The following is a 144,179-nucleotide window of genomic DNA, read 5'->3' as shown; positions in this document are numbered from 1 at the left end:
CTCTGTTAACCTGGTGGTCCACCGCCTGTGATTTCGTCTCATTGCAAGGTCAGCCCAAACCAGTTTTTTTAATTAGAAATATAATTTACTGGAGTTTGTTATCTTCGTCAGGCACATCCCTTTCCAGTCCGTAACTGTTACTTCTGTGATTTTTCGTTCAATCGCCCCTTCGGCCGACTTAAGTTTGCTTTCCTGCTGTGTAGTAATGCCCCAAGTTCCTGCTGACTATTACATTACCAGCAGAATGCATTGATGGAATGTTCTGCTTTAATCGTCCTCATTTAGTTGAATTCCATATATAATTAAGTTCCCGTGAAGAAAAATTTGACATCTTCCTGATATAAGGGGAATGTCAAATTTTTCATCACGTATCCTTCTCAGGAATGGAGTTAGCCTACTGTTTATTGTTTGGGGGGTGTTTGCAAAGTGCATTCCAGATCATACGTCCTCTGCCTCGTATTTATTTTTGGTGGTTTTGGGTGGGCACTAACCACTTCCCCCATAGAGTTGTATTCTTCTACTTGCTCTAGCGTGGCGTTTCCTCTGCGGAAGAAAGCAATTTCGGCATGTGTATTTATCGCTGCTTAAGATTTATTCTTGTTTACTTGTAGCCCTAAAGCATTTTGACTGTAGTACAACAACCACTTTTGAAGACGCTCTGTCGAATCACTCAGCAAGACTACGTCATCTGCAAACCTCAAATGGCTGAAGTACACTCCGTTTATCAGTAGTCCTGCGTTGTTCCTGCCAAGCTGCTTCAATATACCCTCCAGACACGCTGTTAACAGTATTGCCGAAATGGTATCTACCTGTTGTAGTTTCATTCTGATCGGGAATTAGTCAGTATGCTTTTAAAGAAGTTACCCGGCCTATACACTCCTTTTATTTGTCGTCTATAAGTTTTACGTTGGTCTACTTTACTTCCTCGGCTTTATTCCTTCGACCACTGAAGCGGTTTGTACGAAATAAACGGATTTTTCATATTTTATAAATTATACGTAAGGGGAATTAGCCTACTCTGCGGATTTTGCTAATGCTTGTTAGACGACACGGATGTGATCCATTGTTCACTATCCAATCTTAAATCCAACATGCTGTCTGAGTTGTTGGGGATCTGGGCTGTCATTTAATCGATTCGTTTCTACTTTGGTGAACAGTTTATATGCAGCTGAGTGTAGGCTAATGTGTATATAATTCTTAATGTCTTTGGTATCTCTCTCCTTGTGAATGATAATTTTGTTGGCGCTGTTCAAGGCTACTAGAAATCTTAGATTCCTTAATCATGCTAAAGAAGGTGAGCAAGATTTTCAGTACATGATCTCCTCCCTCATTTAAAATAACCATGGCTATGACATCTTCAGTTGGAGCTTTTCCTCAATTGTTCCCCTTTGGACCTTTTAAACTTCCTCCTTTTTAGCAAGAGGGACATCGCAAACTAAGCGTGTTCCCTCAGATGTTTATCCTCGTTTTTATGGTGGAGGCGAAAAGTAAAAACGCCCGTGTGGACGAGATTTCGGCGCACGTTAAAGATCCCAAGGTGGTCAAAATTAATCCGGAGCCCTCCATTACGGCGTGCCTCATCGCCTGCGTTGCGTTGGCGCGTTAACTCTACAATGAATCAAATCATGGTTTGTCCTCGTCAATCGTCGCTGGCGTAAAGCGTGGTGTAAAACTGTTCTGCTGCTTTCATTATCTCGTTCACGTTGTGCTAAATGTTTCCCTGCCTGTCTCAGAGCGTACATTGCTTTTAGGCCGATAGCTAGCTTCCGCTGAGTTGGTTTAAAGCTTCGTCCTATTTTCAGCATTTCCTCGATAACTTCCATGTTGTACACGCGAATCTGGTTCGTTTTACTTGTGTTATTTATTCCAAGAGTTTTGTTAATAAATTTGAGTCGCCCTAACGGAAACTCGTATGTACGTACGTTTTGCAATTAGTTTTGTCCTTTTTTGACTGACCTTTCGAGCTTGTTTTCTACACTATATTTATCCCACAGCTGCAGTACATTCTGTGATGATTGTTGCAAGATATGATGTGACTTTTTACCGATTATATTAAATTCCTGCGTCCTTTTAATTACTTTCGATATCTTCCTGATTGGTTTCTTCCTTTTCGCGAGTGTTCTTCGTTTTCCAGATTCAGCGATACTTTACATATAACCATCCTATAGTCGCTGCTCCGGATATCCCCTTTCACCTCTACGGCCTGTACAATACCTGGGTTGTCACCTAAAATGAAGCAACTTTTATTTTTGTTCAACCGTCGTAACATTGCCATTCTATTTTTTATTTTTTCGTTGGTAGAATAATGGGTTCATCAACCTCGTTTTATGCTCTCCGTGAATCCACCAGTGTATCTCCTCTACTGTGCGCCGTCCTATTCCACCCATTCCCACTGACGTTTCATCAGTTTGCTTTTCCCCTACTTGGGCATTAATGTTTTCCACCGCAACCGTAAACTATTATGTTACCTTCTTCCTTGCTGATTCGACGTTGTGGTACAAACTATTACCGGGTTGATCATGGCAGAAAGGTGTTGACGCATACGCTTTTACTATTTTAGCTTGGATCGCTTGATGAGCCTATTTACGACGATTGCGACATTTTTGTTAATACCTTTCGTGGTCCTCATCTTGAAATCGCTGGATTACGGTAGCCAAAGACTATGCTACCCAGTACCTATCACACGTGCGCTCCTTAATAGCTGTGCTACCGCTGTCACCGATTTCCTCCTGCACGACGTCATCCTGCGTCATAGTGCTCCGCGCCAGGTGCTCACGGACTATGGCCAGTGCTTTTTGCCAGCGGTTGTCGAGGACCCTCTTTGCTCTTGTTAAGCAAAGCACAAACTGACGACCGCATACCATCTACAAACAAATGGTCTTACTGAGCGGCTCAACGACTGACATGCTTGCAATGTACGTTTCCAAAGACCGTCGGAATTGGGACGTTACACTACCTTATGTCACACTTGCATATAAAGACCCGCCGGCACGACACTGCTGAATATTCTCCTTTCTTCCTTCTCTTTCACGGTGAGCCTATTTTGCCGTTCGACACTACGCTGCCTGCTTCAAGTGAACCGACCCGTGCATATGCTCGTGACGTCAGCGTTCACGCTGAACGGGCGCGTCAGTTGCCCGAGAAGGGCTCTTGGCATCACAAACATCCTAATGGCCTTCCTGCTAGGCCCATTCTGGCCTGCAGTATTTTGAAATAAATAAATAAATAAAAGTATCGATACAACGGCCAACAACGCCCTGCAAAGTTTGCTCCTGGCTCCTTTGTTATTTTCTGGATCCTTTTAGTCGAGTTGTACTGTCTTAGAAGCTCATGTCTCCCTTCACTGGTCCCTACAGCATCAAGCGTGCCGTCTGGGCAGTCACCTACAAAATGGTGCTTGTGTTGCCTCTGACATTGTCTGAGCACTCAGTACCAGAAATCGTTCACGAGGGCCGCCTCAAGACGTACCATACACGGGATCCACCCACTGCTGCTCCTTCTTCATAACAAACACCGGACACATGGGAAGGAACAGCGCATATTCTCACGAGAGACAGATGAAATTACACAACACAGCGCTTGTGTTGTGTTATTCCATCTGTCTCTCGTGAGAATGTGTGCTGTTCCTTCCTATGTATCTGACCACCAACTAGCCCAACATGGTACCCTTTTGGATTAATCACGGGACGGTGCTTCTGCGGCAGAGGAGTTGCGTTTGAGACTTTGGCCAGATTCCCTAGAAACTAACACGACGCGTAACCGCATATCCAAGTGTCCAATCTCTCCTTATGTGGGTATATTTTCCTGCAAAAATACCCTTGTCAATGACGAACAGCAAGGACAGAAGAGACACGAAGTCAGAGTTTCGACTGAACAGGCTGCTTGCCATCAACCTGCCTTTGTGCCAGTGGCTACGGTGCCTGCTTTGTAAATACACTCCCTTTTGACATTCTATCTCTTCCGTATCACATGACATTACTGAAGACTTCATCAGCGTGGATTAAAAATCCCGACCCGTGCTTTTTCTTTTCTTGAGGCACCCGCTAGCACAAAATATGCCCTCTTCTAAGCTTCCTGGGGCCTTATGTTGTTTTCCTAATTTGGCTTTATATTGTTTTTCTGATTTCGCTTAACTCTGTAATATTCTACCTAATGTCCGAGACCTCATCTTGTAGTGGAAATAAGCTTCCCTCGCCAGAAAGAATTCACGTGGTGAGCGTTGCCAGGTGCAAGTTGGAAAGGCGGCCTGCTCGTACCCAGATTTTTGTGGCACCCTCTGCTCTATCGCTGCCGTGACCACCAACGTGATCGGGTGCCCTACAGCTGCTGGAGTATGAGGTTCAAGAGTTGCATTGGTTAGTCATAGAAGGTATGGCCCAACTGTTACAGCAGGTTGACAGATCCTTCATTGGTAAGGGAGTCCTCGTTGTGTCCCTGAGAGCCTCCGCAGCTTGGTTGCACCTACCTAGTTTGGTCTCTTAGGTGGGCCAAAAGAAGAAAGCAAAATAGAATAATAATAACAATAATATTAAATTATTGATAACATTCGTAAAAATATTATTACTATATTAATAAAATATTAATATTAAGAAGAAGAAGGAGGCGACGAAGAGCAAGGAATGGCCGCCATCCTGCCCTGCGAAAGTGGAATAGAACCCTTTACAGATTCTGACGTGGGAGGGTATGAAACGTTCTTCATCGTCTCGGTGGACTTATCATTTGCCCTTGGCTTCTGCTCGGCCCAGCCTGACGCATGCGCTCTCCCTCAATTGACGTCTACCACCTTTTCATGAGCAACTGCAAACCTAGTCTTTACAAGGAATACAGAGAGCGACCCCTTTGCTCACAGGCGCCTTATCGCCTATCGAGTGGATTGAAGGCTTGTTTAGTGTTTTTTTTATGCGAAGCAGCTTATGGTTGAGCTTGTTCCCTCAGCCGGTGTGGGGGCGCCATTTCTCGCCTCATGACACTCAACGTACTTGGTGGGCGCTTCGCTGTCTTGGTGTTGGTGTAGGTTTTAACGAGACTTCCGTTCTCCTAATATGTTCCTCAAACTATTCAGAGCACTGGATTCCTCAATTATTATATGCCTGTGTCGTGTAGAATGGAACCTGTAGATCCAAATTTTGATCGATACAGCGCGCACAGACCACCTTTTTATCAATATTTGTGCATCGTTTTCCCTCCGATCCTCTCCTTCTGTGGTGTCGCCCAGATTCCCTTAGCTGTTCCTCTAAGTTGCCGGCGTACCAGCTCAGACCTCCTTTTTGTAAACAAACCACTTCATGGTATTACTTTGTCAGGAACTGATTGCATCAAAAATTAACTGTGTTCTGAAAACAGCAACACAGCTGGAGCACTCAGCACACGTTCCCCTAGCCAAAGGCTGCGGCATCTAAGTAACTTTTACTCCGGAAGACTTGATATTTTTCAGCGCCCGTTCTCAGAGTTTTCAGCCGTGTTAAGCTGTGAAACAGTAATTCCATGTTAGCAGTGCTCTTTTTCTCGCTTATGGTTCTCATGTGTGCGTTGATTTCACACAGATTGTTCTTACACATTCGTATATGATGGTGATTCTGCAAATGTGCTTGTTATAGATACATTGGAAGCACTCTTCCACGCTACTCGCCTTATATGGAACATTTTAAGGTTCCTGGGCGGGCCATGGTAAACAATTTTTCTAGAGTTTTTTATGTTTACTCATTCTTATTAATAAATAATTTCTGCTATTTCGTTTCATCAATTCGTGTGCAATTGCAGCTTCATGTTCTCTCTACTTGTAATGACATTCTTCTTTCCACTACTTTTCCACATTGCAATCCTGATTGCAAAACATCGTTTTGCAATGCACCAAACCTTACAGTTTGTAGTAACTGTGAACTGCTGGTTGGAAGACAATATATTATTTTGGAATATTTTGTATGTTTTATCATTTTCGCACGCTGGCCTTTTTTATTGGCGGTTTACCTTTCAGCTGCTGATGTAGTTTCTTGCTACCCTATCAGTGTTAAATGGAATCAGTTTAAAAACACATTGTCACAAAACTAACTCCTTTTGTGCGCAATAAACCAAGCACCATCACTAGGCTAAGTCTTCTAGTTACATCGTGGGCGAAATTTGGGCAACCTATTTGGGACGAAATACCCACTTGCCATCTGATACTGTGAGTTTACTGCGGCTTCTCGAGAAGGTGTTAGGGTGTGGCAGAACAGCGAATTATATTACTTTATTGACTTCCTTACTCGTTTCCGCTTTAACAAGGCCTACTTGAGCTAATTACTGCCTAAAAAACCTGTTATGGCTGACTGAAGCATTGTTTATTTCGTCTACCTGGACGGATAATGTGTATACAATAAAGTGCGCGCTGCCTTTGAAATGGAGGATTTAAAACACCATACGCAAATGGTCTGCTTGATGTTGGCCTTTCAGTGTGTGGAATACATGATTATAACTTTCTCGTGCTTGCTCTTGTTACAGAACATGTGTCCTTTAAAAAAACGCAGGATCAGAGTAACTGACTTTAGCATCTTTTAAACAACGCAATACCAAACCGAAATCTTAACCAATTTTTCTGTCATGATTGGGAACGCTTGGGCTTACTTTTGTGCATGGTGACGGTCCAGCGGCAACCAATATTGTTGACCTGTTGGACTAACTAAGCAAGATTGCTGAGACATATCCTGAAAATCCGAGCTAAACATGCACTGAAGCCACAAATAAGGCTATCATACTATGCAGAGTCCATTTTTGCGGGTTTGCTTAACGTAAATAAGGCAAACATATGCCCATTATGCAAGCGACTGACTCAGAGTTGTGTCGTACTTTTATCTCTATTTACGAACCCACATATACACAAATTCACTTAACAGGTTTTATTTGTTCAAAAACCAAAGCTTTTTGAAATCATCGGGGTAGCGATCGGAAGGTAGTAAAGGTTGACTTCTGTGCCGTGCAAAGATACCAAGTCAATGGAGGTTTTGTAACCCTTTATCCGCGCTTTAAACTGCGGCCTACAAATGCTGTTTATCTTTGCGGCGCTGCAGAACGTGTCTTTCATCCAAATTTTCCTGGCGTCTTGTTTTGGTTAATCCGTTAAAGCTCCCCTCTGGGATCACCCGCCGATACGGGCTGTCCGCTAATTGTCAGTAGCGAAACACCGTAGTCGCCAAAGCTACCACCAATCCTTTGTGCCCCCAAAAATCAAAACGCCCTCCAGGTACGTGAAGGTAGTACCGAATCCGGAAGAATTAAGGTAAACTTCAAATAACTATAGATTTGAAGATTCAAATAACTATAGATAATAAAGCACCATTAAGGTAAATGCGTATATAAAAAAACGCACCTGTTCAAGCTATCATTGATTACGACTATATCAGTGGGAGGTTCCGAAGAAAGAAGCCAGATAAAATCCGGGGATGTGTCCCTCATTAATTCTCGCCATTCGCATAAAGTAATAGTGTTCCTGTTTAGTACGTGGGCCCTTCAGAAGCCTAAATTAGGTATGTTCATCGGAGTCACAAGGCCTCAACGTGAATAAAAGGATTTGTAATATTCAGGCAACCATCATTAGATATTCGTAGGTTTGTCGAATCCTTGTATGTAATAAATTCTTCAAAAAATTTGGCATGCCAAAGCACCTCCTGCGCTATGACGCAGAGTGCAAAACCTCGCCTCGTACGTCCTTACTTGACCTTGGGATATTTGACGTTATCGAATAGTGGACACACAAGGTTTTCAGTTCAATTCTTGTACCCGTGATATATTGGCATCGCGACTGATACTCCCATCAGTGCTCTTGTTCACAACAAAAAACCGCCTTAGACCCATGCGCCAATTCGAGATATATTTTAAATACTACCACTGTTAGAATAAACACTAAATATTAATTCAAGGCAGCTTGTTTTCTGGCTCCTCACTGGTTGCTCTTAGGTAACTACGCATTACTGTACTTAAAAAACGCGTATGATGCTGACGGCTGGCCTGCGTCCTACGAATTTTTAAGCGCTGTTCAGAGTAAAATCTTTTGAGAGTATTTTTGTGCCCCGCGTAGATTAAAATCGCTAATGCATTCTTAATATGATCCCAGAAATTTCCATCAAACATCTCCACTGTTCTGTCGCCTGATGCGGGGCCTGCCACCATTGAATCTTTTTTCTGTGCATTTACCAATTGTCTACACTTACTTTAGAAAACTTACCTACAAAGTTAGTTGCTACCAGGGTTTTAATATTAGTTCCCCAAATTGAGCCCTCTAAGTATCGGATACTACGCATTTCGCGTAACATGTAAGCTGAAAACTACAAACTCATAACGTTTGAAGCAAAAGGTTTAGATATAATTGTATTCAATCAAATACTTTACCATTCATAGTAAAGAAAGTTGAGAAAAGCGCAAAAACTTTGACATCAAAATCGCGCCGAAAGTACTTCAATACCTCCTCTAAAAGTGTGTCACACTTTCGCTGGAAGTTCGTCCATTCGATAGTCAAATCTCCAAAGACCCAAATCGTGAGCGTAGAACGAACCCTTGCGACGTTTTTTGACACATTAAGTAAAGGCATCTATAAACGCTATAATTGTAAACTATTTCGTGGTTACAACCGTCTTGACCCAATGGAAGCCAGATTTCGCGTACGGGCCGTGTGTTCCCGGTCAGCCAGTCTACGAGGAAATACATTTGATTTTGACTGGAAGCCATCGATCCCACTAGAAAGCTTTCGCTTTAAAAACGTACGTTGTATGGCATAACTTCACGCTCCTTTGAGTGCATGATTTTACAGAATTCACGGTCAGTGATCTTCTGTCCTGGATACTTCCCGCTTTTGTACGTTGCTTCATGCGTAATCTGTATGCAGATCCTTGAGAGTGTCCTGCGAATAAGCAAACAGAAAAAGCTCAGTGTCCTGCTTCATTGAGAATGTAGCATCGGTACATTTACGGTGCGCTTGCGGCACTTTGTTAAAATTTTGGTTGGGGAAAAGTGGAGTATAACACGACTTACATTATCATGTAGAAAATACGACAATTTTAATGGAAGGACTTCTATTTACGGGTGAGCATGTACCAAATCAAGAAGAAAGAAATAAGAAAAAAAATGAACGCGTATCCGCTCCTTTCGTTGCAAATGTCGGGAAGAGACGGTAGTCTACCATCGACATTTGTGAAGTAAACTCCTCCCTTCGTTTTCCCGCTCACCTCTCATGCTGTTGCGCTTCCATCGCGCTCCTCCCAAGGTAAACACGCTAGAGGTTTGCTTAAGTCAATTTAAATTTACAGCGTTCCACTGCTCCAGGCCGGGTGCCTCGATGCCAGCGCTGCTGTACGGCGGAGACGCGTGTGAATCGAAGCGTCCTACTCCTACCTTTACGGAACCACTCTGTCCTTCTCCCCGTGCGTTCCGAGAGGAACGTGGAACCTATCTAATGGAACCTTTCGTAACTGTTTCCGTTGGATTTCTTAAAACGCCGCCGGGAGCTATTATAGTAGCGCGGGTAAGAGCAGGCGACTGAGGGATTTTTTTTCCTGCACTGGATGCACTATGTAATTTGCAATCGCAAAAATCAAGCATTCATATTTTTTTTATAAAAGAACACGGCAAATATCACTTATGAATTTATTTACTGCCGCACATTAGTTTTTTTTTGTTCTCACACATACCCATACTCCTTGTCTTATTCCATAAAACAATGACATAATGGCAGAAACACCCACCAACCGTATGTCTTATGGTGGGACGGGGATTTGCGGCTCTTTGCCGACCTAGCCTGTTCATCAAGACTTCCAGACAGCGAACCCTTAAGCACTCCTGGGAACCCCGTTACTTTCGCACGGCCAAACTGGCGTCCAAAACTATCGGTGACATGCTGGTTACAAAATTTAACAAAATGTGAAAGTTAGTGGTTGACGTTATTTCGGCGTTATAGAAATCGTGAATGCGAAGATTTATGTTTGGTATTATTCTTTTTTTAGTGCGGCCTGTGACCAGCGGAAACGCCCGCTTTAAACAACAAACATACAGAAATACTGCAAAATGTAATTGACAGCAACTTTTCTGGTGCATTATAGGGTTTTGGTGCTGTTTTAAAAAATTAGTCTTCTCAAAACACCACCATTAGTTCGCTGGGAATCAACCGTGAGCTCAACAGCTGGCCTTCAAAGTACATGAGTCGCTACTTTTTGTCGATAGAATAGTATTCCCAAAATTTGCTGCCTATATGCTTTGCAGCTCAGGCTGGAGATTTATGAATGAGCCAGCCGCTCAGTCACAGTATGGAGCACTTCATTTCGAGGTATACTTTTGAAAGGATATCACCAGGCCTTTCTCTGCTAAACAATTTTCAGCATTCGAACGGACCATTAGTTGCAGGTAAGCATGCAGCCCTTCACCATTTATACGTTTAGCACCCATACCATTTACACTGCCATTGCCCGATATCTATTAAGAAATGCGCCGAGTTGTTAAAAAACAAGCCTTCCGTTACTTATGTTTTCCTTACCTAGATTTATATATGCAGTAAAACGAGCGATCAGTATGATCCGAACGTTCTGGCAGGGATGTCTCTGCTGAGGGCGAAATCCGGCATATAGACGAATGTTCTTGGCGGGGTGTTTTATAACTTCCGCTCCTAAGTTCGTGTTTTCCTAAAATTGCGTGAGCTAATGTTTTGTTAAGTTACAAAGAACGTAACTACTTCCTGCGCAGACGGTGCAGCCAGAATGCGAGAAGGCATCTTACCCTATGTCATGGGCGACCTAGTAAGGTATGTTTTGCACTCTAAACCAGCTTTGGCTCCGAAAAGTGATGAAGGTAAGCTGTGGCTGTAGTATCGCTTAATCGAACCGAATAGGCTGCCCTCATAATGAGAGAGCGGCGGGTCGTGAGCACTGGCTGCTAATAACATACGTGCTAAAACAGCATCAGCGTAGTTTATATACAAGAAATTTCCCTGGGCCTTCGCATTAAATTATACAGTGAGGGCTTAGATTACTGCCAATGGGCCTGCCTATATACACACACAGGAAAGTCATCTCCCTGTAGCGCAAGTCAACTCTTCCTAGGGAGGGAGCGTGTCACCCGGAATGGATGGCCTTTTCGAGTGCTCTGAGTCGAAGTCGAAACACCAATCGATATTTCGTGTAAGGTGCTGACCAAAAGTAAATTAGAAGATTTCGCAACATTACAAATCTTTAGGACGCCTTTCTCTCTCTGTCAACCCTGTAAAAGCTGGAGTATGGTTCTCAGCGCTGGCATACACATTACCACTATTACGAGAAGTGCTCCTTTCACAATTATCAGAACGACGCCCTTTCAAAGAACAAGGTGATTAACCCATCGCCAGGTTTCGCTTATGTAGGGGTTTTTCCAAGAAACACAAAGCAGTTCAACTGTATGACCGGAAAGCTCCGCATTAGAACTAATAAACCCTTTCGCCCCTGGTGTGCTATATTTAGTACATTAACCAAAATTCTTGAAGCAATTTCTGAACACAACCGAAACAGCTAGTTCTCTGAGAAAAGGTTCTTCAGGGATTACTCCTTTGATACATATCATCGTTGTTCTTTTTTTGCCAAGTGAACGCGAGAAAGAGGAAGGCATCGCAATGGAGACTAAATTAGAAGACCTAGTTTGATTACATGGCTGTAAATCAAACAATATTTTCAATGCCCGCTTCACGTTTTGTATGTGAGCTCATTGAATTTTAAATGTGGGAAAACAAGCAAAAAAATTGTCTGCTCGATTTTAAAATTTTAGTTCCAAAACGACCTAAGTAGATCTAGTGCTTTAAATCCCTGTGTACTAGCAACACAAGCTCAATTTTTTCTTTGTAAGTGTAGACGATCATATTAATATGGCAAACACAGAAAAAGTCATTTTTCTATAAATAAAAAGTCAGTATTTAAAGTGTTAATCTATTTATGGAGACGCTTTGTTAACTTTTAGTGGCGTAATTATTGTAGGGACTGGTACTAGAAGAAAACGTGGCTCAGCGTGAATATGCGTCAACAATTATTCCGTTACAAAAGCCAATTTTTTCATCTCCAGAAATCTTTTGCAACTGCAAAGTCCCAGTTTGGAAGTCAAGCCACGGAATGCAAAGAAATGCCGCTTGCGGCGGCAACGCACAAACAATTTCGGAAAGAGCGGGACGGATCAAGGCACACAACGACTCCAGTCACGTTCCCTGGACAGTCGCATTCCGCTTTCCCGATCTGAAAACCCTTCAAGCAGATTGAACTGCGCTCATAATGCTTCCACCATATACTTGAAGCAAAGTCTTGCAGTCATGCATACTCAGCAACTGCTAGCAATTCAGCTTTTTCGCGTGCAGATACTTGAATGGTTGCCATAGCTGGTTTCAGCCAGCCTAACGCACTCTCCATGAGCGGAAACGTGGAAAGCAACACCCGCAATAGCCCTCACCTGACTTCAACCCGCATGTCAGGATCACCGGTTGTTCCTCATCGGAACTGGCGTAATCTGGGGACATGCGCCAATGAACTTAACATGCGGTTTAGGTATATTCGGAACGCAGTCTTTCTTTTACTGCAAGAAAGAAAGGGTACTAAACCGAAAAGTAGACACTACGACGGTTACTTTGAAACGTGTTTCGTTCATAACACGCGGCGCGACTATTCGGAAAGGTTGGTTCATGCACAGAGCACAGTGTTTGCTCGTCGTAATGTACCTCACACAGTACTTAATGCAACATTCTGTACTGATTATCAGGAAGCGGTAGCAGTAAGACGCAAACTTACACCACGCCAGATGGTGCTCGCCATGCTTGTATACATGCTTCAAGACACAAGTGCGTCCAGAATAGCAGGTTGCGCGTGCGTACGGGATATTCGTGCGCAATATCTCCGTGACGCAATACGCATATATGGGATCTTCAATGCCCAGCATCGTGATTGGCTATTTCCTCGTGGTCAGTCCCTGCAACTACATCAGAGACGAAACAGGGGCATTTGGCCTTGTACTGGCAGAAACCACCGCTTACGTGAGTGGCTTCGTGCGTGAGTGGCGATGCGGGATGGATACATTGTGTAGCGTTCATTACCAAATTTGGTTGGAACTTAATTTTGGGGTCAGGACAAGGCGGACACGACAAACTAAAGCTGTGAATAGGGATGAATTCGGGGCTACCTTTATTCGTCATGAAACGGACATGCCTTCTATGCCAAACTCTGCGTGCTGCACAGGAATTAACTATGGATATATTAGTCAACGAGAGCCCAGCCACGTGAGATCAACATCCGGTGAATGTGTCTAATACGAAACAGTAGCTGCACAATGCTTACCTTGCCGGCGAAAGGCGGTAAGCGGACTTTCTCAAGGTGCGCGACAAGACGGCGAAAGCTCAACGGCACACAAAGCAAGTCACTTGCGAACGATTGGTGTACCACTTCCCTTCCTTCGGAGAAGAAAGAGGCCTTCGAAAACTATTGCAAACGTTTGGAGCCATCAACGGTGAACTAGAACACGGAACATACAAGCAATACTTAAGAAGGCATCACCAGTGCAAAATACGAGGATTTGGCTAGATCTTCTTTTTCCCAGAACCTCTGTACACCCTCGCGTACCTCATCGTTAGAAAAACATATACCAGACGGCGATGAGAGTGTAGTGGCCCGTTCACGCTATAAAAGTTATTCTACACATAGGCCACTGAGAATGATCACGGTGCACCTGGTAAAGATCGCATCACCTGGCATGTGTTCCGAAATCTGGATCCGAATGGCGGCTGCAGTAACCGGAAAACTTGAATCGTGCGTGGATGTCATGTACTCTCAGCAAAAAAGAAAACACTATGTTGTAGTACATATTCCCAAGCCTCGCAAGTCCACTACACAACTGAACAACATGTGGCCAATTTCACCGACTCCTACCCTTTTAAGCTTCTGGAGGAAATGGTTCTCAGATGTCTCAATTACCATCTTGAAGAACAATGCGCCCCTTTATATCCAGCGCAAACAGCATTCCGAGCAAATATTTGCACGCACGACAGCCTCTACCTTCTTCACGGTGTGACAAACAAATCCCGCCGCCGGCGAAGCAGCATACCCAAAATCCGGCTAACTGTAGACCTTCCAGAGGATTTTGACACCCGCTCCCACAAGGTCATTATTGCAGCTATAGAAAAAACTTGTCCAGACACACGCATAATGAACTTAATTAAGGCGTTCTTGCAGGACGACAAAGTTTACATACGTAGCGAACGTGAGCAACCACGTCATGATACAAATAGGGCAGGAATGCTTTACCAGGCAGTCCTCTAGCCAACCCAATTCAACCTATTGATGGGAGAACTTGCTATTTGTCTTCATGGTTAGGCTACAGGAACTCGCTTTATTATGTACGCCGATGGTGTAACCATATGGACTTAACCAGGGAAGCATGCCACAAGCAATAACTGCGGTTCAAACAGCCCTGGATGATTTCGTCACCTACCTTCCGCGGGCTGACGAGGACCCATCAGCTTAGAAAACTCAGTACATGCTCCTGGGAGTGTCACAGGAAGAAACAGCCAAAGTCAGCCTCAAAGTCGGAGACTGACCGCTCCTCGCATCACCTACCCGTCACGCTCGCATCCTGAGAGTACGATGTCACGCGAGCATGCCGTGTCAACGCATGGCTTAACAAGCTTGCGTGTACATGGACGAGCGCCCTTCATCTCATTATGGGGATTTTCCATAGCAAATAAGGTTGCCAGCATCTTAGTAACAGCAATCCTAACATCACGCGCCGCTTATGGAACCTCGTGTTTGTATCTCCCTCAGGCCCCTATAAGAAACGGCTGGAGGTGTTGCACAGAGCATCCATGCACGTTATTTCGGGCCTTCCCGGGCACACGCGAAAAGAAGTGCCCCATGGTCTCCCTAGACTTCTTTTAATGGACACGATTATAGAAGAGCTCAGCTAAAATCATGCTAATAGCCCATAACATGAAGTTTCCTTGTCCAACAGCTATTATTGCTGGACTCCCCGTGCACCATGCCGACCTGCCAAACAGTCCTACAGAAATTCCCCCCAGAGAGGGTGAGTAAGTTCACCTGCAGAATCCTATTACCTGCTGGCTGAATAAATGGTCCCATGCTTTTCATCGATCCGCTCAACTTAACCGCACAGATGTAGCGCCTGGGGCCATGTGCATGGACGCGTCAGAATCCTGTACCCACCGCGCAGGCATTGATTTTGTCACCCAGAACGTCACGTGCAGCATGGCGCGGTGCCCCAGTACGATGATTGGGATGACCCCACGTCTTGTGAACGGTAGGTAGGCACTATTGCCATGACTTTGGGCTTTATAATTACAGGAAGCTCCTGAAGGGGCATTTCTCCATGCGGAGCGCCTTACAATGCACACAGATTCCCCTGAAGCTCTGAGCAAATTCGGATAGATTCCACGGCAAGGCCCTCTAACTCATCTAATTAAGAGCAGTTGCCGCGCACTTCACGTGCACCACAATGTGGACGTACATGTAACTTCGATTCCCGGGCAAGCGGGCGGCTTCGGAAATGAAGCCGCTCACACTTTGGCGAGCGCGCTCCTCAACTCCCGCCTGCCGCAGCTGGAAAACGGGATCACCACCCTCCGTCCATTCCATGATCCCCAGTTAACTCTGATACAGTCAAACCTCGATATATCGAACACGGGTATATTGAATTATTGCCTATATCGAACACTTTCTATATCACGCGGGAAATCACATGCATTTTTAATTTTTTATTTCGAACTGGAACGGACATGAAATGGGTATATCGAACTCCGCCACCCCAGACTGCCCAGGCCGCTCACGCTCTGTTGACAGGCGGCGGGCTATCCCGCAGTACCCTCGAGGATAGCGGTGTCGCGATGGGCGTTTCCGACTGCTGCGCATCGGTTGCACCGAAGCTGAATTAGACGGTGCAAAAGAAGAATGCGAACTTGAAGAAACCTGGGCCAGCTGGAGCGCTTTGTTGGGGCTGAGCCACGAAGCATGTGCATTGATGACTTAGTTGGCGGTGACGACAGCACCGGTACTACGGCGGAGTTGACGGGTGTGGAGATCCTAGCGGAGGTTACTACTGAGCGCACAAACGAAGGCGCTGCCGAGGTTGTACCCGCAAGCGCTGATAGTGCCCCGCTCCCGACTTCGACCGAGGCTTCAGCGGTTGTGGCCCTACCACACCGCTACTGCAGCGCTATAAAAGGCACCGGCATGTCGCTTGTGGAACGTTTGGACTACGTTGAGGAAGTCGTGTATAACACGCCAGGCTACCCTGCTGAAGTACTTTAAGCCAAAAGAATAAATACTTTGAAGCACCAAGTGAGTATTTACTGCACAATTCGTTCATTTATTGATATCTACCAGTTTATGACACGTTTTCCACGTGATTATATATATCGAATTCTGGTTATATCGAACTATTTCGCGGGCACCGCGCTGTTCGATATATCGAGGTTTCACTGTATGCGCTTTTCGATCTCTATCGCGGTCTGGTCGAGGTATGTAGGCCGGGGTAGCGAAGGAAACGCCCCGCAGTCCCAAAAGCTTGCAGTGGCGTCGGTGTGGCCGGTTTCTCAAAAGCGGCAGCACAGCCAGCAGCATACGGCGATCGAGAGTCAGCCGCAGGTTTTTTTTTCTTGGGGCGAACTATTGCGCTAGAGGCAAGGAAAAATTGTCGCCTTTTGGAGCATACAAACGACGAGTTAACGAAGAGCAGCGCATAGGTCATAGCTGTCGGCACACGTGTAGTTTCCGCCGGCGCAGGAGCGCCTAGAGCTTGTTGCAATTTGTAAATGATAAAGTCGCTTAAGCGGCAGCTTGAGGTTACCACATCAAGGGAAAAACTTTTCCATGTTTTCCGTAAAGCACGGCGTGGATTGTTTTGTGCAGGTTCTTTGACGAGAGTACAACTATGTCGGTGTTGTTTAGAATGACTGTGCGAGTTCTCCGCCATATTGGCTGCAATGCATGTCAATGGTTTTTTCTATGTCTACAGCGTAGGTAGTAAATTTGGCAACTGTTTTCTGTCAAGCCTAGAAAAATATTCTTATTTAACAGCCCGCGTCACTGTGGTGAGTTTTGTCATTTTGGCCATTAAAAACTCAGCATTAAAGTAACCCAGCAGCCTCTTCATCTCTTCACCCCCTTTTCACTAGGGTGCGTCGGTATTGTCTGAAATAACGGCTCGGCACGTTTTTTGCTGACCAGTATGTCTCATATTTTTCCAAACTAAGCATGAAATAACGTCTCCGTGAGAGATACGCATTTCCGCAACGTAAGAACATTAAATGACAATCTGTTTCCTGTCTCTAACGGGGGCGTTAACAAGGATTTGTTAGTAAAGTTGTCTTGAGACACTTTAATCCGGCAATTATCATCTTTCCCTTCTGGTGAGACCACTTCAATTGTTTTTTTATGCCCGGTGGCTCAACTCGCCGATAAGACGACTAGTGGTGGTCAACGACGACAGGCGGAGCACTCTTTCAAGCACCACGCGATTAAATAAAACCCGCGCGCTAAAAGTCGTATCATACGTTTCCCCTGAGCGGGCGCGTGCACTGCACCCGCCCAAAGAAATCGTCAAATAGCTCCCAAGCACATGCGCCGAGCTCTGCTACTGCTTTCACGTATTTGCACGGCGGAGGCGTAGAGCCTAATCGTCACTTATGAGAATAAACGGGTTCACCAGTTTAGACTACTATAACTACACATATATACAAAGTTCTTTGAGGCTATTTTTTAAAATATATTGTCTGAACTACTCGCACTTACAATTACTCACAAACGGTGATTTCTCTTGTAATTGTTACCAAAGACAACTGTTTCTTAGTTGTTTGTTTAAGTTTTATGTTGGTATTTGAAGCGCTAGAAATATCACAAACAGTCGAAACAGAGGTGACTGCAACTAATAGCACTGTTACACGGGCACTTTCAATCCGCATTGGAGCGAGGTACGATTGACTTTTCGAACGCGCTCGACGCACCACGGCCGCTACACGGCACGTTTCACACGCGATTGAAAAGTTGCACCTTTTGCACTCACGTAAGCCAGATGGCGCAAAAAAATTTTTTCGCCGCTGGCATCTGATACGTTTTCGCGGTCGTAGGTATATGATTGTTGCCGCAGGCTTATTAGAGTCAAGTTATTTTTTCAATTTCTGGCGTTAGTTAAAGGTGACAACTTCAGTGCCTTTAGTTGGCATGGACAAGAGTACCACCGCTTTCGACCGATTCCGCGTAGAAGGCTCTTTCGGGCTTGAAAAATCATGACGGAGTTCGAGCGAGATCGGGCTCGATGGCGATTGAAACTGCCGTGTAGCAGCGTTCGATCCCGATTGAGCTCGATCCGGATCGACTCAATCGCGATATAAATTTCCCGTGTGACAGGGGTATACGGCCAATTTGCAAAATTAACAGTGCACATTTTGGCAATGTACCTGCCCTAAATATTTTGGGGTTTGCATTTAGGGGTAAAAGTTATTGCTTCGGAAACTCTCTTGTCTTTAGCTGGTTCGAAGAGCATGATCTAAGAGAGGCTGCCATAAGGCTAAAAACGAGAAACTGAAGGATCTAGTAAAAACAGTTTTTACGCACCTGGTAAAAACCCGCACTTGTGCAATGGAACACGGCGAAAGCGTATACTTCTTGACGCCTCCATCCTCATAGCTCATCAAATATCCTTCCTTCCATGGGCACTTTTCAGCGCCAGGGTGTCCCTCGATGTAGTTAATGGGTGGGTTCCCATCATGAGTGGATCCAAGCCTAAAACATACCACACGAAACACTGTTTGCATTGATTTTCATTCGTTTACTGTCATCTGTGTACAACATTCTTGAATAATTAAGCATTCCTCATGACGTAAGAAATGCGAAAGAATTAGGGTTGAGTTGTCGAAAGAACATAACGGGCACCAAATGTCACAGCTGCGCTTTATGTAGGCGGTTCGGGGCTTATCGCCGCATAACTTATACCGACTAAATTTGTACAGCGCGTGTTACAGAGTAGACAAGGAGATAATTCTATGCACGGTAATGACGTGGGGCCTACATTAGCATGTGTACCACTGGTGTACCTGCGCCCTCCCATAATCCGCACATTTTTTTGCTTTGAATAGTTTTCTTGGTGCTCTTACTTTGACTCAGAGGCTTCCCCATTCGCTCTTTTTACCCATGCATATATTCTGATAGCAGGAATGTGGTGCGCGACTCATCTAAATGAAAGGCGCGTAGTTACCACGCTCACCCATTCCCCGTACTACTCTGAGATAATGGTAGCTTCACAAAGTAGCGCAATAAATACTCTGTTCAGCTGTACATATTCGGCCATCGATTGGGGAGTGCATGCGACGCGAACAATTTCGAACCAACAGTGGTCTGGGTACCTCTCATACTGCGGTCGCCCAAGCAAAGGTCGCACCTACAAACCTGAAGGAAAAGCCACCTTTTTTAAATACATGGTGGACAAGTGTTGGTGCGAGTCATCAGCACGGCTTTTCTCGGTTCTCATTGCATTGCGATTGCAATGGAATTGTTGTTCTTCGTATTATCTCTATTACCGTGCTTTGCTGATCGAGCATTTGCTCGATGAAGAACATGTAGGAGGGCTTCATTTCTACTTAGCACAACTATGTGCTCCCGCGCATTCATATTCGAGAAAGTACTTCCTATCGACTGCTCTGGATTTTACAGGCGCTCTTGTCCTTTGTTCGGGAACGCTTTTTGGTTTTCCTACTTTGTGCTTCTGAGCTCGGCGTTTTCGACCCAGAGTGCTTCGATTTCTGCTAATACTTCCTTGGGCTCAAGCGCGGCGTCGGGAAGGTGTCTGTGGCGTGTTGTTTGGTAGGCATGATTTCTACCAGTGGAGGGCAGCACTGCGCTACTGGTGCCGTTCACCGGGGGTATAGTTGCGCCTTTTGTTGGCCTTTTCACCATTGTGCTCGGTTTCCCGACAAACTATGGTATTGAAGACAACAGTTCCCATGTACGTGCTAGAAAAACAGACTCCTTTAAACACCGTTTTCCATCGAGTACTAATGGTTTTGCTATTGTGTTTATAGTTACAGCGTTTGTACCATCATTCTTCTTTATTTCATTGTCCAATTCTCGCTCTATTTTTTAATCACAAGGCACCAACTTGCCCAACAGTTGTGTTTAAAAAAATATTTTTACCTTTAACTAAGTTTTATAATAGGTATAACATTATAAATGAGGTCATCAAGCTAACTGCATTCGCTTTTCAAGCGCTACTATCTGCCGTAGTATAGTTTATTGACTTACGAGTGGCACATTTCGTGTGCCATTGTGTATGTGCCGTCGTAGCTGTGGGGCTTGTCTTCGCCAACAGCAACCTTGTCAGTTTCGCATATGGATCCAACATACGCCAGTCCTGAAACACCGGTTAAACAGGCTACGTTATTTGAAAAAATTGCATGAATTATAATACTGGAATCAGGTAACTGAAATGCTTGTAATGATAAAAAAAATTTGAAATTTCAACAGGACCGCCTCACACATTTTCAAACGGAATAACTTTGTAGGAAAGGGAGTGGTGGACTCGGTGATGCTGTGGCTCTCCTACATTTATTCAGGTGCCTAAGGCCTGGCCGGAACTATAGAGCGGCGTAGACATGCGACCGCACCAGGAGCGCAGTCGTGTTCGATCTCTTGTGTCGCTTGGAACTGCTAACCTGGCCAGGCGCCGCTGATGATGATTGTGGCAGGATGTGCATGATGATGATGATAGTGGCGCTAAATTCAGATGGTGTTGCCGCCACTGAAACTTTATGGTTAAACAGAAACTACACTTATGGTATAATTATTGAGTTAGGCGCAATGCCATATATTCCAGTAGAAACCTGAAATTGTTTACATACAAAGAACCGTTTTCTTCTTCCCTATTGTAATTCCTTGAATCTACCTGTAGGAAACGTGACAAATAGAATCGAGCTACTTCAACGGCGATTTAACGAACTTGTCTATAATTCGGTAGATATAAAATTGTACTACCCTTCAAACAAAATACTTTTTGCTCATATAACAGCATTTTATTCAATTATTTTAACAAGGGCAAAATTTTATTTAAAGATGTAAAGATTACTGTTTCTGCTTTTGGCAGCCCCGTTTTATGCCAATAAAAAGTTCTAGTTTTTTCCTGTCAGTCACAATAATTCTTTAAAGGGCCAGCCCGCCTATATAATGCAATTTTCAGCCCACGACTCCTGGAACGGATGGGCGTACCCATCTAGCATCTTGGACACGCTTTCTACAACTACTGATTATCTTCATGCTGATAAATTTGGAAGTGTTCCGACATCACTTGGAAAGGGGCACCAAGTTGCAGAGTGGTTTTGTGAGCATATGCCAGGTAGAAGTCATTTTGTCGCCTTGGCGAATTTACCCTTTTCTCCTACGTGGAGAAAGCAGAAAACATTCACTTTTCCTGAAATATGTTTACATCAGCTTTTCTGGCCAGCAAATCATTTTGTAGTTACAGCAAAGTGTCCAACAAAGAATTTCCGAGGGACCATATTATTTGGTGTCCAGCATACAACGTGTACTACAAATGTGGGAGCAGAAAAGCTGCGCGTAGCAGACATATGCTACTTACATACCTGGCGCTCAACCAAGTATATTCCAATAAAACATGCTACCCACCCATAGGCACCCTGAATTGAGTTACACCACCCAAGTGCAGAACCACAATACAGAATTTAGTGAGCATGATGGGGCATAGTAGCAGTGAGATACCTTAACTCTCATTAACCTGCATGTTCGATTGGTTGTGCTTTATATTTGTACAGGGGCATGGCCGCACTTAATGTCTATTTCACGCACAAAGAAGAAAGCAGGCAGTTCCAGACCTTTAAGCAGGCATACTATGAAAAGAAGCAAAAAACGAAAGTACCCTCGCAACTTCTGGTGTTTAAAATGTCTGATCTTATTTGCAACAGCTATTCTAAATGCTGTATAATAAGTTCTCCAGTGGATTACTGGGTTAATATAGTTTCTGTAGCTTGCGAATTAGTTTGTGAATACGCATTTTGAACTGCATATGAATTGGCCTATTCTTTTCGAAGAACACTTACGCGTCCAGCATGAGCGTTTGACACCCATTCTTAGCTTATTTAGGTAGACGGTTGCAACTTTGCATACGGCATTCGGATTACAAAGTAACAAACAAGGCGCAAGCCTGCTTATAATACAACAAAATACCCTTCTTTTCAAGAGTCGGCTAAGGACGAGAGGCGTTTGAGCTTTTGTATTCGTACAAACCTCGTCTACGTGATTTCTTTCTTCCGAACGTCACTACTCTGCATAAACAGGCAGTTCAAGAAAACGTCAGAACACTATGTAAAAGACGAAGAGTTTTTACTGTGCATTTATCTTCCACGTCTTTCCGTGTACGAATTAGCGGTTCTTAATATGAGTACGTGTCACCTCTGTATTGTTCTCTATTAGTCAGTCGTTTAGCAAAAATTAGGATAGATCTAGCCGTCCTGTTCTAGTGAGTGCCAGTGCATTAGCGCTTATTTTTCTAACGTGTTCATGAATGATTATCATCATCGTTTCACTCTCCGTCATTACTTTTAGTAGGCGAAAGCTTTTTATGCACCGATGCGGATGCACGGTCGTCATTCAATTTGTATCACTGTGCTAGACTATTGACACTGGCTGTCTAGCATGTGGCGCAGTTTATGAGTTCTGGCCTTTTACTCCGCTTTCACGTTTTGTGGTAATACCAATTCACACAGCGGTAACCGCAGTGACTACATTTTCTAATAGGGACGGGCTGACTTCATAAGGCAGCTTTATTGAATGGTCCTCGGAATTCCTACAAGTATTTGGACCGATCGCAAAAGGCTAGTGTCCGGTTTCCTTAGAGAAATCCGTTATTAGATTGCCAAACGAGACAATTCAGTAAAAAGTAAAGTGCTATAGTTATATGTAACTACAGATAGCTAAGCATGTTGATTATACAAATAAAAGATTTTTCATGTCAATTTAAAATCTTGCAAGTTTAGCTTTAATTGATAAAACATTCCATACTTTCGCACCAAAAACTCAATAGCCGTTAACCATACACATTTTTACAAACAGAAAGGTTGAAATTTCTATTTGTAGGCTTTCTCGTCGTACAAGCAAGCACAAAAAGCAAGGTTAAGGGCAGGGGAGAGTTGGAAGTTATTACGCTGTTAACCAAAAGGGCATTCTTGCAGTCACGGAGAGATGTAAACGAGAGCCCTCGAAGTGCGTCAAATATTACGCTCCTTGGGTGGTCAAAGGAAGAGTTTGTTATTATTCCCAACACTAGTTTTTGTAGTCGCTGAAGAGGAGTTGAAAAGGTCACATATGTATTCTCCCACGTTTGATTACAGTAATTATACGGCAGTGTAATAATTAGAAATACAGGCAGGGAAAAACGTTAAGTGGCAGGTGTTAACGGGCCTTCATTATTGCGTAGAAACAAAGCAATTTTCCTACATACACTGTCAATTTGCTTCAAGCAGTACAGGTTTTGATCAAAAGCAACTCCTAAAAACCTAATAGAAGACGCGTTTTCAATTCTACGCTTTTTCATAGTTAAACTACATGGGTGAAAAACTAGGTGTTCTGATCATGAATGAAAAAAGTACGTTTTGATTTCTCAGTACTAATAGTTAGTTTGTTGGACAAAAATTACTTTAAAAGGGCTGATAAAACTGCCATGATATTACTTTGAATGGTTAGCAAAGCTTCACCAATTGCAACTAAAACACTGTTATTGTGACATTAGGCGCCAGAGCATGACGTTGGGCCTAACATCAAACGTTAAGTCTAGACTTGGGTTAGCTTGACACTGACACCAACACCAAGAACTTGCCCATCAATGCATACCTTCTGTACGCGAAGCAGCCCGTAGTGCTTGACAACGTTATATGAACAGGTGATTTAAGCTTCACGTTGGCACGCACACATCGGCTGCGTTATTCCCTCTCCTGTGCATCATTTATTTCAGTGAGATTAGCCAGGGCAATTTGGTAGGTGCGTTTTTGCGTGCAAATGGGAATTTATCATTCACTGTCTCAATGCGCCAAAAAATGCTTTCGGATGTAAATGACAATTCCATGCCTTACCGCATACAGACTTCTCCACAGATCTTCCACTCACAGTGACGAAATCTTCACTGAAAAATACATCAGTTACATCGTTATTACTCAAAGTGGTTAGGGCAGTAAAATTACCAAAGTAAATTTATTTTATTAAATGCTTGTGGTACTGAAGCTCGCAGTTTTTTAGAGTCACGACACCCTCTGGCCGCCATTTCAGGGCGGTACACACGAACTGTTTTTCCTAGCTTTTTTTAAATCGACGAAACTTTAAATGAAGTAACAGAATAAGGTACGCACCAGAATGCGTTTTCTCCTCTAGCGTATTGAAGACAAAGTATTTGAGATCAATATAAGGCAGTATCTAAAACCTTAGGATACCTGCGTCGTAACCTGCGAATGGCACCAACAGCCATGCGGAAATTGTCCTACTGCACATTCGTCCGCCCGAAGCTAGATGTCGCATAATCTATATGGTCACCTCATTAAAATCACTTATATATTCTACTCAAATCCATCCAAAACAGAGCCACCCGTTTTGTTTCTCGCAACTATATCATCACTTCAAGTATCACACAGATAAAACTTGACATTTCATTGCAACCATTAAAAATTCGTCGCGTGGTCACTCTTCTGCGTCTGTTTCACAAATACGTCCATAGTGATATCCCGTTCCCACTGCCCCTCGAACCCCCTTCACGCATGTTGTCACGTTTACTAAAACAAATTCAGCTTCAAGCGTATCTATGGAAAGACACTTGCATAAAATTCATCGCCTCTACCTCGTGCCATATCTCATTGGAATGACCTTCCTGGCGCTATTGCGTCTATAACAAACCTTGAAAAATACGACCAACGAATCATGCGCATTTTTTCTAATATTTTGTTTCATATCTGTGCTTGCAACATATTTGATAAGGATGCCTTTATATCACTGTTTGTTCCTTCCATGAATTTTGCTTTTTTTTGATTGCTTATACATTTTTCAGGGTATTTTTTCTTAAGGAATGCCTAATGGTGTTCTTCAAATCTTGTTTATATTTCTCTTTCCCTTGTGTTGGCTATATGCCCCTAAGTTCCTCTTCTGTGTATAGCCCTCTTTACCCCATGCTCCACCTGGAGCCTGTAAGGTTTTTCTAAATAAATAAATAAATATTCTTCTGTTCCCGTTGGATAAATGTATGGGGTGTTACACTACCAGAACACTTTCACCCAGTCTTAGTGCAGAAAACGGTGGTAACGCATTAAACACATTCCGTTTTTTAGATATTGGAAGGGTAATTGGAAGGCCTTAATGTTACAGGCGCATACACGTCTGCAAGACAATGCAGAACGCCTAACGACTGCGGAAGTTCTATTGGATATAAAAAGAATGCTTGTCATTACACCAGCGCCTATCGCCTATGCTAAGCAACTCGCTCCGTAATTAGTGTCCAATTTACTGGATCGCAATGAGAGCCTGTAAAAATTTTTGGCACCCCGAGCAATTTCGGTGGGAAGGCATATGTAGTGGCCGCGAAAGTCGCACGCTGGTTTATTATTCCCGGTTACATTGCACTAAAGTAATATTGCGTAGTACACACCAAGCGTTAGATATTGGCGGTAGTAATGCCTAAAATGCACAGCCTTCAGCTAAATTTTAGACAAGCAAGTATGTATGTATTTTTGTTTGCCTAAATCATGCACAAAATTTCATTCAACTCATGTAAAACAAATATTTTTGCTGCAAATACAAAGGACACTAAAACGCAATACAAATAAAGCCTGGAATGCATTTTGTGATAGAAATTTTGCGGCTAACCTAAATGGGGACTCGAAGACCGGGCTGAGTAAACATGTTTAAGAAAGCACTAGCGCGCGATCTGGAACTAACTTTTTTCAAAGTTCACTTACTCGGTAACAAGGAAGACAAGGTCACAATATGAGTAGTCGCTTTGTGTAAGAGATTCTTTTAAGTTCTTTAATGTGTCAGTGATGTCCAAACCGTAATATTTTCGTCCCATCAAACGGTCATCCTTGAAGTAAAAATATGCATTCAAAGTAAGTTTGGAAACGTAGCAGGAAAAAGTTTGGTAACATGATTGGAAGGAAGGAGTTCTTTTTAAAGCACTCAAGAAACAAGTGAGGACTTTGATTTAAAATACTCAGAAGGACTTCCTTTTTTCAGAAAGTAAGATATTTTGATGCAAAAAAATATATAAAAATTTTCTCAAGCTTGTCGCGAAATCGTCAGTCATAGCAGTGGTAATAATAATATCCTCATATCTAATATTACGTACACTAGTTTAGTTTTAGCAGAACCGGGGTTGTTTATTTTTAAATTCGGGATAAAGCTTTAGTTTTCCTAATGCATTCGTGTGTTGAATGTACATCTTCTACGTTTAGGTATTTAACCACGAAGAAATTAAACAGTAAGATAACGATGTAAAAAGAGCCATCAGGGTATTACGAGGCCTCATAAGAAGAGTGGCTCGGTGGCCGGAAAAGTGAGACGTGTTTTTTGGCCAATAATGTCACAAACTTGCGAAGAACACAGCACCAAAAAACAGATAACATTTCACAAATTTTGAGTAAATTATTTTTATAAATATTTGTGGAATGATACTTAGAGGTAAATATTTTTTTTGCTACCGTAGTGCTTTATTGGCTTATTTGGTTGGGAGCCTTGAATATAAGAAGTTCAGCTATAATTCGAGACGGCGTAGAATCAGGGAAAATTTTACTACTAAAGTGTATAGTGGCCTTCTCGTTTAACGATTTGTTTCTAAACTGCTCTTACGGTACATTTACGTTTGATTATCTGGTTTTCTACAAGTGAATATATGAGGGATGATTTTTGCAAAATAAAAATTCAAAGATGCACGTGAGATGAAGTGTTGAATAATATCAACGGTTAAGGGAGGACGTTACCTGACTTTTAGTTACACCATTGAGCTGGAAACGTATTTGTGGTGCAGTCATATCTGCGTACCTCAAGGCAACCTAGAGGATAAAGAAGTACAAAAAATAAAAACTGCAGTGGCACAGTATATCAAAGTATACAAAAGCATACCAAGCACTAACAACAGAACAGATAATAAGAAATTTTAGAGAAGCTCAAAAAGCAGTTCGTGGAAGCATTTTTAAGCACACTTCCGAAGGGTATACAACAAAATATACTAAAATATTGTTTAATATATTAGGCACTACAATGTTTGTAAGAAAATACTAATCAACATCGAAATCTTGAACGAATATTTGAATTTGATATAGAAAAAAAAATTTAGGCACTAACGCGTTCACACAAAGAATAACCTTCATACAATATTTTTGTTTTTAAATTGGTTTACTCCGACTACAGTCAAAAGGACATATATCTATTTAGCACCGCTGACCATGCTTCAAGTCGACGCCGGCAATTTTAGGCTCTCTTGCGGTACCGCTCAGGGGTGACTCAAAGGCTATCTAAATCTTGCAGAGCAGTAGGAGAATCGCGCACTGTAATTTGTGGTAACATACAAATGTGTTCTGGAAAATTGTAGTAGTGAAAAGGGAAAGGTGCCCTCGTTGGCCTTCCGCCATGAAACACCAACCATCATCATCATGAAAAGGGAAAGGTGAAGTTACGCTAGGGCAACCAAATAGGCTTGTTCAGTAAAACAGCCCGGCCCGTTTATCTGGCTGTTCACTGCAAAAGGTACCCATGTCAACATAAATTAGCACAAACAACCATCCCGGGTGAATTACAGATAAAACTGCCTTTGATTTTTACAATGTCTTCTTTAAGAAAATGCAAGAAAATGCAAGTCACTCAAAATAGGAGAGAAGCCTTCGTCTTGTCTCCTTTCTTGTCTCCCGCTTTCTGCCGCGCTACGTAAGCCATGCCCTATTAGCCTTCATGTTAGCATTCTTGAACTAAAGTGAAAAGCACGAGTTGTATGGTTTATCCTCATCGCTAAACTTCCTTGCTTCTGTCATGACTAACGTCTATTGCGGGTCGCAAAGGTAAGCCGAATACCGAGCTTCAAAAGTTACCTACGTATTATCGCCAGGTAGTAAATATGGCGGCCGAGTCGCCTACAAATGCATTGGATTTAAACAAATCATATGTGAAGTTGAAATATATATCGCAATAAACATGAGTGCAATCACAAAGATTGAGCGAGGGATTATGAAAAAAATTTCAAAGCCGAAAAAGAAAACTTGAGCGTACTGTCCACTCTATTTCATGCTATGATAAAAAATGATCGATTTCGGCGCTTTGGTAACTATTCGTTTAGCGGAGAATATTCAGTCTTTTAGTGGCGTGACTATTAACGGCCACTGTGTTATTTGGGCTGCAGAATTAATGTGATACACTCGTGACAATTGAACAGCATGAAGGCGTGTATGAATTGCTTCCGGGGACATGGAGACTGCTAAGATTTTGCGGTAGACTCAGATGAATCTGAGAGCAACAACATGAGCTGTTTATGCATAGCGAGTAATCATTATAGGTTCAACTTGGAAAGCAGTATTTCTGGCAGCCAAAAATAACGAATGTAATGAGAAAGGCGTACCGCATTGAGCATTACTGCTACGTAAAGAATCATATCTTCTGCCGACTTGAATGCCTTCCAGTATCCGGTGCTTGTGACAATGCAAACTTCCACGACAAAGATACTGTTTGCTTGAATCGGAGCATCTGTAAATGACAACATAATTATGGCAATATATTTATCAGAATATTTCACGCTTGTTAACCAACTTTTGGTTGTCAAAGCTACGCAAGAACGCGTTCAACGCCATATATCAAATAGCGATGCACAGAGTACGCGCACACCAGTGGGGAAGCAACATGAAACTATATTTATCACCCCGCATTCGCAACCCATATTTTTCACACGCCATTTGTGCAAATGAAAGTATTTTGAGTGCCGATTTCAAACTTGTTTAGCCTTTATGCGGCATATTAAAATCTCAGGGGTAGTAAATACGAGATTGCATTTAAAACTGGCTAGACAAAACATCCATGATTACTGTCATCACGCACTATATACTAGCTAACAGCTCTACAAAATCTTAGAAACGCTCTTGTTGGGTCTCCACAGATAATATCACAAAACTACAATGAAGAGTGCGTACCATGTTTAATAAAACACGGTTTGCAAAGATAATTTTAATGAACTTCAAGTCACCTTTGTTGAATCTGCGTAATTTTGAACGAGTTAACACATTTTCTGGGTAGCAAAACGACCTGCACAGCAGCCCTGTGAAAGTTCGCTTTTCACTTGCTGGTGGACCGCATTTCGTTACTTAGAACTTTGTTCCTACAAGTAATATAAAAATGGCTGTAACTCCTGTTATAAGTCAAGATAGCGAGCGAAATCTACGGCGTTTGTTCATGCAAAATTAGTCAAACCATCATGCTTTATATGAATAATATAAGGATAGTACCAGGTGAAAATGAACTTATGACGATGTTCTTAACTACAAACAGACTCCCAGCACTCGTATGTGTAGGACATACGAGAATGAAGCCCAGTAACTGTACAGTCTTCTGCCAATTACTTTCTTAAGGGTGGTATTTATTGAAACGTTTAGCTGTCAATTTCTTCGCTTGGCAATACTGAAATAGCCACGGGAATGGCCGAAACGCCACGGTCATGACCGGGCTTGCGCCACTGCGGCCGCAAGCCGAAGAAAAAAATAACACCGGCATGCGTCGTCTGCTCCGTTTCAACCCGATTCTTAACGGTGGTGTGAACAGAGTTGTTCTTAATCGCACTCACATTGGTCTCTAGGCGTTAGTTTGTTTTCGGCGGGCTAGAGCATAGAGTTTCTCACTGGGAAACTCTATGGGCTAGAGCTTGGAATGTCCAACCTATATCACGCGCTTCGCGCGGACAAGTACCGCCATCCCGCGGAGCCCGACGTAACCAGTGACGGCGCACTCACATGGTTGCCTGCATGCGTGCCTCGCTATTGAATACAGGTTATTCAATGTTGCCGGTTAGGTGTGCTTAAGTGCTTTGCAAAAAACAAAAAAAAACAGTATGTCCTTGCCTCATCCTATTCGTCAATGACCCTTTGCTGCTACTTCATGTGGGTGTCTCTTTCTTTGCTTTCCTTTCTTTGTTTCTTTTTTTTAGAACCCGAAGATATCCCCACACTCCATACTGGGAAACCATGAATCTGCGTAACGGTACGTTCATGAAACCAGCATGAGAGACGCGTCATGTATTAGCATACTATCTTTATGTGGCGCCAAAGGCTTTCCCTCTCAACGAGAGCAAGTCGGCCTAAGCATTTCGAAGCGTTTTTTTTTTATCTGAGCGCCCTTTCGCTTACATTTTAGCAGCCTTCAATGCCGTATCCGGTTTTGCGTAAGCGCGGAGGAGTGGTTAAATCACTTGCTGTTTATCACACGTCCATACGTACCATTGCCGGCGCTGCCACAGCTTGTTTCGTAAGAAAACAGCGCGTGCGTTTTTGGTGCCTACTGCCGACTTGGCCGGGCTCACAATGTCACGGCTTTTCACTTATGGGGCGCATACTATACATAAAAATTGATTTAACACACAAAATTTTGTCTGTGTAACGAAATGAAGCTTACTAATTGCAGCAAATCATTTAGGGTAACAGCCCCATTCTGTGGACATGTAAGAAAATTAAACCCAGCTACACCAAGGGTAAAATTTTTTGTAACAGCGGAGATGAGATTTTCTAGAACTGGCTCGAACGTCAACGGAAACGCTCCCGATAACGGCAGTGCCGCCAAACCGCAAGTTTTAGGGTTCGAACAAAGGAATAGGAGGTAAACGTTAGAGGTCAGAAGCTCCCTCTCCTCATCCTCTCCTACCGGGAGGGAGAACCTGCCCCTTGAAAGAACACTGCGTCCTCAATCAGTGGGTCTTGATACTTGCTTTTAGTTTTACCTAAAAAAACGTTTGACCTATAACCACTCCGCTGTTAGCATTTTAACTTCATAGGGGTGAATATTTCCGTTTATATGTCTAATAAACGTTTCTTTGAATTATATTCGAATCTGCAATTATAAAGATATTACTCTAAAATGATTTCTAAACACTCTGATTTAAATTCGCGTATTTGATATGAAATAACTTGCTGTGACTTCTTCATCCCCCCTTGTAACAGAAGACGCTAATCATCTCGTGCCTGAGCAGCTCACTCCGCCTTTTTGAACACATTTCATTGAAGCCCAGCTTTCTGAGAATGGCGCCGCTGTTCGTATACCCCAATGTTCATCACGCTTTTCTGATTAAATGCAAGCGACTTTAACGAATGCCTTATCGCCTTGCTTCAACACGTTCGTACTCTGTTAGTGCCCAGGTGTTGTTTTTGTTTGGTTGAAAATGCCATGAAACACACATACCTTGACGGGGTTGCGGGCGACTATTCCAAAACCGCCGGATGCTATTTGGTTCCCACCGAACTGGAAAAGCAAAACATCACATATTTGATGTTTTCTTCTGTCGTGAGCAGTGTTAGAAATTACAATATTCAGCTTTTTGAAATATGCTGTCTCCTAAATAAAATATTTTTTTGTTGTCTTGGTATTATACTCTTGGCCTAACAAGAAAATCAGGTAGCGTCATTAGGGGTGGAGCAGCTGCGAGGCAACATCTCGAAGTCGACAGAAAGAGGTCTACGGCTTGTAGCCGACAATTTTTGCGTCTGCTGCAGAGAGCTACAAGTCCCGTATGTTATAGTGTTATATGACGCTAGGAGGTTATTTACTCAACGATTCTTGAATTTCATTGTTAAAGCGAGCTGCACTTCTGTCATTTTTTAGCTTTACCAGCTTAGGCATGAAGGATCACATTGTGCTTATGGCATGATCAGGGGAAAAGTAGGAGAGTTGGCAACAGGCAGGGACTCCGGGGAATTTGTTGAGTAGCAGCGAAATTACTCCAGGTGCACGCTAAAATGTCTTGTTCGTTCACCGAACCTTCAAGCTCAGCTAAGATCTAGCTACCGACTCGGGTTGTTGTGAAGTTAAAGCACCTAGTTTCTCGTTTGTTCCAAGGAAGGCGTAGTGATACTAGCGTACAGTGAACCACAGATGCAGTTTTTTTGTAATTTTCAATTTATAAGAGACTTCTAATTCTCCTGAGAGCTTACTAAAAGGAAATATGTCCAGGTAATAGTTCCGCCGATGTATGGTTGTTTAGTGTGTTGTTAGCCGCGACAGCCATGACGACGGCCTCACTGGACAATTTGACAGCTGCTGGGGGCCTATTATAGTTGGTATGGTTGTACATTCACATTAGGGTAGGGTAGCTGCAAGGTACGATGCACAGTCCTCAATTTGCTAGGTAGAGCGGAGCATTAGTAGTTACAAGCGATATGTTTCTATGATTTCGTTTTCATTTTACTCGCCTCTGGTTGGCTTTGTAACAATGAAATAGATAACACTAAAGGCACGTTCCCACTGGCGATTCGCCTCGTCGCGCGACGAAAAGCGACGTCGCAAAGCGACGAGCCGGCCGTCGCTTTTTGTCGCTTTGCGACGATGGAGCAGATCGCCCTCGGTCCGAATTCCCTCGTCGCGCGACGGCCCCGCGAAACCGGTAAGCCAATCACGGCCGCGGAGTATGCTGACGTAGCGGGAAACAAAACGTTTCTTTACATCCGGTATGCTAACGCTGCGGGCGGCCGGGCGAGGACGAGCTGCCGCCGCCACCGCCGCAGGCTCGCTCGGCCAGGCGCTCGGCCCCGCTATCGCTGTAGCCGCCGGGTCGGGCCGGCAAGCAACTTCCCGTGTGCATCGGTTCTTTGGTCAGTGGCTTCAGCGTACGCGTGCACTAATCAACTCATAGCGTGAAACTCATCAGTGTGGAGAAGCGTGTATGGATTGTAAAAGCAAGTAATCATCGTATAGAGCTAGGTGGACAGCGAGACGGTAGGTTGACTTGCAGCCTCTTCGTTCTATCGGCGACTGGTAAACACGCGTGGAGTTTGGAGGCGTGAGAACTTTGCGCGTGTGAAAAGAAGCGACATTTGTGGACCGTGATGCGGGTGTTGTGACGTGAAAGCAAGCGTGTGCATTTCTTCGTGCAATAATATGTTGAAAAGAGCCTTCTTGAGTTTTTTATTTTCTGCTCCTCCCGCAACCCGCCAATGCTTTCGTCATTGCTCCAGGTTAGTAGCATGTGTTTTAGTTTCATTTCTACCTGCTTTTGTCGCGTAACATCATTTTCTTTGACTGCGAATGGTTGACGCACCAACGAGGTGGTACAAGTCGGCAGGCAGCTGCGCTGAACGCAGTCGCATCATCGCTCATCGCGAGTGCGAACACCACCTCAAGGCCTCATCGCGCGACGCGCGCCGTCGCGTGACGAGGCAAATGGCCAGTAGGAATGTGCTTTAAAAATGCTGGAAACGCACCTCCTAAGACACGCATACGAATTATATTGCTAATCCGGTTACAATAATTTCCAGTCGTTTAGCAAAATTTAGCGCTCCACCTTTACAAATATATACGAATTTTGTAATGTACTGACGGTACACATGTTTGTTTCTATAGAAAGCTACGGTTTCAAAGAAAATAAATATTATGTCTCTAAGCCGTTTATCATGACTACCTTCTCAAGGATGGGCAGAAGGATAGTAATTTTGTTGTTTGGGATGTAAACATTACCATTTTACGTTAAAATTTTTCAGCATGCCCAAAAGCACTCACGGGATTGCACCGGTTTATCCATCCTTTCTTTGACTTTGAAGACTTTATGCAAAGTAGTCCCATCTTCAGACCGCTTCGCGGCAGGCAGTGGTTCAATCCTCAGTTCATGGTTCAAAATTCCCCGCTGAAATAAAAACAAGGTCGATATTAGCAGTGTTCTTGTTTCTCGAAGCCATAGTTGGCTACAGAATAAGATTGTGGCTTCAGTGGCCGCTCAGTGGCCAACTTCTGGACTGAATCAAAAGCAGACTTAGTACACAAGTAGGCGGCTTTTAAAGACATTTTTCAACATTTCATTAGCAGTGCATGTAGCCTTTCTTCACGAAAAACGATATTTATGGTGGAATAACACACTATCATCATCATCAGCTTCTATGTGTTTTTATTAAGCACGCAGGCTTCTTTTAAAAACATTTCAGCCACATCTACTGCAAGTTATCTCAGTTCGTTGTTCCAGTTTGGATTTTAGCACTTCGTCCCACCATAAAGTCTTTGGCCGACCCCTATTTCGCGTAAGCTGTATTGCCTGCCACTCGTCGTTTAATCAGACTGGCGGCCTGATGTCCGTGATACTCAAAACGTGTCCTGTTTAATCCAACGGCTTCTTCCTAACTAAAATTGTAATGTTGACTCAACGTTAATTTGTTCCCTAATCCACAATGCTGTTTTTCTAACTAGAAATGCATCCCCCGGCATTCTTCTTTAAATAAGCCATTGAACCCATTTAAACTTTATAGGTTATTTGTGTGACACACATTTTCTGCCCAATACGTCGTCAATGGCAGAATCGCAGGTTGTGTACCAGCTTTTTGTGTGAGAAGGGAGGTTAAATAAGGAAAGAGAAATTATAAACTGCGTGCTCGTTTCCTACAAGGCTGAGAGCATAGACCGGTTCACCGAGAACTCCAAGACTTCATAACGACACTAAGTTGTTGTGTATCTGTCAACACGTTCATCTATTATATAACAGGAAAAAATTTTGAAGTAAAATGTAAAAACTAATTATTGATTTTTTTAACCACAGCGCAAAACAAACTCACAGGAATAACAAGTCTCTGGTTTGTATTTCGTGTTATTTTGTGTTCGTTTGAGATATTTTTTTTTTCAAACTAACTTTGCCAGCCTAACTTGTGCCGGCTAAGATTAACGGAAACCGTTACTAATCAGGCTCTAGGCGACGTCACCGATCAGGCTGTACAGAGTAAGTGGCGCTGCAAAAATGTACGCATGATTTGGCGGTTGTGGTGCCATCTTGGTGCAACTGGTGTAAGATAGCGACAAGGAAGCTGCGCGAAATACAGAATGCCTTTGTGTTTCAACGAATGGGATGAAATATAGAAACGTAGGGCCAATTTTCGCAATAACCGTAGTTTATTCTGGCTCAAGCGGTTAAATTTTAGCAAAATGTCCACAGTGAGCTTGAAGTAATACTTCAGAAAGATTCACGTAACATAGGGCGACGTTACTACAATGTAGAGCGCCTTAGCAGTGTTGGTATGTTGAACGCTGAAAACCGAAATAACGCTCCCTGCCCTACTGCTGCCTTACAAATGTAGTGAGGGGCAAAGTGCACGTTCCTATCTCCGTCACACAGGGGGTAAATCGTTTTTCGAGGCGTGCTCGCCCTACTAAGGATGCGGGTAGCTTCACGTATGTACTCTTATATGAATATCTCTTTATATATTTACCGTATCGCGCGCCACAGCGTTTTATCTGGCTCAAGGTTCCTCTAACTGAGCTTTGTAGCGCTTTTATGAACGCCGTCTTCATTGGGTTTTTTTACTTGAATGAGTACCGTATTGAAAGCAATCGCCCTTGCCAAAACAGAGAAGTGTGGTTCCGTTGCGTATGCCCCGGCCCACACCATAAAGAGCTGGCCTAAATACTTTTCTCCACACTAAAATGGCCGAGATAACAGCACTTGCGCCGCAACTCGCTCAATTGAGATAGAAAAAGGCTCTTAATACTAAAAAGAATATTTCAAAGAACGGCCGATTTTCCCCGCGTATCCATTGCCTAGTGCGGATGAGATCTCAGATGATCACAATATCACAATACTTATGGCTCCAGGGTGCGGTAATCGAAAAATACTTCCCGCCTGCCTTTTTGAATCACCCGAGTCTGAGTAGCGTACACTCGGGTAACTCAGTATATCCAGTAAAGATATCATTACAAATTTGCATGCCTCACTCCACACAGTAGGCCCTGCCTCAGTTTTTTTTCGTTGAACTTTTTTGCCCTCCGGTTCAAGCACAGTGAATAGGTGCTAGTGACGGAAGCCCTGAGCTTAACAATCGTACTTAAAACCAATGCATATGTATAAAACAGCCCGTGGTAAAAGTCAGATGTGATGAGCGCTGCCGATACGAGATATATGTCTGACCTACTGCGCGCGTAATTTCCACAGCCCTTGCTTGAAGGCAGTAAATCGCGGGAACGATTCCCGATGGCGCTGATTGATGGCCACCCGATACTGGCGCCATTCTAGCCTTCATCTAGACGTCACCTGCCAAGATGGGGGCAAAATACTCTTCATCATTGGCCTTCAACCTTCGTGGCAAAAATTACAGGCAATCACGTCTGTCGGTAAAGAAGAACGCAGCAATTGAGTAGGAAAATGGGTATCACCAAATGCTATGCGAGGCCGTACTGACCTTCTAGTAGAACTAGAAGTGAAGCGTTAGATATGCTTACAAATTTAATTTCTTCTTATCGGCGACCAAAACCGAGAGAGCTAGCAAACTGGTGACCTTTCATTTACCACAAATAATTTTCTTACCTTTCATTTGCACAGCACGACATCGCTGTCTCAGCTGCACAATTTTATTCTCAATTTGCTAGCCGCTCCCGTCTGCTTTTCTGGCTCTTCTATATTTCTGACAATCAAATTATATCAACTTTGAGTTAAACTAAACGACATACGCCTTTATTTACGGAGATTTAGAATTATGAGTGCTTTAGAAAGTGGACAGCGCAACAACGAGACGACATTTAAGTGCATTTATTACACTCGTCATACCACGTCGCTTATACTGAATGTCAGTTCGGTCATTTACAAAGTGGTAAACTATTATTACAACTGACCAGAAGCTATTTTAGTTAGGGTCTGAGTACCAGTTGGAGGATGGGACTGTACACAATTCACGCCACCTATCAAAAAAATGTTATGTGTGTGAACATTGATCTTCTCCCGCATTTTCTCCATTGCTCAAAAACTGGCGATCACTGAGTCGAAGGGAGCAAATGAGGCAGACTGGGAGTCTAAAAAAACTATTTCACTCAAATACGTAAACTATATTAGTACAACTCACAGCCAGAACCAACATCATTCATGGAAATAAGCAACACTGGAGACCAAGATTTAAGACTAATTCTATGGTGACCTCGTCATAGCCTAATTTGGCTTTTTTTTCACTTTCACTTGTAATTCTTTCGGGTAATTGTGGTGACGCACACACTAGAGTGTCTTTAGAGCCGATGCGGCTATCCCGAAATATATATGCCTAATTGTAAAACTTTGCCAAATCGCCAGGGGCAGAGTTTAAAGGAGCTATGAAGAGAAAACACAAGTTTGGTTCATTCAAAAGATTGTCTCGTTAGAATCATACTGACACCACTTTTAACGTAAACTTCGCTCAAATAAGCTACATAATTAGGAAAAACGGGAATGGTCATGCGACCCACCAGCTCATTTCCCGCAACAGAACCTATGTCGTCACATGGGCTAAGCTCTGCGATTGGCGGAGGCTGGCAGAAGCAGACGCAAATTAGGTAGAACTTACAAACTAGACGAACGAGCGATTTGCGCTTAAATTTAGGGCACATTCTTTACAAAGCAATAAGAATGATGGGACAAACCGTGGAAGTTACGAAAGCACATGTAAACACAGAAGTACTGATGCGTTCTGCTGTTCGTACTGCGCACAGCATGCCTGGTTTCGCTGCACAGGACTACGGGGCTTGGGGTTGTCTCAGACGACACTGGCCGATTGACGCAATCAACGGTGTCTTACGTGACCCCATTTGTCGAGCGAGCACTGTTTCAGGGAACGAATATTTTCTCCCAGAACAAAAACAAGCCAGGTTTAAGTGCGGGCAAAAACAAACCAAACGCTTGCCACGGTATGGTGGCGCCATCTAGGCTACGGAACGTAAAAAAACGCGGGAACAAAGCAACACCGCTGTTCAGGGTGGAGACAACCTTCGAACGGTCCCGTGCCGCCGCAATTGGGCCAACGGGCTCAGCGCGTTATTCTTTTCGTTTCCCACGAGACCTAGCAACGCGAAACAGACAATGTGATTCAAACTTCTTCAGTAAACCGCGTTGCGGCGATACTTTTAGCGCGGTTTTGACACAATGACTTGCTTCGGCGGCGAGCGAGCAACCAAAAATGGCGGCGCCAGCGTATACGTGTCTCTACCTTGTACGGCGGATGCGTGAATGAAGGTACTCTAGGCTGCAGAGCGGTCGGTTTCAGTGATGTCACTTGGGACCACGAAAACGCACGATTGAGCGGGAAAATGAAAATTTTAACCTAAATTGTTTAATTTCTCAGTGAATAAAGCACCGTTTGTATCCGGACAAGCGCTGGGGGCACTATAAAACACGAAATCTTTTGAATAAAACCAACTTGCATTTTCTTTTCATGGCTCCTTTAAGAGGCGTCTCCTTCACGGGTGGAATTGAGCAACACTGTAACTATGACGCCTGATTTTATTAACGCTTTCATTATTAAAGCTACGATGTTAGCGCCTGCTTTTCATATATCACAAGCTCTTCGTCCGGAAAATATTCCTGTACTTAATCTTATTCCAAAATGTCCTGTCCAGCAAGCATTCTTATAGCCGTTTCCCGTACTTTTTAGAGCTATATACTTTTTTCTTTGCACTCTCCTTTTGGGCAGCGCTTTTATGTTTTCTTTGAGGAGAATAGCACATTTGATTAGAAAGGAATCAGACCGAGGTTGCTTCCTCACAAATGAGAAAGTATCTGTCGGTAAATTCGTTATTCTTGGTATTTTTAGCTCTCCTCATGATAACGCTTTAAGTACAGCGTGCCCCGTTGTTGTGATACATATACGTCAGCATTGTGACACTTCAGACGTTTTTACTAGGATCAGGGAGATTGTGTCTTAACTTTCTTCCTTTCTTTCTTTCTTTATTTATTTTTATTTATTGGTCTTCAGAAAAGTGGGAGGTGACCAGGGTAAAAGCCGTTTTCCGACGGCTCGAGGGTTCCTTGGCCACCCACGCAACGATTTTTGTGGTGTTTCCTTCTTACATAAAACCACGAAGCATTTCAAAAATACAATCATAGCAAGTCGACATTACACATGGTGTCCTTATTAAACATGGCCATCAAAACATCACTGCATAGTTCTGATCACGCGCAAGGAAAACAGAATTTGTGTGTGGCGAAGGCTCTAAAGGCGAGGCTGGAAGTTGGCAGTCATGTTTTCTACCCGACGTAGCATGTCAGGCTCTTTGCTGGACAAACCTCGTCAGTACCGTTAAACTACATTCCATTTCCCCGGAGAAAACCCATCTTCTTTATTGAGCGCCTAACACTCGACAACAAGTTGCTTGCTCAAGCATTAGCGCTAAAGAAAGAAAAATTATGGGGCTTCTTTTGCACACGCACTCTCGAATCAATGCTCTCGAATCTCAGGACAGCCATGTTCACCGCATGAACTCTGTAGCCGACCTTTCTGTTTTAGTTTAATGTGATCGCTTTTCTTATGTGAGTTTGACCTAAACAGACATATTATCGCTTCATATTCTACACCATCCAATCGGGATTGGTGTCTTCAACCCCCTTGCCAGTTTCGTGTAAATGTAATGCACGTAGCTGAATAAAACATTGTGATGGCATTGCTATCTTCCAAGCATCGCGCAATCCCCAACCATCGATCAAAGTGTCAGTCAAACTTGCCTCAGCGATGCTGATATCAACCTACACTGTTTCTAATCTTATTCAACACTGTTTACATCAGTGATGGCGGCGCAGCTGTTTTCATTTCAAGTAAAATACAATATTCAAGGTGTCCGGAATTATCAATTAGTCAAGTAAATTTGAAATCGTAGTGGGTTGAGATTAATGCGGCTGTTCTAAACGTTGAAACCAAAGCTTAACGCTCGGGTCTAGTTATTGTTTCCCTTGGTCATCAATTACTCCTTTTTATTTATAATTATGACAGGTTTTGCAATCGGTCTCACTGGAAAGGAAAAAAACATCATGGGGACGACAATACCAATTTATTAGGCATTCATAAACCTTCACATGCTGCATAAACAGATACCCTGGACGGACGTGGCCTCAAATCACTTATAACTGAGGTTTTTTCTTCTTATACTAAGTCCTGTACCAGACTATCATTGTGGTGTTCAATTCGAGGACCCGTAGCCTATTATTTCTAGTCCACGTTATTGACCTACCATGCCAAGCTAAATATTTTTTTATTTTATTTCATACCCTGATTAGATAGCTATTCATTCTTTTAACACATCTTTGGATTCGCTAAGCTATCACCTTAATGCTGATGCAGCTAAAGTCGTCATTGGTGCAGTGATAATATGCTCATGAATTATTGGTACTAACTCATACTTTGTGATTGTTTTCATCCCCGCTAAAATCTCTTCTGGGAAAGCCATGCATAGTACTTGATCCAAACGTTCCTCATGCAATTGACCTTGACACATTTCTCGGCCTTAAACTCGACAGCGTTTCAATTTTACAAATGGGTTTGTATATTAACCTGTAATGCAGCCTACGTACTCAAAATACTATTGATTTCGTCCATATTTTAATGTTTGCGTATTATTTCACTTTACTTCGCATTCCATCACAGACGTATCTCAAATTGCATTTCTTCTTGTGGAAACACAAGCGAAACTCACTTGGCACCTTTACAGCACACAGAGAACCAAGCTTTAAGGATAATCACTTACAGCCATTTTTCTTCTAATGTATTCACACTACTCCGCAAACACAATGTTTTGTCAATTGGTGATTTAAATAAATAGTCTTTATTTCTCCTAGCATATAATGGCTTTCAAGGAATTTTCGCCAATATCGAAAAAACCGTGCACTTTTCTGCATCCTATTCTCACACCATAATAACTACATTGTACCAAAACTAGTGACTATCTGGCAAACTAAGGCAAACTATCTGCTGATATTTTGCGACAATATACTGGAATCCAATACTTCCGCCAATAAATCATCTCCTTTAATTCAGATATTTAGGAATCGGCTTTACCAGAACCTTTTGACAAATTTAGTGTGTTTATTATGCTTGTATATGTCACTGAATATCTCTTAAATTTACTTTTTGTGTAATATTTGATTGTTGTTAACTATATTTGAATTCTTTTTGTGTAAACTTTGTTCATTGATGTCTTTTACGATTTTTACTGCAGTTCACCCCATCAAGTGTACTTTTTGTATGTACTTATTTGTAATAGGTACCTCCGCACTGTATGAACACCACACCTCATCGGTTTTCATTCTGTATAACACTTCAGCCGCAACAATCAAGTGAACACTAAAGTTCAGATGCAAGTTCTGAATGCATGAATACCTTTAGATTGCATAAATAGATTAGTGTTTTAAGAACAGACCAGCACGCAGCTTCCCCACTTCTTTTTTTTCTGGTATTGAACAGGTGAAACGTATGAAACTGCTGAGTTGATTCTTTTCATTCCGTTTTCCAGTTACGCATACTTCTGCAGGGTCCCCAAAGTTTGAGTGGTCGAAACGCTCTCCTCAAAATAACCTTTCAGCGTACCAGCTCTTCTTTGTGGGGAGGTAGTGCACATATTATTTATTAATACTGAGAGACAGAGCTCCGAGATGCAAAAGAACCACTTTTAATTGGGCTGCCGAACACAGGCCACCGAAAGATGGAACTGCCCGGGGATGATGATGGTTATACACAGATGACAGTGGCGATGGGTTTGGATAGGTAGAAGGAACAGAGGAATTGACCCGCCGTGTTCCACACTGGATATAACAATGATCATGTCGCTTCCACGCATAAATATCACAGCAATAGACTCCCAATGCCCCAATACTTATTTTTTTCTGTGACCTGAAGTTCAAGTATTTTAATGCGACTGTGAAAGGAATACTAAGCAACACAGCAGTCTCGCTAACATTTCATAACTCCCTTGCTGACATAAAAGTTATTGCGTTCCAGGAATTATAAATTCTACATTTAGTAAACAGAGTTACAGCATTTCAAGTAAGCTCACCACTTCCAAGTCTCCTTGCAACTGTTTCACAAGAACAGATGACTGGTGCTTGTTATCGTGATATAAGTTCTTCTCCAGCTCTCTGCCATCCAGCTGTGAATAAATCGCAAAATACACGTTTCGATTGTCCCTTTCAAGGCAGACAAGATAAATGAGCAAACAAGTATCGCTGATTATTACTGTATCACAGTACAAACTGTACTGTACAGCACAGTACAGTACTGTACAGTACAGCACTGTACTGACGGTACAGTACTGTACTGACTGTACAATTACAGTACAGTACAGTACAGTCAAACGCTGTCTGACGATTTAAAGAAAAGTTTGGTGTAATTCAGGAAGCAACCTTGAGGTACGTCTGCCCTAATGTACAATTGTATTTGAGTAGCGCACGCACAAGTTGCACAGGATAAGAATAAGTCTCCTAAGGCAGATTATTAGGGCGGGGCGCTTTCGAATACGTGTATCAGAAAACGCGTTGAGGATTGTTTTAGGAATCCTGCCATTTGTTTGGAAGCCCAGGTTTTGCAGAGATCAGAAAACGATGATTTTACCCGTTCATTTGGCTGGCCATTCCCTCAGATTAGGAATATATTGGCAGCCTTACGTCTCTCCTTAAAGACTAGCACTTTGTAATTGCTTTAAGGCGGTATTATAACGCTCTAACCGGCATTCTGTTTCGGGCGGCGTACTTTTCACTTTGTAGCCCTGGTTTTTGAATAAAGAATAGAGCAGACGACCGATTTTTCGGACTCAAAAACTTCTGGCTTCCTGGATATTCCGCACTTTCCCAAGGAACCGCCGGTTGTTCCTTAGGAGTCATGTATATTAACAACAAATATTTTGGAAAAAATAAAATCTGAAGTTCGATTTTCCCGGCAAAAGTTTCTGTGACAGAGCCATGGTGCCACTCCAGGACAACGTCATTTTGAATCCTAGGCCACCTGGCTAGCGTCGGATTGGCTGCGCCACTAATCATGACTTCCAACGGGTAACAAACTTTGATCGTAAAGGCCATAATTGTGCATGTACTAGTCTGCCGTGGAAGAAATCTCGAAAGCTGGGAACTGGTCATAAAGACATTGCCAACGCTTTGGTATTGTTTAATCTTTATGAAGGAAACGTGACCCTTGCAGAGGTGCAAGCATATATTCTCACATGAAGGAGGAATTTAAGGCAACGAATGATTCGTGACTTCTTCAGTGCTACCTAAATTAAACAAAGTGTCTTTTCGAAAGTCGCGGACTTTTCCGACAGCTCTTTTATTCGGATAATTTTTTGTTCCCCTCCAGGTCTTAAAACTCGGTCGGCTACTGTAGACAGTTAATAACCACTGATGATGTTGGTATCTGTGCACCATGCGCGAATATGCAAGGGAAGGAGATGCAGTGATGATCTTCTGAAAAAATATATTTTCCTGATAGTTATGTGTCAATGCGCCACTGGAAAATTTTATCATCATCATCAACAACATCCCATCTAGGTACACTGCAAGACAAAGGCCTCTCTCGTTCAAATCCACCCGCTGCCGCCTTTTGCGGCTCCAGGAAATCATTTGCTCCCAAATTTAAGCGCGACAATCTATCGAAATTTTATTATAAACCCCAACGGATATAGTGTTGCCCCGCAGGAGGTTGCAAAAGCGTGTCGTGTTTCCGTTCACGAGCTTATTATTAGCGTCTACAAATGAGCTCGACGCACCCCTTAGGGGTTTGAGAAAAGAGATAATTCCCGTACAAATGGCCTTCCAAAAATGGAAAACGTAGCGCTTGAAACACGCTTAAAAACAGTGGCGCGCATATTCAGCAGTTTTGAACTCACGGGTAGATTCACACTGTTGTTTGCCCGAAACAGTAAAAGCAGTTTGTGAATAGCGATGCCTTGGCTTGTTAGAGTAACCACGCGACATAGGAGGCAGGATTCTCGCAAACTACTTTGGCGGTATTATGTGTGCGAGTAGTTTTCTGTTTCTTGCCCACTGTTAGAACAAATCAGCGGAAGTGTAATCGAACTGCACAATTGCGGTTTATGTGTATATAGGTTTTAGGTGGTAGCGACAAAGGTTCACTGCCTCTCAAATAACTGTTGTGGTTTAGAGCAAGATATCTAAAATGCAAAAGTATCGAAACTTGACGACAAATATTATTTGACCTGCTGAGAGACCTGCTTCCCTGAAGTTATCTCGACATTGAAAGTTGTCTTAAGGGTCACGCGGACAGTTGATTTATAAGAGCGCAACACTGAACGCTTCACTGTATTTCCCTGACAATTGTACGCATACCAACAGCAATGTAAATTTCTCAATCAGAATTTACCACAACGATGCCTCGTTTCTAGTTTTTGGAAAGGAGGCCGCCATTTTTAGCTTTATGCTTTCTGCCCGTAGAATGTACCCGGTCTGCCTTGGCAGGAAAGATCCAAAAATATAATTCCAACTTTATTTCAGGACCGCGCCTACAAACCCATGTTTGACGTTTAATGGCGACTGGCCCCATGCAACGAATGTCTCCATGAAAATCATGGGAATAATCTTTGTGCACTCATCGACTCATGTCTTATTTTGAGCCTGAAATAAATTACTTAGCATTCGAAGTGTAGCGACGTTTCTCAGAAGAATCTGACCTGAAAAACAATCAAACTTTTGAAATGTAGTGCACAGTGTCCTCATTGATGGCTTAGCGATGCAAACGTATTGTCTTAGTATCCTTCCCACAAGAAGGTAGCTAGCTCTCTGCGGCTCGTTTCGGAATTGTCAACCATGTGGCTGTTGATGCAAATGAAAGCCAGGGTACGGCTACGACTATTCAACGAGAAAAAGGTATCCTATAAAACATGCTTGAACAGCTACATAACATCTATATTTATAAACAGATTTCCAAGTAGCCGCTTCTTGCTAGGCCCTAACCAGAAACGACACGTTTAAACTGGTTGCAACGTATCACTGAAATAGGTTGCGCCATGCTAGCCGGCGATGAGCTCCACAGTCTGCGACAAAACAAAACTATATAAATGGCATTCGTTCTTCGCTGTGGATTTCTGTCAAATCACCATGGCAATCTTAATTTGAGACCGCATGATATGGTTGGGTACTACAGCCTCCGATTAGTACAGCGGAATCGAATGAACACCATCATTGCCTTTTAATTGATGTGTTGTCTGTCCATAATTAGGTCAAGATATATATTCCTACAACATACGATTCGGTATGCCTTTGTATAAATTCTGACTAACTTCCTTGTTTTTACTTATTTGTAAAACTATTGCATACAGACCAAGCCATAATTAACGCCATTATTACTTGGAACATTTAAAAAGTGTACATAGGCTAACCTATATACGCGATTGTAATTTTCAGCAAATGCTTGGGAGACCTCCACAGTACGTCAATACATTTAAGAAACTTAAAAAAACTTTAACTTACCGCCACTTCAGTCGAGTCATTTCCAAACCCATTCCGTAATAAAAGCTGAGGGGCTAGTACGGAGCTTTTTTGAAGATTAAGCTTGAGATTGTCGTGTATATACAGCACCAAACTTCCGTCCTCTGCTCGGCTTTGAAGTAGCTTTGGATATACCAAGAGGATCTCTGGGAACGGAGGCGTTAAATAGGCAGTGATTAGGCACAATTGAAGATAACGATAATGGCATCGAGCATGCAATATCGCAGAACAATAAGTAAGAAAACGGTATAAAAAAATGTGCTTTGTTTAACGTCACCCTTAATGCCACCGCCATGTTGGATGCCATATGCGTTTCACATTCACAAGATAAAGAGTTAGCACCATGGTAATGTAACATCCGATCAATAGGTACATACGCACGAGCATGCACGGACACATGTATTTGTGGAGTCAGTGCTGGTTTTCAAGAACTGGCTATGGCACAACGGAGTGACGTATAATCCAAGAAACGCATATTTTATCATAAGCTTCGCTCAAGCGTCTGCTTGTTCCTGTACAGCCACTGAGGCCTGAAGCGCAACCATTGAGGCTAGTGTGGGGGCTATAACACACGCGTTAACTTGCAACATCTTCGTCAGGTGCTTCATGAGCAGATGCTAGGCGGCTTATTCCCACCCTTCCAAACCACCGTACATATATGGTTTTCTTTCACGCGGTTTGTAGAAATTATTTTGTATACCATAACTTTGAACAGGCGTAGACGAAAGATTTCTTCAAACTTCTAAATTCCGGGCAGTGTCGGTGCCAACGAGAGACTTCCGAGCGGAGGTGTCCGTGGTTGGATTCCTGAATTACGTGAAGATAGCAGAGAGGCGGGAGAATTGTTCGGCTTGGTTAAAGAAGTTACTGTCGTCGGGATAAGACTAAACATGAGGCAGATGTTGAATATGACATAGGCCTACGTGTCAACATCTACCTACAAGGAACTGGCTGTTGCAGTTACTACGAGGATTTTGAATAAGCATTGAATAATCTTTATGACGGCGCCAATCAGTTGCCGCCGTCATTGTGGTAAAGCATTCGTTCGCCATAGAGTAAGCGCTTCTAACCTAGCTCTGCTTGGGGACATATAAAAGGGATTTCCGAGCAAAGTACGTTTCTTGGGAATCAGTAAAAATGCTTATTCAAAAAGAATTTCAAGGCACAATCTCTTCACAAATTATCACGTCCTGTCTACACACAATGTATTAACCTATTACGAAAAATTAAGGACTGAAATAAACAGAAATAGGTCGCTCAGAAGAGAAGATAATAAAGATTTTCTAAATGGCTTCAGAATTCAAATCTTTACGGTAAAAGCCATAAGTGAGAAACAATATACATATTTTATGCATCGATTGCTTTGAATGCGTAGATTGCGTGCAAAATATTTCAAGAACGTTTTGCGTTAAAGCTGACCGTATTTACAGATAGCTTTTCAGCAATCTTTCCGCCCAGCATTTTCAAGTTTTCCAGCCAGTTCCTTAGCGTTGCTGACATTGATTCCCAAGTAGCTGAAGCTCAATTACATCTACAGATGAAACGATTCAATAGTGCTTTATTGCCACTTGTTTAAGTTGCATGACCGGGAACAGACACAGTGGAGGCTAATCAAGGATTCAAATTCTCTAATTTACACTTTTATTTGAGGATTCTTCTCCAAACTCTGCCATAAATTGCATGGACACACTGGTTTGTTTCTAAGTCTAGGGGGAAAGGGAGTGAAATCAAGTTTTTGCCAGTGTCTTCGAGGGTAACCCAAATTTTAAACTAATGGAAGCGCAAAGTAATGTTCGTAAAACTGTCCTTACAAATCAGCAATTTTGCTTTCCATACGTATGGTGTGAAATCCATGAATACGTTTATATTCCAGCTTTTAGTAAATATTCCAGGCATGGGGTACACATATTCATTAAATTAAAACGCACGTTCTAGTGTCGCCAATGCCACAAGGAGTCCTCACTTTGTGACTACAGTTACATTATCCTGAAAAGCACCGTTTTCAAAGTTTCTCGTGACGTAAGTAACAAGAAACGCGAAAACGGACTTCGGTAAACAACTCAGGTTAAGAGGTAGTACAGGTAGCTCTCAAAAAATTGCTTGCGACATAAATATCAACAATGTTTTTTTTAGCTGGTCACGAGCGCAGGGGATGGGACAATATGTACGGTATCAAATTTAAGCAGCCAAAATGGCATATACTGACGTGTCTTATAGCTTATTCACAACCTTCCTATAGCCTTCAGGTCCTGTATTTTTCTATGCCCTACCTTAGTTCTGTTTGATCTTCCTAGCCAGGTTTAGTAAATAAAGTATTTCTACTTGCTTAGCAAAGGTTCCCTGCTTTTTGCAACGCTGCAATGTTTAAGAAATGCAGCCTTATAGATTGGCTAAACGTTCAGCCAACTCTAGGCAATATGATGCTTTCTTCGTCCAGCCCACTTCCCCATGCCCTTGCGGACGCCTCCCAGCATACGCGGGTGGAGGGCACCCGTCCGAGGCCCGATCTTCGGTTTCTTCCGCCCTGGGCCAAACGTAAACAAGCTATAGTAATTCTACCCGGGACTCTTGGTCAATAACTGCCAGGCTGCAGTATTGGCGCCTCACCGCTGCTGCTAGACTACCCGACGAAAGACTGTCCAGGCAGCGCTGGATTGACTGGTGCGCTTCTCTTGGACGATCTTCTTTTATGGCGTCTGTGTGGCGCCCCTTTCGCGAACTCGCTCTCCGGAAGCAGCAGCCAGTGCTTGCATTGCATTAAACAAGGATCCTGCACAATTCCCCCCGATGTTACCCGAGCCTTCTTTCCGACCTTTGATGCTGTGCCAGTGGAAATGCCGATTCCGTTCCCCCTTCCCAGCAGTGTGGACTTACCGCCAACTCATGATGCCATTTCAGGAATTCGGTTACTGTTCACAATGGCTGATTTCTCGGCCGCGATCAATCGAGCTAAACTGCAGGCTGCTCCGGGTCCCGACGGCATTACTTATGAGGTATACAAAAATCTTGACGACCCAGCTCTTACGATGCCTCCGCACTCCGGTAATCATTTCTGGCTATCTGGTGAACTCCCTGAATCCTGGATTCCGTCAGCTAGTGTTCCGATCCCAAAGCCCGGAAAACCACACCGCGAACTTCGCCACTTGCGGCCAATCACTTTGACAGATTTCTCTAGGGATCCACTCTGTTACCCTTAATCCACTCTGTTACCATTAACAGGCAAGCGTTGCAGCGGGCAGCAGAAAGTTAAATGAGCAGATGAGATCACGAAGTTTGCGGGGATAAGTTCGTCGCAGTTAGCACAGGACCGGGGTAATTGGAGAATAATTGGAGAGGCCTTTGCGCTGCAGTGGGCGTAGATAGGCTGGTGATGATGATGACTTTGACAGCTACGCTGTGCAAGCTGTTAGAGCGGATGCTTGCCAAACGTCTTCAGTGGTGGTTTGATACTTTTTAGTGGAATCAACCGGCGCGAATTAAATTCAGGCCTCCTCTTCGTACTGAAGATGGCTTGGAATACCTGTCATGTATGGTTTTGGTGGGAGGCCTTTCTCGCCATATGAGGACTGTACTAGCTATGGACATGTGCATGGTGTAGGACAACGTTAGTCACGCGGCAATATAACAAATTCAATGTTGTCTTCGTCTCGCAGAGAAAGTGTGTGGCTTAATCCGACAATTTCTTCAACAGCGGTCTTTTTCTGTACGCATCAATGGCGGAAGCTTCGGCTTGTTGACACCAGTACAGGTGTACCACAAAGCTCTGTTCTGTCTCCGCTACTTTTTAACATTGTCTAGATGCCGCTAGCTCGGCACCTTTCCACTATCCAAGACTTGTATTTCCTCATGTAAGAGAATGACATTACTCTATGGACAGTTGATCCTCACATGTCATGACAAGTTGAGCGTCTCCAGCAAGCCTTAACAGACTGCCAGAAATTCTGTGATTATGCGGGCCTTAACCTCCCTCAAGAAAAGATTGTTCCGCTTCCCGTCGCGAATGTTTGGGGCCGTAGCTCTCTTGGATTGTCTCCGGCCACACTGCAGCCAAATGGGTCCGCTATTCCCATTGTTGGACACCTTCGGGTTCTGGCATTAGAGATATTGGCTTCAGGCTCAGCGGCTTAGTGGCTCCGATCTGCTCGACAGAAAGCCGGAAAAATGCTCCGCCTGATTCGCCGCATCTCTCAAAAGTCTGGCGGGGTCTGCTGGACAATTGCCCGTCTCCTAGTGCGCTCCGTACTAAAGCCGAGGCTCGTGTACCAGGCACAGTTTTGGCGCATGACGCGAGGGGACTGGTACCGGCTGAGACGTATAAAAGGGCCGCCATGCGCACCATTACTGGCCTCCCCCGCCTAACACCAATTCCACAGCTCCAAGCAGAAGCCCAGCTAAGGGCGCTAGTTAATCTCATTCATCAGCGTCGTTCCGCACGCCTGCTGAAACTTGGACTGGGCCCAGGGCAGCAGCTCTCACCGCGTTTATGGACCAGCCGCCGAATACGGTGCCAGCCTTTTCCGCCGAAAGACCGCCGTGGCTGTACCCTCAGGTGACAAAAACAAGTCTTTGACGAGGCTACACGTCCGTACCTCGGGCCTTCACCAGCATCCAGATGCCATCATGTCCCTGACTGGGCGCCTGCGACGCAACCGCTGGTCGTACAGGCTTTTGTGAAGGCTGGGGCATACGACTGCTTCGTCACCACGGCCTTGACGTGTCCCTCTTACCCTGCACTAAACCAAAGTTGCGTGTACGAGTCACTCCGTGCACTCCCAAACCTGCTACCAGAACGTACTGCCATTCGCAATGGCCTGCAGGCAGCGCTTGCATCGACTTTGACTACTGCGGACAAGCTGGAACGTTTTACTGACTCAACGGCAGCGATCTGGATTTGCGTCGCGTTGCGCGTTGTACAAGCATGGCAGTACGCATTCACAAGAATATGGACACTTTTCCATGCCCTGTCCGCGTTTTGTGGATTCGCCGGGACATGGTTCCTGCCCACACAGCGCCGGATCGCGCCTGCCACAGAGACCTCCCACGGCTACTAGCACTTCCTCCAGTATCTACCATGGAAGAACTGCTGATGCAAAAGGACCCCCTCCGTCGCACCACGCGTACCTTAGTTTCACCTCCTGGAACTGACCTTCCCAGTTGGCTCACTCGTTGTGAGGAGGTGGTGCTGCGGGGGCTTCAGGTTGGGGTGGCGTTATTTCCGCAGTTACCCACGCTTGGCCTGCCCGTTATCACGTGGCGTTTTCGGACCTTCTGTGTTCTTCCTGCGTCAGAAGCTGACGTTTAACACTTGCTGTGGACTTGCCCAGGTCTTAGTGACGCCTGAACGCAACACCTTCGAGGCACAGGGCTCCATCCTGGCAGACCCCCAGGTCTCAAGCACTGAATATGGGGGCCCCAGCACCATTCTCTTGTGTTGTGCACATAAAAACTTTTTCTTGTGCCGTATGGCAATGTTTCGCAAATAAACGAATTGCAGGCATTCGTTGTTCGATGGTACTCAAGAAATTCCCCACCACAATGAACATTGCTCACTGCTAAGGTAATGACTGTGAACAGGACGACTAATAATCAGGAAAAAATGAGACTGGCATCCTCCGGACGATACAAAAGTACATCTAACGCTAAGCATTATCATTCCTGCGTATGCAACCAAAACAAGGGTATTAAAGCTTGAATGCACACAAAATATTTTATAGCGTTTGAATGGAACAGTATTGTTTATGAGTCGCCGAGAAAGAACCTTAGGCTACATTTCTTGAAATGGTAAGATAGGTTATGAAGCACTTGTAGAATAAATTTGTATTTGGTTAAATATTTGTTGCATCAAGTTCGCTCAAGAGCACTGACAGTTGAAATTCACGCCCCACGTGATACTATGTTACGAACTAAAACATGTCCTGGTATATACAGCTCTCCTCCATTTTACAAGCTCCACTTTTTGGGGTTCTTTACGGCAATAAATTTTCACAAGCTAGATAACACCGTTTTCTTTATACTGACATAAACGTAATATAACTCACCAGCTTGAGATCGGTTTATGAAAGTCGACAAGAGCAAAAACAGTGCCCGATACTTCATTGCGTCTGTACCAAGGGCTAGCATTGCTACTTCTGGGATGGCAAATACCTACTCAAATCGGTCTTATACAAAAATGAAACTCCACTTGGACATATATAGAACAAGGTGACAAATGACGTCACAGCCAGTCCCAATTGCTTGCTATCCCGCTCCAGTTTTGATATCAACTCGAGCACTATACACATTACATCAAATGTCAACAAACAGAAGTTCGCATAAGAAGGCAGCCTGCGAAATACCAATGCATGTACACCTTTTTTGTATTTTATTCCCATTTATGGGGCTGAAAACACCAAGTTTATGATGAAGAGGTAATGGGGGTGGTTTTCTGTTTAGATAAAATTGCTCTGATGGTTGCTCCTAGATAATATGCTGACATTACAGAAACGTGAACACTGTGCTATTGTAGCATAAAAGTCTCACTTTAGAAATTTAAATAAATGTTCGCTTACTAGAAAATAGACGCTCTCTGTTATTTGAACGTAGAGTAAAAAGGACAGTATTCTGAACTACGTCGAATATCCTATTTTTAACATCTTAAAAGGGTAAGCACTTCAATTAATTACGATGGAAGGAGGCAGCATGCGAAGTTAACACTAATAAAACACCCCACAGCACTTTATAATCAGGAAAACTGCACTATGCACAGCCTATACTAGACTTCTTCTTGATAGATTGGGTCCACTACAGGCATGTGAAAACGAGAAGAGCTCAACCACAACATGGCGCCATCCGAAGTAACCTTTCGCCGTGGCTGAGCACATGCAGTTGCAAATCAATTAAAACCACAAAAATTCCAAGTACCAGCAATATTTCAATACAACATTGGATAAAACTTGCAGCTGCTAAATTCTCTGTTTGGGGCAGAGTCTAATGCGCAGAATACTGTTTCTCCACTACATCCAGCCGGTGGAATGTAGGATAGGAATCTGCAAGCCGTTTTCACATGAAACAATAGGCATATTTGTTCTCTTTCTCTAGGAGCTCGTATAACAACATATAGCACGGATACGATAGTTTCCGCTTTATGGTTATTGTCTTAATGTCGCCAACCCTTCCCACAGGGCGTACAAAACTCAAGAGTGAAGCATGGCCTTTACAAGAAGGGAGCGTGCGGTGCGATGAGGCTGGTGTGGCCCAGGCAGCGGTAATTGAGTATAGTTTGGTATATTCCTTCGGATTACCCGTCAAGGAGGGATAATATTTCTCCAATTTTGGGACTCTTTTGTTTAACGTCATGCATTCTGGTCGTTGACGTTGCCTTCGCTTTTTGTTGAACAATAATATGCCAAAGCATCGTGCCCTTATTGCTACGCCTTGATAAGCGTGAAACACAATAGCTGATTCTTCGCGCTTGCTATCCCGTATTCGGTGCTTTTTTGACTGAATGGACCCTTAACAGCTTTTACACTGGAGCTGTATTGTGCTAGCCTCCCAAAGATATTTTGTGTCCGTCTTTGAAGTGTACATGAACCCCCCAAAAAAAGCACTACGGGTTCGTAATTCCAGGGGCTTTCAAGAGTAAGCTTTCCGGATTAGAAGCCGGAAAAATTAGAAGCTGCAAGACGGGGCTTTTCAAATTAGTAACTGAGCAAGTTACGATGGCTCTGTTCCAGCTCGCGGAAAGGATTATAACTAAAGTTAGCCAACTGCGTGCCGAGTGACAGGTGAATGTGGCGGCGAGTAGTAGAGCGAGTGGACGCCACTGAGTGCTCTAATCCCTTAGACGCTCTAGCTCGAACAGTGGCCATTCGGTCTGCCGAAAGGGGTTGCATAAATGTGTTGCAACCCTTTTATGCGACCATAAGGTCTTTGCATGGCAATGCCCTATACTGACTTCAATCGCACGAGTGCAAACCGAGCTAGCACCGGGACAATACGACATGCCAGAGTCAGGAAAAGTTTCAGGCAACAACTGCAACAACTCGTAACGATCCTATGAGTGCAGTTAGAAGGTGCGCGCGAGCGACAAAAAATTGACTAACGATTGCGACACTATTTAATGATGAACCATAGCAAACAACTAAACCGTATTAGAGAAGAGGTAAGCAAAGATCCAATTACAACTTTAAGAAAGGAAGAGGATCTTTAAGCTCCCTAGAATATCTCCAAACAGTACCCAGACATTAAAGGGAGTGTCGAGTAATTTTTGTAACGTGGGAAGAGAAGGTCAGCGAAGAATTAAAAACTACTCCAAAGCCTTCAACTTTGCCAACCACGGCAGTGCAGTACTTACAATTTTTATCAGAGTATTGCAAATTTTGCGTTCTTCTACTATGAGGGACAACTCTTGTGTCTAAGCGGTTCCAAATTAGATTGTTTTGGTGCACCAATGATGGAATAACATGATATCAGCATGAACAAAATTATATTCCTGAACATTACTCACTTCTTTAAATATTTTAATATTACCGGCCACGGTGGCTAAGTGGCTAGGGTGTTGTGGTGCTCACCCCCAGGACGGGGGTTAGATTCATGGCCGCGGCAGCCGCTTTTCTGACACAAGCGGCAAGAGAAAACGCCCGTGTGTTCGAGATTTCGGCGCACGTCAAAGATCCCCAGGTGGGCGAAATTGTTTCTGGGCCCTCCAATAGGCGCGCCCCATCGCTAGTGCAGCATGGGCGCCTTATACCTCATAATGAATCAAATATTTTAATATCATCTGCATACAACCAAACCGAAGTATTTTGAATGGCAGAAGCAGATCGTTAATGAATCTTCCTTTTACAAAGGCTATATTAAAATTTCTCTTCCCAACGCACCACAGTGCTCTTCCCTCATAGACGTTCATTGCGTTTCCGCTTTAACTCGTTAAGTCTACAGCGCCCACATACGTCAACTAACGCTTTCAACAAATCCTTTTTACCTGTAGACATAGAAGGTCGGTATAGCGGTTGCGTAGAGGTAGCGAATCCGCCTCGCGTGTTGATGGAATGGCAGAAGGAGGCTTTGGGTGCGGCCTGAACCCAGCTACCTTTCACTTCCTCACCAGAGCAGGATTGGATACCCTGGTGTAGGGATGGCCACAGCCTCCCATGACTACCCCAATGAAGCCTCGGCCCTACGTTTCCAGCGGCTGCGAAGCAATTGACCACGGCAGCGGTCACACCTGTGACGCAGCAGAGGGCGCTGCCCGGATTTAAAAGGTGCACTGGATCCGGACAGGCGTCCATTGAAATCTGACCATGACAACATTTAACACAACACCTTTATCTAGCGAGGTGAGTCTAGAGGTGTTAAAGAAATTAGATGGCGTTAACTGGGATGCAACAAGGCTCACTGAGGTTAGGACGACGGTGAAGCCTTTACGGTACTTAATAACGGTGACGTCATACGTTACCATGATGAAGTAGACAGAAGAGAACTGGGAGGGGAGTTTCTATTGAATGAAAGCATAGCTGGCACCATTGAGAAATATTGTAGAATTAAAGGGGCACTGACACAAAAATTTTGCATCTTGTTTTTTTTGTTGCGATAAGTAGCTAGTGACCTACTCATAACCTGTAGAAACCTCATTTGCTTCAGCGTGCGACGGTTGTTTAATTAGAGGCATTTTCAATGCGGCCAGTCGCAGTTTCGGTTTCAGCGAGTGCCGCGAAACGATGGATTTTGTGGATTTTGTGGATTTTGTGTGAACAAAGCTGACCACGTGACCGTCGGAGGGATATCACAGAGCAGAGCCACCGTAGCACTGTCGAATCCGCGTCGACAGCAGTTTCTGCGAATGCCCCCACGTACTGATCTCGTGAGGCGCTTAATTAAAAAGCGACCGTGGATGTGACGCAGGCGCTGCGAGTGCAAATGCTACCGCGGCTAAAGAACGACGCGCGACGCTCGAGACGGTGGGTGGCAAGACGCGCGCTGGGAGCAGCCGGCCGGTCTGCCTACAGGTCCGCCTACAGATGTGTTCGGCTCAGCCCTCCGGCGGATATTCGAGTGCCGCTCTCGTAAGCGGTGCAGATGACAATTTTTAATGCAACCCGCCATCGCATCATTAACTCCTTTCTCATGTAAGCCACCATGGTCGGGACTTGGGGACAATTTCGTGCAGCGGTAACAAGCTATCACTCGAGCTACCTGCGCCGGCCTGGGCCACTTCGCGGCCGTGGCCGCCGCCTGCACAGCGACCGTGCGGCTAGCTCAGTGAGCTTTTCGTGCCTCCGGCGCGTTTTCGCATCCAATGGTAATAAACAGTAATAGAAACAGAGTGCCTGGAATCGCTGTAGAATTTTGGTCGCGGCCAGCTGCCCGATTAGCTGACGAAATCACGGCGCCTCCGCCGCCAGCGATCGGGTCGTTCGTTCTCGAGAGCAGAAGCTCCGCCCTCCGGCCCTCCGATTGGAGCGGCGAGCCGGGCGAGCCGGCCGAAAACGCCGGTAGTGCGGAAGCGGCAAACACAAACTCGTGACGTGTTTGGATGTTGTTTATTTACAATTGCGCCTGGTCCTCTGCTGGCTGCTCGGTTGCGTTTCGCACACTTCAAAATTGATTTTAAATATGTTCTAGGCTGTATTCGCCGCTGATATTTTGCAGATGATGTATATGTGTTCCCACCAATCTATCTCCGAAGTTATCTCGCCTTCAAAATTTTGTGTCAGTGCCCCTTTAACGAGAGGGTACCCGCTCTTATAATAAGGCCTAATAAGACGTACAAATTGAAGGTGGTACAGGGCTATGCGCCTACAACAAGCCAGTACAACCACCGAGTTGAACGCTTGTATGAAGATGTGGAATCGCCAATGGCTAAAGTAACAACACATTACACCGTAGTTATGGGAGGCTTCAATGCTAAAGTATGCAAGAAGCAGGCATTAGACTAGGCAGTTGTGAACTATGGTCTGGGTCGTAGGAATACAGAGGATACTTATTAGTAGAGTTTGCAGAACGAAATTACCTGCGCATCATGAATACGTTCTTCCGCAAATGCGAGAGCCGGAAGTGGACGTGAAGGAGCCCGAACGAGGAGCATCAACATGAAATAGACTTCACACTGCGCGATGACCTTGGCGTCGAGCAGGATGTGGAAGTGCTCGGAAGGGAAAGGTGTAGTGACCACAGGATGATAATACCTAGAATCAGGCTAGATTTGAGGAGGAATCGTAACAAGCTTGCACGCAAGAAGATGATCGATGAGATAAGAGTAAGACAAAAATGTTGAATTAAGGATCGCGCTAAAGAACAAAAATAAAGCTTTAACCGAGGGAGCAGAGTTTACGACACAGGGAGTGAGCGACAATCTTACGCTCATTGTAATGAAGGGCGCAATTAAGTCGGGGGAACGATGGCCAGACAGGATACTGGTGAACTTTCCCAGGAGACGAAAGATTTAATTAGAAAACTGCAAAGCATGACAGTCTCCACCCCAGCTGACAGAATAGAACTGGCGAGCTTTAAAGCTAATCAGCGCAAGACAGCTCACATCCAGCAGTGTAACATGGATAGTATTCAGCATGCTCTAAAGAACGGAGGCACCTTGGAAGCAGTGAAAAGGCGTCTAGTAATGGGTAAAATCACATTTATGCACTTAAGACAAGCAAGGCAATGTCATCACAGACAGGGATAAAATAGTAAATGTTCCCGAGGAGTATCTACAAAGATCTGTAGAGTTGCCGCGACATCCAGGATAAAATCGAAGGAGGAAGTCGTTCAGCTTAGGTAGACATCCCACCAGTAACGACAGAAGAAGTAAGAAAGGCTTTAAAAGAAATGAAAGGGGGCAAAGCACCTGGTGAAGACCAGATAACAGCAAACCTTTTGAAGGATGGAGGGGAAATTTCACTAGTAAAAGTGGCAAACCTTTACACGCAATGCCTAATGACAGCGAGTGTACCGGAATCTTAGAAGAACACGAACATCATCATTATTCATAAGAAAGTTGATATGAAGAACTTGAAAAATTACAGACCGATCACGTTAGTGTTAGTCGCCTACAAGGTATTTACCAAGGCAATTGTTAACAAAATATCTTAAACCTTAGATTTCCGTCAACCTAACGAACAAAGAGGGTCTCGTAAAGGCTATTCAACAATAGACGATATACACATAATCAATCAGGTGATAGAGAAATCCGCGGAGTATACTCAACCCCTATGTATAGCCTTCATGTAATTATGAGAGAGCATTTGATTTGGTCGAAACCTCGGCAGTCTTGCAGGTATTGCGGAATGAAGGTGTAGGCGAGCATTGCGCAAAAGTAATAGATGATATGTACAGTAGGTCCAGAGCTTCCACAGTCCTCCTTAAGGAGAGCAGTGAAATACCTATAAGCAAGGGCGTCAGACAAAGGGATACAATCTCTTCAGTGTTATTCACAGCATGTTTACAAGAGCTGTTAAGAATATTGGATTGGGAACTGGAGTGTGGAAGGAAATAATGGAGAATACCTCAGTAACTTCAGATTTGCTGATGACGTTGCCCTGCTAAGTAACAAGTGGAACGAATTGCAAAGCATGATTACTGCACTGGACAAGCAGAATAGAATCATCTGTCTGAAAATTATTATGCAGAAAGCTAAACTAATGCTCAATAGCATCGGGGGGAAAGCACAACCGTTTGAGATCGGCGGCGAGACAGTGGAAGTGGTAAGGGAATATGTCTACTTACGCCAACTAGTAACCCCGGACCCCAAAAATGAGGCCGAGATAATTATAAGGATAAGAATTGGGGGGAGTGCATTCGGCTGACATTCTCAGATAATGGTTGGCAGCCTACCAGTGTCCTCAAAGAAGAAAGTATATGACAGTTGCATCTTACCGGTACTCACTTACGGGGCAGAGATTGGAGGCTCACTAAAAGGGTTCAGCTTCAATTGCAGACCACTCAGCGAGCAGTGGAACGGAAGATGACAGGTGTAACGTTAAGAGACAAGAAGAGAGTGATGTGGCTCAGTGAACAAAGGTGGTTTAAGGACATATTAGTAGACCTTAAGCAGAAGAAATGGGCGCGGGCAGGACATGTATTGCGAAGGCAAGATAACCGTTCATCATTAAGGGTAACAGAGGGGATCCCTATAGAAGGCAAGCGTTTCTGGGGGCGGTAGAAAGTTGGGTGGGCAGATGAGATAAAGAGGTTTGCGGCGATGAATTCGTCGTAGTTAGCACAGGACTGGGATAATTGAAGACCTGTGGGAGAAGCCTTAGCCCTGCAGTGGGTCTAAATAGGTTCTTGTTGTTGTTGTAGTTGTTGTTGTTGTTGTTGATGATGATGATGATATGTACACACTTATATAGAGATAGTTCGACACAGGAACATAACGGGCTCAAAAACTCAATGCAGGCCTAAGAACGGGAGTAACAAAAATTTGTGGGCATCTCAGAAATAACCATTTTACAATGTTGTTGGGATACCATTGGCATATAACGGTGTCAATGCTGCTGACAAATATTTTAATGTCGTGCCAATTTATTTTTCATCTTTGACATGTAGATCACTTTTACTAAATGGGAAATGAGGGGCTCCGTGAAATAAGACAGAAAATAAGGGTTGGCAGTCAAGAAAACCTCGGAAAGCAAAGGGGAGGTTGTGGTGGGTCATAGAAAGAGATGAAGAATTTTTTGAGTCGAAAAGAAAGTGGTGAAAAAATGCCCGCTGGGTGGGTTAAAAAGAAGGTCCCCTTCACCCCGAGTAGTCCGAGTGGCGCTGGCTACCACCCCCAAGTGCAGGAAACAAAAATACCTTAACATAAATACCCCAGAAAGTGCCGCGGAAACAGCTCCGCCGGTAGCGTAGGGGTTATCGCACCAGACCGGTATTCTGGAGGTCGTGGGTTCGGATCCCACCCGGCGGGCATTTTTTCACCACTTTCTTTTCGACTCAAAAAATTCTTCATCTCTTTCTATGACCCACCACAACCTCCCCTTTGCTTTCCGAGGTTTTCTTGAGCGCCAACCCTTATTTTCTGTCTTATTTCACGGAGCCCCTCATTTCCCATTTTCTGATTCGCTACATGCTTAGCGAGGGCCTCTGTTCTGCAGTCTTGGTGCCAAAGGGAGCTTAAGAGGGTTCAACGCTGGTCGACCCCTCTCGACATGTCGTAGACACTCGAGTCACGGCCCGGGGGTTAAAAAGAAGGTCCCCTTCACCCCGAGTAGTCCGAGTGGCGCTGGCTACCACCCCCAAGTGCAGGAAACAAAAATACCTTAACATAAATACCCGAGAAAGTTCTGGGAAAACAGCCCCGCCGGTAGCGTAGTGGTTATCGCACCAGACCGGTATTCTGGAGGTCGTGGGTTCGGATCCCACCCGGCGGGCCTTTTTTCACCACTTTCTTTTCGACTCAAAAAATTCTTCATCTCTTTCTATGACCCACCACAACCTCCCCTTTGCTTTCCGAGCTTTTCTTGACTGCCAACCCTTATTTTCTCACTTTTACTAAAACATTTTAAACCTATAATTTCATGATTCAAGTTCTTTTTTGCTTTCTTTGCTTTCTTAATTGTTTTTTTTAAGTTGATTTTGATTGCGCTCGAAAATTTACAAAGGTTATTAGTTTAATAATCTTTTTAGATGTTTTTGTCAAGAAAATGTACTTTTTTGTTTGTTTAACACAATACGATGTAGTTTTTCCCCTCAATAAGCATCACTACCTTCCCGACGGTGTGGTGATTCCACTTTCTGAAGTAACCTTTTTGAGGAGTGTGCATTTGCTCTGTTTTTGCGATTACACATAAAGTATACGAATACATAAAGAATATTCTAATGTTTGTCCACGGACCACACTCAAGTGAATCCACTGAAACCACAATAAATTATCATTAAAATATGAACGGCAACGTAAAAAAGACAAGCAAAAAGACAGTCGCCAGTTTAAAAAAATTCTCCATGTTTCAAGTTTATTTTAAGTGTTATAGGTAAAGCATCAATATTTTTTACTACAATTGCAGCGTTGCAGTTCGGATGAAGCATGTCCTATAAACCATTAGGCTGTCCATTTTGTGGTGACGCTATTAAAGCGCATTGTCTTATGTGTTAAATGTATAGTCACTAATTCACACTTGTTATTCTATACAAGATGTTTTGCAAATATTGGATTAAGATCGTAAAAAAAAGTTGCTTCTTTCGATGGATGAAATTCAAGATCAAAACTGAATACCGCAGGGGCAACCTCCCCAATTTTCTGCGTTCTAGTTCATAAACGATTCCACATGATATACTTTCCTTTTAACAAAGAATCTTCACCGCAGAATTTTAAACATCTATGTCGTGAATTACCTTCGGGGTCTTTCTAACGCTTCTCAACAATGTAATTAAAAATTCTCAATTTCATTCCGTATTTATTTTATGCTTGTGTTCAATCTGTCATTTCATCCACAGCGCAGGCGAACCAATATAAAGATGAAGGGATACTATTCAGGCCACTTGTTGCCTAATATAAAACAAAAGGGCCATTTTTAGAACCTATGGGGATTGTACTGGTCATAGTCCAGAAAATTCACCAGGTCTCCTATCACCTACCAAATTGTACTTATATTCGAGGAAGAACCAGTCGAATGTTTTGCACAAAGTTCTGTGCGTTACTCGTTAATGTTGAAGCTCTTGTTTAGTAGAGGTATTGCCATTCGTTCTAAGAAAGTTACTTTTTAACACATCTTGTATATGTTCCACCACCATACCGCAACGTAACCAAAAAACACAATAGCTTGAAAATCAGAACAAGTGCTTCCAAGAAGATTTAGTGCTTTCCACATTTGGTGCAAATCTCGTCTGTTTTTTCTGACCTACTTTTTAAGTTCTTGACGACTCCATGGCGTGTGTTGACTTGCGACTTTTAAGACAAGAAAGTTCTCAGAAGTGCCAGAATAGAAAGCAACCTCAATTCTCTGTTCCTGATGGCAAATATGACGCTCTTATCCACAAGCTATTGTTTAAAGCAGCACTGTTTTTGAAACTAAGAGGTCACCCCGGCCGCTTACTTTGAAGGGTCACAAAATAACTCCCGTAACTGACAATCCGGATATTTCTTTTTTGGTTCGCCATTGAGAATAGACGGAAGATACGAGTAGCCAGATGCAGTAGAACAACAGGTCTACTGAGGAATTGCCTTGCCTTCATTCCGTCATTTGGTGATTTTGAATTAGGAAAACAGAACAATCTTTTTGCAATATTTACATATCCCAAATCGTGAGCAATGCCATTTTCTTGAAGAGAGCAAACCGTACGGCCAGCGAACCGTAACGCACGTCCATCACACGAAAAATGAATGGCTTCATAGATGCAGGGCTGTTGCCGGTTTTAATTAAATATCTTAGCCCATGCCCATCTGGATGTATTTTTGGCAAACATGCCTGGTCAAGTGATGAAAAGACTACGTGTAGCTCGCATTCTACTTATACCATATTTAAAGTGTGCAACAGAGATTCTTCGAAAAAGGGCCTCTACTGTGTGAAGGACATTCTGCCATGATATCACTGTCTACCCAAGCCTGCCTGGCACCGATAAATAGTCTGGCTTCGTTTATTTTACTTCTTGTCCAGGCAGCTGGTTGAAATCGGGGGCTACTTCTAGAAATTGGTGGTCGTGAAACAGAGAGAGAGAGAAAAAAAGAAAGAGAAATGCGGAAACAGCAAGAAATCACTTTATTTTGGAGCCTGTGTTCAAACTAGATATTAGCTTCTTGGGTAGGTCAAAGAGGCTTCTTTATCACCCTTGCGTGCTTTAGATCAAACGCTGCACCTTTCCAGTTCATCTGCCGACACCGCAATGACCTTCAGCCGCGGCGCGTCACCTGCGCCTTTCTTATCGCTTGACTTGCTTGGAGCTTAGTCCCTGTGGTACCACGTCACCTGGTGAGCGTTCAAACGGCTGCTTTGGCTGTGCCTTAATGCCTGCCAGTGGCTTGCCCATGTGTTGGTGCAGATCGGCGCAAACGAACCACGTGATTAGACGCCGTGCACAAGGATTAAGTGCTCCGTTCCCGGCGGCTTTGTGGGCGCTTGGATTATACACGTATTCTGAGTCTGTCCTGCGCTCCATGTGTCTTCTCGACTCGGCTGAGTGAAGGATAACGTGATGTATTTTATCATCATCATCATCATCATTTATTTACCCTTAAAGGCCCTGCCTTGGGCATTAAATAAGGGGGGGCAGAAACGAGAGCTTGCGATGGCCATGATAAAAAAGGGGAAAACACAGGGGCAAAAACAAAGCCCCGTAAACACGACAACAGCTAAGAACAATAAGACTACATAAACATGACAACAGAAATAACAGGAGGATTTCACAAAAGGGGGGGAAGCGAAAAACATAAAAGCGTATACATGTTCGGAGAAACAAAAGAAAAAACAAGACAGGAGGAAAAACAAATGGAACACCAAAGAGAAAGATCGGGCGACATGTAAAGCAGGGAAAGCCGTTTGGGGGGAGAAACAAGAAAGGACTCATCCCAGCAGCCGTTTGACTGCATGGGGTAACAATGGCTTAAGAAAAATAAAACGAGGTAACAATGGGGTAACAATGGCTTACGAAAAATAAACGAGGGAGAAAATACAACAGATTTAACATCATTCATGAAAAGGTGAGCCAGAAGTATGGATGGCACACAAGCAAAGTTGGCGCACAACAGGCTTGTAGTGATCCCTTCAGTAGTTTGAGCACATGTAGTCACAAGAGGAAATAAGGAGGACACGAAACATGGGGCGCTAATAGGAGGAGGATGTGTCAACAAGAATCAGATTAGCGCATGAGGTAACAGCGATAAAAAAGAGCAAGGAGAACACCATACATGAAAACTATACACTAACATCTGGGTTTGGTCGTGGTACCGGTAGGTCTCCGAGGACACCGAGGTAGCGGTAGGTCTCCACGTGGGATAAGTCAGTTGAGGTAACCGAGTATGTAAAGCTATCGGGAGAGTGTTTGCGGGTGACATGCATAAATTTACAATTCGAAACGTTTAGTTGCATCATCCATAGCAAGCACCAGTTTTCTAAGTGGATTAGGTCGTTTTGGAGAAGGAGCTGATCATTTTTACTAGCAAGTTTCCTGTACACAACACAGTCGTCTGCGAAAAGCCGGATGGAGGAGGAGATGCCTGACGGTAAATCATTAATGTAGATTAAAAATAAAATGGCGCCGAGGACTGAGCCTTGCGGTACCCCAGACCTTACCGTGGTTGTGCGCGACTGACGTCCGGCGACGGTGGTGAACTGGGAGGGATCTGTTAAAAATCATCTAATCCACGATAATATCAGCGGGTGCAGGCAAAGGCACGAGAATTTACTATTGAGTCTTTGGTGAGGGACACGGTCGAAAGCTTTGGAAAAGTCAATAAAGATGACATCTGTTTGAAAAGAAGAATCTAGATTGAGGTTGAGGTCTGTAGTGAGCTGGAAAAGCCGGGTTTCACATAAAAAAACCCGGCGGAACCCGTGCTGGTTGTGAAAGAAGAAATTTTTATTGTCCAGGTGAGCAGCGGTATGGGAATAAATTATGTGCTCTAGTAGCTTGCATGTGATGCAGGATAGCGGGATGGGGCGATAGTTGAATGGGTCGAATTTATGGCCGGATTTGAAGACTGGTATAACTTTGCTCAGTTTCCAATCGTCCGGAATGGTGCCTTCGGAAATGGACTGTGTGAAAATAATTTGGAGAAACCGGCTCGATGCTGCGTAGGTAGCCTTTAATATCTTTGCTGGAATATTGCAAACATCACTCCCAATGATTTCCTCGACAGTAGGCTCGAATGGAGGAGGAATCGAGAATACTGGAGTCAGTCTTTCCGTCCATGCAGCGCTGGCTTGGCTGTCTTTGCGTGCCCTTCGGCTCTTGCAAAAGGCTGAATACAGCAAAACGCTCTTCTTACGTTTTTCATTTGACCGGGAAAACAAAACGTAACAACCAGGAAAACGCGCCAGTGAGGAAAACTTTGAAAAGAAAAGAAAACAGTGTAGGTTTGACTTGCAACCATGTGTTTCTGCAACCTTGGCTTTAGAACCTTAAAAAATTCGAGAATGTAGTATTGCCGCTTTTTGCGATCGCTGGAAAACACCACGCGTGGTATTGCAAGGCGCCTAGGGATGTTGACTCTCTTCCAGGCTGGCTGCTTGACTGCTGCGTTTAGAACGGCAAGCTATTCCTGAACGGAAATCCCCTCTTGTTTTCGCGACGCCATCAAGGCATGACAAAGCTCGCGGTTGCAAATTCAACGGTGTGCTTAAAGCTTGAAGCGCACGATGGCGACGATAGCGCGTGCTATTTTTGCGGCGGTGCTTCTATGGCAAACACGCACTTCAGGCATTCTGTTGTAACCGCAGTGGTGATGGTGATAGCATCGAGTAACATAGGGTCATCTAGTGGTGACGAATCGCACCCGCGTGCGGCTTCATGCAGTCAGTTCCTTAGCCAAACCTGGTAAAGGCTCGTCAAACGTCAAAATGGTGGTTGCTGCATGTTGCCCGGGTGGGTTCGGAGTGTCAGATAGCGACGAATGATCCAGGAACGTAATCTAAGCCACAAACATTGGACTCTATGTTACCTGCGCTGGGACTAGACAAAAACAACGTAGCAGCCAGCAAAACTCAGCACTGAGGAACGTAAGAGCGGGGTTCTACTGTACAATCATCCCATAGATGTCGCTAAACCGCTGGCTGCGAAATTTCAAGCAGAGGCAAACTTTCAGGAAACACGGTGTGCATGGTCCTTGCGTTCCCTCGTGCTAACCAGGTTTAAGAGTGTTAATCCTATGCCATTTTCTCTGCTAGTGAAGATGTGTTCAAAACCAGCTCTTTAAGCTGCTTAGGGGGTGTGACTTTAGGGGACAAGTTCTAGGGGACGTGTTCATTATGAAGGTATTTCCCGCAGAGAGGGCGTTTTGGTGGGCCTGGAAGCACGTGTATGTAGTGTTGCATGTGTTGTGTAGTTAGCGTGCCGGTTCGGGCTGGTACAATAAGGACAGCCTCAGGGCCGGCTAACTGTATAGGGTAGCGGAGGGTGTTTCCTTATTATCTGACGTCACCTAAGTACAATCTGCGAGGGAGCTGCATTTCTCAGCGGTGCGCTTTTGTGTCATAGAAGCGAGGCCAGGGTATTGGGGAATTCGAACAATGAAGAGCAACTAGGGAAAAGGCGTGTCCCTCCTCCGTCTTCTTTACAATTGCGTGTTCAGGAGCCCAGATCCCAACAGCATGATGTGGAGGTATTTGTATGTCCCTTTTTTATCCGTGCAGTTTTACTGACGAGCATGTAGTCTTGTTTGTTGATATATCAGCAAAAGGAGCAGCCTCATAACAGCATACCGACGCAGAATTTGTTTTGATTCTTGCTTTGATGTAGGTCACTGCAAAAAGGTGCAGGTCAAGCATACTTGGCCAACAGAACATCGGCATCGGCACCGATCCGGCACTGGCATCGGTAAGTGCATCGGCACTGATCCATTGGCAACTCTAAGGGTGTAATAAATTCCCTGAGTTAACCTTTCAATTGAACGTATCTTTTCTGATATATAATTTTAACATATAAAATGCATAGGCCGTAGCGCATTTCAGTGGTCGTAAAAGAAAGACAAACATTTAGGTTTAGCGAGCAGGTTAAACAAGCCATATTCGTGGCTTTTCTGGTGTAAAGTCACGAGCCCAAGAAGTGCTCTGAATGATGTTAGAAAGCGGCGTGGAATTTAGGAAATCTTTGTGTATGCATTAGCTTTCATGATTGCAAAGTTGAAAATTATAGCGTTCCCCATTCGTCATTGTGTGTGTGCAGAATTCTTAAGAATTACCTGAAGCGTTTATGTGCGCCTTGAAAGCAGGGGTGCTCGCCCACTCTTCGTGACTACAACTCCCCCTCCACCCCACGGCCTCCCCATGTCAGTCAATATTCACACCGACTTTCTTATTGCAGCAGGATGGAGAGTTGGGAGAGTTGGTAATGCGACAAGGTTATTTGGAAACAGCGCGTTAAAACGGGATCACAAAGAAAAGCTTCTCCTGTCTGCTTCTTTTCTTTTGTTGTCCTGTTTTGACGCGCTGTGTCCAAATAACCATGCCTATTTAATTGGTTTAGAGAGTCAGAACTGTTCATGAATATTGTCTGTCTCTAGAGTGTGATGCTTCATCTCCCAAAAACGGCCGTCATTCGGTGGCCAGAGTACTTATACGGAATAAAATCACATACATATTGGAATATTTTGCATTACATATCCTAATGGGTTCTCTAACTGAACTCTATCATGCACGGCAGTGTTTTCAGGTTTCCAACCCAGCAAAGAAGTATCAGGACAGTTCACCTAAGGTTGACTTCCGCCCATCTACCCCGATGATTTTCTCGATGATTTGCGCTAAGTTCTGGTAAAATTTCTTTGGGGCGTCATGTCAAGCCACAAGTATGCTTTATATTGTGACCACGGCGAAAAAAAATTACACCATCTTCCCGTGGGGAACCCTGACGAGGATGCGAAGCATCGTGGCGGTTCCGTGTGGTTCCATTGTGTTGCCGTTATGTTGAGTGATCTGGTTTTTACTAGCGCCAGAGGGAATTCCGCGTCCGGGTCCACACCGGTGGCAAAGGCACGCAAGTGCTGTTGTGTTACGGTGAGTAGGCGGTGGTTCTCGAGGCGCCGAAACTCGTCCATCAAGTTCTTGTCGATGTTGTCTCTGTGGTAGAATCGGTAGTCTCCGTCAGCTTTGGTGAGGTAAAGGCTGTTGACATTGGTGCCCCGGCTGAGAGCAATGTACACGCCCTCCTCTTCGCAGCTTTGTCTTCTCGTTCTTCTTCTTCTTCGGCGGTTCCCCTGCGGGAAGACGACGACCGTGGTTGAACGCGAACCTATCTCGTGATGAATTCTTTGGTTGGCCACAATCCTGCCACAATCAGCATCACAGGCGCTGCGGACGGGGCTGGTTTAGCTGCAAGGCGAGTGGCGCTTCCCGCCACAGCCTTCCCACGGGAAATTCAGCATCCCCCTCTAAAGTTTTCAATTCGTCGTTTCCGTTGACGTTCAGCTTCGCGTGCCTTCGTTGTATCAGTAGCTTCTTGACGTAGTTTGCATGAGTCAAGTACATAAGGCGCGTTCGTAGCACTTGCTCCTGTCCCGGATTTGTAGCGTAGTGGGAAGAGCACCGCGTACCTCCCGTTGCGGCCAGAGAGCCGTGGGATCGAAACCGGGCGCCGCTAACTATTTCTTTTTTATATAGTGTAGTATCGCGGAGCTGTGGGTGTAAGGAGAGTTGCGCATGCACAGTGAACGTGTGGACGGCGCCGCCATTAACGACGGAAGACCAGGTGAGCCTAAGAAATGCTCCGCATTTAAAAAATCGGACCCGCTCTGTCGAGGCATCACGCACCTGGTAGGGGGCCGAACTTAGCTGTAATCCTTCGCATGAGCTCTAAGATTTTCCTGCGCTAGCGCCGACAATCTTTTGTTTCACCTGTTCCTGATCATCGGTCAAGCTTCCTAAGGTCGAGATCCACCTGAGGGGACCGCCCGCATGAAGATCCATCTATCTGCTGCCGTTTAATCACCGAACGCAGCCCCGGCCGAGCTGCCCACGGCGGTGGGCAGCACGGCCATAGTGGCTGCGGCGAGGCATCATTTCGCGGTGATGACGTCACCCAGCGGGAGTGTGCTCTCGGTTGAGGCGAAAAGCCCAGCACCTGCCCAGGGGAGCGCCGCATTCGCTGCGGGAACAGCAGTGCGAATGATTACCATGGTTGAAGGCGAGACTATCTCGGCACAAGAATACGAAGACGACAGCGAATGGCTCCCCAGCCATCGGAGAAAGTTCGGTCGCGCTCCGGCGCAACTCAAGCAGGACGCCAAGCTCCTGGCAGATGTCTCGGTCCAGGAGCCAGGTGTGTGTGTTCTAGTGAACTCAAACATCAACGGAAGGCCATCCAGCGGCTCGAAGAAGCCCTGGCGAAGGAGCGGAGAAAGGGACCCGACGCCCCGACCGCCAACGGCAGAGATGCCAGAGGCAGTGATGGGAGGGGAGGGATCCGAGTATCAGCAGCCTAGCCGGGGCACGAATCTTCGAGATCTAGGCCTAAGACTAATGGATCATTACCATAGTCTATAGATAGGGAGTATCCGCGCCCTGCGTGGCCGGGGACCTCCCGCACGCCGGATGTTTTCTATAAAGTCTTTTCTCTCTCTCTCTCTCTCTCATCATCACACCAGTCACGTGAACGCATGAGGAAACAACCTCCGCAGCACCGCCCCAAGTACCCTCGCCTACCCAAGGATGACATCAAAGTCGTCATTCGTCCTCGAGAGGGCCTGAATGTCACACAGGTGAGCGACGCTCAGCTGCGCGACAGCATTCTGCAGTCTGCGGACTTCACATTGGCCCAAGCCTCTGAAGACATCCTACGCTCCAATCCTGAACAAAACATTCTAATCATGAGTACGCCGGCGCTCACTCGAGCGGAAAAATAAGCAAAGATCTCCGAGTTGAAAATAGGAGAAGCACAGTACGCTGCTGTGGCTTATACCACGTCACCCGAGGATTGAGTGAAAGGAGTCATCCATAACGTACCAAGCTACGACTCGGCAGAAGATATAGCGAGAAGCCTAATCTACTCGAGGAACCCAACAGGGTTGCACGCCAGAAGAATGGGGAAAACGAACTCGATGATTATAGCATTTGCGGGTACAAAAGTGTCTACTTTGTATACTACCGCGGAGCAGAATACCGGTGTTTCCTGCACAAAAAGAAACACGAAGTGTGCGCAGCGTGCGGCAAAGTCGGACATCGCATGGACGTCTGTCCGTACCCAGACAAGTCCTTCTGCGGCGCATGTGGTCTTGGAAATCCCATAGACGAACACGAGTGTGTTGTGAAGTGTTCCTTGTGTGGAAAAGGACATCCTACAGGGGACAAAAAGTGCAAACAGCGCTACAAGAGACCTTACGTGTTGAGGCAGCGCGAATGGCTCCGACAGCAACAAGGCCTCCGGCATCAACGACGCGGCAGTGGAGTCGAAGAAACCAGAGGACAAAAAGAGACAGAGCACTCAGAAGCCTTCCCGCCGTTGGCACCCCCGCACAACACGGCGGGAGCTGGACGACGCTCACGCTCCCAGTCCAGAAGAAGGGGACGACAACAACGCAGCGCCTCACGCTCGGCATCTCAGAAGAACAAGATGGAAGCCAGCCTCGACGCTTCGGTGAGTTGGGCAACGTAGGCCTCTCAGGGTAACGCCGCACACAAAGAAACAAGTACGAAGTAAAATGATACCCCACCCCTTGCAGGCGAGGAAATAACTCGCATTCGACAAACCCTCGAATTGGTTCTAAAGGAAAACAGGCAGCTCAAAGCTGAAATTGCTATGCTGAAGCGTAACCAGACCATTGCAGCTAACGTAACTCCCCTCACCCCCTCTCCACCAACTGCCAACATCGCGTGCGCCTCCGAAAACACCTCTCCTCTAATTAAAAGGAAAGCCGCGGATATTCCTCAGGGCACCGCCTAACAGCAACCCCTCTTGAATCTGGAAAACAATCTTGTAGGCACAATCAACAAAATTGGCAGCATGGTTATGGCCTTAGCCGACACCTTCACTAAGCAGCAGGAAGCCTGGAGCGCCAAATTTGTCGCCATATAAGACACCATCACACGTATGCAACAGACTCATCCAACGCGGGCCCACAAAGGACAACAAAAATGTACATGCGTCCCCTTAATCTTGTAGCTGAAGGACCCAAGAAATCTCAGTCTACTGGCGACCGTCATGGAGCAGAACCGCAATAAAACATATCGAATTTGGCAATGGAACTGCCGAGGTTTCGAAAACAAACGAGGAAATTTGCAACAATACATCAACATATTCACACCTAACAATCCTGATGTTATAGCCCTTCAAGCAACTAATGGCCAGGCGAAGCTTCCGCGCTTTAGCCCATTCAGTTCTTCCCCCTCGTTGGCGCGCAGGAAAAAACGTGTGAGAGTTACAACCCTCATTCGAAGAAACATCCCAGTCATCCAGCATTCAACGGACATCGAGGAACAAGAAAATCTGTTAACAGAAATTATTTCGGGGCGGAAACAAGGCGGAGGTACTCTCTTTATTTTAAATGTGTTCAGCAGCTCTTGTAAGACACACTCCTTCTCCAAGCTTCTCAGAAAAACTATGGACCTAGCCAAACGTCAACCTGTGGTTGTCCTTGGTGACTTCAATTCCCCACACCCGGCGTGGGGATACCCCAGAGAGGTCAAGAAAGGAATAATATTATGGGAAGATGCGCAGTAATTAAGATTGACCCTGCTCACTGACCCTACATAGCCCACAAGGGTGGGTAACAGCGTCACAAGGGACACCACCCCGGACCTCACTTTCACAAAAGATAGCAAGGAGGCCATCTCGAACAACACGCGTTGAAACCTCGGAAGTGATCATTACATAGTCGAAACAATTATCCAGACCAGACCAGCTAAATCAGTGGGCAGACGACATATGATTACCAAGTGGGACACATTCCGGAAATTACGAGAAGCAAATGTAGAACCAGATGGGGCAGCGATCGAAGACTTGGATGAGTGGATTTCGGAGCTACAAAGCTATGTTGACCGGGCCACACACATAACCGAAGGGGCAGACTTATGGCAGGCTGACTCCAGACGTCTACACATGTGGGAGGCTAAAGCCGGCATCCAGGCGCGGCTCCACAAGCAGAAACTGAATCGCCCCCTTCGCAGGAGATTAGCAAACTGAATCGGGAAATTGAAGCACACGCTATCTCACGAATCAGCAATGGCATACTGTATGCGACCGCATGGATTGCCAAATGGAGAAAATCGCCACGTTGAATACGTTAAGGAGCCTCCTAGACCCAAACGGAGGTATACGGTACAGCGAAATAACCTGCTCGCTCTCCTACATACATATGGCAGTGATGAGCAGCAACTTCTGCAAACTATTAAGTACCTCTACATTATAGAGGGAGACCCAGAGCCGTTGCCAGAATACACTGGTCCTGAAAACTCCAAACTCGACAGGTCTCTAACGGAGGCTGAAATTCGAGCTGCAATAATGAACCTCGGACCAAATCGGGGCCTGGCCCGGATGGAGTCACGAACAAACTGCTGACTAACTTGGACGATCCTTCCATAGCCGCCCTCACACGGTACATGAACCAGTGCTGGGAACGAAGGTAAATCCCACCCGCCTGGAAAACAGCTAAGATCTCCATGATACCCAAACCGGGAAAGGAACTCAAGTTGGAGAACTTACGGTCTATTTCTCTTACGTCTTTCCTGGGCAAGCTTCTGGAGCACGTGGTGCTGAAAGGCTGTACAAGAACATGGACACAAACCACTTGTTTCCTCACACGATGGTGGATTTCAGGTCAAAACTTTCCACGCAAAACGTTATGCTGCAACTAAAACACCAGATCTTGGACATTCAAGGTTCCGACATTGGCACTAGAGTTATACACTGACTGGACCTCACCAAAGCATTTGACAACGTCAGACACGATGCCATTCTATAGAATCTGGCCAAGCTTGGAATCGGGCGCCATGCCTATGCATACATCAAGGACTTTCTGTCTCATCACACGGCACGTCTAACCCTTGGAGGATTTGAATCGGAGCTCATTCAAATGGGGAGTCAGGGCACACCACAAAGATCCGTACTGTCGCCCTTCATCTTCAACGTCGCCATGATCAAGCTGCCTCCACTCCTAGAGGGTACCCCGGTAATCCAACATAGCCTCTACGCAGATGATATTACAATCTGGGCGACTGGAGGCAGTGATGGGGACCTCGAGGAAAGGCTACAGCAAGCTGCGGATGCAGTCCACGCCTACATCACCCCGACAGGTCTTGCCTGCTCACCTCAAAAATCGGAAATCCTTTCCTACAAACCTCCCGAACAGAGAAGAAGAAAGAAAGACGTCCCGAACATTCAAGTGTATATACAGGGCAGCCTGATTCCACGCGTCAAGTGCATTCGCGTACTCGGCCTTCGTTCAAGCAAATGGAGCCAACACAGCTACTACATCGACGTTGAAATCTAGTGCGGAGCAAATCAGCCTACTTATAGCCCGCATAGCCAACAAACACCACGGCCTCAAGGAGGCAAATTTACCTCGCCTGGTTCATGTTTTTATTATAAGTCGCATCATATACGTGGCTCCTTTTCTGAACTTCAAAAGAGCAGAAATAGAGAAGCTCCAGTGCGTCATCCGGAAAGCCTACAAGCAAGCTGTAGGAATACCCGTCATGGCATCCACGGAGCGCTTCCAAGCAATGGGGGTGCACAATACCCTGGAAGAGCTAGTAGAAGCACAAAGAATGGCGCAGCTGCACAAGCTCTCATGCAGCGAGACTGGCCGCGCAATTCTAAGGTCCCTGCGCATCCCCTTCGCTTCTCAACACGGTATCAAATGCTCTCTGGATGACAGCACTCGATCATACATCCATTGTTCTCCCGTACCACGAAATATGCACCCGGATTACCATCATGACAGAAGAACCACCAGAGCTTCTGTACTTCACCGGCAGCTGTGCAGGAACCCACATGTCCTCTATGTGGAGGATGCGGATTATCACGACCGACCGGCTGCGGCCGTAGCCGTGGTAGACCAGCAAGGAAACTCAGTGACCTCGGGCACAATCCTGACGACGCACCCTGAGGTGGCGGAAGAAGCGGCTATTGCGCTCGCAATAGCTAGCACGGAATCCAAAATTATTGTGTCTGATTCCAAGACGGCAATAAGAAACTTCCTGGCGGGACGAATATCCCTGCCAGCTGCCAGAATTCTTTCTACGTTTATTGGCGACAGATGCAGGCCTGTTCGCCTTGTGTGGACACCAGCGCACTCGTCCCTGCCGGGGAATGAACTGGCCCACAAGGCAGCCCGAGATTTCGGAAACCAGGCAGACCTCGATGGAGACATCGGGCCTACGTTCACGGGGAGCAGAGACAGGCTGGCCACGTACAAGGAGATTACGCGCCACTACAGGTTGAGTCGCCTCAAGTACGCTGCACCACACTCTTCCTCAACAGATGGCAGTCGGTTGCGTGAAGACGAATACAGTCGAACACTTTCCCCAACCCTGTTCTCTACAACCGATATTACCCAGACACGTATTCCGACAGATACAAGTGGTGTGCAGACAAAGCCACCCTACAACACATCATATGGGCATGCCCATAGAAACCTCGTTCACCTAATAGAGCATTAAACATCAGAACTCAGGAGCAATGGGAGGCCGCCTTGCTCAGCTCTCACCCCGACTTACAACAACTACTCGTCCAGCTGGCGGAAGATGCCGCTAGGGCCCACGGGCTCATGGCCACCATCTAACGGGAAAGGCTAGGTGACTTCCTTCCTGTCACCCCCTTCCTTCTACCAGTTTGGGCTCAAATAAAGTTTCTTCTCTCTCTCTCTCTCTCTCTCTCTCTCGCTCGCTCTCTCTCTCCCTCTTTTCAGTTTATGGAACCTTTTCGTTCGCGAATAAAAAATTAATGATTTGCGCAGTGTTCTTCTCCACTCGAGTGAGGTGAGACTACTGAAATACGCGGGTGACCTGGCTGTATTCTCTAAAGAGAACGAGAGCGCCAGCAAAGCAACAATGATAACCAGAGAATATTGTCACGTTATAATAACTCGATTGATTGTGCGAAGTGTGTGGGTTTTTTTATGGGGTGAGGGCGTCAGCACTGATAACGTTTGTAAATCTGCCCTGGTCACGCCTACCAGAGCGCTATATCGGAGTTCTCTTGGACAGCTATGAGGGTATCCGCGAGTTCTGGCAATCCGAGACGGTGAGGCTGTGCGAAAAGACAACAAGTTGTGTAGTCGAGCTTTCTTTGTTTTCGCGGGTGAAAGAGTTTCCAATGTTTTTCGTGCAGCAAAACTGACAAGTGCTGCCCGTCCTTCATTTTTCAAGAGTTAAAGTACAGAAAACGGATCTTGTGTTTGTAGCCGTCATTTGGTCTCCAATTTGTTCCAACCTTTTGCTATATTTGCTATATATTTGCTACTAAAAGCTTGCTATATTTTTGTTTTCTTCATTCGTCAGCCAATATAAAATTTCTCTATTCCAAGCAGCCCAGTGATATAAATCGTAACATTCAAACGGGTCTTATACATGCAGCTATATACACAGGAGGTGGAATTTTACGGCATTGAAGGCATCCTTCACGAATAACGCAGTTGTGTCAGCTATTAGAGGCATTCATAGAAAGTAAGGTTTCGAATTAAACTACATGTCAGTGCGCCCAGTACAATAAACACCACACGTATAGCTAGATGTTTCCAACGTGGCTATAGCAGGATTGCAGTTTTTTACACCGAGTTTCTTGAATGCTTGAAATCTAACTGGCGCATAGAACAGCACGATTTGTTTGTGATCTGGCATAATGTCGCGTACAATGGTCCAATAGCCCCTCATTGACACTCTTTAAAAAACGCGAGAGAGAAACATGCTATCCAGAAAACGTACTCTGCGGTAAGAAACGCACTAGGAGGAATTTTCAGTGTTCACGTTTGAGAGCGTAGTGACCGGGAAACCGTATGAGCTTGGAACATATCAGGGGAGTTCTAGTGAGTGAAAGCAGTCAGACACATAACCATGAAGATAACAAGGTAACTTCCCAGTTACAGGGGTGCTAAAACGTTCCGCTCTAAGTCCCCCTTTACAAAATAACGCAACAGGTTCCCGATAACTGCGCTATGTTGTCTTATATACTTCAATTCAATTCAATTCACTCTTATATACCACAATTCAATTCAATTCAATTCAACATTCAATTTTTCGGTTTTGCTTGAAAAGGCATGGATACACGTTATATGTGCTTTTCTTTTCTTTAAGTTCCTACCTACGTTCTAGTGGCAGTGCACAGAGAACGCATGAGAACGCAGCCAAACGGGTGGCGACAGGTATTACTTGCAGTCAGTAGCATCATCCGCGTCGTGTTTCGTAAAGGCAAAAAAAAGCAGTGCTTCAACAAGCAAGACACATCAGTCTTTCGAAAACTAACGGTTTCAATCCAAGTCAGCCCCCTTTCGGCATGAGATTGTAGACACTATCGCTCGACGTTTTTCTAACAAGTATTAAAGCAGGTATTCTGGGAGAAATACAAAAGATCCAGCGAATCGTGGAACACGTCCTGCCGATGTGCGTGCAAGACTTTCTATATACTGCACAGAATATTCGTGATTTGACGGGCTGAACGGGTAATGTACAATTACACGATGTTTTCTTCTTTAAGCATTGGTGCACATTAAGGGGTTCAGACCTGACTGTTTTAAGCGTATGGTTGGGCTGAGCAAATCTTTGAGCGAAGGTGGTTCGTCACGTGATTAGAAAATGGGATATATAAAAATGAGACATGAAAGGCAACAGGACCGATGCAAACTCACAACACCTTATTTACACCGAAAGATTCACGTAACATTTGGGGCAGTTCCCAAAAAACATACTATAAACTACACATAAAAATTAGCAAGAATGCCGCAGACTTTCAGCAACGACGTTCCAAAAACAGCCTTTTTAGAAAGAAATGCGGAGAATTCCCTCACAGAGGAGATTTAGCGTGTGTAAAATCTCTGCGTTAACCTTCCCGCAAACACCCGTTAATATATAGGCAATAGCGTCATGGTCATGTGCATAGTAAATGTTTTTGTTTATTTTTGATTTCTAAGAAGGCACAGCGCAATTTGAAAATAGTGTAGCAAATTTACGGGTGTCCACGGGTATTAACATTTCATGTAGGTAAATGTATCTCTTGAAATAGCCGGCATGCTACCTTCAACAAAGCATTATTTAACGGTGCCAAGACGCAGACAACAGCACTCCTTGGTAAGAAAAGTAAAGTGCAAACGGTCGACACAATGTTATTAACACGCTTCACGCTCAAGACGATGCTTCGTGGAACTCAACTAGCGCGTTATTCCTAAACTGCAACCGGTTATTGCGTTTTTAGATGATATCCGCAAGCAGAGGTAAATATGTCATTGATTTCTGCAAGAAAAGTACACATGTTCGTTTTTGATCGTTTTCAGCACGCAAGGTAAAGCATGAGCCGACGCGAAGTGACATCCACACCGGGAGCGGTTTGTCGCTCTACCGCAAGGGGCGGCAGAGCGACAATCTTCGATTGCGGGGCGAAGGTTTCTTTTAAAAGATTACACTAAGGCTATATACTGCCGGACATTGACTGCTTGTGTGGTCCATATAATAAATGAGTTTACCTTTTATAACATTGAATTAAACTGAGTGAACTGAACTACCACAAAGTATGCACAAAGACCAAACAAGACCGCGGAAATGAAGTATTCGTGCGAAGGAAGGAAGAATGTAGAAGAAAGGCAGGCTAGTATTCCTGGGGAACTTCCTGGAACTAATGGGGCAACCATAAGTGCAGTGTTTCGCTGTCCACTTTAAAATTAAAAGTAAATGAGCGAACTTTTCGTCTGCGATTTTGCTTGCTCGGCTTTGAGGTTTGAGGACGCAATTTGAAAATTCCTGTGATGGCTCGAAACTGAAGCTGTTTATTTTCGTTAGGTACAAATCAATACTTTCATCATCATCATCATCATCAGCCTGTCTACGCCCAATTCAGGGCAAAGGCCTGTCCCACTGATCTCCATTTATAACGGTCCTGTGCTAACTTCGAATAATTTATCCCCCAAAACTTGTTGATCTTATCAGCTCATATAACTTTCTTCCACCCCTACCACGGTTGCCTTCTCTAGGGATCAGTTACCCTCAATGACCAACAGTTATCTTGCCTTCGGATTGCATAACCTGCCCACACACATTTTATCTGCTTAATTTCTACTATGTCCTTAACACGTGTTTGTTCCCTGGCACACTCCTCTCTCTTGTCACCTAATATTACACCTATCATCTACCATTCCACTGCTCCCTCACTCCTCTTCAATTTAAGTTGTATAAGATACATTTATAAGAGGCATTGATGGCTACTGGAGCTTTCCAAATTGGAGTTTAATATATCGAAGCGTGCGTTTAGTGTTCGCTCTAACGAAAGGTAATGCAGAGTCAATGACGTCCTTGATAGGGTTCCTAAATTTGAAAGCTGTAAAGGGGCGGTTTCTCCGTCAGGTGAATTCCGCCTTGGGCCTCGGCTCCCTGTTGAAAAAAAATTAGAGACATTTGAAAAATTTAAGGCTTTTTGGCTATATGAAGATGCATGACCAGTGAATTTGGGCGTAATCCCAAGGCAGCAGAAAAGAAAGCCCATTTCGAAGTAACGTGGGGCCAGTGTTTGCCACGCTGACACTGTCCCGCTTTCACACCCACAACTACTGCCAGCAGTTGTCTCTTAAGCTGTGCCTCACGCAATACCTCGCTGCAGGCGGATTCTGCAGAGAGGGAGAGTCTTTTTCGCTACCTCCAATGAAGCGTTTTCCCTTACCTGTGTATTTATTATGTGAGCGTATACTCTATTATCCTGCACACCTCTCTCCCCTTGCTTCTAATTCCTCTCCAACTTTGTTTTTCGTACATGCCAAGGGATAATGGGGGAGAGTCGTCTGAGTACAGACCACATCCGGAATTTTTATTCGCATAGCCGCATAAACCTTTGCTGGGAAACAGTTTATTGTATTCTACATCATACTTTATTTCAAGATACTCCTATTGGCGCGGTGCAGCTTGAAATTTCAGCAGGATATCCTGCCGTGAAATGATTCTGTGTTTTAGTAGTTGTTGTTACCCGTGTATGTTTTCCTATGGTATCCGCCAGTTATGGGCTTTACAAACTCCACGTCTGCATGTCTGCAAAAAAAAAAAATATACGTACAGGCGTTAGTACACAATTCCCTTGTTTTCTGCAGTCGACAATGCTCTGTATCAACGGGGCCAATTTCGAAACCAGCAAATACGATACATGGTCTGCAGAGATATGAAAGAAACACACGACAGGAAGAAACAGCACATTAAAAGCCGGCAAGTAAGAACCGAACAATGAAAGGTTTTGGGGAAAGGAGGATGGAGGTAATGAAAGAGTAGGCTTGACTGTGAGTAGGCGAGAGGAATAGCGGAAAAGAGGAATAAGTGGGGTATGGGAAAACAAAGGACAAGGGGAGAAAGGGGTATCTGAGAATGTTAAGAGAGAGATGGTAATGCTAAAAAAAGAGGTGGGAGGGGAGAAAGGAAGGAACCTAATGGGAGAAAGGTGTAGTGTAGGGATAGCTGGAGGGAAGGGAGGTGAGAGAGCGGGTGGGAGACTGTGTTTTGGGGAGTTCAGTAAACTTGGAGGAAATTAGAGGGATCACAATACAGACAGAAAGACGGAGAGAACGACGAGGGAGAGAGATAAGAAAGCGAGAGAGTGCGTGTATGATTAAGCATGGAACAATAATAATCAGTCGAACGGTCCCCTCGAGGTAACGGGCCGGTGTGTTGGGTCAGTTGCCCATATAGAAAAGAATTACCAAAGACAATTCTGGTAAGACACAGCCCAAAAACTTTTTTATGAGTGTGCGATACATTATGCATCACAAAACAAGTGCGTTGGTGTCCTTTCGACGCAACAACAGATATTACCGTTTTGTAAACGATCTGGCGAAAATAGGCCTTTGATTTAAGATACCTGATCGCCATTTGATTTATTGCCTCTGTATATTTACCAGGTTCACAAAGTCAAATATGTCTAATAATAAGTCAAAGCTACAAAATGCTCTAAACGTTTTCCTCACTGTTTTTGTTTGTTTAGCACGAAGGGCTAATGTACAGAGTAGGGTGTTCGCTCTCACTTTTCATGATATTGATTTAGCATCTCCAAGTTTCATCTTAACTGCGTTGATGGCGCACAAGAGCTCTCTCAGTGTTTCACTCTCTGGTTTGCATAAGCGCCCTAATTTTTATTGCAAGGTCTCTATAAAATAAGCAGCATCGTAATTGTTAAAGAAACCTATAATAAGCATGCAAAATATCCAGGTTGTAATGTAACAATATTCTCCCATAAAATAAAATCGGAAAAGCTACGGAAATAGCTACACGCTACGTTTTCTCAACAAACAAGTTTATACGATGGCAAGAGGATTTAGAAAAAAGAAAAGGACGGAACATGTGAGAAAAAGATGGAACGCGTTTCAAACAACGCGCTACCCGAATATTGTTTGTTATTATTCACCAGTTCGGCGCCCCTACTGTTGCAAATTTGTCCTCAGCCGAAGCTCTTCTGGTGCGTACATAGTTATTCTTTTGAAAAAAGCCTGACGAAAGAGCTGATACCCTAAAATGGGCCCAGAGCGATGTGTCTATAAATGCTCCGTTACGTGGTGCCAAATTCAGTCGCAAAGTTTGGCCGAAACAAAGAGGGTGCAAACGGTGCCAGAATGAACCGACCGTGTCACCACACAGCCCCGACAATATTCTATGCAACACAAGATATGACCGTACGCGAGTTCTGCACCGACGGTCATATTCGTTCTCGACGCGGGGCATTTGCGACGTTGACTGGGCCAAAAAATCCCAAAGGCCCGTGGAGGAAAGAAAAGGTTAGGATAGGCCTTGACGTCACGTTTCTGAAGCCGCACCCGGCCCAGTAAGCCCAGAACCGTTTTTCATTCTCCTCTGCTGTTTCCGGTTTGATAACAGCTTGGCGGTACGGCCGGCTGCGAAAGCGAAATCAGACGATGGGAGCAGTGTTTGGGTCCGTACAGCACGGCAGTCTTTGTGCGCTACGGCTCAGCTGAGATGAATTTCATTTCACATGTAGAAGTGGCTTCAGTGGTCTGCAAGATGCCTCCACTGTTGCCTGCCGGGTTGCCGGGTTTCCAAAATTCCCCAAGCTGTCAACGCGCACCTTCTCACCGGCAGACCGATAAGAATTGAAAACCACTGCGAGGAACCGACGAGATGTCGCCGCAAGAGAACTATGCTCGCCGGCGACGCCAATTAATGTTCATCGAATCTTACCTTCGAAGGTACAATACACTGTAAAAAATGCCCAATTTTACGAAGAAAGCTGCTGGTAAAATGCTGCCGGACACATTTCAATATTGAGACAACGGAAAGAATTTTAGAACGGACATTCCGTCGTACGGAAAGGCCGTAACAAAACAGACACTCCGCTTCAAAAAGCACGTCTTTCCGTAATTGATAGAACCTTCAGAAAATAAAAAATTGTTCAATGGGGAATCGAACCCGCGACGTTCACCGAATGGGCACGACGCCTGAGACCACCGCACCACGGCACGAACGCTGCACTTGTGCCGAACCACCTGTATACTACATGGATGCCCACCCTGCGTGTGCCATACATCGGTTGTTACTAGCTGGCTTACCGATTTCCTGGATGATAAAGTGCGATTTCCTAAATAACGCTTGCGCAGTAAGGTTCCGCGAAGCCCCCACAATAGTTGATTGCCATCAACTCCGCTGTTTCGAGAAAGCGCTCGCAAAAATGTGTGTGACTGGCTCCGACTGCGATTTCGCACTGCATGAATAGTGCTTGCTGTGCTTTGGTTCTAAGCTTTTAGGCTAAGTACTTCGGCCGATATTGATTCCTTAAAGGAGCCATGAAGAGAAAACACGTTTGGTTCATTCAAAAGATTGTCTCGTTAGAATCATACTGACACCACTTTTAACGTAAACTTCGCTCAAATAAGCTACATAATGAGGAAAAACGGGAATGGTCATGCGACACACTAGCTCATTTTCCGCAACAAAACCTATGTCGTCACATGAGCTAAGCTCTGCGATTGGCGGAGGCTGGAAGAAGCAGACGCAAATTAGGTAGAACTTACAAACTAGACGAACGAGCGATTTGCGCTTAAATTTAGGGCACATTCTTTACAAAGCAATAAGAATGATGGGACAAACAGTGGAAGTTACGAAAGCACATGTAAACATAGAAGTACTGATGCGTTCTGCTGTTCGTACTGCGCACAGCATGCTTGGTTTCGCTGCACAGCACTACGGGGCTTGGGGTTGTCTCAGACGACACTGGCCGACAAATGGTGTCTTACCTGACCCCATTTGTCGAGCGAGCACTGTTTCAGGGAACGAATATTTTCTCCCAGAACAAAAACAAGCCAGGTTTAAATGCGGGCAAAAACAAACCAAACGCTTGCCACGGTATGGTGGCGCCATCTAGGTTACGGAACGTAAAGAAACGCGGGAACGAACCAACACCGCTGTACAGGGTGGAGACAACTTTTGAACGGTCCCGTGCCGCCGCAATTGGGCCAACGGGCTCAACGCGTTATTCTTTTCGTTTCCCACGAGACCTAGCAACGCGAAACAGACAATATGATTCAAACTTCTTCAGTAAACCGCGTTGCGGCGATAATTTTAGCGCGGTTTTGACACAATGACTTGCTTCGGCGGCGAGCGAGCAACCGAAAATGGCGGCGCCAGCGTATACGTGTCTCTACCCTGTACGGCGGATGCGTGAATGAAGGTACTCTAGGCTGCAGAGCGGTCGGTTTCAGTGATGTCACTTGGGACCACGAAAACGCACGATTGAGCAGGAAAATCAAAATTTTAACCTAAATTGTTTAATTTCTCAGTGAATAAAGCACCGTTTGTATGCGGACAAGCGCTGGGGGCACTATAAAACACGAAATCTTTCAAATAAAACCAACTTGCATTTTCTCTTAATGGCTCCTTTAAAAACTAAATTACCTTCTACAACTCTGCTTCTGCACGCAAATGACCTTATATTTTCTGCAAGTGTGCCGGTCACACACGCATGTGCAGTTTGCTAGTCTGGGGCAGCGACGTCGCCGGAGCGTCGTAAAGACAAGATACAGTGCTCGTGTTGAGCGGTATGGGCCTCATGGTCCTCACTAAGTTTACTACACTTTAGACACTAACGAATTAGAGCCGCATTCATTCCGCCACGAATATTGTTTTCGCTTCTCGATCGATTCCCGACGATCAACACGACAATATATTTCTTAGAGTTATTAATAACCGGATCTGTTTCTGTTCCGTATCATACAGAGGAAACGCCCATATTTTGCAAAGTAGAAAAAGATTCCGTTTGACGTGTAACGGAGAGAGCATCCGTATACTGAGGGACGGGGCACACTTCCGTTAAATAACGGGTGTTTTCTTTGTTCTGCATCAAACGGAACACGGCTCTGTTTTATTACGACCATCTGGTCTGTAATTTGTTCGTAAAATTACGGATTGTTTTTACATTGTACCCCACAAAGAAAACGGCACTAGTCGAAACGCTGCGAAATCAGCTGCAGTGCACCGATAGCAGACGACGATGACGCTGTAGCCGCTGCGCTGTTTTTCGATCGTATCAAGGCACCCGCAGTCACAGCGCCGTAAAAAATGGTCTGTGGCCATTAAACAGATTTAGCCGCCCCAACTCTAAAAAAACTAGGCAAGACTGTTTATGGGCTCATTAAAAATGACGTCACTTCCTCCACACTTTTCTCAATGCACTCCGAAGCTAGCGGCCTCTCTTTGGCATTCTTTGTGCAATGCAAAGGCCGTTAATTATTCACCCTCCGCTGTGGAGCAGTGGCTTGAGGGTTGTGCTGCTCATCCGAAGGACGCAGGCCTAATCCCGGACACTGTTGCTGCTTTTAACAGCGACGCTGATGAGCAAATCATTTGTGTAGGGTGTCCGGAGACAAAAAAATTCCCCGCATTTCCCCGAGGGAAAGAATGTGAAAGTGCGAATGCACGAGTTGAATTTGCGCGGTTCGGTAATGTTCGCGAAAGAGAGATCACACACACACACACAACTACAAAGAAAGAAAGATGCATTTATTCACAGACACCTATTTGTGTTGTCGTTGTACTTGATTGCTAGAGCGGATCTCAGCTTTGAAATTTCGTGTCAGTACTCCTTTAAGCAGGTGCATTAGCCCTTCTCACGCCCGATTCTTGGCCAATCCCCCACGTGGGTATGTGCCATGTCAGCGGCCAGGCTGCGCGCGCCCATCTCCACGTGCGGCGACATCGCCGGTGGACGCAGGTTCAGGGTCGCTTAAGAAGTGCATTGCACTTAAAATACCAAGAAAATGCCGAGCGCTCAGTGCAAGTGTGCATCGAGCGTGCATAACAACTTAGGGGTATTGGGCAAGCATACCCATTTGGGAGATTGGCAACATTGGCCACAAAAAAAGCTCCAGTGTTTGTCGTGTCGTGGCAACATTTGCTCGGAACGAGAAAGACACGTCATAGCGTATGGCCCTCGTTCGTTCGTCCTCGTGTCGTCGGGCGCATATGCGCTCTGTACCTTAGAAGAGCCGCGACTCCAATGTTGAAGCTGCTGTACGTGATCCCATGACCTGGCCGCGAATAGTTCGCACGGCGGAGGAAAAGGCCACGCTTCGAGAGGCTCGGCCTGCAAAGCACCAGTTAGAGACGATACGCCGGGCTTCCAGAGTGCCGCACAAAACCGTCGACCAAAATAAGGAGCCCACTCTTGAATTGCTCAGCATAACCTCATTGAAATGACATGCCGCCGACGTCAACTATGACACCACAACAATACTAAAAACCAACTTTGTGTCCGTCAATAATCACCTACAACAGCTTCGCCATTATAGTCTGGAGCGTGAGGGCAAGCTTCCGGCAAGAAGTAATGATGCTTGTGCGCCGAGATTGTGGCGCACGTATACACATCCCACGTACCGAAATTTTCCGGAGACCTCCAAAACAGCAGTCCTCATAACCAAGGTGTTGTTTCACGTGTAAACCCCCAGATACGATTTACCTATTCTTTGAAAGAGGTGCGGAAGGGATGGAAAGAAATGCCTAGAGGATAATGACTTTACTGCAAAGAAAACGAGAATAGCTCCACTAAAAAAGAATGAGAGTGTTAGAGGTAATAGGGAGGTGAAAAGGGAAGAGAAAGATGAGTACGGTGACATACTATAGGAGGAGGGAGCGAAGGAAGGCAATGAAGGGGATTGGATGAGAACAGGTTTGAAAGAGAGAGGGCAAAGAAGTAATAAGAGTGGGAGAGAAACACCTTAAAGTATCTTAGAGGAGGACAATGGCTGCGGCTTAGCTCAGTTAACCTTGGATATGCACAGTAAAAGCTTGGATTAGTTTGGTTGAGTTTTGGTTTCGCTGGTTAACCTTCAGTTTAGCTGCATTGGCGACCGCGTCTCGAAGCCGTTCGGTTCCGTGCGGCGCTCACAGAAGAAGGCCGGGCGAACGCGGTGAACGCAGCCTTCATTCACGGCGAACGCACTGTTCCTTTTCGCCGGGCGCGAGACGAGTCACGTTGCCCGAAACGACCCAGCGTGGCATGCATGAGAGGCTGCTGGGGTGGCCGGCTGCCGGCGCAGCGGCGGCGGCGACCACCGCTCTCGTGCTGCGCAGATCCAATGAAAACGTGGCCTTGTGCGCAGCGCCGACGGCTGGTCCGGCGAATCACGTGATGCGCTTCGAGGGGTCTGTTGCCGGGGGTGTGTCGCAGCTCCGACCTGTCTACTCAACGGTAGTCATGGTGAGGGCTGCTGCGGTCACCGGTACGCCGGTCACCACGCCCCACTAAGGGGCCTTTAAAGGCTCAATAAAATGTTTGTCCTCCTCCTGCCAAACGGTCACCTTGAGCATTGTCCGCGACATCTCTGGACAAAAGTAGTAAAGCTGTGCTTTAAAAAGAAATCATCATCATCATCCTCATCGGAGTTTAATTTAAAGGAGCACTGACACGAAATTTTTGTGTTACGTTTTTTTCGCTGCTATGCGTGCCTACCAGCCCACTAATCATAGAATGACAGATTAGACCGTCGAGCGCAGCGCAAACATTCATTTACGGCGTCGCTTATTCGTAGCAGTTTCGGTTTCGACAAAAAGGCACATTCAGACGCAGCTTCATGAAAATCGATCTTGTAGAATTCAAATTTGGCGCCCTTCGAAGACCGCCTCATAGTCTCTACAATGGCAGAAAGAGGGCGCCAGGAGTCCGCTAGAAGTAGGAGTTCCTGTATAAACATCCCCCTCGCGAGGGGCACGATCAAATGCAGAGCATTTCCGGGGGCGCACGACGTTAAGTAGTTTGCGTTACGTTAATGTAGTTGCACTTGGGGCAACTGCTGACGGGAGAGCGCTCGTCAGCAGTAATTTGAATGAGTCAACGTTATAAGGCGCGTTCATAGCGTCCCGTTCTGTGTCGGCTTTGTGGCGCAGTCGGTAGAGCACCATGCACACTGCGTTCCGCCCGCAGGGTCGAGGGATCGAAACCTGGCGCCGGATAGTATTTTATTTTATATAGTGTAGGGGGAGGGGTGCGGACAAGGACGGTGCGGACTACGACGGGACAACGCGGGTGACATCGTGAGTTACTGAAATGCTCTGCATTTAAAAGGAGAACACGCAGACCGACGGAAAGCAAAGATGCAGAACAATGGAGCGGGAGCAGTTCGTAAGTCAGAATGAGAAGAAGCGGGACATATACCAGGAAAGAAAGAAAAGCATGAGTACGCCATTATACATTAATGAGAGAATAAAAAACATGGGTGGTGACTAATTCAGAAACCACTGGGCAAACTGGCAGGGAGGGCACTAGAATTACGGGGCGTAATACAAATAGCAATTCTTGGTTGACACGCTGATAACAGTGTTTAGGAACTGCGGTATGCATTGTGTATCACACACCCAAGAGTCGGCAAACGCTATAGTGCGCCTTCGATGCTGCTTCCAGATAGGTTTTTAAGTGCGAATGCACTTCTTAAGCGACCCTGAATCACGCGTCCACCGCCGTCCGTCCGTCCGCACCACATACCCACTTAGGGCGATTGGCCAAGAAGAGTTCCTAATTTCTTTAGCACATACCCACTTAGGGCGATTCGCCAAGTAATCTGAATCACGCGTCCACCGCCGTCCGTCCGTCCGCACCACATACCCACTTAAGGCGATTGGCCAAGAAGAGCTCCTAATTTCTTTAGCACATTCCCACTTAGGGCGATTGGCCAAGAATCGGGCGTGAGAAGGGCTAATGCACCTGCTTAAAGGAGTACTGACACGAAATTTCAAAGCTGAGATCCGCTCTAGCAATCAAGTACAACGACAACACAAATAGGTGTCTGTGCATGGCACATACCCACGTGGGGGATTGGCCAGGAATCGGGCGTGAGAAGGGCCAATGTACCCGCTTAAAGGAGTACTGACACGAAATTTCAAAGCTGAGGTCCGCTCTAGCAATCAAGTACAACGACAACACAAATAGGTGTCTGTGAATAAATGCATCTTTCTTTCTTCGTAGTTGTGTGTGTGTGTGTGATCTCTCTTTCGCGAACATTACCGAACCGCGCAAATTCAACTCCTGCATTCGCACTTTCACATTCTTCCCCTCGGGGAAATGCGGGGAAATTTTTAGTAGCGAAAAGACAGAGAAATATTAACAGAATGTAATCACAGTGTGAAGTGGTTTCGTACACAACTTTTTATCTCTGTGCAGTTACCAAGTTGCCAAATTTCCTATACTAATAGGTCTTTAAAGGTAGCAAAAATACATGCAAGTTTTTATCGGTATGTAATTAGGTTTAATGCGAAACGCCAGTGTGGACTATATGGTGTGGCTTCACACATTTACAGATCATTGCTTCCCACTCTTCCGAAATCAATATTTAGCCGCTCCGACGTCTCTTATCAGCGGTGGCTTCGTTTAGCTCGACGCTTTGCCCAAGTTCACGGATATTTCTTCCTTGTATTTCAGAAGTGACCGGCTGTACCCTTAGCACTGGAGTACTCGAGGGATGTCGAAGGGAACACAGCCCTCAAAATATTCGATGTCAGGGGGAAGGATGGGTTATAAACGGTTTAGCTAACGATTGCTATTACGGAAGAAATAGTGCTGACATGTTTCTCAGTGCCGAGCTACGCACTAAGAACAGCCTTGGCTTCGGCTTTAACCACGACGATCCGACAAATGCGACTAAATAAAAACCACATAGTCACATCTTGCAAAGCACGAAGATCTGATTTTTTTATTCAGATTTTTTTTCTTAACTTCAGCTGGTATGTACGTTTTTTTTTTCGTTTATTCTTGCAGTTTGTTGCCTTTTCCCTTTTTTCCTGTCCTCTTTTTTTCTTTATAGGAACCCGCACCAGCTTAAAGCGACATCCTACTACGACAATGATAGGGTGCCTCAGCTTGTGGCAAACATTCTAACAGTTAAAATAAATCTGTCATTAGCTATCGTTAATAAAAGTCTTATTGTATTTGAGCGTGCCCGACCTTATGTCAGGGGCAGTGCTGTGCCGGAGGTTGAGCGGCACCGCACTGATCACTGCACTGCTTCGATACGCGTCCTGAATGCGTTCAGTCAAACGCGCTAACGCTGTGTCAAGAACTTGATTGGCAGATATGGTTTTCATATTAAGGGTGCTGAGAATACTTCGTTGGTGGACCTACTAACATAAAAATGGGCAAACTCCAAGCACTGTGAAAGATAAAAGACGCTTTATCCGATACGATACGTGCAATCAGAGTGAAGCGCTTGCTGGTTATTTCGGAAGACACAATTTTCCGAATTAGGTGCCAGGACCTGCTCCGACCACCATGTCAGAACTACAAAACAGGAAAAAAAAACACAGGAAGGGTGGTGCTCAGCGCTTTTCTGCTACAGTGCACCGCTAATCTTATGCACCTAAAATGATAAAAAAATTAAACCAATTAAACCGTAAAACAAGAAATTCGATTGGCTTACCATGTGCGACCCGCATTTCATTGCTTCAGGCATAGAATACTGTCTACAGAGGTATTTACGTTGGTACTCGGTCACGCCAGTTACCCAGCAACATTCCAGTTTGCACTGCTGATACGCCTGATCATTTCGCTGTAAAGGTATAGAAAGAACAACGTTGGGGAGCGAAAGATACATTAAAACACAGTATAACCCGGGTATAACCCGGGAACCGGGATATACCCGGTTATAACAGTGGAACCGGGTATAACCCGGTTCCACGGGCAAGGCAATCCGCATTTCTGGTGACCTTAATTTTAAATGTGCGGATGGTATGTATATAATGTTTACGGCGGCTTTCATCGGTCATTTATATGGCGTTTAGCTCCTATCAGGCTCTGCTGCCTTCAGCAACAAAATGGACACACAATCAAGACATTCTGTTTTCGCACCCCCAGTGAGAGCTGTTGAAGATGGATTCATGGTAATTGTAATGAGGCAACATGTGCGCTTACTGCGACTGGACAGTAATGCAAAATAACATCACAAAGGGTACTTACGTGTCCTGGTCATTCTTAATATTTGCGGGCAAAGAAATAATCCCAAGAAACAATGCGATACTGCGATACTTCTGCATACGTGTAAATGTATACCTGACAGTACTATTTGTGTGGCTAAGTATTTAGTAACAATTATATATATATATATATATATATATATATATATATATATATATATATATATATATATATATATATATATATATATATAGAGAGAGAGAGAGAGAGAGAGAGAGAGAGAGAGAGAGAGAGAGAGAAATAGGGGTACCAGTCAAGAACGCCAAGGAAATCAAACGGCGAACCGTGGAAAGTGATTTTGTCATCGCTGAAACAGACACAGTTTTCTGAAAGAAAGAATAATGTGGAAATAAACATGAGCCCTCAGTGGGATCCAAGCCCATGATCTCCAGAATCAGCGTCTGATGCGATGACCACTACGCTACTGGCGGGGCTGTGCTCCCCTCAACTTTCTCGGGTATTTATGTTAGGGCTATTGTTTCCTGTGCTTGGGGGTGGTGGCCAGCTTCACTCTGACTACTCGGAGAGAAGGAGACCTTCTTATTAACCCCGGGCTCTGACCCGAGCGTCTACGACATGTCGAAAGCAGTCTACCTTCGTTGAACCCCCTTAAGCTAACTATGGCACCAAGACTGCTAGAACAGAGACCCTCGACATGTGTATAATGAATCAGAATGGCAAATGAGGGGCTCGTTGTGTTAAGATGGAAATACAGGTTGGCAGTAACGAAAACCAAGGAAATCAAAAGGGAAAATGTGGAAGATCTTTTTATTAACACTGAAACAGATACAGTATTTGTTAAGAAAGAAAGAAAATTGAAAAAAAACATGCCCACTGGTTGGTATCCGAACCCACGCGTATTGTGGAAGTCATGGGGTTTGGATTCCACCAACCACCAATTATTATCGTGGTGGAGTACACGGCTATTATAAGGAAGTTGTCTTGACATTTTTTTCCTCAGTGAATGGCTTTCTTTTTGCTATTTTCGTGCAGTCACGAGGAAAATGCTGCACAAAATTATGATAGTTGAAGTGTGCCTTTGTACATCAATATTTACACCCTGGAGATTGAGCACAACATTTCAAAAAGATAAGTACTATGTTTCTTCCATGCGGAATGAAACCCTTCTTTGTTAAAATGCAAACGGGCACACTCGAGGTTAACATATTGATGGAGAAGTAACATATGCTGGTCCCATGGGGAGCAGGTTGCTTTGGCTGCAAAAAAACTGGAGGTGGTTGAACACGTCTTAACAGGCTGTTGGGGGCTGGGCTTCTGGGGATATTTTCAAAGAACAAATAAAAACAATTGCGGCTGGATCCTCAATATAAACGGTTCCTCTCTGCAGAAAATGAGAACGGGAACCTGTATGACACCGCCAAGCTGCAATTTCTACACAGCATATGGCGGGAGAGATTGGCCATAATAAACAGTGTTGTTTATGAAAGAGTAACACCGGACTATTTTTAAGGATTAGATACGTATTTTCATAGAAATTGATGAACTACTCGCCGCGGTGGCTGAGTTGCTGAGGCTTTGTGTTGCGGAGCCCGAGGACGCGGGTTCGATCCCCGGCCGCTGTAGACGCTTTTCTGATGGAGGTGAAAAGCGAAAACGCCCGTGTGTTGGAGATTTCTGCGGGCGTTAAAGATCCCCAGGTGGCCAAAATTAATCCAGAGCCCTCCACTACGGCATGCCTAATCACGAGATTAGCGTCGGCCCGGTAAATATCGTGATGAATCAAGAAATCTTTAGGTGCGTGAGGTGGAACATGAGTGGGTGTCCATTTTCGAATAGCTATTGACATTGAAAGCACACTAAAGCACCATCGTCGGCTTACTAAGCCGGGCTGGTGTGTTTTTTTATGAATGAACAGTTCCGCGTGTGTTTTCTTTGATACGTAAACAGGCAATAAAGAAACAAAAGTGACTATTCAGCATTTATATAAACACCGGTTTCATAACGTGAGGAACTCAGGTTCGATTTCGACCACGGGGACAATTTTCCCCTCGGATTTATTTTGTGTTTCATGTGGAAACGGTCTTTTCGTGGATTTTTATTATGCTTAATAGGGGGAGGGTAGATTAGCGCTTTATTCGTCCGTTTACGGGTGAAGCCCCTTAGGGGCTCGGGATGTCGGCGTCTCCTGTCGTCGTTGTGACATGTAGGCAGGGTAGTAAAACACCAAGACATGCGTTCTCCAATGCCTCGCGCTAGAGCATCACGCGTAATAAAACAACACACCGGGAAACTCATATCACAAAGCCTCGCGCTATAACATTTCATCTCTGTGAACAAAAACACGTACTAAATAAAAGAACACACCGGAACGCTCGTTTCACAATGCCTCCCGCTAGAACGCTTCGGGCTTAAAAGACAGGAGACTTTTACAGAGAAGCTGTATATAACCCTACCCCCCAACGGATAAATCTCCGTGAGCAAAAAACGCCGAGGCGCCAAGAATACACTTATACACTAGACGCTTCGCCCCTCCACTGGTTTAACTTGAGTGGAGATGACCCCGGATTTTTATTATTTATTTGCAACCTCCCAAACACTTTTGTGTATTTGCCTTCCCATCTCGGAATGAAGTTGCCTAGGAAGGCAAGATGGAATGGCTTGCACCCTTTATGGTCACTTGAACTAGTTGGGTGTGTTAATTTTTTTCCGCTGCGAAATTAACCCCGGCTGAAATAATTGTGTAATTTACTATCTAACACACGCGAATTACTATCTAAATTACTATGCGACACGACTTTTTTTTTCTTTCCAATGGGCGGCACATGTTATTGTACCGCGCCGCTGATGACCCCGTACAACTCGGGCCGTTGGCCTCACTCAGTGGTTAGGTTCCCGGTTTCAGTGAGTGAAATTCCGGGGTTTGATTCCCGGGATCTCCTTAACCTCTTCTTTTTCTTGGGGCGCGCACTCCAAAAACCTGCTCGTGGGCTCCTTGCCTTTCTGCCACTTTCTTTCGCGCTTCTTTGTCTAACCGTTTCCCCGTCTCTACACTTCGCTGATGATGGTAGGGATGGTAGTTTTATGTTACCTAACCGCACGGACAGAGCTTAAGCTTAAACAGCTCTGTTGTTGTAGGTTAAGCAGTAAGCCCACTACATTTCGTTTTATTTCATCAGCCAATAAACTAAAAACGCGAACACTTTACGGGTAGAGGTATACGATCAAAGCGTCTGAAATAGTTTCCAGAGGGAAAAAAAGCACAACTCACGTTGTATGCCATGACTTCAGTTTTTGGGTGCATGATCTCGCAGAATTTATCGGCAGTAATAGTTTGGCCAGGATATTTTTCACTCCTATACGATGTTTGGAACATCACCTGAATGCACGTGTTTGACAGTGTCCTGCGAATAAGGAATTTGGCATTTGATAAAAGGTTGGTAATTATTTAAAACAGCTGCACTAGCATGTGCTACTGGGGTTAATTTAGCCCTGTTTCGGCAAGCGGTGAGTAAAAAGTTTTTCCCGAAGTACTAAAGACCTGAGTGTTTCTTGTTGTGGACTTCAATTTTTGTTTATTCCAACGAAGTTTGAGGCTTCACCACAACAAGGTTAAGGGTGTAAACGAAATCGTAAGATATATGCACGAACCATGGCCACTTTCTCCTATCCTACCTTCTGAATGTTAAGTTTTCTGGGGTTAAAAAAATACTCCCAGTGAATTGTTAATAAACAATTCACTGGGAGTATTTTTTTAACCCCAGAAAACTTAACATTCAGAAGGTAGGATAGGAGAACTACGAGAAACAGATTTCCGTATACTATTTCCGTATACACAAAGGCCCAGTCTCAAACAAACTTTAAATCACTAAAGGTTTTAGACACGTGTGATATCTTTGTCGGCCTGTGTTAAAAACGTTCCCTATCCTACTCATTTACTAGGAACAATTTTCTCAGCTTTTTATCACCGTCACGATCACCATAGTTTAGTACTGTTCTATCTTCCGTTTCCGAGAAGCGATTTTGAAGCGAAACTTTTGGTGCTACCGAATTGGCGATAGATGTCATGCCAAAACTCTCTTCAGGAAAGCCAACTTTACACAATGGGATTCCCAGTGCGATGATTATAAGCGGAGGCACATCAAGCGCATCAAGAAAAAATGCTTCCCGTGGTCGGGGTGCATATTTCGAAGGAGGAGACGGATTTTGATGCCAGCGTGAATTTCCTACCCTGATGCACACCAGGGCCGCAGAATGCACAGGGCCACAAAGCTTGCTGAAAAGTACCCGATACGCCCAGACACAGTGTATGTCGATGCAGCTGAATATCGGCACCGCAATGCCTTCTCTATAGCAGTCATCAACGCCCCAAACAATCCGCCACTCACTTCTCTCCCGATCCGCACGGCAGAACCGGTCACGGCGGAAGAGGCGGCAACCGCAGTAGCCCTTGCAAGTCGGCCACCACCCTCAATCATATTTTCTGATTCGAAAACGGCCATTAGAAATTATGCTGCGGCTACTACCTCACCCCAGACCCTAAAACGTCTCCTCAAAAACCCACCTGCTGCCCTAGTTGAGCTGATTTGGACTCTTGATCACACTGGGCTTTGGGGTAACGAGGTGGCACACACGACAGCCCGAGCACTCACCTCCCATGGCGTGCGCCACCTCCGTAGCGTCTCATGGAGCCAGATCAGCCCGAGATAGCCTATTGAGCTACAACGAAATAGCTAGTCATTACCGCATCTCTCGCCTCAAATACCCACCGGCCCACCCCTCACTGACGTACACGGAAGAAAGACTACGGAGGCTCGCACAGACCGAATCCCTTCCTAATAGGGCCCTCCTCCATCACATACACCCCTCAGTTTATCCCTCTCCCTTGTACCCACTATGCGGAGACAAGACCACGGTGCAACATCACATGTGGGCCTGTCTATATCATCCCCTCCCTCAAATAAATTCCTCGGGGCTCTGGGAGGCAGCGCTGAGCTGCTCTGACCCGGAGAAACAGAAGATCATAGCCCGGGCTACGAAGGTCGTCGCACAGCTCCGGCTGCCTGCCACCTCCCTCGCTTAGAGGTCTTCTTTAATAAAGTGCTTCTCTCTCTCTCTCTCTCTCCCGTGGTCGGAATAAAACACGGGTCCTTCGCGTTATGAAGCCGACGTCTTTCCGAATGCGGCATTCTGAAATAATAGAAGCAGTTTTGATTTTGGACTTCGATAGCCGTGTTTTAATGTAGCATTTTAATGACGCTATTCCCGTTTCAGCCATCTTTGTCTTTAGTGAATGGAGCTTCGATTATTACAAGGAAATCTTCAAGTAGCTTCCTTCCAACTGCTGCCGGTTGGACAGATTACCATAAAGAGCTCCGGAGAGTCGTGGACATGACTCTGTGGAGAATCTCTGAAGCAATGAATTTAAACTCATTTCGGCCTTTTATTTCAGGATTTCAAGCATGTACGTCAAGAACTACAAGAACCAAGAGGCATGCGAGTGCGAGAACTTTAGAAAAAGTGTGTTTTGCACATTTATAAAACGCTTTACAGCTGAAATGCGCGTATTTCTTGCGCACAAGTACGCGGGTTCGATTCCCGGCCGCAGCGGCCGCTTTCCTGATGCAGGCGAAAAGCAAAAACGGCTGTGTGTTCGAGATTTCGGCACACGTTAGAGATACCCAGGTAGTGGAATTCATTCCGGAGCCCTCCACTACGGCGCGCCTACATTGCGTCGGCGCCTCAAAGCCTTTACAGTCAATCAATAAATCAAACAATCAATCAATCAGCGCTTGCTTCTCGCAAGGCTGGCGCGCATGATGTACGAATTGAACTTGCACCACCTATTAGGAGGGACCGAAGAATCAAGCAAAAAAATTTAACCACGCGTTAAGTAAACATGTTGAAATTACTGTAGTTTAGGCAAGCCGAATTTTTTTTCTAAATTCTCTAATCAGTTACCTTAATTCTATCTTTCAGAAAAATGAAAGATTAATATAGCAATTTAGAAAAAATATTTTACGCACTTGATGAAGACCCGTAGTTGGCTTATCGAACACTGCGAAAGCGTATACTTTTTGACTCCTCCATCCTCATAGCTCATCAAATATCCCTCCTTCCATGGACACATCTTCGCGCCGGGGTGACCAGGGATGTAGGGAATAGGTTCGTTGCCATCATGAGTCGCTCCAAGCCTGCAAGATAGCATGAGCAGAACTTTCTACAATATTCATCGCAAGTTATGTAGCACATATGTAATGAAGGTTTGTCCAGAAGTTCAAGTTTTTCCTAACATAAGCATACTTTACCGTAAAATAAAATACCGTAAAAGCTCGTTAATTCGAAATCGAAGGGGACCATAATGTTGTTCGAATTAAGCGGAGTTCGAATTAAAGGGCGGGCCCTAGAATGAATGCAAATTGCGCCACACTGCACGGGCAGAACACAGCGAAGCCACCTCTGGACGACTCGTTATCGCGAATAAGGCGCTACTACACGTTTCTGGCAGGTGATTTCGTAAAACATGCTTTGTAAATAATAATGGCGCGCGCCGGAGCACTGCCGCCGCTGGTGTGGCGCCCTCTGTAGACGCTAAATAAGCTGTTGCAGGAGCGTAGCGCGTTTCATGCTGTTGTTTTTCCGTTTGGTTGTTTTGCATATACAGTAATTTCGGTTTGATTTGGATTTGCAACACTCTGGGTCGACTTCTTCTGCCAGGAGAGATAGAAACCAGGGTATCATAGTTCGAGTTAACAGTTCTGAATACCCAGGCCTTCGAATTATCGTGAGTTTCCCCCATTAATATATGCAGAGCTGTGCAAATACCGGGGCATGAGTTCGAATTAAATGGAAGTTCAAATTAACCGAGATCGAATTCACGAGCTTTTACTCTACCTCAATGCCAGTGTTTTCCGTCGGAATGAAAGTTTAAGAGCATCAAACTTCTAACCATTTCTCTTAAAAAACCGTAGGCTTCGGTAATTGACTTTCGAAGGGCACGACGAATGGGTCGTGCATGGAACAGGATTATTAAATTTTTCAACGAAGTTTCACAAAAGAACATTGTTAATCAAATTCTGGTTCTCTATACTAATTAAGTAAGTGTCGGGATTGAAAACATCCTTATATTATGAATACTCGAAATTAAAGCACTAGATCAGTTCATTATACTTCTTATCAATCACCAAGCTCAAAATAAAGTTCTTCTTTTCTTTCCTCTTCTTCTTTGTCAGTGTGATGAGGCGACATTCTGAGGATGATGTGTGCGTCGGAAAAGGCTTCGATGACGATGAAGTTGATGATGATGACTCGCCGGACCGTGGACAATCGCCTTTTGTGGATATGTGCTGGATCTGTGCTACCTCAAGGAAGAAAGCAAGAAAGCTAGGCATTGGAGTGACTGAGGAAGTGGAGAAAGAGGAGAGTGTGTCTGGTATACGTAGTGGATGATTCAGAAGAACACGGTTATTAGGGCTACCCACAAGACACGGTAGCCGTGGTCCACCGAAGCCGTCGTGGAGGACGCCCAGAACCCCATCCAGATTACAGAGCTAGCAACACCTATCTGCTGTTTTAAAGGGGGGAAACTGCGCGGGAGAGACAAGACAATAAGAAAGGGACAGGATGGGCCCAGTTTATTCACCATTAAAAAATACAGTACCAACTAGCCCGACAATACGCTGCACTAATCTACCTGCTGCTGGACGGCCCCGCAGTGAACCGCCGGCATCGACGGAGTGACGTGGTGTCCCCGAGCCAGGCTGCAGCTCCAGCATCTACTGCTTTCTCGTCAAACGTGCATTAGAATCGCCCGCAAGGACTGTGCGACGTTGGTTTGCCGTGACGAGCGACCAGCAGATGCCGCATCGAGGACATTTGGCTCCGTTTCTTTTGTTTTCTTCTACTAGACATTTATTTTATTACCGATTTGATTGTGAACTGTACTTGAACTCTGGGTTTTCCGAGTTTGCCAAACTTTGTTTCCTTTTCAATAGAAACTGCTATAGCATACTGTTGGTAAATGTCTTTTATATAGTTAACTCGTGTCATCGAAATAAATGTTTGTTTCCGTCGTCATAGAGTTTCTCAAACGCCTATCTCGTTGCTTCAATGCGAATTCCCAGGTCTAGCCACCAATACCACCACAGTCAGCATTTGCTTAAGCCGAGGGTTTTTGCTACATGATAGGTAGATAGACAATGATGCGTAACGTGTGCAGTGCTCTAAAGTGGAGCGTGTGCTTGTCCGTGGCTGTCGCCAGAGTAGGGCCTCCAATGATGTAAGCTTCTTGTGCGTGTTGCGTGGGAGGATTTTGCGACACATTGGTGTGCTAGATGAGTTAGTGCGGCGTCTCGATCGGCTCGGGTTAGATGGATCCAGTGTACGGTAGTAGCGTGTACTCGCTTGTTGCCGCTGATTCTTTGGCGACCTAATGTCCTTCCAAATACCGTGGGTGTTGTGATATGTTAGTGAGTAGGTATCATTCGAGTAGCGAATGTGAAACAGTGGCTGCCACAGGAGTGTCTGCAGGCCTGTTGACAGTCCATTTTTGTATATAAATGTTTGCTCATAGCGCTAGACGTGATCACAAGCACCTTCCCCTTCTTCATCTACGACTGTTTACTTTGGTTGGTCGCAGTGTTCCCGGCATTAATTGCACAGTAAATAAAATTGGGCACTCGGGTCACGTGGGATGCAGCTTCCCGACTTCGTCAATCGCCATGGAGGCGGTCATGCTGCTGGTTTTGCCGAGATTCTGCTCGGGCTGGTCTGCACTGTGTGTGATGTTTCTCGGGCTGCAACTGCTCCGACGAATGCGTGATTCAATTCTGGCAATGTTGGGGGGCGTCGCCCCACGTTCTGGGAGGCCAGCTGCTCGCCACAATTCTGTGGGATGTAGTGTGAGCTGTTTTATGTAGCTGAAAAGCTGCGCATCGATTATTTTATGCCACTTTCTTGTGGACGCCTGACGCTTGCAATCTGCTGGCAGTCGCGTGAGACGCGAGGCCTAATCATCGCGTGTACGTCTTGCGCAGGGTTCACTGACTCTTCCTAGCTCCAATACGCAGCCCGGTTTACTACGAGGGTTTGTACCAATGGTATGCTAGGCTCGTCGCACACCCATTACCGAGGGGGTAAGTTTGATGCCTTTGAGTGTATGCGTAACTGTGCCGTATTGGTGGGTTGAAAGACCCCATATAGGCATAGTTAAATCAGTTCTTCGGAATATTAGGTGTATTCAGGTGAGCTCTGGTGAAATGTCTGGTGGATGATGATGGTCAGTTCTAACGTCTCCAAGAAAACATTTTCCATCACACGGAAACGTACGTGGTTGGAAACCATCCGTGGCTTGCTCGAGCACGCCTTTAATACCGCCTTTTAAATCGTGAGCGGTCGAGATAGCAATTTCTTCTGCGTAGAGCACATGTTCTCTTCGCGGGATGCAGTTTGGTTGAAGCAGACTTTCGCCATGAATATTTTACATTACTTCGGTTAGAGGATAGCTCCGTGCGGCATACCCTCCCGGGGCATGAACGTGCAGAAGCGCGCCTTTCTTCTTTGTCTATCTCCGATAGCTTTGTTTTCAGAGCGGGAAGAGTTTCCCCTTTAGGTGAACGGTTTTAATCTTCCTTCTACCATACAGTAGTGAAGAGCTCTAGGGCGGTTCACCGTGGCGGCGCGAGACGCTTCTTCGAAAGGGTGCGGGGGGGATGGGATGGGGCAGTATGCTGTGCCCGCACAAGGCGCTGGACTGTGCGATGCTTGGCAAAACCTTGAGGGGGGCGTGCGCGTGACGATGACGTGCGTTCGCATAAGACGCAGTTCCCGGTCCCTTCCTGAGGATCACTTCGCGCCGCCGACGCAGAGGCTCACCATTGCTGCCGTTGAGAGAACCCACGAGTGTATGCTGCATCAGCGCACTGCAGACATCAGGAGTTGGTGCTGAACTGCGAGTTAAGAAACTGGTCGTGCGCTTCGTAAGCCGCTGCAGCTAGACGAGCTGCCAGAGCGGAGGCCCAGCACAGCCGAAACCAGAACCCGAGTGAGTGCTGAACAATGAGCGAGGCAACCGGTTCATGTGCTTCGTCAGGCACTGCAAACACAAGTTGTCTCTAACCATGATAATATGCCCGCCTGAAATTCTTTATCTCAACATATTTTGCACGGTCAAAACAGCTAAACAGTTGGGCCCAAATATCGCATTAGGGAGTACCGTAATCGCCAGCCAAGTTTTTTTTATCTAATACTACGTATTGATAGAACAAATGATCCCCTCGATCGAATTTTATGATACATCCCCTTCTATAAAGCTATAAATACAGGTCGCCATCAAGGCGCCTTTTTTGACTGCTGTAATTCCATATATCATAACTTACGAATGGCACATTTCATGCGCCATTGTGTACACTCCATCGTAGCTGTGCGGCTCGTCTTCTCCGACACCGACCTTGCCGTCTCCGCATATGGATCCAACATAGGCAAGGCCTGAAACAACAGTAAATAAGTTTGGCCCATCAAAAAACCGAGCTCTGGCAAACTATCATCTACGCATCAAACTAAGAAAACATAGCTGCAATAAATAAGGTTCAAACAGCGAGCTTTAACAGTTTCCTAAGAGAATAATTTTAGGCACTACACTATACCCCTCATACTTACTAAGATAGGTATATTGAAGTAAAAGTTTAATATAGGAACCAAATAGGAAGCCACATAGGTATCAATGATCACTTTGTTCTGCATGCAATCTTTCTTGAGAAAAGGGAAAAAAGAAACTGGGCTGTTAATTAAGCAGCGCTTTCTTCTAATTTCAATTGCTTAGTTATGATACTACCACTTTTATTTGACTGGGTAGCAGGTGTTCTTGCATTACGCTCATTCAAACTTACCGATGTGAGTCCTTAAAGACCGAGTAAGAAGCACAAATATCAAAATGCTCCAAGGATTTTCGCACTGAATGTTAATTATCTGGAACTAAAAACGGACTAACCAGCTTAGCTGAAGAGAAAGAGGTTGTGAACATAGAGCAAGAATGTAATGATGAAGAAACTTTCTTCGTGAAAAATACTGCAGAAATTCCCAGAATTACCAACTATTACTTAGCACTCTTATGCTGCTTGTCTCGAGTATGAATTCTTTGCAACTATATTTTTTGGGTTTTTGAAATTCTTTCGGACAAATATTCTTCCGTTACGCTATTCTAACGTCAACAGCTCTTATGCCAATTTTTCTGTTTTGTGTAAATAAAGGGCGTTGCACGGTTCGCGATTTCCGCTATTTGTTGTATTTTTCTTATTTATTGCTTTTTCAGAATTCGATTCGAAAAATTATCTTTATTTAAACTATGATACGTTTTTAAGTAGGAACTGGCGTGAAATCGGATTTTAGGGTTGAAGCTCCTTGGGGGTACTGGCTATCGGCCTCTCCTGTCGTCGACGTCGTCATCATATCATGTAGTAACGTACATAAAAAACACCTGGGTAGTCGTTTTTCAACCCCAAGCGCTACGAATTAACTCGTACTCAACAATTATAAAAAGTGTACAATCGATAAAACCGGTTAAAAATAAACCAACATGATTTTAATGAGGATTTGTAGAGCGCTCCCTGTCCACTTCAGCAATCGTTAAGCACAAGCACAAGCTCCTTGTAAACGGGTTATAATTTGTGTTACACTCAAATACCGACCACCTATCGACGCTAGGGCTTATCGGGAGCGTCGGTCGGTCGAAGCAGGAAAAGACCTACTTACCTGGTGCCGGGGCCTCGTTGATCTCCGAGGACGAGCCCTCGGGTGAGGCGCAACAGGTGCAGATGGGTTACACGGTTCGCTATTTCAATATTTTTTTCTTTTTTTTCTTATTTCTTGGTATTTAAAATTCCCGCTCTAACAATCATCTCAATTTACGCTATAAAAACCACTAAACGTGAAGCTGCCACGAAATCTGCATTTCTGTGGAAGTGCAGGGCGCTGCACCGTTCGCTATTATTGCAATTTTTGCAATTTTTGACATTTTTTTTTTGCTTTTTAATTATTAAACTTTTTACCTAATATTTCGTTTCCAATATTATAACGATTATAGGTGCAAGTTCCGCGATATTTGCATTTTTGTGGAAATGCAGGGCGTTTTAAAGAGTTCGCCAGTTGCAGTAATTTTATAATTTTTCCTTATTGTGTTTTTTTTTTTTCAAAATTCTGTTAGACAAATTATCTTCATTCAATCCACTAGGACGAGTAAACATGGAACTTCCCCGATACCTGCATTTTTGTGGGAATTCATGGCGTTACACAGCTCGTGAATCTTGCTATTTTTATATTTTTCTGAGTTTGTGTTTTCTAAAATTCTGTTCTCCAATTGTCTTCATTTGTGCTATTAAAACGCTTGAAGGTGCAACTTCCGCGAAATCTGCATTTTCGTGGCAATGCAGGGCGTCACGGTCCCAATTTTCCAAATTTTTGGAAGACAATAGTCTTTCTTCGCCTAATCGAACAGGAAATTTTTGGTCTGCCTCCCTGGCTCTCGGTCTAATCTCTGTCCGTCCCTCGATTCCGCCGTCCGTTTAAAATAAAAGAGATGCTGCACTATAGGTTGATATACCCTCAGCCAAATGTAAACATCCAAGTCCGGTGTTAATGTTCATACTTTTTCCCGTGAAAATTTGTTTACAACAAAGCAACAGTAACGAACATATAAAATAAAAAAACAGGTCAAACCTGCAAATTTAACCACTCATGCAAGGTCATTGCACGTTCCAATTATTTAGTTCTGTATAAAGAACCGTAACATTGGGCTGAACTCGAACAAGCATTCCGTGCACCTTCTTGCTTAGTCAAATTTATTTCACACAGTACCTGTCAGGGTTTTAACCGTGTACAAAAGCGCTACTTTTCGTTGAAATGTTTCTATTTTGTTTCTTTTAGTGAAGCATTCGCATGCCCAACCTTCGTTAGTAATCAGGGCACACTTGTATTTATTTAGAGTCTTTGTGTCAGCGCTGTTAAGCTCGCAAGTTTAATCGAATAAAGAAAGCATCATTTTTGCCTTCTCTGAGAGGCTTAAAACGTTAAAGGCAATGGAGGCGGAAAGCGCAAACGCCCGTGTCACCAAATTTCGGTGCACGTTAAAAAACCAAGGTGATCAAAATTACCCCGGAATGCACTTCTCTTGGAACCTAATACCCCAAGTGTAGCTTCAGCGGGTTAAAACATCCTTACTTTGAATTAAAATTCCTAACGATAAAAAGCCACGCCGGCGTTTATGCGTACGATACAGACTGCGCAACGCACGACTCCCTTCAAGTGTCTTCCGCTTACTCCTAGCATTCACGAGGTTTTTTACGCTGAAAAATATGCCAAAATGTCGCGCTATAAACTGATAAGCTTCACGGAGTTGTGGGGTGGTTTCGTATGCACGTAGCTGGCAGCAGTACCTTTCTATCCGTGGCAGCCACCACCTCACCTCCAACATCGTGAACTCCTCGCAGAAGCGCACCTGAGATTTCGGTTGTAATCAAAGCGTGTATTTTTTGGCCAATAGCCCGTCTGCCTTTTTCAGGATGGTGACACTCAATAAAGGCATTTTTAAATGAAGAGTGCTACTGTGCTGCTGGGTGAAAAAGGTAAAAAGCTGAGCGGTAAGGAATTCCGCACGAAACGGGCAAAAACTCCCAAATTACCTTTTACTGGGCGATGTAAGTTTAAATGAATTATGGTCGCCGCACTTTAAATTCCCTAATTAAAGGTAATTACCGGGCAATATAAATAAGGAGAAAAAAAGAGAAAAGTAGCATTTAATGGGGACAAATCGACGACCGTATACGTAGCGTAACTGATGCAGAATGTTTTGTTTGGAATACTTTGCACTCACCCACAACACGCCAAGCCAGGTCAATCATGTTCTGGCTCCTCATGACTGCGTTACGCCTCAAAGCCGGATGTACAGTTAATGTCACGCCACATAATAAACTTATCGCCCCTTTCTATGTAGAGCATCTACCTTCGTACGCATTCCCATTAACTGCAAACGCGGCAAGATATAATATTGTTACATCGATGTTTCTACGAGGGATGTTGTCTCCTGGGTTCCTAACGCAAAGAGATTGGCCTAGCCCGCTTTGGTTTGGTAGAGGAAGAGGATGAGGTGATGACTGTGCCGGCCGCTTCCCGATCTGTATTTGTTGTGCAATTATTCTGATCAACAATTTTTTTCTCTCCAAAATTTAGTCTCCTAAATCGGGCGCATTAGCCCCAATATATCTCCCGATCCTGGCCAATCCCCCAAGTGGGTATGCGCCACAAAAAAAAATGGAACAACAACAACAACAACTGTTCGCTTGGCTACTCCTAGATCACAGCACTGTATATAAACCCATTTCTGCAACAAGACCGTGTCACGGGGTGAAGGTGCGAGGTAAGAATGTCCTGGACCCTGTGGACCCAGCGAAATTATGAGTTCTGCGTCGGAGTAGGCGAATCACCGGCTTGCCTTTGGACCCGGCTGACATGACGCCCCGGTACGGTGATAACTATTCCCTATTGGGCGGTCAACGGCTGGCATCACAAGGAACCCCGCTCGATCTCTGGGAACAATGACGAAGATGTTGAGGAATGGCTTAACCACCACGAAAGGGCCAGCAAATACAATCATTGGGACACAGTAGCCCAACTAGGCTACGTAGTGTTATAACTCGTGGAAACAGCTTTGGTCTGGTTCAAAAACAATAAAGCAAAGATCACAACATGGGCGATCTTCGTCGAGGAGCTGAAGAAATGTTTTGGCGGCCCCATTTCCCGCCGCAAAAAGGCTGAACAGACGCTCGCGCATTGATCCCAGGTGCAACGCGAGACTTGTACAGCATACATACAAGAGGTCCTTAAACTCTGCCCTCTTCAAAACCCGACCATGTCTGAGGAGGACAAGTGTGGTCATTTGCTAAAAGATATAATGGAAGACGTGTACAACTTCTTGATTACGAAGGAAACCTAGCTTCTGCAGCAGATGTGGCCAACCACTGCCGCGCATTTGAGGCTCTCAAGCTTCTGCGTATTTGTCCCAAATTTGGCAGATATCCAAACGTTTCCGCTGTGCTAGCGAGGGCACTGGTCCATCTGAGGATATCGCAGCCTTGGCTCGCCGTATTATAAGAGAATTACTAGGGTATCAAGTTCAAGCGTACATCGCTGATCCGCCTGCCTATTCGGCGCCTACTGCCAATTGCGTGTACCACCAATGGCTTCAAGTAACAGCACCCGACCATAGCAACGCTACACAGCCCTGCGGTACGTTTTCGCAAGACGGCGTCAATTTTCGAAGCTACTGAGCACCATCCCAGCCACTGGGCTACGAGAAAGAATCCCGTAGAGCCCTTGGTAGCTACCCAGCACCTCTACCACTTGACACGGTCTTGATTTGGGAAATGGATTTATTTACAGTGATGTTATCCAGGAAGAGCCACGCGAACAGATCGGGAAGCGGCCGGCTCAGTCACCACCTCAACGTCTCCCTCTACCAAAGCACAGCGGGCTTGGCCAATCCGTTTCTGTTAGGAACACGGGAGACAACATCCCTCGTAGAAACCGCGCTGCAACAATATTTTGGGCAGTTAGACTTCACATTTCGGTGAGACGATGGAATTTATCAGTCACGTCCGCCTGAATAAGGTACTTATGCCTTCGCAGTATTTTACAAGTTCGAGCTTACCAGTTACAGTCTTCTCCACCACGTTCTCTGTCACTGTGACAAAATCTTCACTGAAAAAAAAAAAACAGTGGTACTGCTGTTAATGAAAATTATTCGTGTAATAAATGAACATGTAAAAAACTATCGGTTTAAATGCTGATCAGGTTGCAGGAGACACACGTTGACAATCATGACGACTAGCTTAGGGTATTTCGGTGTAGTGTGTGTGACCCAAATATTCTTTGTTGAGTCTAAGATAACTGAGCCTTCTATTTAACTAGGAAACTCAAGTACCGCACATAGCATCCTTCAACTACTCACCCATTTCAGGATAAATTTCTTAGCGTTTGACGTAGAGCTGCGTTTTTCTGTCACTGCCCTCGAATTAGTAATGCGATATTACTCCTCAAATCATGTAGTCATTCGAACCATTTCATTTGCTTACCATTCGGCATATTTATTTCGCTATCCCTTCCTTGTTTACTTCTACGTGCCCTGAAAAAATTTCCGGCCTACTCCGGTTGCAAAGACAGCAGGCAGCATGCAAATTTCGTTCTAAATGCATGTACACTTTAAAAGCACAAACATAGGCAATTACGTAGAGCAATGCGGTGAAACCCAAAAACCGGACATGCATAGTTATCATTTATACACCGTGAATAGGCAAAGTCATGAAAGGCGTGTGAGGAATAGGTTTCGCGGTGATTTCGCCCATTTTTGTTGTTCCAATAGTCTTTGATACGTTATGTTTATAGAGAAATAGTGGCAACGCAGTAAACACCTCCCGTTTTTGTAAAGTTTAGGGAGAGTGGAAGGCTTTGAAAGAATATTTGTCACTATAAGAGCCCCTGTGGAAAACTGCTTGTTTGATAAATTCTGCCAAATTTCGGACTTCGGAGGCACATAATCTAACGTTTTATTTTTGCATAGCAATTTGAGTGTCAATTTTCACGTACTGACTAAGGTAGCCGTTAGTTACAGCTGTCCCTTACGGCGCATTGAAATAATAATGGTTACACGCCCACTGCACACAGAATCGATATTGCCACTAGTTATTGCTATATAATCAGAGCCATTCGTCGCACTTTTAAAAATACCAGCACGAATTCACATCATGTGCCTCAAATGCCAGGGAAATATTCTTCTAATCTCTGCAAAGCGATTGGTTCCAACGCAAACATGCTGGATAGCCGAATCCATTCTTAAAAAGGATCCTCAAATATGCTCCGTGATACACGTGTCCTCAGAAGCTCCTAATTAAAGGAGCGAACTATGTCAAAAACAGGGTTGAAAAGGTTCTGCGGGGATTGTGCAACATAATCTTTAAAAAATCGACTTACTTCGTAACAAAAAAGACGAGGTCGCAACGGGAATAATCGGTGTGTTCAGCAGCTTTTTTCACCTTTTTTAATGTCTCACTGATATCCAAGCCATGATGTGTTCGTCCCATCAAATGGTCGTCCTGTAAGCGAAATTACATTTTTCCATAAAATTCTAAACATAAACCCGGAAATGAGGAGCAATATAATTGCGTGTAAGGAGGTCTTTTTCAATCGGCAAAAATAGACAGAAATTTGAATTTTAAGCCCTCAAAAGTCGCAAGCAAACTTACTTTTCTCTACATTTATTGCATAGGTGGGAGACCTCGACGTTTTGCTTGTGGGCACCATGAATAAACTCTTGGTAATAGTCAAGTTTTAGTGCGCAACACTTCGTAGACCAAATCAGCTGGTACCGGTTATAGGTTGCTTTTAACTGCTTACGGTTGATGTATTTTTTTATACAGGGTTGCACTGCTTGTACATCTGCTACGTTTAGTTATTTAAATCTTAGTAACGCTACAACCTGAGACTAGAAGCTGAAAATTGCCGCCAGTACTGTGTGAGTGCGAGAGGTGCTGTATGGCCAAAATTGTGTCACCCTTATCTGAACCAACGTTCTCATAAACTAACAGAAGAGCACAGCACTAAGAAATACATTTATTCCGCATTCTAAGTTATCAACACGAATATTTTTCTCTTTTTGTTGATGAAGTTACCTTTGGATTTTCTAAACATACCCAATGAGATGCTTCTCTGGTGTCTGAAGGGCGATATAGCTGAAAGCTTTTACAATAAAAGAGCGGTGGGGATTTAAAACGCAGTAGAATGATAGAAACATATTTTACTTGAGGTGCGAAGTTGCCTTTTTGTCAGTATATAAAGTTCTTTTTATTGTAGTTGCTGAAGATTGCATTATACTTTATCGTCTAGATTAAAGCGTCAAATGTTATAAACATGATTTTTTAACAACTGAAAAATTAGCATGCATTGGTTCTTACAGGTTGAATTAGATCAGCATTGAAGATGAGCATTACCTGACTTGCAGTTACAGCGTTGAGCTGGAAACTTATTCTTGGTAAGGTCATATCCACATACCTTAAGCACACCTAAAGCGTAAAAGAATATTAAAAAAGGGAAGCCACAATTTCCCAGTGGTAAACATGATACGATTGTTCAAAGCGCAAGCTATGCGTAGAGGAAATCTTTTAGAAGAAATTTCAAAAATGATTACAGCAGTTGGCGGAGACTTTTCTAATCACTCCTGGTGTGGCGACAATGTAAAATGCATGCCGCAGAGAACGCAAACAAATGAAATATATCCCTCTAGGCGCATTGCTGCTTCAAGGCAGAGTGTATGTTATCAATATTGTACAGAATAAAGGTTTAAACATTAAAATGATCGTAAAAACGTTCCAAAACCACTCTTTCTGGAATTTTTTTACTGTGACCCCGGTTATACAGGCACTTGGCGCCTTGGTACAGTCGACCGTGCTTCATATCAACGCGAGCCAGTTTAGCCCTCTTCCAAAGCATTCCGTGCGTACATGAAGGACCAAAAAAGCCTGCAAAGCAGTACCCAGGATTGCCTTGTCAGTTGTCCGTGACATAGCAACATGTTCCTTTAAGGCGTTTGTGGGTGATTAAACAGCCTTGACGGGAAATCTTGAAGTAAACGAAGAAAGGTGACCATTCCATCTAGACCTATGACAAGCAGTATTTCTCGGGAAGTAAAAGGCAACACTAGCTTAATATTTCCAATACTTTCAGTGTTTAAACGATAAACAGCTAGATAACTGTAAGTCGGGAACTGGGGTGGTATTCTCGTGGTTTGTCCGTTTTGTGTCTGTTTCAAAAGTGTCCGTTTTGAGCAAGCCCTGATTGGCTAAAAGCTAACACCCGGATGTGACGCCATGCAAGCAAAGCAAAGCTAGATTGTACTAGTAGACTCTAGCGGAACTATGAGCGGCGGCTTCTAGGAGCACACGATTAAGAGCAGATGATTTTTCGGCGCTTTGTTGTTGGTTCGCTGGCGGAATAATAAATAAATAAAAGATAGCTCAAAATAGGCTTATTCTTTTAAAATGTGATTACAAGAACAGCTTCGCAAAAGTCAATCCAAAGCCCACCTACAACTGGAAGTACGTCAAAACCAAACGAACGCACAAGGAACGTTTTCAAAGCGGACAAGCACGAGAATAACACCCCTGATCTTGTTTGCTTCTATCTTCTTTTATACCTTCTTTGCGCTTCGTAGACATTTTCTGCACTTTGAGTACACACCAAAATTTCAACTCCTGTTAGCCTTCATGGACACAAGTAAAAAGCCCAAGTCGTGTGACTTGTGAGCATCGCACGCCGTTTTGCATGTCATGAATGATGTCGTATGATGACCGCAGAGACAATGATATCAACTAGATATTTATGTATATCAAAATTCTAAAACCACCATGTAATAGGTAAGCTACAAATTATCGGCCAAGCGGTAGATATGAGCGATGAAGTGAGGTAAGAAAGGTTAAAATAAATTATTTGTGGGTTTCGAATACAATAAGACAAAAATGTGTGGAATGAGTGAAACGGAAGGAACGGAGCAGCAACGGACACGGCAGTCGAACTATCTTACAACTTCCTGCACGCCCAAGATAATGAAAAAAGCCGTGGTGAGGCCGATAGCTTAAAACCCAGTTACGTTATTGCACAATTTATCATGTGCTATTCGTAAACTAAGACTTATTATAGCACTATGGGTTCTCTTTGCTTAGCGATGAGAACTAGAGTCACATAGCGGCGGGAATTAAATATGCCTACCCTACCACCCTGGCTGCAAAATATGTTGTCTCCGAGTTATTATAAAGACTTTAATTTCTTTAAACCTTGCATAAAAGACATCGGGAGATCCACCATGGAGTGTTTGTCTCATGCTGAGTTGAAAACAAGTAAGCAACGAGTTCTGCGTAAAATCGAGCAGTGCGGGCTCCTAAAAAAATTCCTCATTAAAATCACACTGTATTCACTTAAAATTGTACAATCACAACAAATGAAAAGGCGTACCGCGTTTAGCACGATTATGAGGTAAGTAAGGAGCTCTTGCGTCGACTTGAAGGCATCACGGTATCCCTTGCTTGTGATCACGCAAAGTTCGACGACGAATACGTCGTTCGATACAGTGGGTGCAGCTGTGAATAAAAAGAAAAGGCGAAAAGTTTCTACAATAGGTATTTCGGGGTTTTATGCAGAGTTCTGACTTTCTGAGCTAAGACGTAGCGCACTAGAGTCCACATGTCAAAAAAAGCTGTATGTAGTTTCTGAAAGAGAACGTGGGAGCGACAATGTAAAAGTTAAAGAAGGATAATTCATTAGAAAGTTTTATATTTGTGAAGCACGAGGAAGAACATAAAAAACTGTGGGGTCAATATACAACATGCTTTTTTTCTTAAGCTGTACTACTGTATAAATTGAAGCTAAGCTAGTCGCGAATTGAAGTGAGACATTAAAACTACAGTTTCAAAGCAGACATTTGGCTGTGTGCCCAAATCGGACATTCCACACTGGCTGACATCTATACAAAAACATTAATTCACTGTGGGGAACAAACTAAGCACTTCTCAGGTTTACTGCGACAACGGTAGTCAACCACATTTTACAGAGACTTGAAGTCGCGCTTCCAATTCTTCTATGTCGTTAGGTAAGTTATATAATGGGTATCAAACAGGCCTGCACAAAACCCCGGCTGAGGTTCACGCTTCTCCTGTTTTACTTTGGTTTCCAGCGCACTTTCTACTGCTGATACAATTGAATAACGTCTGTAACTCCTGCTTCGAGACTCGGTCTAAATTACTTTCGATTTCGTTTGTTACTCATGCAAATGCTGAACTCTTTTACTTATTATTTCCACACAATGCTTTCGTAACAACGTTCGTAGGTATTCTTGTGTTCCAGGCTTTGTACAAATATTTCATGCGAGAATGGGGTAGACCTAATTTGCGCTCTCTTGCAGTCAATATTTTTGCAATTATTGTTTTCTAACTGGGAGCATTCCTCTGGTAACTTAAATCTGCTTATGTAGCTCCAATGCGAACCCAGCATGTTTGTGCGAGATCCTCCAAGGATATTTTATACAACGTCGGTCTGCCCTATTGTCTGGTCGCCGGTCAACAACACCCCTACTACGTTCGCTGTATGGGAGGCACCTCTGGCGAGCTCCGGCTCCGGGATTCAGAAAGAGTTCATTTTCCGAGATTAAGAGGACCGTATGAATGTCGGACCCAATTAGAACTGAACCACCCGTATAACAATCGCAACACCTCGTCTTGTGAGCAAATGTTCCCTCCCCCTGAACTTTACGAATACATCTACACTCTAACATCGTGAAGGATTGTCTTTTCTTTAGTTGCTTTGTCTCCATTGGTTAATAGGCCGCCGTTTACTCGCCAGTTTGTACTCCGAAGCTACGAGTACCCTTACGATAGCTTCGAAAAACGAAAAAGACACGCACGTTGTAGCATTAAAGTATCGCTAGTGGAACCCATTACCCTTGTGCATTCAATGCATCTAAGCCGTCTAAGTGCTTGCTTGAATTCTCTATCCGGCTCTCTTTCGATGAAATATAAATACCTCCAAAGCCAATATATACGTGGCGTCAGCTACAGGGGTGATTACTTCATTTGCTTGCCCCCGCGCCTCCGGGAATACACTTATTGTCCCGTCCGTAGGTTTTTCTCTCTTTTTTGCTACATGACAGCGTGCGACATTTTGTACCATCTGTCGGTCACAATACCATGCATTGCCTCATGGGGGACTGATGAGTTTCGCACTCAAAATGCCATAAACCTTTTTCGGAAAATATTGGTTTTTGCCGTTACATCAGGCCTCCCTTTCTAGATAGAAACATGGTAGCTTATACGTCCTGCACCCTCTAACCATATAAGGAAGGTTTTTTCCCAATATATTGCAAATAAACTTTTATTGTACTTGGCATGCAATTCATAGCTGAAGAAAAATACTAATATCAACACGTGCGATATTTTTGGTAAATATACTACTTGTGCCACGTGAAAGAATTAATTGTAAACATTTAATTTTCTGATCGATGGTACTTATTATCTTTAGTGACATCAGAATTTCTATATCCGAACAAACAGTTTATCTAGTCCCGCTTTTGGCACACTTTTATACCTTGTACATCTCTGAGGTTAATATATTGCTGCGAACCATGCACTGGGTTTGTTTATTTGTGTTTTGCTTTTGCCGCCCGGCTGCGCCGGTCTGTGTTATCGGTGTTGTGTGGGCCAAGGGAAGCGCATGTTCCGTTCTTTCTTTCTGTGCCGTATGTGTTATCTCATCTAATAGGGAGAGCGTTCGGAAGTAACGCGACCAGCCTAGAATAATCTTCGTTGATCAACAGTGTTCTGGATACAATTCGACTATTCCAGAAACCCTCTCGCCAAGTGATAAATTCCCGCTGAGCAGATGCCGCGCCATTCGAATCGCCGGAGCTCGCCTGCACACGCCACTTTGTTGACTGCTGCTTCGCCGCCTGTGTATTCTTTGAGTAGCTAAGAGAGCACAAGTTCGCTCCAATAAACTTGTTTTCCTTGAAGACGACCGTGTCGTCTTTAACTTCATGACAATATTACATACTGTCTTGCCCCTGCAGTGTCGCGTCATTTCCTGTAAGAATATTGGCCTAGAACACATTTTGACTTTCTTTGATTGAAACGCATTCATGTCTTCTGAAGTCGACCTTTCGTTTCACGTTCACCGGTCTTTAGCAAACGCGTGATAGCGATGCATGGGAACTTCTGTACGCTGTTCGTTACCACTCAATGTGGTTCTATTTCCTCTGTTTTATTGAAAAAGCAGGAACCCGCACTTACCTGTAGTGGTTGGCGGACGGATCTGCCACCATGGACGGATATTTGCTGGTCTCCATCGAACTGCAAAAAAAAAAAAAAACATCAGAGACAAGACGTATCAGGCAATTGGTAGGAGGAATTTTCGAAATGACAATACTGCTTTTTTGTGAAACGTTCCAGTGAGCACCCAGCCAGTGCAATGAGGTCTACTTTGTTATTTTACAGCATTCTTTACTACTTCTTTTATTTCCTCTACAGCTCAACAAAAAGATTGTGGTAGCTGCGATACACCACCGTGTATCTGGCGCAGTCTGCGCCAGTTAGCCGCAAAACTTCCCTTTTATATGGCGCGTACTCCTTTTCCAAGTATGCATTCTCTGGTATTTAATACGCAATCGCCCGCTGCGGTTTTGTCTAATCTTTTGCGTCACCACTTAGGCTATTAAAAACGTTGAGACAGTGGCATGCACTGCGTTGCTGAGGAGAGACAATGACGTAAAGGGTGCCAACAAACCTTAGACCGTAGCTTTATACCACTACCAGCCAACAGTTCTTTCGTGGCGTGCGGGACAAAAAACTCCCAACGTGGCTGCGAAGGAAAGGGCGATTTTCACTCACGTAGCAGTGTTGATGGCGCGCGAATTTGCCCAGCGTTCCCAGCGCGTTTACACAGTCGCGTGCATCGGTACGAACCAACTTTGTTGTCTGCTTTAGCGACGGTTGTTTTGTGCCTGTTTAGGCGAGCTTCGCGTCCATTGCGCACTTCCTTCGCACGGCTTGATTAAATTGTTCGAAAGCACCTCCAGGGTATCCCGGACACGACGGAATTAAGTGGTCGCACGGCAAAGATACGTTAAAGCTTGTTTTACAGGGCACGAAAATAAAATGTAGAGACTACATACGCATCTGGCCTCTAAACAAGTACTACCTTTTCCGCGATGGTTCCCACGAATGGGATTCCATTTTCTAAATTGGTGAATACGATTCGGTTGTGTTTTAACAGGTATTACAAAAGGCGACAACTAGTTCTGGAAAATTGTGATTGTAAGATATTCCCTCAGCTGTCTCGTAATTCTTAAATTTACTAAACTAACCAGTTTAAGTCGGCATAAATGGGAATCTCTAAGCTCACAAGCCGAATTGTTTCGGTGCTTGCGTTTGTGTCGCCCGGTGGTGTAGCCCCAAGCTACCACATTGGGATGGCTAGGCTCCGCTGTCTCACCCTTCGAATGCTGGTCCTCGCCGTTTTCTCTCTGTCGACGCACGACCGGGCTACAGCGGCGGCAGACACCGCAGTCGCCCGGCAGTGGCCGACGTTTCTGGGTTCGGGACGCCGTTCTTGCAAATTCTAGGTAACGGCTGACAGAATCTCTGGTTTCACTCTTTGTAGAGTCACATGGGTGAGTCTAAGTGACGTCACCCGGGCAATTGTTGTGGGTGCCGTTTACATGGTTTTTTTCCTACCACCTTCACAGCGTGGATTAGAGCCATTTTTGTTTAGTTAAAGGGCGGAAGGCCCACAAATTTACCTTTGAGTAAGTATGGTCTTACCTCCTTCTTGTGAACACTTTATTTCTTTTGGTCGTAAAATGTATATATCTTTAAATAATTTATTGCTGCTATTTCCCCGGAGAACACCAAATGGATCTTCTTTATTGATAGTGGACAATATAGCATTGAAATTGGCTTTTATATTCTTATCGACTTTGAAATTGAATGAGTCGGGCTCAATGCATGTGCACACAGCCTTTTTAATAAGGTACGTAGGCTTCAGGGTCAGCTTGATATCAAGATCAGCAATTGTTTTCTTTCTTTACCCGCCGTGGTAGTTGAGTTGCTAAGATGTGTTGCTGCTGAGGCCAAGGGCTCAAGTTCGATTCTGACAGCAGTGGCCGCTTTTAATCTTTTAATGCGGAGGGGGAAGGCAGACACAACCGTATATTGACATTTCGGCGCACGTTGTATATCACCGGGAGGTTGAAATTACCTAGGAGCTCTCCTTTACGGCTACCCTCATAGCCCTGTTGAATATTTGGTGAGTTACAGTCCCACATTCTGAGTTTGATTTGCATTAATCGTGCTTGTTTTGATTACAGTGGATGTGGCACAAAAGTGTCGTCTTAAATTAGGTTAACCATTGTATGGACTCGTCAAATTCCCCTTACATCAATGCACTACAGTTGCGAAGATTTGATACGATGTTGCATCTCAACTTCGGAATGCACAATTTATGGCGCAGTGCCTTCGTGTCGATTTCGCCCACTCCTCACCTGGTTGACATTTGCGTTTAATACTTCCTATCGCAGAATATTCGGCAGGCTTCTTTGCAACCTTGGCAATTTAGTTTCCCAACCAAACAGGCCACATTCTTTTAACAGCCGTTCAGGTAGGACATACCTGTGGCAGCTTCAATGGGACTCTTTGTTACCTACAGGGTGTTAACGGGTATTTGCTAACCTCTTATTTTTCCCACTAATTAAAGAGTATTGGTGAACGTCAAAGTTCGCAATAAAAGATGTTCAAGCTCACGTCAGGCAACCCAAATGGCTTGTTTTCACGAACTTTTCAACTAGTTATCAATTGTTGTCATGTCTTTTTTTGACTAGACGGGATTCCGTCCAGCTCCTGACTTGAAAAACCCAGTTTTTTACGAACTTGCATGGTCGTTGTTAGCTTATATTATTGTCATGTCTTTTCCGGATCACATGCCCTTATTTCATGATCTTTATTTTATTGTCACCAAGACTCTCTTAGAATAGTCCAAAGTCTTATTTTTTTCCAAGTTTCATGGCCGGGGTTCGTTTTTAGTTATTGTCACGTCTTTTCCCGACCGGACACTTTTCCATCATACTGTAGATTTCACACCTTATTTTTCGTTGAAAATCCTTTTTTTTACTAGAGAAAATGAGTCAATAGCAAAGACATGGGCTAAAAGGAGGAGACACGATCAGAATGATCCAGGTACTAATCCTAAGTCGAATCACCCACGTAACCAATTACCTAGGACTAAAAACAGCGGAAAAATTAAAATTAAACATTCTAATTCGAGAAACATACAAGATGGTGTTTGGGTTACCGGCCGAGCCTCAACTGAAAATATCCTGCAACGAGGAGTGCACTATACGTGGCATGAACTGACAGAAACGCACGGGGCAAGCCAACTGGTACGGCTCAAGCTTACAAAAACAGGCAGAGCTGCCTTGTGCCGCCTAAACTATCAGGGCGCAATAGAAACCGAAAACCAGAAACAACGCATCTCCTTCGATTTAAGGACGCACATTGAAGTGGCAAGCATCCCACGAAACATGCACCCCGTCTACCACAAGAAGCGTCGTGAAGCCAGAGTGAAAGCACTGCACAGATCCTACAGAAACGATCAAAACAAAAGACACGTCGATGTGGCAGTGTATCCAAGCCAAATAAATAAACGAGCCCATACGATAAGCGTTGTAGAATTTAAAGGTTCCCACCTATCATCGGAAACAATCAAGACGGGATACACGGACTCGCCGGAGGAGGCAGCGTTTGCGCTTGCCATCACTACAGCGCCGGAAACCAAAGATCATATCACAGTGCTCACAGACTCGCAAGCAGCCTGCAGGAATTACCAAAAAGGACTTTTTTCTAAACCGGCGCTTGGAATATTATCCAACGTATTCCAAGTATGCTTAAACCCACTACACATCTACATTGTGTGGACACAGGGGCATGAATCCCTAGACGGTAACGTAGCGGCTGACGCAGTAGCCCGAGACCCCACAAGTTGCCTTGTCGGGAACACACTTCTTCTCCGGGATGCCACACATTCATCCCATTGCCAAAAGAAGAAAAGACATCTTGGAACACCTCAGGCTTACAAGAAGGAAATACCCACCTTCACATCCAAAGCTCAAAAAAGAAGACTCAACACAACTACGAAGACTTCAGACAAATTCATTCCCACATGTCACACAGTTGCCTATGATACACCCCGCGTTACTCAACCCTATAGCACATGACGTGGGAGTGTAAGTGCGTCAAGGAACTACCGGAGGTCCTGGAACCATATACCGGAACAGTGGGAGGCCGTGCTGACCAGCGCGCTCCTGAAGAACCAGCGTGGTCTTGTGACCGGGCTCTTAGTGCTGCGGCAGACCGTGACATCCCGGAATAGGAACGCCGATAATGGAGGACGATCACCTCAAGACCAACGCAGGCGATCATCCCCCACTCCTTTACCATTTGTGGCAAATAAACTACACTACTACTACAAGGCGTCTGGGCAACAGAGTTTGTGTGGTATTGCATAATATTGCATAATGTCTGATAATATGGGGTAAAACTGCAGAATAATGCGTAATAGCATATGTAATATTTGCAAAATATTGAAAGTGCAATGAATAGAATATTGTCATCATATTTGGAATTTTGTCCATTCTAGCGTGAGTAAAACTAACACGTTCCGTTTATTTTCGTGCACGTTCCGTACGAGTGATAGATTACCGTATTAACCCGAGAGCACAATAACAATAAACAAGATCGGGCTGAAGCTTTGCTGACGTCCAGTTTCTTTGTTTTTTTACTGAACCCTGTATGTATTTATAGTTGTGTTTATTGGCGCAAGGGTAGCTAAGAAATAAGAGAACGACAAATGTATAAAGTGGTCTTTCAATATGTCAAGTTTGTGCTTAAAAATGTATGTCGTAAGTATTGAGCGTCCCAAAACACTGTATATATGGGTGTAGAGGGCCGGTAGAGGAACTGAAACCTGGTCCTTTGTAAAATGAGGTATATGGATAGGTGTGTTGTAAATGAAAAACACGCTGTAAGTTCAATTCGCGCGATGCACGATGCTGATGAATTACTTTGAAGGATGTGCCGCAACAAAAACTTCCCAGATTCCAAAGTGCGACTACATCAGCGATAGTGTTCTTTCTTCCATCATCAAAAGACACCCCTTTGTCCTCTCAATAGGCCTTTGCCACACTAGGATAGAGGGGCAAGGATGGACGGGCGCGCTAAATACAAACAGGCGGACGTGACGTCATTCAAATTAGAATTTCAATGATGATTCTTCGAAGACATTGTCTTAATAGCATAGAGGAGGGCTTTATAAGCAGTCTGAAGATCTAGAACAACCGGTCACTTTCTACATAGAGACTTTCAATTGGACTTGTCCTGAACGCTCCGAAGGCATGGTGAAACCCAAATGTAGCACTGGGTCCCGTATGTTACGCTTCCAAGTCTATGCGTGGCGTAAATAACTGACGAACAGGCTCATAAGTCACCCGTTTTCCGCACCATAAGACTGCTGCGACAACACTTTTAAAACATTCATGGGGCTTAAGCATTTTTGTTTGAATGTCTTTATGTGCCGTAAGAACGTCAGCTTTTAGTCAAGTGTAACTTCTAAAAGCTTTTAAGTGCAGGACACTTTAGGGCTCGCCTTGTTGTCGTAGCTCACTCGGTGGACCCAAGTAGAGCCACACGGCGTTCCGCCGTAGCGGCGGTTGCCACGGCGTTACCCAGAGGCTTCGAAAGCCAAGCGGTTTTATAGTCCTAAACGTTCGTAACTCGTCAACCGCTGGCGCTTCTCATACATCTCCCCATTGTTTACCACAAAAAAAGTAGGTCATTTCAGGCAAAATGTACGCAATTAACCGACAGCGCCCGTGTTCATTTAGTTAGGAACGCTCATTGGGCTGGTTTTTACGATAGCAAGCGAAAAGAAAAAGTGGCAGTGCAACGCCGGCATATTTTGGAGAAAAGGCAAGCACAAAAAGAACAGAACTCACGCTGGCGCAATTTCTGGTAGGGGCGCGAGCACTGCAAAGGTGGGAAATTTGAAGTGCATATGTGGTAGCAGTGCGCGGATAACGGCGCTACAGCTCATTATGGCGAATTACTGCTCTGAACGTCCGACAGCTTTCACGTTCAGTGGAACGGCTTTAACTTTTTGTTCTTCCTTGGAGGGAATCCTTTCTCCGATCAATGTGATGTCGGGTTCATTACGAATTCAACGCTGTCTTGTAAGTAAAACACGCGTACTTTTTTGAGGATTCATTTTCAAAGCATATGCTTTCAATTCGCAAGCCCGCTCACGCCTAACTGTATCTGCCTTTCACGTAGGAACAGGTTGCGTGACCTAAAGCTAATCTGTACGTCGTCAGCATACATTGAAGAGGAGGCTGCGGATGGCAACGATTTCCCAACTGAATTCACTTTAACTACAAACCCAGTAGAACTTAACTCTCCACCTTGAGGAGCGCCGTTTGCCCGTATGTGTTCGGGATACCACTTTTCCTACTTTTACCTCAAATTTTCGCTGTGACAAATAACTTTGAATAGTGTTTACATCTGTCCAGACACACCGAAAGCCTTGAGATTACGCGGTATACCGTGGCGCCATGTTGCGTCGTATGGATTTTCTAAATCAAAGAAAACTGAAAGACAGTGCTGTTTGTGGATTAAAGAATCTTTCACATACGACTCAAAGGCAACTAGCTGGTCAGTTGTGCTCCGGACTGCTTGAAAATCCGCCGGCCTATACGGGATGCAGTTATATTAAAGAAAATGCATTAGCCTCGCATTCGCAATTTTTTCGAAAACCTTTCCCAGGCAACTTGTCGGGGCCATTCATCGGTAACTGGCAGGTTCACTTTCCCGTGAGGCATCTTTCCCGTTTTTTTAAAACAGCAACTAAATTTGCTTTTCTCTAAGCCATCAGAAAATATCCTGTCACCCATATTTTAATTAACAGGTGCAAGGGTGTTTGAATAGTTTCTGGGTGCAGATGTTGGATCATTGAACATGATAACCTATCTGCCCGTGGCGGTGAAGCCTTACATTTTCCCAGAGCCACCGAAAGCCCTGTTAGGGAAAATTCCGAGTTGTATGGTTCGCAAGATTTTCTGTTATCACGACTCCGGTTTTTCTCCATGGAATTTTGTGTCGTAAGAAAGCCTTCTTGTGATGAGTAGAACTTGACACATATTGGAAGTGTTTTGCAAGTGCGTTTGCCTGGTCCTCTATAATTTCCCATGTACTGTTCATCAAACGTAACCTGTGTGTTTTTCGTCCATATAGATTTGTAATTCCCTTCCTTGCTTTGCAAATGTCTGCGTGTGAATTGACTGACGTTATAAAAGATTGCCTGCTCTCCCTTTTGGCTTGCTTGCGTTTGTCTTCCTGGTGCGTTAGCTCGTTTGAAGAAAGTCAAGGTTTGGGGTGTGGGGTACCGGCGAAGGACACCCAACTCCTTATTTTGAGCCTGCCGTGCATGCCTACACTCCTTACTCTACTACGGCCTCCTAGTGCTAGGTTTGGCGCCGCATGTTTGCGGAATTTGCCGCGATTTGTCAATGTTCAAGTGGCTTAAAAATGTGTATGAAAGTCGTAATATTTGTTTAAATTTTAGCCGATCTGCACCAGATTCTTTAAATCTTTTATGACAGATGTAGCTGTGAGGGCTTTTGTCAGAGGCTTTCAAGATGATTTGGAAGTGGTTGCTCCCGTAATGGGTGTGTTCCACTCCCCATTCAACCGACGGAAAAAGACACAAGACCTCGTCTATGTGGGAGTAAGCTGTCTGTAGCGTTGTGGTATGTCATATGTTTTTTTTTATATTAAATAGCAACCTGCGGAAATTAAAAACTTTTCCAGCAAGTGTCCCCGGGCATGTGTCTGTTCAGACACCAAGAGTTACTGTGAGCATTGAGGTCGCCCACTACTTCCGGCAGCTCATCCATCGGGGACTGGAATTCTGAAATTTGTTTTTAAGTGTGTGTCTTGTTGGCACAAAATATTTGGATAGAGCTTGTGGAGGTGTTTGTATATGTCATCGAGGTTTCTAATTATGCCCCTACAGTTTCGTTGGACAATTCTTTGACCTGCCATAAGGTCTAGAAGAAAGATTCTGCGTGTAGGTTTTGCTTGGGTGGAGGCATTTATGTCACTGAGCCCGAATCAGGGCAGGTGACTCAGGGAGCTTGTGGTTTTTGCCATGGCCAAGACTGCCCCGCAGATTTTTGTACGATTTCAATGCAGGACGGAGTGGCTTGACATCCATGACGTCATCTCAGTTTTGGGGAATTGACGAGATGGACGTTTTGCGGTGCCCACCCACAACATGTCGGATGGGGTGGAAGGAGATCCCTCCATCACTCTTCTTGAAGTGCTGAACATGGCTGCAGAAGAGGGTCCTCCTGCACCAACATCCGTCGCCCCTGGAGTTTTGGTGGTGGTACTGTGTGGAGTGGCGACGGCAACACCACTTCTAGGGTTATATCCTTCAGGTGCAACGCCTCCGAACAACGCCGGTGATTCAGCGGTTGTTTGGGCTGCCTATGGCAACGCCTCGGGAGTAGGGGCGGAACTCAGTTTCACAGATGTGAGTAGTCGCAAAAACCAGACGCCGCCCTACCCCCCGGAGTGCCGCTTCGTGGTAGCCCCTTGAAGCATGCAAAGCATGCTGTTTACGGGATTCGGGAAATGAGATGTTTTATATCAATTTTAGGTTATTCATTTCTATTTCCTTCTTAAACTCCTGCAATAGCGAGAGCATACTCGGTGGGGTCCTTCACAGTTGCTGCACTTTGTATGTGTGCTTTTTCAGCCGTCATTTGAATGGTCGTAATCCAAGCCCTTTACACACATTTGTTTTCCTCGGAACGACTTTCTGCCATGCAGGTACAGCTGACAATTAAAACAACGTCGCGCGCTGGGTATGTGCGCCCTGGAGTGGAGAAAGCCTGCGTTTACCCACTCTGGCAGAGTGCAACGATGAAAGGTCCATATTATGTTTTTTTCCTTCATTTTGTTTCCGCCCTGCCACATGGTGATGCGTCGCACCACGATTAGCCCCTGCTCGCGCAAACATTCAAGAAGGTCAGGCTCTGATTCATTCATCAGTTCTGATTCTGGGATAACACCTTCGCAGCCATTAGGGTACGGTGAGGAGTTGCTGTGATTTTAAGGTCAGCTAATTTGATTTACTTGATAAGAGTGTTGGAGTGGTATTTATTCTTCATTTCGATCAGCAGGTCTCCAGAGGTGAACTTCGTCATTTCATTGCTTTTGAATACCAGTCTTTCAACAAATTTTGCTAGTGAACGAGAGTAAACCGTCGGGCTAGTTGGAAATTGTTCATGACTGCGACGGCGCACAAAAAACGGGACCAGGGAAGAGGACACAAATAACGCAGTCTCCAACTAAATTTATTATCAGAAAAAGCACACATCTATAGGCTCTGTCACATGACCTCTTTAGGGGAAGACATGCGCATGTGGATTCCGAATACTCGTTACACGTACGGCGCTAGCAGGTTAATCTCTTTAATGTAGTAGGACCGGCCATGGGTTACTTACAGAGTCATCTTTTTCAGAAGAAATGTGGAAGGGTTCTACCGACTCTCTTGGCCCCGGTTTTATGTGGGAACATAAAGCATCTGTGTAATTGAAACACGCTGTGCGACCACAATCTGCGCAATGGATGGTCAAGGGAGTGGAGGGGCGCCCTAAAGACTCGCCAAATTCTCTCTTAATCGTATGTTAATACAGCGTCTAGCTTGACCCACATACGGATGACCACACGTCATTGCGATCCGCTATACAACGTCTTTCTAGCATTCAACAAATCAGAGCGAATGCCGCACTGTATATTATGTGTACCTTGGGTCTGTTGTCCGAACTTCTTTCGAACGAGAGGGCACACACTACTGAGCTTATTCTTCTCCGAAAACACCACCTTCACACCAAATCTCGCTGCCACTTTCTTTAACCGATGTGATAAGCCGTGCACGTACGGAATCACCGATAATGTGCCTCGCTCATCCGGTTCACGCCCTTTTTCATTGCACCCTCCATTGCGCAGAATGTGGTTGCACACCCTGTTTCAATAACAGATGCATTTTACGTTCCCGCAAGAAACAGGTGCCAAGAGAGTTGGCAGAAGCCTTCCAAATTTCTTCTCAAAAGATGGCTGTGTAAGTAACCCATCGCTGGTCTTACTTGATAAAATTAACCTGCTAGCGCCGCACGTGTAACGTGTGTGCGGAATCCCCGTGCACATGTGTGGCCCTAAAAGTCATGTGACAGAGCCTATATAGGTGTTTTTTTCTAGACAAAGTTTCGTTGCAATTAGCGTTGTGTGTGTTCTCTTCCCCGGTCCCGTTCTTTTGCGCGCAGTTCTAGTCATGAACCTTTGCAACTCAATACACAGATTTGCTGGTGACGGGGGTTGCCTTATCAGCTGACTTCATTATCAGAAAGCGTGGCAAGCTGTCCAGGTTGCTGAAGTTATCGGTTTCAAAATTGCTTCGCTTTCAAAATTGGTTTCAAAATTCAAAATTGGTTTCAAAATCGGTTTCAAAATTGCTTCGGTGTAGCCTCTTTTTAGGGGCCTATCAGTTTTTTGGGGGGATGAAGAAAGAAGCCATAAAATATAGAATAACCTCGGTAGCAAGGCCCGTCGCCAACCACCGAACCCAACAAGGGAACGTCGCTTTGCAACACACACTAAGCATACGTTACCGCTGTAACCGTAGGCTCCGAACCTAGAGTAATGTATTCGCACAGGGTTAACCCTCACCGCCTGGAAAAAAGTACAGAAAGGAGGCAGAGAAAAGAGCAAAGGAAAGTGTTAGGACAGAAATGAGAAGAAGACCGGAAAAGGCGACTGGCTGGTCCCCTGGGACGACTGAGGCTGGGGCACCCTCTGCGAGAAGCGGGACCCAAAATGGCGCGTTGCCTCCTCCAGGGGACCATAAATGTCCAAACCAACCCTGGCTTTGGCTCAGCCACCACGATGCCTTTTTTTCCCGGACACGGCAAACCTACGCACAGCCTAAACCGCGGGAAGGTCCAAGTTTTGTTTATTAGAAAGACTGCTTTGTCCCGATAACAATGATACCGATATCATCGCAATCTTCGAACAAATAACGAAGATATAAAGAAGAAAAGCCAATTTCCCGCAACTTTCCTATGACGTCACGGAACCTTGTTTGTGCTATTGGCGGCCGCCTAACTGACCTGTCGTGACGACACATGACTGGACGTCTGTACTGGGGCCTTCAGTTCCATTTGACCGCATCACTTGAATGCTAACGTGCAGTTAACGCACTGAAAATTGTTCTATTTTTGGCCCGTATGACGTCATTCTTGTTCATAACGTCACTGTGGCGCAAAATTGGAAAGTTTTTATATACTTCTTGCTTTTCTTCGTTAAAAAAACATATTTTGCGGCTGTAATGTAGCTGAGTGAGATACTGAATCCTAGTTGTTTCAAATTAAACGAAGTTGTATTTCCTCTTCATGGCTCCTTTAATACACAAGGTGTCACGTGCAGGGACTTTCTGAACTCTGCTGGTGCGACAAGTGCCTGAAGGACTGTTTTCCTGAAGTTAATGACTTAGAATGCCTAGAATAGGAATTCTTTCATACGGACGGGGCTGCTAAGTACGGTGCTGCAAAATTCGAAGTAAGGTGTTTTTCGTACCGAACCTGTACCTGAGTTGTCCGAAACAGCGTAGAGGAGGAGATAAGAATAATTCTGGCAACCCGGGCATCTTTACCATGCGCTGAAGTGCTACACATAGTCGTTTTTGTTTTTCGTCTTTATCAAACACGAAATCGAGGAGATCAAACCTGCGTGCCAAATACAGCGCAAACTTCTCAACTTGCAGGGAATTTGGGTCCAAAAGGTAGTTTGGAGTAGTATGTTTGTACCTTCAGGCTTGTTCTACCTACAATGTAGCTATATTTGCTAGCCTAGAAAAGGTAGCGATAAAAGCGCTAAGTACAAATACGCGCAGACGCGTTCCCCTGCTGAACGGTTTACAACCATTTCCTGTCCTCATAGAACCTAACTGATGCATATCATAACAGCAAAGGTGTTATAGCTTGAGCTTGGTCCGGCGGCCCTTGCAAAATATGTTCGAAAATAAAATTTCAAGGAAAAACACGGAGCGAACGTCTGTCAAGCCATTTGTTCACAATACTCGCGTGGAGGCGGCGACCGGACCAAATGCCAAGAAGTGGAGGTCTTCCGAGGCAAGGACGGGCTACAAGAAGGTTTGCCCTACGTATTGTACCGTCGGAAGACGACGACGAAAGGAACGACTACAATTCTACTGAATAAAATACTAAGTTTTCTTTTACGGCCTCTTTCCGAAAATAATTTAGTATTTTGAGGTCCCCACGTATTTTAACGACCGATTTAGCCCTGGCCAATCCCCCCTTGTGGATAAGTGTCAAAATATTTGAGGACATCGTCATCATCATCATCATCATCAAAACAGTGCATATACTTTAATGGTTTTTGCTTTACAGTACCGTCAAAAACGACTTTGCACTGCTAGGTTCCGGCTGCTCCCTCTATCCTGGGACCCGCTGTGAGTGTGGGGAGAAGCTAGGTCGACCCGCAGCTCGGCTGTTTTTTCAGCCTTGCACCACTGGTTCAAGCTGCGCCAATTTCTGGTATGCAGGCGTACTTTATTAGCCCGTGTCTAGAGTGCCGTCCGACGGTATTCTAAACACTCCACTATATCGACGTCCTCCACGTTTTATAACAAAATTGCCGCGTCTGGAAGTACATCACTCTAGATAACGTAAAGCAAGGCAACCTAACTTAAACATAACAAAACCTAACGCACGCAAAGAACTCGTTTCAAACACTACAACTAACATAAGGCATAAGAATTACACTTCATTTATATAATGAAAAAAAAAACGAGGCAAGAGCTGGTCTCGAACTACCGACTTTGAGATCAAGAAGCCAAGATGGACCCTCTACACTACCACGAGAGACTCTTTGGCCGGTGCTAGCCTAGTGTTAAATATTCGAATGTCGTCGGACGGTACTCTAGCCATGCCTGCAACGGTCAGCTATAGTGCCGTCGGACGGCACTCTAGACACTGCGATTTTATTATGTGCTCCTGGCACTAATGTCCTGGCCTATAGAAGCTATATTCCCCAATTAAATAAAAAAAACAATCCCCATGAGTATTTTTCTTGTGGTTTTGCTTTTTTTTTAAGCATAGGAAGAATGACGTTAAGCATTCCTTGACTGCAAGTAGAGCAGTACATCACTCATGGGCACGGCAAACATATTTCTACTAAGTGGCAAAGCATATTCTTCACTTGCAAGAAATACACCCTAAGCAGCAGTGGAGAGCTGTTGTTAAATGTTTTTGAATGTACAGCAAACACTTACATGATGGCACAGGTTCACTCATTCTTTCTTTCACTTTGAAGACTTTATGCAGTGTAGTGCCATCATCAGATCGTTGCCCGGTGGTCAGTGGTTCAATTCTCAGTTCATGGTTCAAAATTCCGCGCTGAAAATAAAACGGCATCACTGTACAGCACTCAACCTTTGTCGCTGCTGGAAGCATTATTTTTGCTACTTATTAGGCACTTGACTTCACCTGTGGCTGCGCCTGAGTCGGCAGCATCCTTGGTGTCTGAACACCTATAAAGGGGAGCACTGCTATGCTGCTCTTGCAGACATTCGTTGCCAAATCGCTAGGGCAGCTCACACTGAGGGTACCATGCTTGAGAGACCCTAATTAACATACACAATGTAGGAGCGCAGAATGTACTGTGGAGCACTGACGGGATGAGAATGGGGTGGAGTGCATTCGGCAGGCATTCACAGATGATTAATGGCAGCGTACTATTCTTCCTGAAAACGAAAATGTGTGACAGCTGTATCGTACCGGTACTCATCTACAGGGCAGGAAGTTGAAGGCTCTCTAAGAGAGTCCAACTGAAATTGAGGACGACTCAGCGAGCAATGGAACGGAATATGATAGGTGTAACATTCATGAACAAGAAGTGAACGGAGTGGATCAGGGAATAATCGCGTGCTAAGGACATATTAGTAGAAATTAGGAAGAAATGGGTGTGGGCAGGGCATGTATAGCGAAAGCAGAACAACCGTCGGAAATTAAGGGTAACAGAGGGGATCCGTAGAGAAAGCAAGCATGGCAGAAAGTTGGATGGGTCGATGAGATCAAGAAGTTTGCAGGAAAAAATTAATGCAGTTAGCCAAGAACCAGGGTAATTCGAGATTTATGGGAGAGGCCTTTGACCTGCAGTGGGAGTACACAGGATAACGATGGTGATGATGATGATGATAAGTGTATTGCCTGTTTGCTTTCTTTGTTAAGGCGACCATGGTGGCGCTTGTAATTTATGTCACAGGCAGTTTCTGAGCAAAGCCATCAACCCGGAACTTCTCATGATAGGTAAGAAGAACCGCTTCAGAAAGCAGTTTTAAGCCAGCCTATAAACCTATACATTTGGGACACAATTTTTTTCCTTTACTTTTTTGTGCACAGTTTTCATGGTAACACGTTAAATATTTTCCTACAACCTATTGATGGTTGTGTTCTTACTGGTAGTACAAAGTATTGATCGATAAACAAGTAATAATTGATATTTTGGAGTCTGATCCCTATAACGCCTTATTTAAAGGGTGGGACATTGTTGTACTACATAAGTTCGCATTACTTGTGCGGGACTCGTTTTTGCAACAATCGGTGTGGGAGGCTTCTTTAGTAGTAGGATTTTTATTTCCATAAAACGACGAAGACTTACAAAAATGAAAGCCGCTCTAAGCTATATAGGTAGAAGTTAGGTATACAAAAGAGCCGCTGTCCTATGTGAAGAAAATTCAACAGCAAACCAATGGTAGCTTCTTCGCTTATAGCTGTTGCTAAGTATGTTCAAATGTTCCGTATTTCTCAGTGATTAACTTGCATCGCGTAAATAGCTATGAATAATTTTGCTATTTCACCAAAATATGGACGGCCATATCAAGTCGCACAAAAATGTCGGCGTACCCCTTCCTGTGGTAGAATTGTTGTAATGTGATATAATTTTCACACGCGTTCTAAGTCCTGAAGCTCTGCGATTTCCATGTGACTGTCAAAAAGAAAGGTATGCATCACAGCTAACTTATCAACATAAACTTAGATGTCTTCCCTATCCGTAATTTTTTTATGAATTGAGTGTAAAGCGTTAAAGCATTTCAAAAAAGCTCACCACTTCCAGGTCTCCTTGCAACTGCTTGACGACGACAGATGACTGGTGCTTATTATCGTGGTACAGGTTCTTTTCCAGCTCTCTGCCATTCAACTGTGGATAAAATTAAGAAGTGGTTCTTCCATTGCAGTTTCAAGGCCCACAGCAGTGAAAGAATTAATAAAGGAGGGATCATTATCCCCCTGTATGGGAAGTGGTAGGCTAAACTTCACATGTGCGCGACGGCTGGAGAGAAATGTTTGGTGCAATCAACAAATAAATGTAGAAGTATGTGTGCATGACGAACAATTAAGATGCAATGGCGTGCTACACAACTTGTACCACTGATGCTTTTATACACGGGAAAATTATGATCCAGTAGTTATGTGTAGTCCAAATAGTTATAGTTTATGCCTATATGACGCCAAATCACAGTGGGGACTACTACTGACGAAGAGCTTATTGAGACGTCATCTAAACATTTCGGCAAACACGACGTCCCTTGGTGAGAGATGATACAAACGCACTGGGGGAGAGACAGAAAACAATTAGCCTCGTTTGACTGAAATGATGTTGGGTGCACGATGTTAGAGCGAAGCTGCCTAGAGTTTCCTAATAGCAAGGTCAACCTTCATAGAACTTCTCAAAGCTAGAAGATCAATTCCCGTTCGCCCCAACTCAATTTTGCGTGTTTCACGGCTGCGCCATATTTTGGAACCTTTTGTTACTATTGAAGTGGTAAGACTTGCACGAGGGGGTGCCACAAGCTCCTTTTGTACTTTGCGGTGGAAACATTTTTAAAGCGTAGCGTTTTTTTTTGCTTTCGCAGAAATTAAGCAGCCACATATTTTTAATTAAAACTACAATGCAACTGTTACTTAAATGATATTTGCGTAATATCCCTTGCATCAAACATGCTGTTTTCTTTTTTGCTCAACAATGTTGACAATTATAAACCTACCAACCAAGTTTATTCTTTCATGAGTGCTTTGCTTATGTAAACGTCTCGTCCACGAATGCTTCTGATTTCCGGCATGGCGTACTTGCGTTTGCTCTTCCCCTCTTTAGGCTTTGCCCTCCGCACATCCCGGCACCACCGTTACCACGCCTTGTACCCTGGACGCCTCCACAAAGAATCGCTTTGCTGTTAGAAAACTTTGCTAGGGGTGGTGATTCGGGGTAGGAGTCGTCGGGGCAGGCCCAAATGTGGTGCTATACGGTGGCATTCGTGCAGCCTGATGTGCATTTAGGAGAGGAGGCTACGGAGGGATGAATACAATGAGCGAGAGCTCTATTAGGCATGGATCCTGTTTGTATCCGGAGCCGTTCTTGTGTGTACCTGAAGGAGGGTGGGCGGGAGGTATTAAAGGAAAGAGAGGCGGTAATACCTGGTGATCTCGTGGTTGCCCAAGAGGCTGTCGCGGGTGAACCTGACTCCGTGGGAAGAAATGGGGCTGGGTATGCCTGGGAGTTTAGGCTGGGAATGTTGCACGGGCCACCCCATTGCCTCCAAGCCCAGTGTGGACAGCAGTACAGATCAGTTCTATTTGTGTGGTTGGAGGATTTTTCATAAGTAGTCTTAGGGCAAATTTAGAAATGGCACTGGCAGCGAAATTTCGAATTCCCGTTCTCAGATCGGGTGATGTGAATGCAGGAGTTATTTGGTGGGACACGGTCAGTGAAATTGTCGCCTCTTCCGCCGTTGCAGGCTCCGAGGTACGTATCGTGAGCGAGAGGAATGGGGTGTTCTGAGGGCATTCCGAAGGCGTTCTTGTGACGGTATTCGGCAGGATCTACGCACACCGCGGTACGCCACGTGGGGTAGACTTCTGCTAAGGTCTTGGCAGGCTTCTCTCTCCAGCCCTGGTAATAAGAGGGGCAAATTTTGGGGGGATAGGATGGAATTTATTCCAGTCGCGGACGTAAATAGGTATGGGATATGGTCAGTAATGAAGGTGAGTTGAGCCCTAGGCGTTAAAGGAGGTGTTTGTCGGGGGGTAGATTTGACTTGACGGCTAAGTTGACTGACGCAGTGTGCCTCAGATCTTGGATGGGGTTGTACCCTCCAGATTCTTCTAGTCTAGCGGGGGAGATGCCGGGTGGGAATCGCAGAGCACCTTTATATATTCCGTGGATGAGGCAATTGGTTTTGTCGAGTTCTGAATTAAAGGGAAGAAGGTAGTGGAAGGCATGGGCGATTCGGCTAACGACGAAGGCTTATACGAGGGGGAGCCTGTCTACTTTCTTAAAGGAGCACTGACACAAAAATTTAATGTTACACTTTTATTGTTCTTATTGATGCTTAATGGCCTGGCGAACCTGAAACAGCACTTCGAATACTTCAGCGCGCGATAGTTATTTACATTGAACGGCCTGAAAATCGTTTGTTTCAAATTCCCGCGCTTGCATCCAGAACGGCGCATATGACAGACCCCCCGCCTGACCTCACCGCTATGTGCGGACGTCAGCGGCGCCCGCTTGAGAGGGTGTTGCGCCCGCTCTACGCTCGTGGGGCCGCGCGCATCAACTGACGTCACGAGCTTTTGACGAGCGCTGCCGCGTCAATTCTTTTGGCTCTCCCTGGATGATGTCACGCTGATGTCCATTTGCTGAGTGCTGCTCCTCGTGCTGCTCCGTCGGCGCGATAAATGAGATCCAATTAAACTATGTTCTTCGCGTCGCAGGCCGCTCATATTTCACCCAGGGTATTCAGTTGAGTGAAGGAAGCGAACTGTGCAATAATATTAACGCCGAAAATTGGTGTCAGTGCTCCTTTAAGCCCATGTTTTACGAGGCGATTGCGGTGAAGGAGTAAGATGTTTTTGCAAGCGTGGGAGGAGATGAGCTTCATGCACTCTGTTGTACATTAACAGTGTACGACTAGGCCGAGGATTTTGATTTGTGGGACGGTAAGGCAGAGGCTTTGAATCTATGTAGACTTGGATGTTGAAAGCGTTGCGGTTTCCTCCCTTTGGAGGGAGAATAACAACATCTAATTAAGAGGGGTGCATTGTAGGCTGGCTATTGCGGCTACCTCATCTACGCCTGACGCTGCGCCTTCGAGAGTCTCCTACATTTGTGCATCACTACCTCCGCGTGTCCAAAGTTTGAGGTCGGTCGCACTAATCCGTTGGTCCCGAAAGCTTTGACACACGTGTCAACATGACTATTTTGAAAGTACACCCCTTCCCTCTCCCTTCACACAGCAAGTCATTCTCCAGGAAACTTCCCTAAACCCCTGTCACCCTTGCTAACATTATATACGCTCGTTCAGATACATACGCTCACACAGATAGTAGGCGGGCCAGTTGGTACATAGCTGAGTCACAAACAGCGCAGGAACGAGACGAAAGGAAGATCACACAAACACGGCGCCGTGTTTGTGTGATCTTCCTTTCGTCTCGTTCCTGCGCTGTTTGTGACTCAGTTACATACGCTCGTTTGGATAGCGACGTTTGCTCGTTTGGAGAGCTTCGTTCCGACAAGGTAATGCGCGGTATTTTTTGTACAACTGCTGTATACACTTGTTCTTGTTAGTTATGATTGCTAATGTGTGGAACCCAAGCCACATTTAACCCAATACGTTTGCAACATTTAGGAAGTGTACCTTGCCTAACTGAGATACACTCTTGGCTCATTATATGGCAGGGGCTTGGGCAAACATCACTGATATGCTGATACCATCTCCCACACTCACGTAAACTTCATCGGAAGTGTTGCCAGCAGCAGTCCGGAACAAAAGCTGCGGAGCCACTACAGAACTTTTTTGGAGATTAAGCTTCAACTGGTCATGAATATGCAGCACCATACTCCCATCCTCTGCTCGGCTTTGAAGTAGTTTCGGATAGACCAAGAGAATCTCTGAAAACAAATGCGAAATGAGCTGATATTAGAAACAATAAAAATGTGACAATGGCAACCTGCAAACAGTCTGTTACTCGAGAATGAAGCCAGAACGCCACACAAATCAATATTTTTCAGGTGTCACCCCCGTGTATACGACATGGTAGATGCAATGCGCTGTTTATTACACTAAAAAAGAAAAAAAAGAAAGGGGAAAGGATTCGACTGGTTGGAACAGGCTCCAAGTATAAAAAAATATCAGGTGGGTCCCGTCGCGGTGGCTTACTGGCCAAGGCGTTTTGCTTCAGAGCCCAAGGACGCGTGTTTGATCCCTAACACGGTGGCCGCTTTTCAGGAGAAGGAAAAACAGAAAACGCGCGTTTTTCGAGATTTCGGCGCTCATTGAAGATCTGGAGGCGATCAAAATCGATGCGAAGCCCTCCAATACGCCGCGGCTCATAGCCGATGTGTAGCGTCGATGCGTTAATCCCCCCAAATTTAAACTTTGACTTATGATGTGTGATAGTCGCTAAAAGGGAGAAAACAGGAAGACCTGTCGGAAACGACGAAATAACAGTCGATCTATAACACAATGCACAGACACTGTAATAAAAAAAAAGTGCAAGATTGTTGGTACAACGCTCCAGAAATTCAAAGGCAACGCTGGCACCGAAACAACATGAAAGAAATTTATTTCTACAAAAATAATGACATCATAGAGTAAAAAAACAAGATGTTATTATAAAAGTATTACATACGAACAGTAGCTACATAGTAAATTTTTATCAAAGAAGAATGGGGTTGGTATGGGAAAGAGTTCAGGGAAATACATTATTTTATGGTAATATTCTTAAGAATTAAAATATCTGTGAGGTATACTACTCTTCTCTACTTTGTATATTCATATTTAAAACAACACTTGACTCAGTTGGGGTTTTTTTCATCGCATGATATAGAACAGAAATTGCAATTAATTTTGAGATAGAGGTGAGCGTATTTTGGTTGTGCTTTTTGCAGCAAACTTTCTGCACACAACCAGTCGCCTTATTTGCATCCAGTCCTTTACCCTTGTTGCTACTGTAAGCGAACGAAATATGTAGAACATTCGACTGATGATCAAAACTATACAATATAACCCTTTTGGCATTATAGTTTGTTTCATTAGCAGAGGCACGTATAGTAAAAGCCACTCATGGCCTGAAATTCTGGAATATCGCTCTTGACTTGAGCATGTGTCGCAAAACACGGCTGCGTAAATCAATTTCGCTTTGGTTTGCAGTTAAATATAGAACCAAGAATTCGGAAATCAGCCCCACAGCCATTGCATAAAGGGCATTCTTTAAGAATTCTTGTCTCACACTTTGGGCCACGTAAACTAATTTTGGTAAAATGAGTTAGCTTTAAGTGTTGCGCAGAAATGCTGCATATATTGCATTGTTTTAAAAGTATTAAGGCAGGAGTTACCTATATTAATTGACGTGCAAGAAATATGAACACGCTCCTCAGTTATTAATAATACTAAAAAATTTCTGAGAAGCCCTGTATTCGATGCTTCGTGCGGTAGTTTAAGGGGTGTTGGTAAATAATATCTTAAAGAATCATTTTAACTGAAAAGCCCATTGCCGCAGATATCACAAAAATGATTTGTCAAAGCAATACTCAGCAGTATTTCTCTGGACACTATAATAATTAAGGGATTGAGTGATAAATAAGGCATTTAGGTCACGATGTTTGCCATACTTCCTGGCTCAACGCAGCAGGGGAGTTTGCTTTTAATTGTAGATACCCGCTGTAAAGGGATACACATGAATATTTGGAACGCACTATTACATGTTGCAGCTGAACTGTATGGTTTGTTACGGCAATGGCTGCGCGCAGGGGAACGTACAGTCAACAGAGGAAACGACAACGGCAGCCTAATTTCTTGACGTATGTTTCTAGCCTTCCCATTACCTAAACCTCCCACGACAGACCTAACTGTTTACGTATCTCCTGGGCCGGATTAATTCAACAAAATATTTCCGCTTGCCTGGCCCAAGGTTCTCTGTACTATGTATTGCTATAATATTAAATAAATACGGCCTTCTTGTAATACGTTGACCAAATATGCCAAAACCTTAACGCAGTATAGATTTGATGCTGCGATCATCCTTTTTTGCATCTGGAGTGTAGCTTGCTTTTAATTGTTTATACTCGCTGTAAGATGTACTCATAAACAATTCCAACGTAGTATTACATACTGGAGCGGAATTATGGGGTCCGTTGCTATAGTGGCTGTGGGCAGGGGAACTTACAGTCAACACAGAAAATGACGAAGGCAGCATAATTGCAATAAAAATTGCAAATTTTTTCTGGTCCTCAGTTATTACCAAACTCCACAATTGATACAGGGAGTTACTTTGCATAAGGAATAAACTCAAATTGTTTTATCGTTTTAATGGTATAGAACTGCATCTAAGTGACCATAAAACGAGAAGATTGGGATCATATTGTGTTAAAATGGTAGAGTGTGTTACAAAGCAGTTATTTTGTTTGTTAAAATGTATATCGGAAAATATACTTCGCCACCAAGCCCACTCAAATGATGCACTGACAGTGAAAATACCTGGCGCGAGTTATACCATGTTACGAACTTAAATATATTGTTAAATACACGTCTTCATCGTTGGGCCAGAAGTTGCACTTCTTTGAATTTGGACAAAGATTATTTTTATAAGCTACATAAGATTGCACCTTTTCCTCTGCCATAAACGTACTGTAACTCACCAGCTTGAGATCGGTTTATGAACGCCAAAAGTAACAACAATAATGCCCGATTCTTCATTGCATCTGTACCAAGAGCTAGCATTTCTACATCTGCGTTGGGGAATATCTGCCCCAAACACTCTTATACAGAAGTCTAACCCCACATGGACACCACAGGAACAGTGACAAATGACGTCACTGTCAGTTCGAATCAGTTGCACTTCTTCTCCAGTTTAGAAATCACGTAACGCATTCAATTCAATTGCGTCAAATGTCAGAAAAACGTTCGCATAGTGATACAGCTCGCTAAATACCACTGATCTCACACCTTTTTTTTTCTTGGAGACCTAGAACAATATGTGGACCGGATTATATTTTTCTTTCTTTATATCCTTCTATAGAGCTGGATATACCAAACTTTTTTGACGACGTGACGGCGGTGTTCTTCTGTTGTTCCATACCTCCCTTATAAACGCTTCTAATTAGTATACTTGCATTACACAAAACTCAACAGGGTGGTATTAAGGCAGGAGAGTCTGAAGGACAGTACAAATAATTCGCTGAGCAGACGAATAAACATTTTCTCTTATTTGTACGCAAATGAGAAAAAGTTTCATATTGCGACTCCGTGTAATATTTCATTTATTGAAAATTTAATGATCTAACGATTTCAAAACCCTGCGATGACCATAGTTAGCCTCTGAAGTTCAGTTTGTTAACAGTTGCCTGATACCTTCGGAACTTTCACCATATCTACAGGGTACACCTCACTACAGGCTGGATCCGCTGCAAATAAACTCTTACTGACAAGTTAAAAGAAAAGGGATCTACCATGAAATGGCGCCAACTGAAATAATTTACCATGGCTCAGCACACGCAATTTCAGATCAAATAAAGCCACAAAGATTTAAAAACAGGCAAAAGTGCAATCCAACTTTGGATAAAACTTCCAACTGCTAAATTTTCTGTTTAGTGCCAGACTGCAACGAACAAAAATTTTGATTTAAATAAAGCGAATCTTTTTTTCAACGAATTCTTGTTATTGGAGTTATCGCTTCATTCACAATTGTTCCAAATCTAAGACGATCAACATGCTTTCTCCGGATAAGTCCACGGATGGTGAAAATCTGCTTACTACCAATGCTGACCTTAAAAAAGTGAGAAAAAAACTTAACAAGCTTAAAGAGTGGCATGCAGGCAAACGAGAACTGGACCACCCTCCCAAGAATGGAAATATAGCTGGCTTCTTCGTCATTCTAGCAGTCATACTTCCACGGCGTATTTTTGGGGAAAAAACATGTGCGTTTTTCCAACATGAATCGTAGACAATGCAAACATGCTTGCCGTTTTGTTCGTATCGGGGGCATACTTCTCGCTTTGGCACTGTCAATGGCCACCTCTCGTTTCTTTTGTCTCCAGAAATATCAAACTTTTTTCGCCGTCATTCCCATTCATTCTTTTGTCGCTTTGTACTCGCTGCGGACTCCATTTTAGAATGCGAACAGGGGCACAGAAGTGGCAGGAACCGACGAGACAGAGTGCGCTCGGCTCCTCGGCAGAGGCAGGACACGAGCCTCACTCCGTCTTTCAAGCAACGTAGGCATCGGTGTGAACGAAGCCCCACAGCAGCAACGTGATGTTCAGCTCTCTGCTCTCCGGACGCTCATATTTCTCGCAAGTTCTCCGGACGCTCATAGTTCTCTTGCAATCTTTGGGAGAGGCATTCGTCTTGCAGTGGACACAAACAGGCTGACTATAATGATGGTGAAGATGATGATAAACCGTAACCTCAATGCAAAGAAACTAGGTTCTGGAAAAATGTTTTCGTTTGTGAAGCTTACAAACCAAAACCATAAAATACACGCAAAGGAAAACTCAATGCTGCCAAAAGAAACACTCCGCCGTCACGTCTGCCGAATCAGCTCAGAAACAAAATAAGTAAAAATATTGGACGTCCTCCTCATTTTGGTAGCCCTGGGGCCGGCCCTGTGGTTTTATCGTCTCGACGGAAACACTAGTGCATCTATACGTGTTTCAAACGCAGTGATTTCGCTAGGAAGTCGAAATTTTGTCTCGGACTCTGGAAAACTAGAAAAGGCATTTGACGTCGACCTCATCGAAAACATGCAATATTGCATTTTTAGGCATTTACCACGGAAACTGTTTAAACTACACTGTTTACAAGTATTCCCAGAAAATAACTTCATGAAACAATGCGTGTTTCATATACAAGAAAATAATATTCAAGTTACCCGTGACACAAATGCTGGCATACGTTTAAAACCTGTCTTATGTTATTCAAAAGCGAAAGCATCATGCCTTTCCCTCTCATCACTTCCGTGCTACTCAGCTTGGACTCCATTCTGCTTTCAGGAAGCTAGAACAATACCGAATCGCAGCTTCTGAAGACGGGGTTCTGTATGACCTTCGGACCGGCCACATACCAACACACGGTGGTTGGCAAATGGCGATAAGCTGGCGTGAAAAGTTCGCGGGCAATTCGCGCTCTCCCGGTTTCTTGCGACGTCCCCATACCTACACACAACTTCCACTACCCGCCTATCCAGGAGAGTGTTTGGTTGTCAAAAGATCCCCCTACATTTTCTGAGCCAAGCACCTCTGCCTGCCTCTGCATCTCTCCCTGCCTTTGAATGATTGGAGAGCGGTGACTTTGCCTTCAATAGTATTCCTGAAATTCACCACTGCATCGTCCACGGCAGTGCCTAAGCTTTGAAGCTCCTCAAACCCCAGCTTAAAGCGGTGCTGAAGTTCTTGCGTTTGACTGCTCTCTTGCGGTGGGCGATTAGCGGCCTCCTCGGCTCGTCTCTTGCTGCTCAGAGGACTTTTGTAGCGGAAGCTACACTGGCCGAGGTTGAGCAGTTTCGCGTGGGCCCTGAAGGCCCGTGCTCCGCAAGCGCGAGGAGCTTTGGATTGGATTGGGTTGGATTAAATTGGATTGGATTAGTTTTGGACTACATTGGGTTAAATTGGATTGTATTGGATTGGCAATTCAATCCAATTCAATGTACTTCAATTAGATTGGAAATCCAATCGAGTTGGAGTACGGGTGTGTAGAGAATTGGGTCTGCACATTCGCCGGTCTGCGTATTCCAGAGGAGTGACGCCATAGCCGCGGCAGACGGAGTGGCGCTGGCGCGTGCCCAGCTGTGCGCCTTCGTTGCGCATTAGCCAAGTCTGACGCTGCGCCGGAGCCGCTTGATAGCCGTTTCGCAGCCAAGTCTGACGCTGCGCCGGAACCGCTTGATAGCCGTTTCGCGTGACTTCTGGAAAGCCGTGCTGCGCATGCGCGAGGAGCAGTGACTGGACTGGACGCAACCGGACTGGACTGGATTGGATTGGACTTTTCTTCACTAGACTGGACTGGACTGGATTAGATTGGATTATATTGCTGAACCTGAGCTGACGCTACGTACATCCTGGCATAGCTGAGCCAAGCCACTGCTATTTTTTTGGCCTTTTCTTTTCAATTTACACTGAAAAGGGTTTGAGTTGGGCAACATAAAGTGGTTGGTTACAATATGCTAATAATTACTGCCGTTATCAAAAATATTTTTCTATCGGAAAATAAGAATGATAGGAAACCGAAGTGGCGTCGACCCATCTTGAGCAAAGCTAACAAGGATATAGTTGAGCGGCTTGATGTTCCGCACAACACAGCAGGCAGAAAACAAGAACCGTAGACACTTCTTTCACTCATTTTTCTGACAGTTTTCTAGTGTTACAGCGCCCGCACGCCTGTGGTTTGCTCGTAATTCAGCCTCGTTGCGTGAACTGCATGAGGAAGCCCCCTCCCAAGTATAATTAAAGATACAGGCCAGAAACAGTTCCAGAGAAAATGGCTGTTTCCAGATTAAAGTTATTTCAAGCCACGTTTATTCTTCGAAATAGTAGTGTCGTCCTGTTTGAGTCAATTTGTTTCCTCACTGGAATAGTTAAACATCACAAAAACCCTGCTCTTACTTGCCTTTTTGTTAGTGTTTTAGAGCTCGATTAACATTAAAAATCAGCCTGTTTTTTATAGCCGTTGCGGACCTTTTTTCTGGTCGAGGTTTGTGTGGTACTTCAGATCACACCCTAATGGCGTGCTCTGCACGATTTGTTTTCTGAGAGAATCCTTATTGTTTCGCGGGTGAGCTTGTTTGTATCCACGGCCTTCGTCAACCGCCCACTGCAACTCAGGTTTATTTTTAGTCCACTGTTTGAAGATGTTTTCTTTAAACCTCAGAGGCCTTTCTTCGAAATGGTGGCCCCTTTTAGTGAAGCGCTTTCACATCCGGTGTGCCTTTTTGTCTCGTGTTTCTCAGAAGCTCAAGAGGGTAAAAACTGTGATATTTTGTCACAATATTGAGTATAACTTCTTCAATGCTGCTTATCAATATTTTTACCATGTGTGGATTTTTAACATTGACAAATGAATCAGTTTTGTTAATGCACTTTGAATGTAATACTTGAAGTGACAAGCACTCGTTTTTGTTTACTCTCTTTGCCTTCTTAGGTGATATTCTGCAGGGGTTTTTTTTTATTTTGCTAGTAAATGCCCGATGGTATTCAAGTTTTGCTCGTTTTTTTTAGAAAAAAAGGATTTTTTGCAATTGTATGGTTTTTCAACTCTACTCTTTTTGCCCTCTTAAAGCAGCGCAGTAGGGGGTTTTAGGCATAAGCATTATAGTGAAAGCTTGGTAATTTTTACTTCAATAAATCCAATTTACGGATAATTGTAACTGTGCAATGTTGTCCGGCCAAGTCACGACAGAAGTCCATGTATAAAGGTGCAGGTTATTTCGAAGGCGAGAGGTCTCTGCCAAGGATAATTGAAACAATATAGAGTCAAACCTTGTAATTCGAAGTCGCATAATTCGAACCAACAATTAAATCTAACTAATACATTGGTCCGAGCCAAGTGACGTGCATTTGAATTGGAGAAAACTCTCTCTGATTCGAACCTGAACTTGTGGACACGTGCCACAGTTTATTCAAACCATATTTGCCATCCGCACAACCTAGTTTTCGTAAAATTTGAAGCTAAACGCGAAATTTCAATGCGTCACTAGTATCCGCAGCTTCCCAGACCTGTAACTGTCTGCTTGTTCCGCTTATACTGAAGCAGCTGGCATGAACCGCGCCACCTGACTTCTTTGCGCATGTCATACCATTGCGTATGCTGCACTTTCGTACCACGTAATTATTTAAAGTGCGGTCATAAGGACGTCCAATACCGTGTACTTTATAGCGCATGCGTATCTAATTCTGGTTGCGTGCGCTGTACCACCAATCAAAAGGATCCAGGTAGTTGTAACTCAGGCTAGTTCTAACAGATTTTCTATCTCATCGAAGTTCGAATTAACGAGCTTCGACTGTATATATATACGCGCCACCAGGGCGGCATCTTAGGGCGTGGCGTCAGGCCTGGTAAATGGCCCCGCTCCCTACACACGAGTTTTTGTTGCCTAGGAAAACTAGACAACTGATAGACAAATTAAATAGGGTAAAAGAAATATTAAACCCCCATGACGTACTTTTGGAGGAAGTTTTATTTCGGACTACGCCGATGTGACACGAGTTCAGGGTGTGGGGCGTGCTGACAGAATGCATCAATTATGAGGTCATAATCGTAGAACCTGTCGCTTCCAGTGACCCCCCCAAAAAATTGATGACGAAGCACAAGTGCGGCCATCGTTCAGAAGTAATAGTGGTATGGAATGCCGCCCGTCTCTGCTTCATTTTTGATTGCGGGAGAAGGAAGCCGTTCGCTATAAATTCGCTCATTTAACACAAAGAATGCCAGCCTTCGCCGTTAATGACAAAAGGTAGGTTTAATCGCGGCCGTTTTCAAGCATACAGTTGCTGACATGCTATGCCGCTTCACACTCGTACTTTGCGGCTTTTCTACTTCACTTTTGTTAGTTAGAACTTCTATTATTAGAACTGAGGGGGCGTACCCTTGCAGTTGGAATTAACAAGCTTTTACTGTATAACCTTCCTGGTGGCAAGGTGATTGCGGGTTAGGGGTGACAGCTTTAAGACCTGTGAAGTTGGGAGAAAAGAGATTAAACTTTGAAGTATACAACTACACCTAGAATATTTTACTTTCTTTCTGTGGAATTCGTTCTTGCTAAAACCCGGAAACCACCGAAAGTATTCGCGAACTACGATGACATAGTAAATACGCACAAAATAGAGCAAAGAAAAACAAATAAACGCGATAAAAATAGACCCACCTTTACGCTCAAAGAAGATTTTCGGTTGAAAACAATGTGATCCCGTATTACAAGTCTTAATCCGTTAACGGCTCATTTTGCCGGTTGTCCTTTTACGGGTTTTATGTTTTCACAGGAAGTTCGGCATACTGTGCCAGATGTAGCCTGTCCTTACCACAATTTCTTTACCCTAAGCCATTTTGTAGTAAACATGTTAAAACGGATTGGCTTGTGGGTACAGCGGGTACTAACTTATCTACCCTTGTTATTCAATAAAACCTGTTATAGAAAACCTACGCTAAGATATAAAGAACGTTGATTTTTTGACAAATTAAGCAAAAAGGCCAACACTGAGCAAGGCGTGGACAACCTCAGCAAATTTCTGTATTTTTTAGTCCCCAACCGATATTCCACATGACATTCCCCACTTTTAACGAACAAAAATAAACCGACCATATTTCAATACATAGTCATGTAATTACATCAAACCTTAAATATTCGGCCCATTGTGCACGCTCCACAACTCTTTAAAAATGTGATTAGAAATTCTGACACTCATTCTGTTTTTATTTTCTACATTTTCTGAAGTTGTCCCTTCACCCACAACGCTTGCGAGCAAACGTAAAGTTGGGAGGAATTGCTCTCAAGCAATTTTTTGCCTGATATAAAGCAAACAGAGGTATTTTTTAAACCTATCAGTATTTTAGTGGTCCTAATATCAAAGGGCAACAAAGGATCCCGTCAGGTGCAAACTGTAGCATATAAGACGGAAGAACCTTCAGGGTGTTTTATCACAAAAAGAACTGTGCGCATTAATCGTCAATTTCAAAGCTCCTATTTGGTAGACGTAGTGCCAATCGTTCATAGAACGTTGTGTATGAACACATGTTTTCAATGTGCCACAAACAAGGCTTTACTGATATAAACACCTAAATCTTGCAAGAAAGCAGGGCAAGTGCTCGAAAAAAAAGGCTTCATGCACTTCACATTCAATGCTAACATCGTCCCAGTTTTTCCTGACCTTCTCTTTTAGTTCTTGACGACTCCATGGCGTATGTTTTCTTGCGACCTTCAAGAATTCAGAAAGAAGTTGTCAGCAGTACAAGAATAGAAAGGGACATTACTTCTCTCTTGGATGTCGTGAATATAACGCTGTCACCCACAATGTAGTGTTCACAGCACAGCAGTTTTTTTAAACCTCGCCCAAAGGTCACCATCACTTGGTATTTAGAAGGGCCACTAAATGACTCCCGTAAAAAACTAGGTGGCATGTTTTTTCTGGTTCGCAAGTGTGAATATCCGGAAGATACTACTCGCTGAGTCAATCCGCACAACAGACTGTGGAACTGCTTTGCCGACACTCATTCATTTGCTACCATTCCGTTGTGAGAAAATTGAACAATTTTTGATAAATCTGGCACCGTGAACAGTGGCATCCTCATAAAGGGAGAAAGTCGCCCAACCAGCAAAACGACCACACGCATAAAAGGAAAAATATCGGTAGCTTCAAATATGCAGGGTATTCTTAGCGCATACCCCTCTTGACGTGTTGATGGCAAACGTGCTTGGTCAGGTTATGAAGAAGGGACTACGTGTTACTTGCATTTTCATTACACCTTATTTAAATGTGAAATAGAGACCTTTGGAGTAAATAGCCTTTGGTGTGCAAAATACTGCCTGCACTACTCTGTTTACCTAAGCCCGTCATGTGTCCCCGAATAGTCTGGCTTCCAAATTTTACATCTATACCGAAGAGTCGACTGAAATCATGGACTACTTCAGCAACATGATGTTCGTGAGCTCGAGACGAAGAGAAATAGCGCGAGAGGCAGAAAGAAAAACACTTTATTTTGGAGCGTGTGTCCAAGCGACTTCTTGTCTTCTACCGAGGCTTGTATAATCCTGGTGTGTATTAGATAGAACACTACATTTTTCAAGGTCATCTTTCAACGCCGCAATGAACTTCACCCGCGGCGCGCAACCTGCGCCTTTCTCACCGCTTGACGTCCTCGCACCTTCGCCGCTGAAGTACCACGTGACCTGGCTGCATTGTAATAAGTGCTTTGCCTGAGCCTTAACACCCGCTGCCTGCTGGGCCATGTGGGCGCGCAGTTCCTTGCAAACGACACGTGATAAGGCAAGGGTTTAACCACTAATATATAAAACCACTGGCGCTGATTCAGTTTACAGGAACTAAGAATAGAGAAACACACAAGACACGCACACGAAGTTCTCCTTTCTAGCGGCTTTGGTAGCGGTTGGTTACTCAGACGGGCCAGCGATGGGGGGACGGGTGGGCTGTCGCGCTCGCACTTCAGCGCAAGCGATGGGATGAATCCAATTATCCGATATGTATTGCGAATCTCAAGCAAGACCACATTTCAGGAAACATTTGTGCATAGCCTTTGCTTTTCTAAGTGTTTCTACATAACCTATTTTTATGTCAGTAAGGATGTGAATATAACTCTTCAAGCAGCTTCGGTGCTGAGTCAGTCCTAGAAGCTACAAGGGTGCTCTGTTTGCTAAAGTATTTGCCGGGAAGATCTCATTTTGGCATCCACGTCTGGATGCTTGAGATTTTCACAGGGCATGTTTATTGTAGAGGTATTAGATACAGTGTGAGAATTGTGGTGAGCCTGGAAGCCCGTGTATATAGTGTCGAATATTTGTGTAGTCAGCGTAATGGTTTCTGCTCCTCCAGTGAGGCTAGCTTCAGGGCGAGCGAATTTAATAGGGTAGGGGACGGTGGTTATTGGGTCGCTGAAGCCGAGTAAGTACTACCCGGAGTGCGCTGCCATTCTCGGTGTTGCTTTTTCGTGTCATTGAAGCAAGGCCAGGGCATTGGGGTGCCCGAATTATGAAGAGCAGCTCGGGCTAAAGCGTGAGCCCCCTCATTATATTTTGCCCCAGCTTCCCCAGGAACCCGGATCGGAACAATAGGAAGCTGTGAAATTTTTATTTTCTTTATTCGCGAATTTCTTCAGCTTAATTGGCAATCACGTAATTTGCATTTTGAAACACCATCATGGAGGGCAGCCTGATAAAATCACATCGCCACAGAGTTCTCTTTTGACGCTTGTTTTGGCGGAGGCCATTGCAAAATGTGGCAAGTAAAGCACACTTGGCAGGTGGATATTCAGTAACCGCATGCACACCGACGAAGGTGGAGCACTAAGGTATACTAAATTGTGTACATTAACCTTTAATCGGAGCTTATATTTCTGCTGTATTATTTTCGATAGGTAAAATACGAGGCCGAAGCGAATTGCAGTGTTTGTAAGAAAAAAACACACCAAAAATCCGGGCCATCTCCATTAGCGTGAAACCGAGGGCGGGGCGAAGCATGCAGCGTATACGTGTATTCTTGGCGCCTTGCAAATTTTGCCCCCGGAGAGTACATCTCAACGTAAAACCTGGAGAGAGGCAATGCATGCAGTGTATAAATTTATCCTTCATGCCTTGGTGCTTTTGCCCAGGGAGATGAAACCATGGGAGGGGGGGGGGGTATAGATATACGCACAAAGCGTTCTAGCACAAGTCGTTGGAAAATTAGTGTCGCGGCGTGTTCTTTTTGTACGAGTAACGTTCTGGGGAGAGGCGTTGGAAAATTAACATTCCGGTGTTATAGTACCATTACTACATGATAATACGACGACATGAGACGCTGACATCCCGTACTCCTAAGGGGCTTCACCCTAAGTCTTTAGAACCAGCGAGCAGATGAAACATGCCCCGTCTACTACTTTTCTCGAATATTGACACCAGTACAAAGGTGTGCCCTAGTGAAAGTTCAAGAAACTGCCTGTAATCTAGAAGAGTGTTGGAAATTATTTGTTTATTTATTGTAAAAAATAAAAATTACCGCCTTCCTTATTTGTTATTTTTTTCCTCCTGAAAGAAATACCAGGTCCCCTGAAGCGTTTATGTACCTGCTCAAAGTGGGTTTCTAAATGCACGAGTGCATTTTTAAGAAAGCATTTGAGGAGCGTCTCCATTCTTTGTGTTCCTGAAACTGCTCCCCCCGCCCCCCACCCGCTTTATTCAATACCTGCACCGCGTTTTTATTTGGCTTAGACAGAGAATATTTTGATGAATGTTACTTGTGTCTCTACAATGCGGACTTCATCTCTCTAAAACTGCCGTTATTCGGTGGCCAGAGTGCTTATTCAAGAAAAATCACAGACATAATGTGTCATTGTGCTATACATACCCTAATGGGTTCTGAAATCAAATTCTGTCTTGCTCTGCAGTGTTTTTACTGTTCCAACACAACACAGAGATATTCAGAAACCTCCCCTACTGTAGAATACCTGCCTCCCGCACATGCACCCCCAAAGATTTTTTCGTGCCAGTCTACTTGAAAGTACGTTCCGGTTAAGTGTTTTATTAGGTTGCATGCCGAGCTACAAGTACGTTAGAAAATGCAGAAAATGTAGAAAGGCGTGGCGCATTTCATTTCGTCGGAGTTATTTCATTAATTCACCACATTGTGAAAAAAGTAGTGAAGGGTTTGCCTCTGGACTTGGAATCAATAGCCGTTGGCCGGAAGTTCGTCCCAATCCACATGCTGGCAAGCTCACTTCCCCCACAAAGTTCATGTGGTGCACAGCTACTGAACACTCAGTTCCTAAAGCTGTTCATGAACTTCAGCACCTTTTTCGTCTTCTTTGCAATTTTTTTCACCTGTGTGACCTATTGATATAGTTAATCTCAAGCACGTGAACCAGGTGGTGCAGCACATAATGCGTCAAAAATGTTAGGTCGGGAATTCTGCCTTTATGATTGGCTAAAATGTTCTAATGTTGTATTTTATGCTCTCCAAGAGTGTGTGCGTACGCACTTTTGCAAACCTGCGTCAGATGCTTGCTAGTAGGCACTGAAATTCCTTAATGCGGCCTTATCACGGTCTGTGTTTTGATATGCTTCGTTCAGA

The 144,179-nt window shown here is 44.5% G+C and overlaps 2 protein-coding genes and 1 long non-coding RNA gene across 3 annotated transcripts in view; all 3 read right to left on the bottom strand.

Moving 5' to 3' along the window:
* LOC144141521 (venom metalloproteinase antarease-like TserMP_B) overlaps nucleotides 1-33,856 on the bottom strand; it is a 37,073-nt gene extending 3,217 nt beyond the window's left edge. The window contains exons 1-9 of the mRNA XM_077673069.1: nucleotides 33,738-33,856; nucleotides 31,428-31,487; nucleotides 28,612-28,736; nucleotides 26,984-27,055; nucleotides 25,967-26,088; nucleotides 24,101-24,150; nucleotides 20,265-20,373; nucleotides 18,582-18,749; nucleotides 8,734-8,869 (exon numbers count right to left, since the gene is read on the bottom strand). Of these exons, the coding sequence (XP_077529195.1) occupies nucleotides 8,734-8,869; nucleotides 18,582-18,749; nucleotides 20,265-20,373; nucleotides 24,101-24,150; nucleotides 25,967-26,088; nucleotides 26,984-27,055; nucleotides 28,612-28,736; nucleotides 31,428-31,487; nucleotides 33,738-33,759 (864 nt within the window). The 5' untranslated portion in view covers nucleotides 33,760-33,856. The remainder of the gene's footprint in view (nucleotides 1-8,733; nucleotides 8,870-18,581; nucleotides 18,750-20,264; nucleotides 20,374-24,100; nucleotides 24,151-25,966; nucleotides 26,089-26,983; nucleotides 27,056-28,611; nucleotides 28,737-31,427; nucleotides 31,488-33,737) is intronic.
* Nucleotides 33,857-41,990: 8,134 nt separating this feature from the next.
* Nucleotides 41,991-51,576, bottom strand: LOC144141520 (uncharacterized). The gene is made up of 3 exons (XR_013316627.1): nucleotides 51,468-51,576; nucleotides 45,412-45,575; nucleotides 41,991-42,083 (listed from the first exon to the last, which is right to left on the bottom strand). It is a non-coding gene; the product is annotated as an uncharacterized LOC144141520 (long non-coding RNA).
* A 26,502-nt stretch (nucleotides 51,577-78,078) lies between these two features.
* LOC144142988 (venom metalloproteinase antarease TserMP_A-like) lies at nucleotides 78,079-133,132 on the bottom strand. The gene is made up of 13 exons (XM_077674813.1): nucleotides 133,050-133,132; nucleotides 130,138-130,301; nucleotides 126,462-126,554; nucleotides 124,627-124,750; nucleotides 111,459-111,518; nucleotides 108,634-108,758; nucleotides 106,617-106,688; nucleotides 105,601-105,722; nucleotides 98,961-99,113; nucleotides 94,611-94,778; nucleotides 91,856-91,988; nucleotides 88,073-88,201; nucleotides 78,079-78,206 (listed from the first exon to the last, which is right to left on the bottom strand). Exons 1-13 carry the CDS (start codon nucleotides 133,129-133,131, stop codon nucleotides 78,159-78,161), a joined length of 1,473 nt encoding a protein of 490 aa, XP_077530939.1. The 5' UTR covers nucleotide 133,132; the 3' UTR covers nucleotides 78,079-78,158.
* Nucleotides 133,133-144,179: the final 11,047 nt, after the last annotated feature.

This window comes from Haemaphysalis longicornis, unplaced genomic scaffold, assembly GCF_048455015.1.
Source record: "Haemaphysalis longicornis isolate Haplotype H1 unplaced genomic scaffold, Haemaphysalis longicornis Haplotype H1 scaffold_6, whole genome shotgun sequence".
NCBI classification, from domain to species: Eukaryota; Metazoa; Arthropoda; class Arachnida; order Ixodida; family Ixodidae; genus Haemaphysalis; species Haemaphysalis longicornis.
The sequence above is the reverse complement of the archived record's forward strand: the minus strand, read 5'-3'. Positions and strand labels throughout refer to the sequence as shown.

What these genes read in the sequence shown, in the direction of transcription:
- LOC144142988 (XM_077674813.1), bottom strand. Translation starts at nt 133,131, where the DNA reads ATGCTAGCTCTTGGTACAGATGCAATGAAGAATCGGGCATTATTGTTG. An exon ending in GCGCATGAAATGTGCCATTC is followed by an intron (nt 94,779 to 98,960) that starts GTAAGTTATGAT and finishes GCTATCTTGCAG; the next exon opens with GCTTGGAGCGACTCATGATG. An exon ending in TGAAATGCGGGTCGCACATG is followed by an intron (nt 78,207 to 88,072) that starts GTAAGCCAATCG and finishes TTTTTTTTGCAG; the next exon opens with ACATGCAGACGTGGAGTTTG.